The sequence below is a fragment of the Felis catus genome, chromosome B3, assembly GCF_018350175.1.
Source record: "Felis catus isolate Fca126 chromosome B3, F.catus_Fca126_mat1.0, whole genome shotgun sequence".
NCBI classification, from domain to species: Eukaryota; Metazoa; Chordata; class Mammalia; order Carnivora; family Felidae; genus Felis; species Felis catus.
In genome coordinates this window covers 67,954,987-68,086,478 of record NC_058373.1, presented here as the reverse complement: position 1 = coordinate 68,086,478, position 131,492 = coordinate 67,954,987, and the positions used below count along the sequence as shown (strand labels likewise).

General features: G+C 42.0%; 2 protein-coding genes across 4 annotated transcripts; both read right to left on the bottom strand.

The window, feature by feature from the left end:
- Positions 1-16,242: 16,242 nt before the first annotated feature.
- On the bottom strand, positions 16,243-76,172 carry SCG5 (secretogranin V). 2 transcript variants are annotated; one of them, XM_003987301.6, is made up of 6 exons: positions 76,031-76,172; positions 74,253-74,485; positions 32,245-32,394; positions 27,857-27,969; positions 20,720-20,773; positions 16,243-16,819 (listed from the first exon to the last, which is right to left on the bottom strand). In XM_003987301.6, the coding sequence occupies exons 2-6, from the start codon at positions 74,476-74,478 to the stop codon at positions 16,724-16,726; spliced, it is 639 nt and encodes a 212-aa protein (XP_003987350.5). In that variant the 5' UTR covers positions 74,479-74,485; positions 76,031-76,172; the 3' UTR covers positions 16,243-16,723. The 2 variants fall into 2 exon arrangements, with proteins under 2 accessions (XP_003987350.5, XP_006932722.4); XM_006932660.5 differs by having other exon boundaries at positions 27,857-27,966.
- Positions 76,173-78,846: 2,674 nt separating this feature from the next.
- Positions 78,847-97,561, bottom strand: ARHGAP11A (Rho GTPase activating protein 11A). Of its 2 annotated transcripts, none has more exons than XM_045059586.1 (12): positions 96,651-97,561; positions 93,325-93,395; positions 91,131-91,227; positions 90,175-90,428; positions 89,363-89,526; positions 89,053-89,199; positions 88,445-88,519; positions 87,213-87,377; positions 84,423-84,498; positions 83,606-83,714; positions 81,739-81,877; positions 78,847-81,352 (listed from the first exon to the last, which is right to left on the bottom strand). In XM_045059586.1, exons 1-12 carry the CDS (start codon positions 96,777-96,779, stop codon positions 79,785-79,787), a joined length of 2,994 nt encoding a protein of 997 aa, XP_044915521.1. In that variant the 5' UTR covers positions 96,780-97,561; the 3' UTR covers positions 78,847-79,784. The 2 variants fall into 2 exon arrangements, with proteins under 2 accessions (XP_044915521.1, XP_044915520.1); XM_045059585.1 differs by having other exon boundaries at positions 84,423-84,552; positions 96,651-97,559.
- Positions 97,562-131,492: the final 33,931 nt, after the last annotated feature.

The following is a 131,492-nucleotide window of genomic DNA, read 5'->3' as shown; positions in this document are numbered from 1 at the left end:
CAGATGATCTCCCAGGAGTCACTCACACGCAGTGCGGCTTTCCCGATGAGTGGTCACCCCACCAGTCTGAGTGGTGAGGGGATATGAGGATCTCTCAGGGGCATACATACATCTTTCTGCCCACAAGCCCACCATGTTGTAAGGAAGTGCAGGGCTGAGCACAGGACAGGCTCTGAAAAACTGTAAAGCATGATGGTTCTTAGTCACAGTGTCAAAGAGCCAAAGAAAAAAATCTTCCTGAAAATAAATCATAACCATTCTTACAGCAGCTACTTGGCTCACCAAAGCAATCCATGAACGTCTGTGGACGGATTAGGATGTACTTTCCCTAGACAAATCTCTGTGGCCACATCTCAGCACCAGCAACCTCAAAAAGCCCGTCTAGCCAAAATTTCAGGATGTTAGCCTGAGCTCCTTGATATGTCTCCAGTATTCCTTGAAGGGAAGAGAGGGAGGAGAGAAGGAAGGCAGGGGAGGGAAGGAAGGAGGGAAGGGAAGGGAAGGAAGCAAATCCTTTCAAATAAGAAAGACAAATCATGTCAGAAATCAGAAGCTTCTCTCAAAAGGTACCTAAGCTTTAGCTCTGTCGTCCTAAGCATCTATTTTGATAGCACTTATTACTATGTGAGCTCTGTGCTATCAGCCTAGGGGAAAGAATTTTGCCACCAGGGAGAATTTTATTTTTTTTTTTTATGAAGAAGAATTCCCGAGTGAGAGTTTGCTTTTGATATAAATATTTGATACAGGTACAAAGTTGCACAAATACAGCAAAAGATGTCGAAGGAACTGGAGGCTGAGCGATCAGTATCCCCTCAGCCTCACTCTCTGCCAATCCAACACTTGAGCCAAACAGACCCTAGATTCCCACCCCCCACGCCTTTGCTCTGCCTGCGCTCTCCACTTGGGATATCCTGTCCCCTCTCTTCCTGTTGAATCCCTCCTCTTACTTCAAGACCCTTCAGGATTTTCTCTGATTCTTGTCTTATTTTTGCTTTATTTTAGTTACATGTATAGTTGACATTTATTCTTCACTGAAGGTGGGCTGTGTGAGCTCTGGTACCATTTTTTTCCTCATCCTTGAGCTCACAGTAGGTCTAGCGCAGCGTCCTGCACAGACAAGATGCTCACTTGGTAGGTGTTTGTGAAACTGGAAGCGGGGATTTTAAAGTAAAGGAGGCTGAGTTGAATCATAATGAAAGCGCTCCAAATCTCCTATTTCCCCTTCAGGCTTCTGTTTATCCCATCACCTATGGGAGCTGCATCCGAAGGACCAAGTGCTAGAGTCCATCCACGACGTGGCTGCTGGTGGTGGCAGTTCAGTTACTTCCGTCTGTCTCCTCCCTTCACTGCTGCCCTCCCAGGCTGGGTCACTGTCATTTATCATCTGGATGGCTGCAGTGGCCTCTTTGCTGCTCTCTTCAGTCCCACTGATGCTGGCACACAGCTGCTGGACTAAACTTTTTTCTATATTTATTTTGAGAGAGAGAGAGAGAGAGCGAGCGCATGAGCAGGGGTGGGGCAGAGAGAGGGAGAGATAGAGAATCCCAAGCAGGTTCATAGTTTGATGTGGGGCTCAGACTCGGGAACTGAGAGATCACAACCTGAACCAACACCAAGAGTCGGACCTCTGAGCTGACTGAGCCCCTCAGGAACCCCTGGTCTAAACTTATTAAATCACTTATGAGATTATGCCCTTCCCTTGCCTAAAACCCTTTCTCCCTAGCTCTTACAAAACTTTGAAATGATTCGGTTTTTTAGTTGGCTTCGTGTTCGTCTGTATACCCCACATGCCTGCGAGTTCTGTGGGGCCAGAGCCATGTCTGTCTGGGGTATTGTCCCCCTGGCCTCTAGCACTGGACTTGGAATATAGCAGATGTTCACAGACATTTGTTGGGTGAATAGATAAAAATGCAGAATTGTTATTCTCCTTCATGTTATCAGCCTTGCTCTATCTCCCACTTTCCTTGTCCCTGCTTCTTATGTCCACACTTGGACTAGAACTCACTCGGAAAATGACGAGGACGGGCCCCCGGATCTGAGTCTTCCAGCAGAACTGCTGTCTTTAGTTTTGTTGTGGAATCAGAGAATCCATCCCTGTGCTCTGTGTGTGCCCCACCCAGGAAGGAACAGCCAGCAGTAAGGATATAGACTCGCTCTTGGAACTTCCACCATATCCCTAGTAACTTCTCTTGTAAAACCAATCATGAGACCACATTCCGAAGACCCCAGAGAGGTGAGGAAGCTTCACGGCCTGCCAAATAAGATAATATCTACTCTGCTAAAAAACGCCATGGTAACTTTTGGTGAAAATTTGATAATGCACTATTCCCCTTGTGCTTCTGAGAGATCTTAAAGACTCGTGGACAGATATTTTCGCTCAGCGTGGTGAAATAGAGCACAAAAGATAGAGGTGATATTGAATGAAAGAAAGAACATTTATGTATGTGGCCAGGATTGATACACATTTGTGCCACTGATTTGATTGCGTACTTTTTTTTTTTTTTTTTTTTTTTTGAAAAAGTGTCACATAACTAGCCAAGTCCACATTCAGGGCACTCATAGCTCCAAATGCCTCTTTGTTGTTGTTGTTGTTATTATTATTATTATCATTATTATTTATTGATGGAGACCTAAATATCTCATCATAATTCATCTTGGGGGATACACGGTGTGGCAGCAGCATTTTACCATGGTTGTTGTGACTTCTGAAAGCACAGCTTCAAACCACAGGAGTATCTCATGGCCATCTAAGAGGGGGTGGGCTGGTTAGGAAGGCCTGGGGTCTCAGAAATAAATGCAGGTGACGCCAAAGCATTTTTTCAGATCTGGGAGGATTTTCAGAGACTTGTGGCTGGTGTAGTTTTGCAGCAGTTTCTTCTGTTCCTCTGTTCCACCCCCTTCTCTCCTGGCCCCTTATCTTCACCTGTTCTCATGCTACCTGCTTGCAGCTGTGGCCATTGTTCCCGCCAGAGGACCATGTATCTGAACCTCTTAAAAAATATTTGATTCTCAGGGCTTGCTCTAGACTACTGAACCAGAATTTCCTGGGCTTGGGCCCAAGAATCTGTATTTTTGCAAAGCCCTTGAGATGATTCTGACAAGTAGCCAGGATTGGGAATCACTGGTGTTGTGGAAAGAACTCTTTTTGCACCTAAACTCAACCACCAATAACTACCTAATCAACCTTAGACAAGTCAATTGTTGCACCATCAAGAAAACAGAAGAAATGACACATTATTATTAATAGAGTTGTTTACTCTCTCCCATGTGTATTTAATAGGCTGAGTTAGTTAATACTCTGCTGTTGACCTAGAAGGTTCTCAGAGTCGTTTTCTGAAATAGTGTTTAGCTTCCTCTTCTGTGTTTAATTCCTTATGAAACTTGGTTTCTCCCTTTGTCAGTCACCAAGCACAAGGCCATATGTAGATGAATCACGAGACCATCATGCCATGTGTTCTAAGAGCCTTCCAAGTTCACTGCTACAAGAAACACTCAACATTTAATGCATATTGTTTCTTGATATCTCTTTCCAAATTGCCAGTACAGTTTCCATTTCTGGGAAATTACATAGACATGTCTGGATCCAACTCTTTTATCTTTGCATTTCCAACTGCTCTGTTTTCCTTCTTTCTTCCCATCAAATTCTCATATTTTGACAGTTTTAAGACCAGCTCTTCCTTGATCTTTTCCTTCCTATAATATATTGAATTGAAATGAGCCCATTCTCCTTGGTGTGCCTTCTCTCCAAACACAAAATACTCTGAAGTTCAGATTCTCTTTTTGTGAGCGGGTTAACATCACAAAAAGTTTGTGGTTTCATCCATCATAAACAAGAGTGTTTTAAATGAACTCTGCTTCTTTTCTCTAAGCATCACAGAAAGGTTGGGACGCAGTGAAATGAATTTTGAGTAAGAAAGAAAAGTTACTTATTAAAAAACAGTGGTGATAAAAGTATGTAAATTGATTCAGTAGAAAGAATTTGTAAAATGCTTTAACTTAAAAGGAAGTACTCTTGTAGGCATCCACAATGAATCAGAAGGAAAACACTCCAGTCTCTTGAAAAAGCTGTTTACTCTGTCAGTGTTGACAAAATGTATCCAAAAAAGCTCTTTCTGCTAAGAAGTGGAGGAAGAAGGCAAACTGCATGTGAAAGCATTTGATCACATTTCATTTGGGAATGTTACCGTTTCACTTGTGTAACCAGTTGATCTGAGCGTATTAACATAGTATTAGCTGCTGACAGTGTTTTGTATCGAGCGCATTCATTTGTAAAAATAGAAGAAATACTATATTTACATTTTCAATCCTTTTCTTTATTAGAAAAAAAAAAACCACTGCAATGTGGTTTGAGTTGTGAATCCATTGAAGACATCTTTGATGAATCAATATTCAAGGCATATGTAAAAAGTGACTTGGAAAAATTTCTTGTGTGTTGTTGGGAGGGGGTGAGGAGGAATAGGCTGTTGGGGCATCTGTCCATTGTCTTTCTGGCTCTTCCACTGGCCCCTTTCACTTTCTAAGTTCATCTGCTGTTACAATAAAAATAACCCCATCTTTCTTATGCCAACCTCATTCCGAGTTCTCTAGGATACGATTGACTAGTTGCAAAGTAACATGACCTTACTGAATAACTGGAACCATCTAAATATGATGCATTAGTCCCCATCAAACCCTGGAAAATAGCATCATTCAATCTGAAAGCTTCCAAAAGCTGTACAGGACAAATCAGCTAAAAGTCCAATTCAAAAACCAACAAAAATAGAAAACCAAAGTATAGTGAAAAACTGGAAAAAGAAAAAAAGCTAAACTAACAACTGACTCCACCTTCATCTTTTTGTTCATGCCACTGTATGCGAGATGGAAAATGGTCCCATGTCAACACTCTGGACAAAGCTTGAGTTTTATTTACATCCCTGCTATAATTACTCATTTTCTTCAGAACCTACTTTATCACATCAGATAAGAGGGTTTGTTTCTTTTTTTGAAAAGAGAGTAATCTATGAAATTTCATCATCTACCATCTTACCACACTTTCTCCTTTGGAGCTGTTATCAAATGGTGCATTAGAGGGACGCCTGGGCGGCTCAGTCAGTTAAGTGTCCGACTTCTGCTCAGGTCATGGTCTCACGGTACGCGAGTTCGAGTCCCGCGTTGGGCTCTCTGCTGTCAGTGCAGAGCCCGCTTCAGATCCTCTGTTTCCCTCTCGCTGCCCCTCTCCCACTCGTGCGCAGGGTCTCTCTCTCTCAAAAATAAATGAACATTAAAAAATAAAAAACAAAATGCTGCACTGGTGAACTGAGATCAGAACAACTAGGCTAGACCTTTGACAGAGCATTCAATTTACCTGTGCTTCAGATATGGAAAATCTAATTTCCCTGATTATATGCTTTAGACACAGTGGAGAAGGAAAATATGATATGGACTACCTTCACTTCTTAGAATAATAGTTTATGAATGCTGACTTAGATTTGTGTATCTATCATAATCATAGTTAACATTCAAGCCCTTCTCGTATGTTAACACTGTGGTAAGTACTTTAAATCTTGGACATGGTCAGCTGGCACGCAATACTTACTTCCATCAATTTCTATGTTCCTTTTTGTGTTACAGGGGCTAGAAAGCTAAAAATTACATTGGCTGATTCCCTGGCAACTAGGATTCTGGAAGCACTAAAACACCAAATAAATACACTCCCACACAATTTTGAAGATGAAAAGAGGAAAACTATTTTTCTGCTAATGTTTCTGCTATGAGAGACAGTAGCTGCAGGCAAATTCAGCATTCCTGTCGGGACAATGGCTTTGGGGGTACCATACATCAGTCCCAGCAGTGTGATCAGCCAACGCACCCTGATCTCTGATGCGTCCCAGCTACGTTGGAGACCAGTTAAGCCCAGATGTGGGTCCCTGCCTCTTGCTCCTCCCCGTCATCAAATAATTTTGTAAGTGCCCAATTCCTTGTATTAAATCACTTTTATCTGGAGTATTCAGAGCAAAGAATTTGTTTCTTGCACTGAAATCTGACTAATCCCAAATTTGGTATCTAAATCAAAGTTTAGTATCGGTGCTGTATTGCAGGGAATTTCTCCTCACATCAGTTTGATGAGGCAGGTATTACCTTTTTTCAGATGTCGAATGAAAGAACTAAACCCCAGTGAGATGAAATAACTTACTCAAGGTCACCCAACTTGTAAGCAGCAGAACTCAAGGTCAAATGCAAATCTATTTACAAAGTTTTTGTGCCTAACTACTCTGCTAAACTGTGATGGTACAGGATCAAGTACATAACAATTTGCACACAGATAGCTAAAGATTTATGTGTGTGTTTTGCTACAAACTACACAAGGGAAGAGTCAGTGTCGTGGACATCTTTGTATAAGACACCCAAATCCCAGAGCATGGCTCAGTATTTGGCATCTGGAATAGGTCTTAGGTAAGTTACTAGTGAAAGAATAAACGAATGAATAAATGAATGTCATTGTGATGAATCCTACCCAGGAAAGTGACACTAACAAATGAAAAATTCATATGATGCCCTGCTTGTGGATAAATCACTATGAATTGCCAAACTGGTTTATTAAGATGTTTCTCGCTCTTCGTGTGTTCAATTGCCTCTGCTAAGAACTATTACAAGCATTTTTATGTTTCCTGTGTATACATTTTTGGTTTCTGTGGGTTTCTGCTTATTGACAAGCTGTACTGCCGTATTAATTTCATTAAACAGTAGAATAGTCAGTCTGTTAGAAGGAGTTTTTAGGTCTATCTCATTCCAATCTGTAGCACCTCTTTTCCTAAAAGAATCTTTCTTTATAACGTCTAAGTCAATGTTTCTAAACCCAAATTCAAGAGCACATTTCCACTAGAATCTTTGTAAACACGCTGTCTTTGCTTACAAGCTTCAGAAGCCAAGATGCGCCATCCACAAATCTCTTGCCAGTTTTTGCCATGGTTTCTCTTGTGCCCATTAGCAATCAAGTTTTCTTTCAATAAATAGTTATGATAATTTTGGCCACCCCCTTCTTGCAGGGCTGGTGGCCACCAAATCTGCTATATCGTACACATTTTCTTTTAATTGCCAAACCGAAGTGTATTTTAGGAGGAAATTTGATCCATATGTTTCTGATTCATCCACAGTGAAGTCACCAGACTGGAGGGAACAGCCTGACAGCCACAAAGTCTTGGTAAAGTCTCTCTTTTCCTTTAGAAACAGGAAGTTAAGCATGCAAAACGCCAGCACCTCAAGTTTTGCTGTGTTTAGGCTGCTAGAAAACCCCGGGCTTCAGGGAATGTTCCTTTTTCAAGAGATATGCCTCTTCAAATAGGTCTGGCTTTCGGTGGATCTCGTGAATGTCCTGGGAATTTTGTGGGGGGGAGGGATGGAACTGAATCCCCTCACTGACTCTTCCTTGGGTCTGTCTTCCTGGGCTGTAGGCAAGGTCCCCACTGACTGGCCAACGTTTCCCAAAGTCACTTCGTTCTAATTCCCAAAGCTGTTGCCAGAGCACGTGATATAGTTAAAGGCGGCATATGCCCTGTGTGCTGCTTACATGCTTCCGGGACGTTCCCATGGTCAGAGGCTCACTGGCAGATGAAAGCCTGTGATGTAACCCAATGCTGAGCCTGCCCACAGATGTGCCCTCAAGGTAAGCAGGACCACTACAGTGGTCTGGTCTAGTTCTCTAATAAATAGGTCATGCACAGCTATCCCTGGAGTGCAGCAAATTGAAGCATTTGGCTAGAATTCTGTGCCCTGACATTTCTTAACTGCTGCCATTTGGGCAGTGACTCAGGAAAGAGGGGGGAAGTTCTACTGGCTGGTGTTAAAAGGACTTGAGAATCATATGTACAACTTAATGCCAATATGTCAACTGTACCCAAGTAAGAGGCAATAATACTCCCCTTCCTTCTTTATACATAGTCTGGGTGATCAACCTTTTATGACTTCTTTATTTTTTAATTTTTTAATAATTTATTTATGTTTTAATTTACATCCAAGTTAGCGTATAGTGCAACAATGATTTCAGGAGTAGATTCCTTAATGCCCCTTGCCCATTTCGCCCATCCCCCCCCCAAAACCCCTCCAGCAACCCTCTATTTATTCTCTATATTTAAGAGTCTCTTAGGTTTTGTCCCCCTTCCTGTTTGTATATTATTTTTGCTTCCCTTCCCTTATGTTTTTATGACTTCTTTAAAACCTCCCACAAAGTTTATTCATTCAGAAGGTAATGGCTTTGTCAGGCCCTAAGCAAAGTACCAGGATAGAAAGAAAAATGAGGCACAATCCACGGTCTCAAAGAGTTTATAATCCAGTAGAGTGAGGCAGACACATAATAAGCAAATGAGTATCAAGTAGCAGAGTGTATAGAGGGGAAGAGTGTCCAAGAGATCTAACCTCAAGTTCCAACTCTGCCACTTACTAACTGTGGAGTCTTGGTTAAGTCATGTAACCTTTTAGCTTCAATTGCTTCCTGGAAAAAATGTGAGGAAGGAGGATTCAATGAACCACATGTATAAAACTTGCTCTGTGAATATAGTAACTCTTATTGTTATGCCCTGCTCTGGAGACTGGAAGTATGTGTGAGGTCTCATATCACAGAGGAGAGTGAGAAGAGAGACAGCGCTACCTGTTCTGGGGGAAAGAATGACCTCTGACCTCAATGTATATCTAGGTGAAAATTGCTGGGAAGAATATCTACCCATTACATTGGAGTTCATATTCTCCCAGACTTAAGCCTAAATATTCTGACATAATGAGATAAAGATGGCACACATAGCCAACACTGAGTCTGCCTAGCTTTACAAATAGCTCCTAAGGCAGGGTGCCTGGGTGGCTCATTCAGCTGAGCCTCCGACTTTGTCTCAAGTCATGATCTCCCGGTCCGTGAGTTTGAGCCCCACGTCAGGCTCTGTGCTGACAGCTCAGAGCCTGGAGCCTGCTTTGGATTCTGTGTCTCCCTCTCTCTCTGCTCCTCCCCCGCTCATGCTCTCTCTCTCTCCTTCAAAAATAAATAAAAACATTAAAAAATTAAAAGCGACAACAATAACAACAACAACAACAAATTGCTTCTCAGGCTCATAAGGCCTGGAATTTCTCTGTGCCCTGAACTTTCATTATTTCTAGTTCCCTTGCTCTCCCCCCTTCTATTCTCTCTTGTCTAGATTATAGACTTGAACATCCTCTGGCCTTGTCTGCACACTGTCCCCAGGGATCTTTGTAAACTATGAGCTTGATAATGTCCCTACCTCTTATAAAATGCTGTTGGGACTCTCCACACCCTTTAGTGTGGTCCATAAGGCTCTCATGGGCTCTGCCTCTGTCACCAGGCTTATCTCTTAGCTTTCCTTGGCGTATTACCCTTTATGCTACTTCCAAACTGAACCCTGATGCGTGCTATTGTCTATAGTTTTGCACATTCCTTCGTGCTTTTGATTTATTTATTTTTCTTTGCCTGAAGCATTCTGCCTTCCATTCTCCCTTTTGGTTTTGAAAACCTCTTCGAGACTCAGCTTCCATTCTCCCTCTTGGTTTTGAAGGCAAAATGCTTCAGGCAAAGAAAACCTCTTCGAGACCTTCTGGCTTCCTTTCCTGATCCACTCATTCTGGGTTAGCTGTCCTTTTGTGGGTCTTCAGAGTATCTGCACAGATTCTGCCATGACTCCCGCAACCCTCTCAGGCTCTCTGCATTGTGGGTTCCTTGGGCTCATAAATCATTTTTGTCTCCCCACCTGGCACAGTCATGACACGTGAGGTATTTGTGAATGAATCACAGAACCTCAGAAAGAATCTCAGCTATCTTCCACTTGTATGTGCAGCAATGCTCTCTCTCAAGAGTCAACTGGTTGCCCAATGAAAGGGCTGTTTCAAATGCCAGCTTCTCTAGTATGGCAGAGGCCAGTGTTCTGGGAAAGGGCATAGCTAGACCTAGTCTGGTTTTGAGTGGTCCTTGAAGAGAGAGTGAGGGAAGAGGCTGGTAAGGTGGCACATATTGGAGCAGTTCTACATGCTGCTCCATGTAGAACGGGATCGTACTCTAGAAAGGAGCTGTGACGGTGAATTCAGCAAGTTTTAACTTCACAGCCTGGTTCTGGAGCCCCACGGCAGCCATCCTGGGATGTGAGTCTAGATAAATATCTAAACATTAAGCAAGGTCAAGTTTCACCAGTAATGCCAAAAGCAAGAAATACCTGGGGCACCTGGGTGGCTCATTCGGCTGAGCATCCGACTTCAGCTCAGGTCATGATCTCCCGGTGTGTGATTTCGAGCCCCACCTCAGGTTCTGTGCTGACAGCTCAGAGACTGGAGCCTGTTTCCCATTCTGTGTCTCCCTCTCTCTCTGCCCCTCCCCCGTTCATGCTCTGTCTCTCTCTGTCCCAAAAATAAATAAAACGTTGAAAAAAAAATTTAATAAAAAAAAAATAAACATTAAAAATTTTTTCTTTAAAAGAAATGCCCGTAGTTTCTGACGGTGCTCAAGCAATCCTTGCTCCCCCCACTCCAGACTGATGATGTTTCCTACGGTTCTTAGACAATTGTTTGGAAGAGCCCTATGGAAGGAGATTCTGGACCACCTGCCAGGCATGTACCTGAATGATTATTGAAACCATAAAAGACCACGTATTTATGTTGATTGCACAGAGACGAGGAACCCAGCAGCCCACCAGGTGCTCCTTGCCATTTGGATGCTCTCGTGGATACTCCTCAAACTATGTGTCTGCCGACTCCCAGCACCATCACTAGAAAAGGGCTCCAGGTGAGATTTCACTAAACTGGTGCAGTTCTTGGGTATCAGAAAAAAAAGCAGTGACTATTGTGTTTCATCTTCAATTTTGTGGTAATAATGAGATCACTGGGTCTAGAAATGGAGGCTTTCACAGATGTGAAATTTGCTAGGCTTTGAACAGGAGCTCCTACAACATCCTGCCCAACCCTGCCCCAGCTCAGCAACCTTGAACTCCATCGTCTTTGTTTACCATTCCATCTGACTCGCAATGCCCCCCACCCCCGAAATGTGGACCTTTTCACACAGCCTTGGCTTCATTGGTTTAGCTTTATTGCTGCCACCTTCCCATCTCTTGGTGGTGCTTCTCTCCCCGCACACTTATACCTACATCAGTATTTTCTATAAGTCTTTGAATGAAAAAACCCCCCAGGAACAGTGCTCTCAACGATTTTCAACCCACACCACTTACTATTTTTTCTCTTTCTTTTCTGTGCATGCCCACTAGCCAAGTAGTAAGTGTAATGGTTAACTACACCCTTCCCTCACCCACCACCCCCTGAGGATTCTGGCGTCTGCTCCACAGTCCTCCCTGGAGGACTAACTTCCTCTAGCAGATAATCTACCTGACATTTGCTATTTAAAAAAAAATATTTCTGTTTTCTTGGCTCCCTTGTCCCCCTGGGCCAAGGCAGTGGCACCTTAGTGATCACTATGTGATGCTGTGGCAGATACAGAACTGGAGACTTCTGGTCCCAGACCCCATGCCTCAGGCTATGACTGTTATCTGTGACATTTCTCAGTGAAGCTTGGTATCTCTGAAAGTTTCAAAGGCAGGGGGAGGAGGAAAGAGTGGTTCTGGTGCCTTTTGTATCTAGCTGGGTAAATAGGAAATTTGGTCTACTTTCTCTCTCCTAGCAGCAAGAATGGAGGAAATTCTCTTCTAGAATGTTCCCAATGTAAACGCCTCCAGTGCTAAGGCTGTGTGTCTTCCTCATGCTGTGTAACTGCTCCCCAGGGCCTCCAGCTGGCTGTGCGCACAGCGGGAGTTCAATCAGGTCTAATGGCTGATGATGCTGGCACATTTGCCTTACATTGTGGCCACCGTGCTCAGAATTCTTTTTTCTTCTTTCATCTTCTTTAGTTCTGTGTGTGTGTGTGTGTGTGTGTGTGTGTGTGTGTGTGGATAGGTGGCAGGGAGAAATATAAACAACCTTCCCATTGTCAAAGATCCTTGGCTGGAGCGTTGCAGAAAAACAGACCCCAGAGGTGAGTTAATAACCCTTCCAGCTCCCAGGAAAATTGGTGTGTTTCTGTGGATGCAGCCCAGACTCCCCCAGAAAGAAATGGCCTTTTTGCATCCGTCAGTCTTATGAAGGTCCCCCTTCTTTACTGCTTCCAGTCACCTTTCTCTTTCTATGACAATCCCTTCTCCTCCCACGGACTCTGACCCATCACCACCGCTACCACCAGATTGTCTCTTCCGTGGAACCCTCTGCTAGGTCCCTTCACAACACTCCAGGGAAATTCTCTTCATTAATCTTCCTTTTTGCTTCCTCACCTTTTCCATAGCCTTATCCAGTAAAGCGGTATACCTTGTCCGATGTTGTTATTTCTAGGTCAGTGCTTACCATACATAACCTACTCGTAAACCATTAATTGTGGCTGTATTGTAGAAAATTTCAAGTAATCACAAATGTAGAGATAGAAGTACAACGAATCCCCATGTACCCATGACCCAGCTTCAACAAATATCAATTTAGAGACAATCTTGATTGATCTATACCCCCAATAACCCTCCTACCATCACTACCACTGGATTATTTTAAAGGAACTCCAAGACATCTTACCATTTTATCTATAAATAATTCAGAATTTATCCCTAAGAAATAAGGGCTTTTAGAAAATATAGCCATAATACCATGTAACCCTTAAATAAACCAAATATCCAGCCAGTCATTAGTCAATTGTCTCATCAATGTTTTTTTTGTTTTGTTTTGTTTATTTATTTTTGAGAGAGACAGAGACAGAATACGAGTTGGTTAGGAGCAGAGAGAGAGGGAGACACAGAATCCGAAGCAGGCTCCAGGATCCGAGCTGTCAGCACAGAGCCCAATGAGGGCTCAAACTCATGAACCATGAGATCATGACCTGAGCCGAGTCGGACACTCAACTGAGCCACCCAGGTGCCCCACATCAATTTTTTAATTTGATTTGTTTGAGTCAGGGTACTATTAAGACTCACACATTGTATTTGGTTTGTTATGTCTCTTAAGCCTTTTAAAGTCTATTAACAGTGGGGCACCTGGGTGGCTCAGTTGGTTAAATGTCCAACTCTTGATTTCAGCTCAGATCATGGTCTCACTGTTCATGAGTTTGAGCCCCGAGCTGGGCTCTGCACTGACAGCACAGAGCCTGGTTGGGATTCTGTCTCCCTCCCCCCCCCCTCTCTCTCTCTCTGCCCCTCCCCTGCTTTCATTCTCTCTCTCAATATAAATAAATAAGCTTTAAACAAAATCTGAACAGTTTCCACCTCCTTGTTTTCAATTCCTGCTATTTATTCATTGAAAAATGCTAGGTCACTTGTCCTGTAGTCTCCCCCATTCTAGATTTTGGTGATTGCTTCTCAGCAGTGTGTTTAACATGTTTCTCTCCTCCCTGTGCTTACTGTTGACAGGGAGTTAAATCTAGAGTTTTAGGTTAGATTGTTTTGACAAGAATATTTCCTTGACATTGTTTCTTATTAATCACAGCAGGAGGCATATAATATCCATCTCTTTTTGATCTGATTGACCAGTGGGTTCAGGTGCTGCTGGCCTGATCTAACCATCAGGAATTAACTCTTGGTTTTTCACCCACTGGTGACGTCATTGATAGTGGTTGACCACGAAGATCTCTTTTGGAAATCTACACGGGAGAAGTTTTTCTGTCCTTTCTTTCTCAAGGACCCCTCATAACGAACATTTATATTCCTTAGTGACTGCCAACATGGCTCACACTGCTACTCTCAACAGCGATTTCTAACCTTTTGAGGGTCACAGATCCCTTTGAGAATCTAGAACTTCGTAAGAAGAAATAAAAATGTGTAGGCACACAGCATTCCAGTTAGTGTCAGAATATCCTGGCTCTCAGTTTTACCCTGTACTCTACAAGCTTGTGGTGGAGCTTTGACTTTGTACAGAACTTTGGTACCCTGACCCCCTCTAACGTGAAGACTTTACCTCCCACATTGATGCTTCTGCCTTTTGTTCCCTGACCTCATGGTTTTTCTACCTCTCCCGAGTCCATTGATCTTTAGCTCCACGCTATTCTGACTTTTTGTAGTTGTCCCAACTGAGACATCATTTACCATCACCTGAAAATTTTTCCTTTGTCAAGAATCCAAACTCATCGTCCCCCTAACTGCCAACTCCTTGATTTTATTTTTGGTCCACATCATTTCCTACATTCTTTTGACCTCTCGGATCGCTGGTCTTGGCTCAACCCATTACAAAGGCTCAGATCTCAAATGGGACAACTCCGTTTGCTTTCTCTGGTGTTTTAGGATCTTTGACTTCTTGATGTTCCTCCATGAGGCTCACTCCCGTGTCTGTCCTCTCTGCTTTTCTTCCCAAGGTGCTTAGAGTGGCTGGATAAGGTTACCACACAATGCTGACAGGGTCCTTATAGATTCAGACTAAATTAAGTTGGTGTCAGGGCAGTTCCCCCACTTCCATTCAGCTTTTCCTAATCCTCTATTACTGTGCTACTCAGATGCTGTTCATGGACCAGCAGCATCAGCATCACAAGAACTGCCAAAATCTGAGGTCTACCCTGGACCTACTGCATCACAGTGTGCATTTTTAACAATATTCCCCCAAATGCATCATATTTACATTAAAAATCAAGAAGCATCATGCTATCTGTTCCCCACCTTGATTGTTCTACATTTTTCTCACAGTGCTTAATTCTTGATTCCCCTGATGATTTTATCAGTCAAGGTCCAATCAGGAAAACAGAAAACATTCTAAAGATTTCAAACAGAAGGAATTTAATATAGAAAACTGGTTACACGGGTGATGAAAGAGCCTACTAGGGTGAGTGAAATAACCCAGAGATTAACAATATGGCAGAGGCCATGGCCTCCTGGAGCCGCTGGGACCAGGGGAAGAGGCAAGATGGCTGGAGCCATGCTCACCTAGCGGGACATGGGCCCTTAAGGGGAAGATGCAGCTACGGAGACAGAAAACAAATTACCTTGTTTTCTGCCATCTCTCACCTTTACTCTCCTCTCAGTGACCTCATATTAAATGCAGGTAGAGGTCAGCTGACCTGGGAGCCTTGGAAACACAGTCTGTCATTCAGACAACAGGGGAGGGCTAAGAACCCATCTGAGGGCAACTGGGACAAACAGGCACAGTGACCTTACCTCCTCCTGTTACGCTTCCTTCCTTGGGGCCTCAAAACATCTTGTAGCCATTTTTCCTTCCTTCTGTCCAATCTCAGAAAAAGACGTATCCTTTGGTTTTTCTAAGAGAGTTAAAACTGAAATGAAAAGTAACTACATGCCCACAAAACACAAGATCCATAGGGTAAGCCCTCCCAGCTCTGTACGCTCTAGAACGCGAGGGAACTATCTTTTGGAATCAGGTGGCGAGGGTGCTGCTGAAATCATGCTATGAGATGTGGCAAAACTGCCTGCTGATGCTCTCTAGAAAAAAATGCCTCTTGCTATGAAAAAACATGCCAATACCTTTCTTGGTTTTTATAAGTGATAGTAACAGACTCCTGTGTTGACGAAGGCAGTCAAGCTGTTTCTATTAGATAAGTCACTGGCATTTAGACTTAATGTGCATTCATTAAAATTAAAACCAAGAATTGTTTCTCCTCAGTGCTTTCTCACTGCTGTCTCCCTTTTATAGACCAGGAAATTGAGGCCAATGATATCAAAGCCTGGAACTGTTGTCTTCTTTACAGTGAAGAGTTGTAAAAGGCATGGAAACCTCACCAGTGAACTGCATCCTGCCAGCCTTCCACTGAATTGCCTTTCTGGCTTGGGAGGACTCAGATGGTTGAAAATTGCACATCTTTTCAGAAACAGGCAGGGGAGCGTGCCTGCATCTGTAGCTCTAAACTTTACAAGCGGAGTGTCGCTGACCGACCTATTCTGTGCTCACGGAGAGATGTCTTGCGACCTGGATTACATACTCTGCTGAGGAATGGGTGGGGTCAGTCTGAGCCCCCGAAGTACCCACAGAGCCCAGCTCTGTGCCTGGCATGTGTTAGAAACCCAGTATTTGCTGAATAAGACACAGTAACTCAAAGCCAAAGACCTCAGTCATCATGCACTGCTTGCTCCACTTCTAGATTTTTGTGGAAGCCCAGAGTCTCAGTCCTACCACGTGTAAAATGGGGATAATACTACCAGCCCCACGTACGTCACAGCATTAGTGTTAAGATCAAATGAGATCGTGTTGTGAGTTTGTTCTAGCAAGCACGTAAATTGTTTTTATAATGATCTAAAGAAAAAAGCTTCACCCACCAAGGCTTGCATACACATTTATTAAGATGTAGGCAAGTGAAATGTGTCCGCTCCTCCTCTTGAGTACAACCTTCTTTATTGATGTGTAACAATGCCCAAGGGCTGGGTGAACTACATAATCAAAATCAAATGCCAGCTTTCTACAGACTTGACCAAAACAGCACAGCCCAAAACACCATTTTAAATTTCAAGAAGTCTGAGGACATTTCATTCATAGTCTTGCTTTTTACTGTTGTTGATATATACACCTTAATTTCAATGCCCGTTGCAGATCCACATTTAAAAAGAAAAGAGCTCTTATTCTAATTTGGTAGAAAGCAGAGCTATCGGTGTGAAGGACAATGCAATATCAAAATGCAGCTGCTTTTCATCCATACTAGTCTAAATTAGAAACATGCTGCCATTCACAGGGGCTCTAATAACACGTGCACGTAAGCAGTACTGAGGCCTACGGGCCGTGTGGGTTTCTACCCAGCATCTTCACCCTACTCTGGGTCCTCATCCTCATCTGAAAAATGGGGGACCGACTTCTTTGCGACAACGTTGTCCAGTCTCTGTCCTTGTAGATATGGATTGATACTCTGGAAAAAAAAAAAAAAAAGTTTGGTATTATACCTGAACATCAGATACAGACATCTCACAAAAGAAAAGACGTGAGTGAGAATTGTGTCTGGCCTATTGGGTTAAAAACAAGGTAACAGTGGTACCTACCACCTACCACATGATTATTTCAGTGCATCTTCAAAATCTCAGTGGCCTGAGAAACACTGTTTGACCGACAGATGTCTTTAATTGTGTCTTGCACACAACCGAAGAGTTCTTTGGCACAAAGCTTTGGAGTGAATCAGCTAACAAGTTCTCACTACGACTTAGATACCAAGCCCCATATGAATAAGGCCTTATTTAGTGGAAGAGAGAATGTGAAATGCATTAAAGTATATTTTATAAGAACGTTCTAAAGAAGGCAACAGATCAAGTAGGAATTAGTGTCTGTAGACTGGTCATAGGACATCCTGTTGCTGTATTGATTTTTACATGCTACCTAATTCTTCCATTCTACCTAAAGAGGATTCATCAGTGACCCTAGCAATCATTTCCACCTTCAAGTTCAAAAGCTAAAGAAAAGAAGTAAGCTCTGCACAAGGTGCCTTTACTTTGGACTCAAGACTTTGAAATCTCTCATCTGTTGCTATTCTGAATGAGTCAAGGTTTTTCCATTCCTTCTTTAATACATATCCACTTTTTGAGGTTTGGATTTGAACTAGTAATTGGAGCTTTATAACATAGTATTTACCAAGCAGAAAAAATTTCGAAAGTTTTGGAAGGTATTTGTTTATTGAAGTCCCCTTCCAATAACTGGACAAAAATATAAGCAAGAGGCTGTAGTTACAAATGATCATCCATCCCAAGTCCCCATGGATGAATGGAGGCAGTTCACAGGTGGGTCTCTCTAGACAAGGGGACATTGTCTGCCTTGGCTTTTTGAAGGGTGATCAGGTCATTCTCCGAAAGAGATTTTGTAAAAGCCCTTCCACATTCTGACAGCTAAATGCATGAATCACGAAAGGCCCAACTCATCCAGCAAAAATGCATTACAAACTGAGAATTACAAAGTGTGCAACATCCTCATATCTGAAAAGTGACACGTCACAAAAACATAGTACTTTGCTGGGAAGGCATCTTTAACATGTTTAAAATAACTAAAATGCTTTCTACATAGAGACTGTCAACGAGAATGGCCTGGCCGACTCCAGAGAGTCATATTAAAATTTCCGGGTAGGTGACACAAGCGTGCACTGAAAAAGTGTACTCAGTATCATAAGTATCTTTATTGTTTTTTAGTAACAATATTTACCTGAAAATTCTAAGACATTAAAAAAGGATATGAGATTTCCATATTTATCAAATATGGGAATAAAAGGTGGATAAGCTCTTTAAGATAAATAGATCTCAGATATTAACAAGATCCATCTTAATGGTTAAAGTTTGCAAAGGGGAGTTGACTTTCTACTCATGAAGCAAGTGGAATTCAATTAGATTTAAGCAAATACATAAAGTTACATAAAACTACCTGGGGGTCTGTTGTAACTTTCGGGAGAAACCCTCTGGGTAAAGGGACTTTCAAAGGAGCAAGTCCTTCCGCCTAGACCCAGAAAATGCCAAATACTGGGGGGTGGGGGAGTAAATTAGTGAGGAAGCAAAAGGAGCAATCACTTGAACTTTTTTGATAAATTTTCATCAGTATTGAATCCTATACTTAAAAGGATTAATAATAATGATACTTGATTTTAAGAATCCTCTGAAGAACTCAAGGCACTTACATATCTATCTCCTCTCCTGGGTGAGAGGGACTGGCTAGGTTACAGAGAGAACATTTTTTTCCCCATTTCATAACTGGAAGAACCATTGGGAGCCTTGGAAACCCACAGCAGATACTGAGCTTCATTGGAGAAAGCCTTGGTGATGGGTGCACTTGAGCAGGTGATTAAACTCTTCAATCAATGGGAGCATCACATGAGGCCTGATGGCAGGGGAAGCAAGTTCTGTGTCCCCCTGAGTCCCCAGGGGGTCAGGATTTATGGCATGACCATGGGTTTTTGTAGATGTCTGAGAACAGGAAGAATTTGATACGACTGGGTCAAAATGACCCTTATTTTCATAAATTCTAGGCCTTTCCTATGTGGAGGAAGTTGAGACCAAAGTACAATCCTTCATAACATGTGTCCTAGCCAGAATTCTGAGTTTTGGTAATCACTGGTCTCATGGAAAAATGACCTAAATCCTGACCCACAGTCACTAGCCGAGTCAGGGCACAAGGAACGGTGAGCCAGGAAGTAGAGACAATTAAAGCTTCATGCTAAGTTTTTCATTTTGGGTCGGTCATTGGTCTTATTTGGAACTGTTCTTGTTGTGCCATGGGGAGATACTCGAGCCATCTTACCGGTAAATTATGTGTATTCTGAGGTCCTGAAATAGAATTTCTTGATGTTCTCTCAAGACCACATTACACCCTTCAGACCCTTCCTGTCACCATTTGCCACTGGAAACTGTAATCACCCAAGAAAAACCCCTAATAACCCTGCTAACCCTCCCAAAGAAGATCAGTTTCCAGACAACTTTGCTTCTCAAAACTGGCCACGTGTCAGGCAGCAGAGGGGCTTGGAACTTTCTGTTGTGGGGGCCCGTGAATTAATGCTGTGTCCAGAAGATCTATGCCTTCTCAAGCACTCGGACTGGATTTGGCAGAACTGTGCAGAATGGCCACAACTACCACTGCCCAGATTCCCAAACTTTGCCGAGATCCAGGCACTTGCTGTTTTTAAGAAATAGTGGCCTTGGGGCGCCTGGGTGGCGCAGTCGGTTAAGCGTCCGACTTCAGCCAGGTCACGATCTCGCGGTCCGTGAGTTCGAGCCCCGCGTCAGGCTCTGGGCCGATGGCTCGGAGCCTGGAGCCTGTTTCTGATTCTGTGTCTCCCTCTCTCTCTGCCCCTCCCCCGTTCATGCTCTGTCTCTCTCTGTCCCAAAAATAAATAAAAAACGTTGAAAAAAAAATTTTTTTTTAAAAATAAAAAAAAAAAGAAATAGTGGCCTTGAGTATATGGTTTGGTTTGTACATTTAACTAATGTGGTTACTACATGGCACTTTGCTATATAATAACAGGACTTTAACTTTTTCCTCCACCTGGTCAGAGGAGGAGAGGAGGGGGTTGCCAGGCACTTCTATCCACTAGAGCACCAGTGGATTGTCAGAATAGTCACTGATCACTTATTCAGTCTCGCTGCCATTCAATACATTGGAAACCCAAAGCAGACTTGACATTCAGCTTTACAAGAGGCAACACCATAGTGGCTCAACGCACAACACCCAGACCAACATCCCACCACGGGCAGCCCTGAGATGGCAAATGAGGAAGCCGGCAGCAAATTCACCGGTTGGCAAACAAATGTAACAGATGAAGAGCGTTTCACATCAATTTGTGCCAAGTCTGGGGAAGGGGGCTGGGCTAGGTGAAGAAAAGCTATGTAGGAGGAATGAGGTTTGTTCATCTCATCCTTTGCCCCTACATTCCTTCAAAATTATTGCCTGGAGCTTGCAGTTCAGCAAGCACGTCCTTGTTCCTGTCTTTTGTGTTTATAGAATCAGTGCAGATGTGTGCACAGCTGCCCAGAGCCCCTCTAAGGAAAGACACCCTCACGTGCTCCCCAAATTCCCACACCCATGGGAGGGACGCTACACCCATTTCGCGAATGCAGTGGAGGTGGTGGGATCACCACGCAACAGCCCTCCACTCAAAACCATGTGCCGAGTCGTGGGGAGGCCACCCCAGAAACCAAGAGCGTGGCCCTCGTTCCACGGGACCCGAGTTCCGCCCTCCCAGGATGGCTCATGAAAGGCCTCTGCTACTTTCCGACAACTGAGGGGTCACACTCAGAAAGCTCCAGGCATCCCACCAGCAGCAGCTCAGCCAGCCACACGTTACCCTCCGCTTTCGTGTCTGTCCTCCCTTCATCTTCTCGTAAAGGAGTTTCTTGTTCTAGAATGGGGAGAAAAGAAAACACGAACACAGAAGTTATGGATCAAATTTGGTGAACGTCTATTTTAGAAGCGATACTTGGTGTGTCCCCCTGGATATTTGCACACACATATTTTGGAAACAAAGTTAGATGAAAGGAATGTCGCGTCAGAAAGATAGACCACAAGAGAAAGACTGGTGGTTGTGTAGCTTTTAATAAAGTTCTCTGCAATGCCCCAAGGCACACCAGTGTCACCAACAATCATATAAACAGGAAAATACGACATTCTAAAACACAAGAGGCACTGGAAACTCAGCTCCTCACTTTGAACAGCCTTTGTTTAAAACAAACAGTTTTATCTCATTTTACTTTTGTATCCAACTCCCTTTTTATGAGCTGTACACATAAACTGTTCTCTAGAGGAGTGTCTGACTATTAATAACAATCCTCTATGTAAATAAATGAGACATCCTGACTTCTGCAACCTTTCCTCCTGTGGCTTAAGTCAGTGCCCCCAGTCAAGACAGTCGGAAAACCATTTGGTCTATAACATTTTTAATAGAGTGAACCTTTTAAAAACTGCCAAAAAACTTCTTGGCAGAAGGAAAGCTATGTTGGGGGAAGAAAAAAAAAACGGGCTCTGTTACCACAGTTTGTATAAGTGTTTCCACATATTGCTGTATTTCAAGCACATAGTGGATTTAAATGAGCTCTAGAATATCAGACACAAGTTCCACAGGTTTCCCTATTGAGATTATAAAAGAACACTTAATCTGAAGGCAAAATGGGAGAAGGGGTATTGGGGGGACTTATTTGTGTTTTTTTTCATCCAAAGGGAAATAATGCATAAAAGAGATGACTGCATCTTACTCTAAATAAAATATACTGCCATTGATTTTTTTTTTTAAAGAGATGACAGAGTTCTGTTAGGGACCAAGTTTATACAACACTTGTATCCTCTGAACTGTTTTGGATATAGAGATTTTTTTTTAATGGTACATTTGGAAATACAAAGGACAGATGCCAAGAATGAGCTTCATCATTTTCATGTTCATTAAAATCTACCCCACCCGCAATTTACAACGTGGATCTCTTGCCCAACCTCAACTATGCAGGGAGGCTGCACCAGGGAGTGAAGGATCTAGAGTACCCAATAGGCCAATACTGGCCACAGCCTCGGTCTCCTGCTCACTTGGGAAACTGGTCAATCTAATATTAGAAGGGAGAAAAGGCAGATGTGCAGATCACAGTCTCAAAGAACGAGCACATCGCCGGGAGGCTCATTCTTGTCCTCTGGAGTTGCATTTCTGTGGACATAACAACTCCTGTTGTGCAGAGAACATCTGGGAGTTTGCACCAAGACTGGGGAAGGGCTCTGGGGGCTGGGAGGTCAGGGGGCCCAGAGCTGGAATGAGGGGGTGGGGCAGCTGGTCAACCGTGGGTGGCAAACTTCCACTGCACCACCTGGGGGGTCAAGACAGCATCGATTCAGTTCAACTCCTTCAGAAGGTTGTGGGGCATGGGAATGCACGCTGGTGCAGCCACTCTGGAAAACAGTATGGAGGTTCCTCAAAAAACTAAAAATAGAACTACCCTACCACCCAGCAATTGCACTACTAGGCATTTATCCACGGGATACAGGTGTGCTGTTTTGAAGGGACACATGCACCCCAGTGTTTACAGCAGCGCTATCAACAAGAGCCAAAGTATGTTAAGAGCCCAAATGTCCATCGATGGATGAATGGATAAAGCAGATGTGGAGAAAGCAGATGGATGAATGGATAAAGCACAATGGAGTATTACTCAGCAATCAAAAAGAATGAAATCTTGCCATTTGCAACTACGTGGATGGAACTGGAGGGTATTATGCTAAGTGAAATTAGAGAAAGACAAACATCATATGACTTCACTCATATGAGGACTTTAAGACAAAGAACAGATGAACATAAGGGAAGGGAAACAAAAATAATATAAAAACAGGGAGGGGGACAAAACAGAAGAGACCCTTAAATATGGAGAACAGAGGGTTACTGGAGTGGTTGTGGAAGGGGGGATGGGCTAAATGGGTAAGGGGCACTAAGGAATCTCCTCCTGAAATCATTGTTGCACTTTATGCTAACTAATTTGGATGTAAATTTTAAAAAATAAAAAATAAAACAAGTTATATAAAAAAATAGAAGGTTGTGGGGCAGATTATACAAATAAGAACCTTCATTCGAAAAGAAATGCCAAAGGTCTACCAAGTTGTCCTCCCAGAGACAGTCCCTGGGTTTTCCTAAGAGCCAGGGTTAGGATTAGCTGGATGAGAGTTTCCCAGCCCTGCATGAAAGTGACTGGGGCATTCCCGACTAGCCCTGCTATTACTGTATGGATGTGAAGCAAGGGCTGCAGGTACAGTGTGGGGGGAAAAGAAGTATACAAAAAGAATGAGAAGAAAACAGCCCCCTCTCCTGATACCCATTCCTTGTAGACAGGGTAGGGATGGGGGAGCGGTGAGCCTGTTTTCCATGTGAGTAGCAGGTTTGAGTTCACAAAAAGGGCTTTCTATTGTGCCATCAAGATTTTGGACAACTGCCCAGATCTTGGTTTCAAATTCCATTCCTAAATGGAACCAGGGAATGGAGAATGTCTGAATCCAGGGCTAGGGCAGGGAAAGTTTAAGGATCAATGGAGTTGAAACATCTAATTGTCCCATAAAGTAAGAACGTGCTCAAGAAGTGATGAGATGTGTCAAAGGGAAAGAGAAGCCAACTTGGAGACTCCTGCTGGCTATATCTAGGACAGAGTGAATGCCAAAATAAATAATAGGAATTAACCAATCCATACTGATAATAAATAAACAGATTTTTAAATAAATAAATGAATAAAAGGGGGGACTGTTGTTTAGAGTCAAATGGCAACCAGTAAATGCAGAATGAGTAATAGAGTTTAAAAATCACTGTTTTACAAGTACCATGGTTATGACTGATTTTAGTGAGTATCATCGATGAAGACTAAGATTGTTGGTTGAAAGTTTAATGGGGACCAAACATTTATACAGTTGCAACGTACCTCCCCACAGATGATTAATTTCAAAGGGGGGAAAAAAACAGTAACTTTACACCTGAGAAACCAGGCAGGCATCACTTAGAACAAGTCACCAATTCTGGGACAGAGTGACATCATGTGCCTCCTGATGTGAAACACTAAGAGGAACATATCAGAAAGGCAGAATTCAAACCTAATCACATGGAAACATGAGACGAACCCAAAGTGAAGAGGATTCGACTCTTCAGCTGTGTTGAGGTCCTGAAACACAAGGAAAGGCAGAGAAAGTCTTTGCTTCTCGTTCCTCTCATGGAGTCGGCTCTGGCCATGATCAGCTGGTTCCATGGGAGAAAGAGACCCTAATCACCCAGCGGGCTGAGGAAAAGATATGAATAGCGCTTGGAAAGGAGAAATATTTGCTTTTCAAGAAAACTTTTTCCTAAGCAGCAGTCAGCAATTACTGTGTGAAGGAGGGGCTGACTGACACCCACAAGAGCCAGCCTTTGGGTATAGCCACTCCACACTGGGGGCACACACACCATCCAAAAGATAGCCAGTCCTAGGCAGGACTTGATGGGACCACAGTACAGGACACATGATGAGCCATGAGCCATGAAAAGATAAGAAATCTACCAGTTTTTAAAGAACTCCTGGAGTCAGAAGATCTAGTTCAAATCCTACCTCTGCTGATAATCAGCTCTGTGGTGTTGAGCAGGCTACTCACACCCCCTAAACCTGTTTTTTCTCATCTGTAAAATGGGCGTGTTTGGGATGGGCAGATTGAGATAATTCATGTATTTTTAGCACAGTGTCTGGCACACAGTACATGCTTAATAAATATTACTACTTACTATCATATAATAAAATACAATTACTATTATTCTTAATCTCCATTCCCATCACCCAACACAGGGCCTGGAAGGCATGTGATGTGCATTTAAAAAACGTGTCTTGATGCATTAACAAAGAGAAAGTCATGCAGGAAACGAGACAGACACTGATATTTCTAATATATGAATCATTGCTAAAGACCCAGCTGAGCTCCAGCCAATGTCAAAGACAGGCAAACATTATTAGCATATAAGGAATCGTGGTCTTGTGTGCACTGTTCTTGTTTAAGATAATTACGTTGTTAACTTAAAATCTGGTTGAGCTTAGGACAAGCTTGAGACCGTCATTCCATCCCCCTTGGATAAGGGAAGACTACTGTACTTGATTCCCACTACCATGTGAAGTTCAAGCAAATCATGTTCACTGCCAGGTGGTACTGAGAAAATAAATGAGAGAAACTTAGGTTTAAATAAACATAATTACTGATGATAAAAGGCATGTAAACATTGTTCCTGGTCATTGATCTGTAATAGTAATCTATCCAGGCTTTCAAGAAGAGGCAAGGAAAGTTGGCAGGAGAGAAGTTTCCATCTCTCCTGCTTCCTCAAAAGGGCTCTCTGCCCTCACTCACACTTTTCCCAGTCTCACTCTTGCTTCCTTTTGCTCATTTCCAACCTACCCGTTCTTCAGGGGCCCTTCTCACCTTAGACTTCAGTGTTGCCTTCAACTTCCTCGCTGGCAATTGTACAATTGGCTGTGCAAGCCCTCCATCTTAGAGATTCCTTATCTGCCCTTATCTTCCCTCTTCGCCAGTAATTGTACCTCCTAGTGATCACAGCATAGCTAGAACATGAAGCTGGACCGTGCTACGTTGGGTTCGTTGTGTTTTCACATTTCTTCTCAGCCACAAGGTGGTAAGTTCATTGAAGACCAGCACCATGTCTCAGAGACTGTTATAGATCAAGCACCTAGCGCAGCATCTGGAACGAAGCAGGCTTAGCATCTTCCACTTGTTCTTTGCTGAAACTGGCCCTTGCTTCTGTGGATTTGCCCGTCTCCTGCGGATTCCTTCCTGGGGCTCCTCTGTTATTTCCTGCTCTTCTCCACCTTCTCTGCTCCCCTCTTTTCCTCCTACCTCCCTCTCTTCTTTATTCCTTTCTTTAAAAATTTGCATCAGAAGAAAAGTTCATGCCATCCATTTCACATAAACCAGACATAGCTCTTCCATCCTCCTCCTACTATATTTATGCCATATACCAGTTCTAACTGGCTCCCCATCTGCCTTCGAAATGTCTTAGATTCTAATCACGTTGACGAGGTTCACTCAAATTTACTATGTTCATGGCCTTCATAACTGGAATTACTTCCTACAGTTTTTTATTTCCTTTAATCTACTCTTCTCTCTTTCATCCTTCCATATGCCACCAGAAATAATTTCTTTTATAGAAGACTTTCATGATTTCAGTCTCCTATTCAAGAACCTATAGATGTCTACCTCTGTAATTTGACATGTTTCAATTCTACTAGTAGGCTTCAGAATGGCTCCACGAACCAACTCTCCCTAACCAAACTGTTTGTGAAAAAGAAGAGAAATAGAATTATTGCATATTGGAGGGGCACCTGGGTGGCTCAGTCAGTTAAGCGTCTCACTTCGGCCCAGGTCATGATCTTGTGGTTTGTAGGTTCGAGCCCCACACTGGGCTCTGTGCTCAGAGCCTGGAGCCTGCTTCGGATTCTGTGTCTCCCATTCTCTTTGCCTCTCTCCCACTCATTCTCTCTCTCTCTCTCTCAAAAATAAACATTAAATTTTTTAAAAGACTTATTGCATATTGGAGAAAGCAAAAGTAAAATTGCTTTGTTGTTTTAAGATGGGAAAGTGTATACGGTGAGGGTAGGTGGAAGCAACTGAATGCAATGTTAAAGCAAGATAATGGAGAAATGAAAGTGGTAATTAATGAGGAGAGGCACCTTTCTCTAAAACAGTGTAAAAGGAAGGGAAGGAGGTTACTCCTAAGACTAAGATAGTCCCAGTAATGAAGGAATCAAGGTCAGCTGCCAGCAGTGAGCTGAGCAGGGACAAGTAGCTCTAGAAGTGCTTAGGCAGGAATATCTGCTCATTCACTCATTCCACAGATGTACTGACCACCTGCTTATCCACGAATTAACACTCCTTAGGATTTTTCCACTTTTCTCAGCATCTGATTACACAGGCCCAACCACAGGAACATAGCTCCATTCCCATTCAACTGTGATCCTGTTTGACCCATTGTTCCAGCCTGTTGGGATCTTATCGAATCCTGACTCTGTCATTCAGTGCTCTACCTTCCAACTTTGTGTCATCATTTGAGAATCCAGTAAGTACCTGTTCAGTATTTTTTATTCAAAATATTTTATTACAATTTCATATTTAATATGTGGAATGGGGTAGTACTAAGACATGCAGGACACCATGTGGAGTCTCTCTCCCTATGGACATGGATGGACTCTTCAACAAGCTCCCTCCCAGTGATGTTCTCTTGCCAAGGCTGTATCTCTCCACCTCTTCCAACAGGAGATCATGAAAGATCTCATCAAGTACTTTGCCGAAGTCCAAATACACCACGTTCACTTCATTTCCCTCATCAAGCTGGCAAAGTCAATGAATAACGCTGGCAAATAGATCGACAAAACTTGTTTTTAACAAACATATGCCAAATGGTGATGATTTCTCCTTCCAAATGCTTGCAATTTTCTTAACGGACAGTTATAGATTCTTGCCTGGTACTGACAGGAAGTTCACTGGTACACGTTTTGGAATTTTCCTTCTCTTTCCATAGAGCAGAATTACATCTGTCTGTGTCTAAGCTTCTGGCATCATTTTTCCTTGGTCCTGCAGAGATCATCTCCCTCAGTCTAGAGATAATTGGCAATTTTTTTTTTACCAAAAAAACCCACAAGCCATATACTTCCTATATGTGCTTTGTGAAACACTGACAAGACTTACACAGGCTGTGGAGGAGACCAGAGTAGAAGCCTTTGGAGACTACAGCTGACGAGCAGGTTAGAGATCACTGACTTGGGATGGGTTGGTATATCGCGTCCTAGACATGCATGTGGTTTGGTAATTAACTAACATGCCTCTCAACCAGAAATTTCTGAAAAAAATCACCTTCTAAACATTTTTTCTTCTCTCACCCCACCCTATTGCTCATCTCTGCCATCAGTACCAGAGTGTAACATCTACTAGTCATTAAGATCTGACTTACCCACTTGCCCAAGCCTGGATAGTCATGTTCTGGATCAAAGAGGTGCTGGTGCAGCTGGAATTCTCGACTGAACTCTGCTGTGTCCGGGGTGTTTTCCAGACATCCATCATCTACTGCAAACAGCAAAAGGCTTTTGAGGAATGGCCAAGGTATCTGTTGTGGTTCTAAGAGTTAACTTATTAAAAACAACTAGATATCCACAGGCCAGAATCTATCCACATCAGTCACTCTAAGTCACTTTCCCACTGGATTTGCTCATCCTGAACTCTCACTCCTCTGCCCACCTGTGGCAGAGACTGGTTGGCAGTTCACCAAACCCACTTTTCTTTCCCTCTCGGCACCCAGCTAATTTCCCAGTCTTGCCCTGCCTGCAGTCAGGTCGAGTCATATGCCCAAGTTTGTGCCAGTGGAATGTGGGCAGAAGTGATGTACTCCACTTCCAGGACTGGCCCATAAAAACCTCCTGGATGCTCCCCTCTCCCTCCCACCCCCCACTCCCATCTGTTGTTCTGCTTGCTACCTGCTGCCGACCAGGGTAACTGTGGGTGTCAAGTGTAAAGATGAAAGATGGCAGTCTGGGTTGCTGAACCATCTACCTCTGCCATACCCTCACCCGCCTCTGGCAGGATTTCACACGAGTGAGAAAGAAACTTCTATTGTGTTACCACCATGATTTTCTATCTGTTATGAGAGCAAATATTTCCTTAGCTAGTATACTTCCATTCCACACGCGTCACTGTGTTTTCTCTTGCGTGAGCTCTTTAGAAACAATTTCGGCTTCTTGGAGAAAGCACATTATATAAGAACAACAACAATCACCAGACAGTATTGGTGTGTGTTATAGTGGTGATGGGGTAAGTCTGGAGTCAGACAGACCAAGAGCTCAGGGTTCCCATCCTGGCTCATAACTGACAGATGGTCTTACTTCCTTGGGAAGGTTACCTTTGTCTCTCTAAGCCCATCTGCTCATCTATAAGAGGGACAGAATCAAGGACTTGACTGGGTAGCTGTGAGGAACAGAGCTGATCACATGTAGAGCACCTGCTATCGTTTCCTTGCCACCGTCTCTCTTTAAATGACAATTTATACTGTGACTGCTCTTTGAAATAAAGCATGTCTTTCAATCAAACCCAAGAAAGGTTATTCCACTTCACTGCTGCTTTTACCTAAGCCTTATCATTATGAGACATGATACTCTGAAAACGAGTCCTTTTTTTCCTGTCTCTAATGTGCTTTTAGACAGCAGCTTAAAAGGATGGGGAGGTGGGGAGCAGAGGACGGACTGTGAGTTCTGTGCAGGGCTAGGGGGAGGAAAGAGAGTCCCTTTGCATCAAAGTCAGTGCTACAAGGGATCCACTACAACCAGCCAGATAGTCCAGTCTCGCGAGACCCGTCTGAATGAAGCCTTCCAGCAGCTTGAAGCACCCACTGTCTCAGCAGCATGAAGCTCTCGTGTACAAGTCATTAGCATTCGAACAAATCCCTAACGTGGCTCCCTACTTTTCACTGAACTATTTATCTAACTTCTTCATCTGCAGCAATTAACCTGTAGGAAAGGGATAGCCAGTCAAAAGAGTTCAGATAGTCTGCATATGGCAGCTTTACAACCATTTCATAATTGTTTCTTGAGTACTTAGGAGTGGGCCCAGACTGAGATCTAGAGATAAAGCCCTGCTCTGGGAATGGTGGTACCTCGGGGCCTGAAAGTGTGCCCTGGGATTCACATCCTATCCCTGGGGATGGCCTCTTCATGTTCTGCTGCTCTATCCTGGGTGGCTGGGCCATGAATCAGAGGAGAGCATGGCCTGGGAGAGGGAAGCCAAGGTTTTTTTTTTTTTTTTTTTAATGTTTATTTATTTTTGAGAGAGAGACAGACAGACAGAGTGTGAGCAGGGGAGGGGTGGAGAGAGAGGGAGACACAGAATCTGAAGCAGGCTCCAGGCTCTGAGCCGTCAGCACAGAGCCCGACGCGGGGCTCAAACCCATGAACCATAAGATCATGACCTGAGTGAAGTCAGATGCTTAACTGACTGAATCACCCAGGCGTCCCAGAAGCCAAGGTTTTATTCTTGGATTGCTCAACTGTGTGGTGTCACGATTCTCAGTGAAGCATAACTCAAGCAATTTCTTACAAATAATATCTAAATTTAGCTAGTGATTTCCTTTTTAGAATGAAAATAATGGTAGAACAAAGAATGAGAAACGTTAGCTTAGTGGAAAATAGCAAAGAAAATGGCAGACAGTGTGTAACAAGAAGGGGTCTGGGAGTTGTAATTTGACCCAACTGTACCAGCCCACCTTGACTGCCTCGTCTCAGAGCTCTGGCATGCATAAAACTTGTGCTTGATTACACAGATCTGGACTTTTTCCTTTCTCAGGTTAACCTAGAACAACATTTATGTCCTTTAAGGCACTATGTCTTCATTTTACAGATGAAGAAACTGAGGCGCAGGGTAGTGGACTGACATACAACAGTTAGGACTAGACCTCAGATCTCTCGGCTCAAACTCTGTCCAATCTCCTACAACAGTGGTTCTCAAACTTTAGCAGCCACCAGAATCACATGGAAGGCAGGTTAGAATACAGACTTCTGGGTCCTATCCCAGGGGTTTCTGACCCAGTCGGTCTGAGGTAAGGCCTGAAAATTTGCACTTCCAACAAGTTTCCAGGTAATGCTGATGCTGCTGGTCTGGGACCACACTTTAAGAACCACTGTACCATATCATATCTAATCAGTTTAACCAAACCTCCGCGAAGACTATAGCTCTTCAAATTCTGAACTGGTTTTTCCTTCTACCCATCCCAAACGCTATGAGCATGTAAAACGTGGCTAAAGTGATTGGCTTGGTGCAATGATTCAGATTTTCCTGAGGTCATGGGCCAGTATTTCTACGTTGGCTAGGTTACATCCAGTGACTCTGGTTGTTGCAGAGGCTCTGTACCCCACAGAAATCAGACACCTACCCTAAATGAAAGGAGGAATATCTTTCAGGGAAAACCTCTTTCAGAGAAAGCCTGCATTGTGTTTAAGAAAATCTGAGGGGCCAGTGAGCAAGGCAATATGTCATGGTGGTTGAGCACACGGTCCTGAATCAGCTAGGCCTGGGTTTGAGTCTTGGCTCAGCTACTTGCTACATAGATAAGCTTGGACACGCTATGCTCTAAGATTCAGTTTCCATCCATGCAAAGCAGGGATGATAAATACCCACTATTATTGTAGGCTTGGAGGAAAAGACTACTCTGGTGCTAGAAGTTAACACAAGCTCAACGAGAGCGTTATTTATTAGTGGCAAAACCAATTATAATCAGGATGCCATTTAACGAATTTTTTACTTTGTGGGAAGTGCTGCGCCGAGTGCTTAACGTGGATAATTTCATTTAATTCCCACACCAACCCCCATTTTGCAAATGAGGAAACCGAGGTGCGAAGTGGTTAGTTAACTCATTCGAGGTCATGAATCTTGACCTTGGTTTTGAATTCAGTGTGTTTTTTTAATGTTTACGTATTTATTTTGAAAGAGAGCACAAAAACAGGGGAAGGGCATAGAGAGAGGGAGAGAGAATTCTAGGCTCCATGCTATCAGCGCAGAGCTCAACATGGGGCTTGATCTCACAAACCTCAAGATGACGACCTGAGCAGGAAGCAAGAGTTGGATGCTTAACTTACTGAGCCACCCAGGTGCCTCCAGGTAGTCTGAGTTTAGAGCCACCACTCTTAACCACCCAGGTAAGCTGCTTGAAGCCTACCATAAGTGTAGCCCGCTTACATTCATTCTCTTTGGCATTAGGGAGTAGGAAAGTGGGAGGGACACATGAGTAGCAAAGAAAGTTTCAACCTTCTTTGTTAACCAACTTCTTATCATCTTGGGCCCTGTCTCTCATGTCACCTCCTGACTCCAAAGAAATATTTCGGGATAGATGCTGTTTGTGACATGGTTGAAACGATGATTGTCAAAGGAAGTAAGGAAAACAGACGGACATGGATAATCCACAAACTAGTAAATTCCAAAGATAGTAAAAATGGGAAGCAACTATAGCATAGAAAAGGCAAAAAGAAGAAAATCTTTCGCCATTGTTATTATAATAGTAGCAAGTACAGAAAAAAACGGATCAATTCCTAAAGAGGGAGAGAATGCAAAGCTTTGGCAAGAGAGTCTTATGTGGGTGTATCCGACCACCAGAATGCACCAACGGTTTTAGAATAAATTTCTCTTTCCAATCTACTTATGAAGACATAGTGGGTCATTACAATCTACTTGCAAATACATAGGGGGTCATTAGAATAGAAATACTATTTCTCAGAATATTTGTAGCTGATGTTAGAATTTTTAATTTCCTCCCAAAGACTCTATCTACCAACCATGAGAACCCAAGGGCATGCCTGTTACCTGTTTTTCCAACGGGACAGGGATTTGGAGGGTCCGGGTAACCCTGGTCTTCACTAAAGTCCTTAGGAATGTTGTCGCCAGTCAACTCTGCCACAATGTTTGGGATGTTGCCAAAAGGACCCAAGTGCTGAAGACCTTCATGAGCTCCACCTGCCAGGGAATCAGAGTAGTTTACTTCAATGCAATTAAATTCATTTCAACTAATATTTACTCAGGCATACCATACAGGCAGAGCACTGTGATCCATGCTGTAGAGGGAGAGAACAGGAATCAAATAGCTCCTGCCCTTTAAGGCTTACAGCATTAGTTGTAGAAACAGACACCTGCTGCATGTGTATCATTTTCATACAAGGCACATGAGATACCATAAGAGAAGTGTTAATACAGGACTATGGGAGCATAGTTAAGGAAGAGTTTCATTTGGCTGATAGGATGGGGAGGGCTTCTTAAACCAGTTGGAACTTGGGTGACATTTGGTGGCAGGGTAGGGGAAGACAAAAGGAAAGAGAGGCAATTGCATCCAGGTATGAGAACAGGCTGAAAGACAACACATTTCCAAAAAAATAAAAATGATATGAAATAAATGAAATGAAATGAAATAAAGAAAAAAAGTCACTGTCCTCCTGCCATTGTAGAACCACTTAAAACTTGTTATATTTATTCCAATCCTTTCTCCTCTGCATATCTTTTTATATATAAGTGTGTATTCATTTTTCATTTAATATTAAAGCATTAGCATCATCCCATGTGGCTGCATGGTCTCTAGTCACATAATTATAAGTGGCTATGTTGTTTTTTAGCAGTGGCTCTACCACAACATATTAATCATTCCCCTGTTGTGGGAAATTCAGTATTTCCCAATTTACTCTTAGGAATTTAATTTTTTCCATATTTTGGATTAATTTTTCTCAGGATAGATTCCCAGAAGTCAAATTACTGGGTCAAAGGCTATAAATATTTTTATGGCCCCTTATATCATATTGCCAAGCTGTTTTCCAAAAAGGAGGTACCAATTTATAAAATAACATCAACAAAATATAAGAACACCATTTTTAACATCTCTACCAGCATTGAGTTTTATAAAAATAATTTTTGTTTTTCTTGCTAATTTAAAAGGTGTTTAGAAAAACCACTATCTTATTTTGAATGTCTTTGATTGCCAGCTCAAATATATTTCCATGTGTTTATTTATGAGCTCTAATTTCTTCATGCAAGTTGTCTGTTAGCTCTTGGAATATTAATGTTTCTCTTATCAATTTGCATGAAAACGTTACATAATAAAGGTGACAAGACATTGGCTGTTACATTCCCTGTAGCACTTCCCCATTTTGTCTTTGAATTCTGGTTATTATATATTGCAACATTTTGCAAACATAAGCTTTTAATATTTATGTCATCAGATTTACTGCTGTTATTCTCCTTTGTGATTTCTTCTTGACCTTTTAAATTTACAAAATCGTTGTCCTTTCAGAAGTACTACCAAAATTTGGATATTTTAGTTTTTCTAGTTTTTACATTAACTCTTTAGTCCTTATGTGTTTCAGTGCCTATGAAATAAGTAACCAATTATCCCACCTGCATTTGTTAAGTAATTCTGCCCTTCCTCACTTATTTCATTCTTTCAACAAATATTTAAGTGCCTCCTTCACAGCAAACCTTCTTTGAGCACCAAGGCACAGCAGTAAATAAAAACAACTTACACTAATTTGCTTTACTTATACATAACATAAGCCAATTTTGAGACTCTTTATCTTCTTGTAGACTTAATATCCTATAAGGTTCAGGAAGCTTACTTTACCAGCACTAAAGCAGACTTTTCTTGGAATGAATTCCTATTTAGTAATTTTATTGGGACATAGCTCTCTTAATGACTTGTACATCCTATACATGAAGAGCCAAAAGGTGCCTTGGTTGGTGTGCATGAATTTAGTACCAAAATCAAGCTACAAGAGCCACACTTGTACCTCCAGAGAGGACAGTCTTGTCAATAGGTTATATTGTTTCAGTCCAGTTGGATGAGGCACCCTTTTCCCCTGGAGGAGCTGTGCCAAGGTTATTGCTTTGACACTTTTTTTTTTTTTTTTTTTTGCTTTTTTGACTGAACCAGCTCCCCTATGGAATGACACATTTTTTTCTTTGGAAATACTAATATATTCAGTACAATCATGGTTAGATCTTAGTGTCTTAGGAATCACACTGTCTTTGAAGTGACTTTGTATTACTCTGTCTTAATTTATTACGTCTGATGAAAGTTTATCCTTAAAAGGATAATTGTACCTCCTTTAATTTCAAATTCCTCTAGCCCCCAAATATAGATATCATCACGTGGCTGGATTGTTTCATTTACATTTATATTATAATTCATTATTTTGTAATGAGAATGAGTAGCCTGCAAAATTTCCGCATTAAAAAAACATATTTTTTTTGAAAATATCCATGTAAATATTTAAAATGAGATGTATTTTTATATCTATCATAATCTGATGGCTTAACCCATCCTACTCTGATGGTTATGTGTTAAAATCTATTATTACCAATAAATCTCTCAATCTCTTATTGCTGTTTTTGTTTAGCATTTTGATGCTGTGTTAGTTGCCACGTTCGAGAACATAAATTCTTATTTTAATTGTGTTATTAATTGGCTGTTAAGTAAAAAATTAATTCACAAATCATCTTCTATTATCATTGCCACTCTCATTCTGTTGTTTTGCTTGGTAAATCTTTGATCATCCTTTTATTTGTAACTTTATGTATCTTTCTGGTGGTTTTTCCAAGTCTTGTTGTGATGCCTGCCTTCAGAGACATTCTAGGGATTTATATTTATTATCCCACATTAACCCAAGACTTGCAAAAGGTCCAACGGACAGCACAGTACACTTGGTACTGATATATTTGAAGCTTTGTACGGTCTTGGCAATGGAGCCACCCCTGTGCTCGCCATAGGGCATGCTTTCTGCTGTGTGAATACATGTCTCAACTTTTGAAAGCACCCTAGCCTTAAGTGCCAGGAATTATCCAACTTGGCTTAAGGGAGAATACATGTCTTCTTAATGCTCCATTAGTAATTAATGAAGGAAGCAAACACAGTTTCCTTTATGGAAGGCCTGCCAAGGCTCTGTTTACCTCTGTGCACCAGTGCCATTAAAATGAATGCAGCACTTGTTAGGAAGCAGATGTTCAGCACCAAGCAGATACATTATAACACAGGCTCTTTTAAAACTACATTTAATGACATCGAATCAAGAAACACTGAGGTAGGGACTGTGGGAGATACATGGAAGTAACAAATGCTATACTTTGCTCTCCAGGAGCTTAAATGTTATAGACAAGAAACCAGAGATAGGAAATAATTGGAAAAATGATATAGTTGAGTTTGCAACCAAAAGCTAGTTATCTGGTTCATTATGTTTAGATTATGTTATTTTACCTGAAACCAGGTCAATTAACACGTTATGATGCGATGGATGCTATTTCTTCCATCTGTAGTAGTTTCAACCAAACATATATATATTTTTTAAGTTTATTTATGGGGGGGGGGCAGAGAGAGAGGGAGAGAGAGAATTCCTCTCTCTGGAGAGGAGAGAGAGAGAGGTTCCATGCTATCAGCACAGAACCAGATTCAGGGCTCAAACTCAAGAACTGTGAGATCATGACCCGAGTTGAAATCAAGAGTTAGATGCTTAATCGACGGAGCCACCCAGGTGCCCCCCAAACACATATTTTAAAATCATTAATTAGTCAGTTTTAAGAATATGTATTGAGCACACACCACATATCAAGACTTGGACTAAAAGTGCTGGAAGGTCAGTGATGAACCAGGTAAATGTGGGTCCTGCTTTCACAGAGTTTACAGATGACAAAAGATACACAAAGAAGGACACCCTTGAAATGCAGGGTTGTAATGCACTCATAATGTAACTGGGATACAGCAAGATGTCACGCATATGACAAGAGAAACATCTAACCCACATGTAGGACACGGATGACTTTTTTGCAGGAAGGAACACACCATTGGTTACGTTAGGTGCTGTTGATCACGTAAATATAAAAGACATGGTTCAAGCTCTCTAACTGGTTCTTCATTCTAGGTTCTTCAAGGCTACCACAATAAAACAGTGATCTACGATAAGATACATCCCTTGACATAATTCATTATGGTATAAACTTCAAAAGAGGTGAAATTCAGGAAACAGGGAATCCGCCAGGAAAACATCCATGGAAGAGGTGACCCTTAAGTTGATTCATGAAAGACAGGATCCATCCTTGCAGGTGGCAAAGGAAAGACCACAAATGACAACACAGAAATAGGTGCAAGCAAGGAATGTTTGAGCATCAGTGATGAGCACTATTGGGGAAGGGAGGAGCTGGATGGGAGGGGAGGAGGCCGATGCCAAGCAGAAAAGTATGAATTAATATAGCAATAAATAGCAACGACACTTTCTAGGCAGGAGAGCGATGTAATAATTGGATGTCACATAGAATGTTAAGTTAGCATCAATTTAAAGCCCTCGCTCCCACCTAAAGGTCATATCAGAATCACACGAGTAATTTTTTAAAAATTCCAGGGGCGCCTGGGTGGCGCAGTCGGTTAAGTGTCCGACTTCAGCCAGGTCACGATCTCGCGGTCGGTGAGTTCGAGCCCCGCGTCAGGCTCTGGGCTGATGGCTCAGAGCCTGGAGCCTGTTTCCGATTCTGTGTCTCCCTCTCTGCCCCTCCCCTGTTCATGCTCTGTCTCTCTCTGTCCCAAAAATAAATAAACGTTGAAAAAAAAAAATTTAAAAATTCCAATGCCCCCTACTCCAGAGCCACTGTATCCAAGTGTCCTTCTGAAGACCACACTATACAAAGGTAGACTGGAAGGAAGTTTAGACGCCCTGCTATAAGGCCATTGCTGAAACTCAGGGTGAAGCGACGAGGACTACGGTTAGGGTGGCCACAACATGAGTAGAAAAAAAGAAAGATTTCAAACAGTGCACAAGGGGAAGAGGAGTCAAGAGCCCATGAGGTTTCCAAAGTGTAGAGGCCCCCGACTGGAGAAAATAATGCCATCAGTAAAGACACGATCTTTCACTACAGCTTTAAATTTATTTCAGGCAATTAATTAATTCTATCCTGTGATGATGCTTAATTTGTCTGTTTCCATCCTAGCACTCCACAAACGTCTCTAGAATAAAGAGAAAATATATAATTCTTGCCAAATAGGTTTTCGGCTCAGTTTTGTTTATATAAACTTTGCTTCCTTTAATAAAATTGGTACCATGCAGCTGTTTATGCTCAAGCTCTAGGCCATCAGATTTTCTTTGCATTGTGATGGCAGTGAAGTGTCAGTCAGCTGTACTGTTCAGGGGCAATGGAAGCAGGGAGTGGGGAAGAAGGAGAAGAAGACCCGGGTTGGTCTGATTCGGGCCAAAGCTGTTAAGTCTCCTTCTTGGACTGTGCTGGAACTCTCCATAAAAATCTGTGGAGGCACTTTTCCACATCTTGGGGGACTTCTCTAACAGCTCTCAGCTCTTTTCTGCATCCCCATCCCCTGCCTTGTGCCTGGTTTCTCCCTCCTCTGTATGTCGCTTTTAGACTGGCAATTCTCTTGTTTCATTCAGTTGGCTTATCTGGTCAACCTCATCTCTGCTTTCCCCCCATGGACTTGTGCAATGTCAACATGGCAGCTCTCAGCGAGACTCCCGAGGACCACCAGCTGGGCCCCGCACCTCCAATATTCGTTTATCCAGGAAAGGTACTAGCTTTCTTTCTGGTTAATTTAAAACTGCCCTCCAAACAGTCATGGGCTTTTTTTGTTGCATCAGTTGAGTTGTTGAGTTGTTTAGTTATAGCGTAAATCTCTGGTATCACACCTTACCTTGAGGTCATTTGACTTTCCTCAATGTCATGCATTAAAAAAACAAAACAAAACAAAACAAAAACCTGAGTGAAGTTTCCAAATATTGTGACATCTTACGTACCTCTTTCCTGGAGAATGTGGTTTTCCATATAGTATCCACATCACTGAAGCATCCCCTTTTTAACATCCAGATTCATTTATTTAACCATTTTAAAGGAAAATGTTCACTATGAATTTTAGGTAAAGACTTGAAACAGTGGCCTTGGAATGTGACTTTCCCTCCTCTTGATAATTTGGGACCATCATTGTCAATATCAATGACTACATTGTGATGCAACAGAGTGTGTTCTCAGAGTAAGGAAGTGCACACAGTGATATCACCCTACTACACGGTCCCAGCTGCTGTGGCTTTTACAGCTCTTCATCTCCTCCCTCCTTTGTAAACTGTTAATCCTAGTCGTCCCAGATCCTTTTCACAAGGAAGTATATACGTATATAAATAAAGAGCGGGCCTACGTCCTGCAAATTCCCTTTTCTAATTTGCTTTACCGCACACGTAAATCATGTGTGGATCTTCTCAAAAAGCAGGTTCTGATGAACAAGGTAGGGTGGGGCCTGACAGCGTATTTCTAACAAGCTCCCGGGTAATGATGATGTTGTCAGTTTACACATGACACTTTCAGTGATGAGCGGCTAGAAAGTGAGAGAGCCAGACTTATTCGAATTATACATAAAATAAGATTAAATTATCTCTGATAGACAGTCACAGAATTTGTGACATCCAGGGTGGCTGCTGTGAGGCATCTAAAGTCCACTTGAGATTTCAGATAAAAGAGCTGTGGCTACTGTTGACATCCTTTTATTGAAAGTTTTATTCTAATTATAGAGGCATTTGCTCACATTGCGTATGGAAAGGATCCCACTGCACCCTTTCTCATTCAACGAATCCTGTGAGAATTAGAAGTCAATACTTCGGTCTTGAAGGGAAGTTCTCACAGGTGATGTCCTTCACAGAGCCTGAAGCCCTCACACCAAAATCCAAGAGTCCCTCCTGGCTGGAACTGGTGGGCACAGTTTTGGTAAGTCAAGGTCAGACTTAAAGAAGATAAATGGGGTCCTGCACCACTATTGCTTTTGGGTGCCATTAGAGTTTCAATAGTTTCAAAGTACTTTTATATCCTCATTAAAAATGTTTCAGTGAGGTAAGACAAGAATTACTACTCATAACTGAGAAAGCGAGTCCTAGGAGACCGTTACGTGCCTGAAGCCACTCAGCAAGTTGGTGCTATTTGGAGACTGGGACTCCAGCACTGTTCCCACTCCACCGTAGCACCAGGGGAGCCCCTCAAAGGCCCTATGCAGCCATCCCATACCCTTTACAGGGGATTTTCATCTTCCCGAGATCAGCTCTAGTTCCAGAGAAGTAGTTGGGAGAATGACCTGTCAGAATAACAGGGGCCACTCTCATGTTTTCTGGCTCCCTCTAGGGCTCCAAAGGGTCAGAGACCAGGGGGGGTCATCTTCCCACCACAGCCGGGCCCCAGCAGAACGACTCCGGGATGGGGAGCCAACCGTGGTCCTCGCTCCTGTGGTTCGGAGGTGTCTGTGCCAGCCTTGTGCCAGGGGTTCAGGGCCTCGAGATGCAGCCCCTGCCCTGCAGACTCTGCCTCACAATTCGGTAACACCATGACAGACTCACAGCCGGCGGTGTCCCCTGCGGCCCCACCCGCCCGCAGTGCCACACCAGGGCTGCCCGTGGACTCACACCACCGGGCATCCGTGCTGGGCAATAAAGGAGACTTGTGGCCGGGCAGCCTGGTGCCAAGGAGCCTGTCAGCCACCTCATAAAAAGGCAGCTCCGTGAGCTGCGTCTGGCAGGGAGTGGGCACGCTCTCCTGAATACCAGCCATTCAGCTGAAGGGACAGGAGCCAGCAGTTTTCACTTAGGTCACCACAAACAGCAGACGCTAAAAATACCCTGCGGTCTGGGCCTTCGTTCCTCCTGCGTGTCCCCATACATCATTTACAAAGCCACCACCAGTTTTTCTCTTGTCAATGGTCTGGGACACAGAAGCATCACATAGGTGATTCCAGTGAAAGCTGCCTGGCTTTGGTTTTCCCCCACACTCCTGATTGAGAGCGGGGCTGGAGGAAGGCAGAGTAAAATGGGGCACATGTGGAGTGGAACCTGGCTTCCGAGACCGCAGGGCAGGCATGCAAAGGGAGGACGCGGGACACGGCCAGCATGCAGCACCAAGGTGGCCACGAGGGGACAAAGAGAAGCCCGCATCCTCGGAGATCCTGAGGCCACCCTGAGGAAGGGCCTGCAAGATTTGTTTCGTCCCCACATTTGAGGCAAATACATAATTTTTACAGAAAATACTGTCGCTTCTCGAAGATGGGAGGACTATCTTGTCACTTCCCGTATAATCCACACTTTGGCTTTCTCATTAGTACAACATTCAAGTAGCTCTGCTACACCTGATTGCCTGCACGGCAGCAAAGAACACAGAAGCATGGAGAAAAGGGCTGGAGAAAGACACACAACTTAGCTCTTATTAATGGGGGGGGGGGATACCTGAAAAAACTGGTCACCTTCAGGGTGGGATTTTAAAATGTTAGATGTCTAACATTCACCTTTCTGCTTCCTACAGGCTAAATCATTTAAATGAGCCAAAAAGAAGAACAGATAAAGAGTAATTTCTGTATGTGTGCTTCCTCAAAATGAACTCTATTAAGGCATTTTTACCTTGGTTCCTGGTAAGAAATGAGAGTGCCCCAAATCAAACATGTTTTTGAAAAGCAGCTAATTTTCATTTAGTGAGGACCCTCAGAAAGGACAGCACCTTTTATACCAAGAACGTTTTTTAGCTTCCTGTTGTTAGGAGTCTGGGTTCAAGTCCACATTCTGTCACACATCTGAGACTACCCCAATCTCTCTGGATCTTAAGTCCCTTCTTTTGAACTTGGGGATAGTATGCTTGTGGGGATCAAATAAGAGATTATATGCAAAATGCTTAGCTCGCTGCCTGGTATGTATGTAGTAAGCACTCAATAAATGTTGGCCGCTTTTATGATCCAATCAATACTTCCTAACAGAATTAACAGAGCCCAAATTAACAATCCTATGATTTCTTCGTTCTGATGATCACAGTTCTGTATCTGAGGCACTGAGCAACAGGGGCTCAAAACAGTTGAACTTTTTGTTAACAGCAATGCCTCCTCATCCACTTAAAACTAAGTGGGTAAGTTTTACTTAAAATTTAGCAACTAAGTTACTACCTGGACTCACCCTATTCATTTTCTTTTCAGAGCAGGCATTCTCCATTCTTTCCCAGGTGGCATAATCCCTTCTCTTAAGAACTGTCATGCAGTTATAGGGGATAAAACACGTCCACACAAACACATATCTGATGTCAGTGCCAGTTTGTGGAGGAGACCATGAGCACTGAGGGGACAGAGTAATACATGTGAGAGAATGAGGCGATGAACACAGACTCGTTTATACCGTTGGGAGATGGGTGTTATGGCCTCAACTCTCCTCCTTGTTGGTAACGGAATTTAGTTGAAGCTGTTTAGAATGGTGAGGACTTATGTTGCAAAATCCACATTCTCTAAACCCATGACAAGTGACCCCAAAGCACACAGCATTTGGTAATTCAGAAAAACAAAGGAATGATTCTAGTTCTGCTGAATTGGCTTATTCACTGATTTGCCTCAGGGCAGGGGGCTGGTCCGGGCAGTTTGCTAGAACCATCCTAATGCTCCGAGTGCCAGCCTGGTCCCTCACAGGGACTTCCCTGAGTAGCCCGCATTATCATTGTGGTCAACATCATCATCATCATGATCGCACTTGACTGGCACCCTCCTAAAGGTGCAGGAGAGATCCGACCCGAGTTGAAACTGCTGTCAGAGAAGCAAAGTAAAATTCCTTGTTCAGATATTCTGTCTCGTAAGGCATTTGTTTTCATTCCTTTCCTTTCTTCTTCTGCTTCCGCCCTCGTACTAGGATCTAAAAAAACTCAGGCTCCTCTGGGACCAAAGGCCACATTATCATCATCTTCTCAGAGACACGCAAACAGTGAAGGCAGCAACTCGGAGTCGAAGCGTACCGCATCTGTGGGTTCCACATCTACATATGCTCCCAATTTAGGATCACAAGCAGAGTTGTTTATTCTAGAAAAGCTTTTTAGTTCACTTTTAAGGTATTTTGCTTAGGCACTGCTGGCTTTTCAAAAGAAGAAAATGTGTATTTTTTTCCAAAGTGGTGTTTGTTTTGGCTGTTTGCTCATTTGTTAAAGTTCAAATTTTATTCTGTGAATTTAACTAATTCTGCAGCCACTACAAGCTCTACCCCTCCCACCCCCCACACCTTGGCACAAAACCCCAAATTAGAATAAAATACATTAATTTGAAAATGAGGCACTTTGAGGATAGCTGTGAATTTTGTAGGTTTTTGAAAAAGCCACTTTAATAGGTAATTTGCAGTAGCACTTTTAATCCCTTCATATAACTTTATTTGCTGCCCGGAGTGAAGTCTCTCTTTGGCAATTTGTATGGAGGCCAAGTATGTTTTTGTACTGAGGTTCAGACCCATTTGGGATCCTTTAAAACCTTTATTCTATGATTCTTGCTGAAATTATATGACTTAACTGGGCGTCAGAGTGGAGCTTAAATCGAGGTATCAATTACTGCTGAAAAAATAATGTGACATAGAAGAAAAATTGTGGTAGGGGTTGAGATTGGGTCAGGACATGGAGAAAAATGTAAAGAAGTCAAGACATAAACTCAGGCCCTTTAGCACCTGGTCCTATCTAGACTGCTGCTGGCTCCAGTTATTTAAAGCTCCCAACTTCATCTTCCTTTCTGAGCTCCCCTTGATGGATGATGCCCTTTGTCCAGAGCCGCGCCCCACATCTCTGTTCTCAAAGACGTGACAAGTCCGTGTGTCACTCCTCTAGGTAAGGTTCTCCACTAAAGATAATGAGTACTAACTACCACATGCTACTTTGCTCCTGTGTGACATGTTTGCACCTCAGAGAATTTCTGGGGTAATTGCTGTAACTTAAGTGGTGACTTCCCTCCCAGGAGTCCCCAGCCCCCTGATGTGCCACCTAAAGAGACAAGCGGGACAGTACAGGTTCTTGGGTGAGGAAAAGGACAGTGGCAGTGCCAGTCCTGGAAGGCAGGCAGAAATCAACTCAAGTAGGACATCAGGGGCCAGACCAGAGCCAAGTTAATGGCTAGGAGGTTTATAATTAGTGATGGGTGTGCAAGGAGATAGTGTCCAACACAAAGAGAAAAGATAAAGGAGGTCCACGGAAGCCTGGGACACAGGGAAGCAAGGAAAGGGAGAGCCAACAGACGATGTCAACACCAAGACATATGACAGCATAAGTGATCTTCTGTCCCAGACTCAAAGCTTTTTTTTTTTTAAGTTTACTTATTTATTCTGAGAGAGAGAGAGAGAGAGAGAGAGAGAGAGAGAGAGAGAGAGAGAGAGAGAGAGAATCCTAAGCAGACTCAGTGCTGTCAGCGCAGAGCCTATGTGGGGCTTGAACTTACGAACTGTGAGATCATGTCTGAGCCGAAACCAAGAGTGGGACACTTAACTGACTGAGCCATCCAGGTGGGCCCAGACTCAAAGCTCTTTGATGGTTTCATTTGAGGATGGACTTCCCCACAGCCTGGACTTTACAGGGAAGCACATCACTGGGAACACATGGCTGAGAAGGGGGTGTGGATAAAGGGTAGCAGAGACCGAGATGGGCCCGCTCTGGACGGGATGGAGATGGAGGTAGGGGAGCCGGGCAGAGCCCTCTTCTATCAGCTGACTTGGTCTCAAGAGTCCCCTTTCTGAGGTCTGTGTTGGCCGGGAAAGCAGCACTCTGGCCTGGACTGGGAATGTGGGCTCAGAAACAGAATTGTCTCATATGGCAGTTCCTGCTCTACGCACCTATAAATTAAGACAAGGGGACTTGATGTGAGTCAGGGAAGGCCTTCTGGGCCATGACAAAGAAATGTCTCATTTGGCCTAACAAACTGGTGCCTGCATTGACTATTGACTCCCTACTTCCCTTTCTCCATCCAAAGCTGCTGTAAATAAGTAGGTGGTTTTTTTTTTTTAATGTTTTTATTTATTTTTCAGAGGTGGTGGGGGAGAGATTAAGCAGGGGAGGGGCAAGGAGAGGGAGACACAGAATCCAAAGCAGGCTCCAGGTTCTGAGCTGTCAGCACAGAGACGGACGCGGGGCTCAAACCCACAAACTGTGAGATCATGACCTGAGCTAAAGTCAGATGCTCAACTGACTGAGCCACCCAGGCACCCCAGTAGGTGTCTTTTGTAAATAGCTAATGTAAACATTTGTTTTGGACAGTGATTTCTTTGTAGGACACACTTTACTGTTTCCAATTTTCAAGCAGTTATTACCTTTTTCTTCTTTTTTTAATTATTTTTTTCATTTATTTATTTTGAGAGAGAGAGACAGCGCAAGTGTGGGAAGGGCAGAGAGAGGGAGGCAGAATCCCAAACAGGATCCATGCTCTCACCTCAGAGCCTGATGCAGGGTTTGAACCCACGAAACCGCAAAATCATGACCTGAACCGAAACCAAGAATCTGTGGTTTAACCGAATGAGCCACCCAGATGCCCCTCTTCTTTTCTTTTTTTAATATTTATTTTTATTTTTGATAGAGACAGAGACAGAGCATGAGTGGGGGAGGGGCAGAGAGAGAGGGAGACACAGAATCCCAAGCAGGCTCCAGGCTCTGAGCTGTCAGCACAGAGCCCGACGCGGGGCTCGAACTCACGGACCGTGAGATCATGACCTGAGCCGAAGTCGGATGCTCAACCGACTGAGCCACCCAGGACCCCCCTCTTCTTTTTTTAATTCCAGCCCTGGGAAAGGAAAACAGGTGGTGTGTGTGTTGGGAAGGTGGGGGTGGGAAGTTCAATCAGATGGAATCTTCTACAACCCTCTGGTACAGTTTCCCTGGCCCGTAGTTTTCCTATCTCACACAAATACTCCCAACTTCTTCTTTTCGTATCCACATAATCTCTGCCTGGTATTAGTAAGAATAAAACAACATCTTCGGTTGAGCACTGGGTGTCATATGTAAGAGATGAATCACTGGGTTCTACTCGTGAAGCCAAGACTACGCTGTATGTCAACTAACTTAAGAAAACAAAACAAAACAAAAAGAAGAAAACAACATCAAAAACAACAAAAACCGCTTAGCTCCTTATTAGAGTGTCAGCTAAGTGCCAGGCAACATGCCTGGGGTGAGGGCCCAACGGCATGTTGAAGGAGACACAAAGGTGTTTGGGTCACAAAGCTGTGTGGAAAGTGGCAGACAACTCACACTAATGGGGTCTAGAAGAGAGGCATCTGGCAACACATACTCAGGCAGGTGAGGCACCCCATGTGTGGTAGACACTGAAATTATAACTCACATGCTTCTTCTGAACCTTAAAAATGGTAGGGCGCCTGGGTGGCTTAGTCGGTTGAGCACCTGACTCTTGATTTCAGCTCAGGTCATGATCTCATGGTTCATAGGATCGAGCCCTGTGTTGGGCTCCGGGCTGACAGTGCAGAGCCTGCTTGGGGTTCTCTCTCTCCCTCTTTCTGCCCGTCCCCTGCTTGTACACATGGTGCATGTGGTCTCTCTCTCTCAAAATAAATAAACGTTTTTTTTTCAGTGACAATCTTTCTTACCCACAAACGGTAATAGGGATAAAGAAAGCATAATTCAAATTCACAAATAAATCTAGACTCACATTTAACACATACATTTGTAAGACATTTTAAAAAATAGCTTTAAAAAATAATTAAAAAAAATTTTGAAATGGCTTCAGGCTCTCCAGCTATGCCCTCAACTAAAATTTTAACTAGAACATCTGCCGAGAAACAATGTTGGCCTAAGTAAATTTCACAGTCCTTCCTTACTTGGAATAGTAAACTGTAGGACTGTCCTGTAAAAATATAATGGGAACGACACAGGTGGACTTAAGTTGTCTAATAGCCTCATTTCAAAAAGTACAAAGAAACAAGTCAAGTTAAATTTAGTAATTTGCTTTATTTATCCCAATATATCCAAAATATTGTCATTTCAACATGTAATTAATGTAAAAAATGACGGATGAGATATTTTGCATTTTTTTTTTTTTTGAACGATCTTCAAGATCTGGTGTGTGGTTTATACTTAGGGCACATGACAATTCAAACCAGTCACGTTTTGAGTGATCAGTAGCCCCATGTGGCTGGTGTCCAATTGGGATAGCTCAGATTCATAGAGGAGGTTTGGGGGGCAAAAATACACTCTCTGCGATCCATGTGCTTGAGTTTGAATCTCGGCTCCCTCACACCAGCTGTAAGACCTCAACTGTAAAATGAGGATATAAGTAATGCCAATCTTAAGGGGCTGGTGAGAGGATAAAATAAAATAAAATACTTTTTATTTATTTAAAAAGCTAAAAGGCTTTTTGCATGGATTCTGGCAAATATGAAGTGGTCATTGTTTGACAATGCACGAGCTCTATACTTAGAAACTTATGTGATCCCAGGCAAAAGATCTTACCTATTTGAATATTCATTTTCCTTCTCTGTAAAACAGGGCTGATGATAATGCTTCCTTGAGAAGATTAACTGACACAAACACAGCACTTAATAAATGTTCACTTCGATCCCCTTGGTTCTGACGTCAATAAACACAGAGATAGCCAGAGGGCCAGCAGAACGGGAACAGAGGTAAATGGGCCTGGATAGGGGCGCCTGGGTGGCTCAGTCGGTTGAGCATCCGACTTTGGCTCAGGTCACGATCTCACGGTCTGTGAGTTCGAGCCCCGCGCCAGGCTCTGTGCCGACAGCTCGGAACCTGGAGCCTGGAGCCTGTTTCAGATTCTGTGTCTCCCTCTCTCTCTGACCCTCCCCCGTTCATGCTCTGTCTCTCTCTCAAAAAAATAAATAAATAAATAAACATTAAAATGGGCCTGGATAATTGGCAAAGTGGATAGTCATGAGGTAACTGTGTTTGAGCAAGCATCCAAATGGTTCTGACCTATCTCAGGCAGTTTGAGAGTAGCCACTAGATGTGTTTCTTTGGTAGTCCCTTTACTAGAAGTGCTATAATAGCAAGCAGGTTCACTGATTCACAGGCCAGTGGAGGCTATGTCTACCTCTTGGGTGATATATCCCTGGGTATGTCTAATTCCATAGACAGCCATTCACTGTTTTAAAATTATAGCCATGACTCGACTCCCTTGATTGTAATGAGAAAAGAATAAGCTATTTGTTTATTATATAGTTCATAATCTCTGATGGTAATGGTCTTGACTGCTTTTCTATCCAGAAGTTTGCTTTTTCATATTTAGTGGCTTATACAAGATTTTGAGAAGAAAAACTTAAAATTTTTAATTAAAACCATATCCTAATTATCTTTCTGCTCTTCTGCATATTTGTTTATTTTTTCCTAGCACTGATTTGTTAAGAATTTTGGAATTACCAGGGAAGAGCTTTTGAGGATGTTTGAAATCCATGATTCAAAGCAGGGAGGGACACAAGAATGATGGCATTGGTTGTGACATCAGGGATAACTGGCCATTCCTCAACTCGGCTGGGAACCGTCCATGCCTACCGCCATTCAAGACAATGTTGTTAACCGCCCCAGGCTTTAATGCCCCCTCGCCCTTTCAACTTCCACAAGGTTTGTCTCCAAATGACAGTAAAAGTGGGTGATACTGAGGGCCTCATCCTTTTCCCTCACCAATGGAAAGGGAAATATTGGTAAGACACAAGCAATACTTGGTTTTACCTGAAGGGACTTAGGACTTGGCAGCTCGGCTCTTCATTCCTCCAGAGGAATTCAATAAAAACTAAATGTAACAGTAAAAAATGAAATAAAGGAAACATAACAAAAACACCTTCCACTGAAGTCGTTCCCCTTCTGACCCTGGATTGATTGATTTGTTCGTTCATTCATTCATTCACTCATTCGAGAGAGAGTGGGGGTAGGAGATAGGGGCAGAAGGAGAAAGAGAATCTCAAGCAGGCTCCATGGGGCTCAATCCCACGAACCTGGGATCATGGGGCTCAATCCCATGACCCTGAGTTGTAATCAAGAGTCAGACATTCAACCGCCTGAGCCACTCAGGCAGCCCAACCTTAGATTCATTTCTATCTCCATATCATATCTTTCACAAAGTGGCAGAAACCAGGATTTTTTTTAAGTATAGGAGTTAATGCAAATGTGATCAGTTAAATAAACAGAATTGTGTGAAGATGACTTAACAAAACGGAAATAAAATAAATTTCTTAATAATATGCACAGAGATTGTGCAGGGTACTCACGTTATTCTAGTTATTTCAATGGCATTATGTACATTTTGGGGGAAAGTGGCCCTGATGAATAAGTGCACTTTTAATTCATTTCAAGGTGGTGACATGATATTTAAGGGACTTGGTGGGGGGTGGGCTGCCCAGCCATAGAAATGACATTTAAACCAGGACAGGTTTTCCATCCAGAAACCCCAAAGGGTTTTCAGTCATGTTGAGGTCCATTCCCCATTTGATAGAGAAGAACACCTGAGGAGGAAGGTGCTCTGAGACCAAAACTGGGGACAGAAACAGACGCTAGGCTCCCTTAGGCACTCCTGGCCCAGACCACAGTCCCAAAGCGGGGAAGGAAGACATATCAGCAGTTGCTATGTGCTCAAGACTCATCTCCTCCAGCTTCCTCACCTCCATCTGTCTCCTTCAGCATTCTTTATGTGGAACAGACCCTCAGTACATATTTGTTGACAGAACAGCCTCAATGCCGTGCAACTGGAGGTAAACTAACTGGTTCTCAGCAGGACGCACATTATTAATATAAATGAAAGAATCTGGTAGAACACATAAGACCAGGGAATTTGCTATTGCTGTTCTTAGAGGTGGGTTTACAGTGAAACATGAAGTGTAAGATTCAGAATGAAGCCCCTCATTTCCACAGGCGGTTTCCAAAGCCTTGGACCTAATTTTGCATTTGTGACCTTGTATTATTTTTCTTAAAGAGGATTTCTAAATTGCATAAGCTTCAGGCCTCATAAAACTTGGATCTGCTCTGGGCTGTTCTTAAAAGCCATCCATGAACGCCATCTTGGATTTTTCATCTGTCATCATTGTAACTCCTACTCATCCAAAGCAAATATAAATCAATTAGCTCTGGAACATTGGACAAATTAGGCCTGGGTTTCCTCACTTCTGAAAATGAAAGGCGGTTGGATACGATTCCTCTGATTCCAAAAGGGAGAGATGTGGTGGAGTAAGGCATAGAGGGAAAAGAGAAAGAGGCAGAGGATCTGACGCTAGCCCTAGTCCTGACTGTACTAACAGCTGGTGTATGACCTTCAGTGAGGACCTTTCCCTCTCACGGCTCACAGTCTTCTCTACTATGAACTGATCAGGTGGCCAAGATGCCCTCTAAAGTCCCATGCGGACCTGGGACTCACTACCCTGCTTCATGTCATGTGCCACATCTCACACCCTACTCTCACCGGATGTCACAAGGGCCCTCGGGCGGCATTCAGTACAACGTTGTGGCAAGCCTCAGACTTCTAATTTGGTGTACCCTTAGCTATACCACATTGCACATATTTGCCAGCTGAACAGTAAATAAGGCTGAGGTCATCGGCTTTGCTGGCCTTCAAATATGCACTGTTGTCATGCTGAGTCAAAGATGACACTGACATGAACCAGCATTGTAGCATGCAATGTGGCAGACGACGAGGGTACAGCTGCTTTCCCAGGAGATGCACTGCATTTAAAGCTGCAGCTGGTGGATCCAGTCTGCAGGGAAAGGCCATTCTATTCTCGTATCTCTGTTCAAAAGCAGGTTTCCTTTTCTCCACGACCTTACTCCCCATTGCTGACAGCTAGACTATCAGTAGAATCACCTGGAGCACCAAAACAAAACAAAACAAAACAAAACAAAGAAACAAAAAACAAAAAATCCTATGCAGCCCAACTTCCTAGAACTACCAAATTTTAATTCCTGGAGATATTGGGGGCCAGGAATTGTTACATCTAAAAGCTTCCCAAGTGATTCTTATTATCAGGTCATAAAATCACTGTTCTGGGTAGTTTTCTCTGTCCTAAAAGGCCTGGGAATGCTACAGCACTTGAAATAATCAACTAACTACCCTGACGTCTCTTCCCACAAAGTAAACCAGAGTAGTGTGGGCTGGGGGAAATAATAACCATCAGAAAACAGCCCTATCGCAGAAGATCGCTTATTGTATGTCCTATATTTCATAGACATTTGTACATTTATATGAAATGTCCAAAGTAGGTAGATTCACTGAGGCAGAAATTGGATTAGTGGCTACCAGTGGGGAGGAGGTGTGGAGGTTGGAGGAATGATGGCTACAGGGAATGTGATATCTTTTGGAAGTGATAAAAATCACCCACACATGCAGGTGCAGCGTGCCAACCCATGATTAGTTACAAACCCTGACTAGAGAATGTCCTATGTGTGTGACTGGTACTTGGCCTCCTTATCACCTCATTCACCTAGTGAATATACGTATCAATACCCCTCCCTCACCCTCCCACACCAGAGAAACGAAGTCGTTCTGAGCCAATGGCACCACCTGGTGGCCATCACAGGAAATCCCCAACCAGGTATTTGTACCATTTCTCAGTCTGGGGACCTCATGCACAAGCCAGTCTCTCCACTTTTCAAGTTCAGGATTCATGAATTCTTGTTAGGTAATCTACAATTTATACACAAACATTCCCTTCCATCTCTTCTCCCAGCTCTTGCTCTGCGTCCCCCTCTATGGCTACTTAAAAAAAGCATAAGGAGTTTCAGCTCTAAGTCTGAACTGTGGAGAAAGTACCAAATCTTGAAGTTGTGAGACATGTTTAGATTTACTAAACCAGCAATACATCTCATTAACAAATATTTCAGAGAATAAGGAAAGCACATAGTTATATACAACACAGAAAGATGGTCAGTTTTGTTGGTAATCAAACAAATGCAAATGACAACAATGAGGTGTTATTTTTGCCTGTCAAATGAAAAGATTAAGAAAGGTAATCTTAGTTAACTAACCAATGAGACAAGATTCCCAAGAACAGATAGGAAAAAGCAGCCGGGTTAGCCCAACGTTTTCAGAAAGCAATGTGACAGTGTGGAGGAAATGGAGCCTAAAAATAGGAGCTTGACCCAATTTTTATTTTCATAGAAATATATACCCTCAAGAATTTATCAGGAGTCTACAAAAAAGATTTATGTGCAAATATGTTCACCGAAGCAATGTTTATGATGGAGACAAACTGGAAAAACTCTAAATGTCCAACATTTGGGAAAAGCTTAACTGAACTGTGGTATAAACATATAAGAGGATATAATGCAGTTAGTGAACATAATTACAGCGATTTTAAAACGATATACAAAAGGTTCTTGATATAATATTAAGTCCAAAAATTCAGATAAAAAAGTGTGAGTTTTCAAAACTACATGCATATGCATAGAAAAAGTACTGGAAGGAAATATACCAAATGTTGAAAGTGGTGAGATTATAAATAATTTATGTTCCAATTCATCCACAATGGACTTTACTATAGTTATAATAAGAAAAATCACTGTAAACATAAGTGAACCATAACATCTATAGTCTTTAAGGGTCCCCCAAATTTCTTTCTGAAAGTGCAGTGGTGGGAAAAATAGACAGTAGAGCAATGGGTCTCCACTGTTGACTGGCAGTGGTCAGTATCTGGAGACATTTCTGGCTGTCACAAGTTGGGGAATTCTACTGGCATCCAGTGGGCAGAGGCCAGTGATGCAGCCCCCATAACAGAGAACTCTCTGGCCCAATGTCAAGAGTATTGAGGGTGAGGGGTGCCTGGGTGGCTCAGTCAGTTAAGCATCCGACTTTGGCTCAGGTCATGATCTCACAGCTCGTGACAGCTCGGAGCCTGGAGCCTGCTTCAGATTCTGTCTCCCTCCCTCTCCTACTCACACTTTGACTCTCTCTCTCTCTCTCTCAAAAATTAACATTAAAAAATTTAAAAAAAAGTGTTGAGAGTGAAAACCTTGTTCTAGAGACCAACTCTAGAGACCAAATCTAGGGATTTGAATCCAGATCCTGTTCCTCTTAGCTGGTCAATCCTGGACCAATTGCCCACATACTGTATACCTCATCTTATAACTTGCCCTTGTAAAAGAGTATCATCACATAGCATTTTGAGGATTTTTAAATAACAGTATATAAGGTGTCAGGCCAATAGTAGATAAAAACAGAAATACTAGTTCTCTTCCCCCTAGAACCACATTTAAAGAACTAACACTATCATTCAACGTTTTGTTTCCTTTTGTTAGGTATTCTAAAAAGAGTTCTTCCAACCTTTTAATATCTACCAATTACCCATTTCAAACATGGTGTGCTCTCCCTGGATTCTAGAGCGTCAATATTCAGGTTGATAGGATGGAAAAAAAAATGAATTTTTGGGTCTACAATAGTGATTACCAAAAACTCACGGAGGCAAACCTTTTAAGTAACTGGGGGCTAACATAGGTGAAAAGCAGATCTCTCGTTCCAACACTGCCCATTGGGTCTGTCCTATGATCGAAAGGCTGAGCTTATGAAGCACCTAAGGGCACACGCATAGGTGTCCTGTGTGCATCTCTCATTATCAACCAAAGCTACACGTGAATGATTGGGGCTCATCCATCCACTTGGGTTTCTTGTACTTTTCCCTTGCATTGAATGATGCAGTTCTATTTTTAATAGAACTGCTCACAGACATGAAAAATGGTCTAAGGAGAGCAGAACACTAGACCCAAGACCCTCGCTCCTACTACTTCTACATGAGAACAGTGTTGGCACTGTCTGCTGGAGCTGTGGGACATCCCGCCATTGCCTTTGCCCAAACTGGAGCAAGGCTCTAATTCACGCACACTCCTCAAGGCTGTCATGGAAGGGGGAGAGAGGTCCTCTCCGCTGGAGTACGGGTGAACAGACTGAAGCATCACAGCCATGGATCTGGTGAGTTGGGAGCAAGCTGACCACTCCCTGCCTGCAGGCACGTCTTGCTTGTCCACAGCCCAGACCCCTAGGCACCAAAACTCTGCCTGTAAAAAAAACCAGAGGCACTTACCAGGCTCCAGTGTGCTGTATACAGATCTAGTTAAGTGAGAGCCAACTGCCAAAAATTCTCTTCACTGACCACACAAGCGAAAAAAAATCCTTGTGAAATTAGTATAATGCATCACTTGCTGTCAGAACAACAGCTCTTCCCTTTCCCTTTGGAAACATTTTCAGACAATAGCACCTGCGTCTTTGCCATATTTTTGCACACTCCAATGAGCAAGGACTATTCAGAGTCTGCACAAACTCAACAAATGGTCCCTCCCATCATCCACCGAAGGACTGAAAAAAAAGAAGCCGAAGAAGGAGGAAATAAACTAAGAGACAGGAGAGGAGACCCGCTGGTTCAATTCAGAAGACAGGCGTCTTTGATAGTTTATAGCAAAGACATTCTTCCCAGCAGGCCCATCCATTCCTGCTGCTAGTGAGGAAAACGTTAGTCACTCGCATCTTGTCCAAGCCATGTAGGGCTTGCTGACACAGGCCTGCTGAGCTGTCATACCAGAAAGTGGCATCGGGAAGGTCCCTGGGGCCTCCGCGGGGCAGGCCAGTCGCCTGGACTAAACGTCCCCTAAGCCACAATCCCTGTTTTGTGCAAAGCAAAACTTTGACAGGCTACTGGAGGAAACGGCCTGTGGAACCATGAGCCTGCCATGAGCCATGAGCTGGACGGGCCTATCAGCACGGCCATTTCAGGCTCTGAGTAAGTATCACTCTGTCTCGGCCAGGCCAAATGCCAGTGGCCGCTTCTCTTCCCGCTGCCTGCTGTGCCACCACCCACTGGAGACCGCGTATTACTCTAAAGTGCTGGCCAGAGGTCCGTGTCTGACCCTCTGGGACCTTGTAATCAAATGGGTCCAAGTGAAAAACCACATGGAAAAGGTGGAGCTGCTATAGCAAAGGTCCATCTTACAGACTGTCCAGAACATGCTGAGCACTGCAGAAAGCACCTTCCCTTTATTATCTTTCTGACGCCCGTAAATGCTGGGTGACTGAAGAAACACCTGTCTCCATCGCGAAATCCCAAAGGTGTTGGTGCCAAATGTGCATGTATTTATCCAACAGAAAAAGAAATATCTAATCCACACTCGCACCTGATACCACTACTACCAATGCTGCTGGCATTGAGGGCATCTCCAGATTTGGGGCAGCATTTTTATCAGCAAAGAGAGAGGGCTTACAGGACACTCTGAGGGCAGGGAGCTTCCTTGGGGGAGCTTAGGGCTCTGAACAATACCGACCACATACCCCCTGTTCCCCAGGTTCTCTTAAGCAATGAAACTTGGTGACACTCGTAAAAGTGTCCAGCCTTCCCGGCTGCCCCTGCCTCTCCCCATCACCACCCTGTACTCAACACACACTAGCTGAAAAGTCTATTTCTTCCTACTTCTTCCTGCCTGAACATGAGTCCCCATGATCCACCTCCTACGGCCTCCTGTAGGAAGGCATGCTCAAGTTCAACTGATCTGCAACATCTTTTATGGGGGCCAACACCTTATCTTTCTCCAGAGCTCCCCGCTGTTCACTTACCTACACACGAGGCTCTCGACTTCTGTCCCAGTGTGCTGTAGATATGAGTTGCAATCTTTAATGTCCTTTTCCCTCATCTAGACTCCAAGTTTCTCAAACAAAGACTGTAAGTCACAGGAACAGACAGTGGGCCCAGCTCCCTGGATATGTTTTTCCTGACACTCATTTAGCTGGCCCCACCTCGCTGGGGTGAGATGGCATGAGAACACGTGGTTCATTATTCCTGATCTTGCGTTCTGTCACTCTGCACCTCTGGACACCTCTAGACTGAAACACCAGTGGGAAATGCAGCCAGGGACTGGAGGAGTAAGGCAAAAAGCAGCCTAATCCTGCGTCATCCCCGATTATCTGTAAAACTACTGGATTACTCCAGACAGAGTTTGACCTTTACTAACAGGTTAAAAGAAGATAATGCCTGGGGCGCCTAGGTGGCTCAGTCAGTTAAGCATACACTGCATCTGACTCTTGATTTCAGCTCAGGTCATGATCTCATGGCTCGTGAGATTGAGCCCCACATTGGGCTCCATGCTGACAGCATGGATTCTCTCTTTCCCTCTCTCTCTGTCCTTTCCCAGCTTGTGCGCATACTCTCTCTCTCTCAAAATAAATAAATATAAACTTAAAAACAAAGAGAATGCCTGACTCCTACCTATTTTACAAAGATCCTATGTGTTAAATTAGTGTGCTTACTGGTTTTTTTTTAAACCAATATGAAGGCAATAGTTCCTGGCATGTAGTAAGCACTCAATACTTACTTATTGAATAAAACTGGAAATGAGTTAGATGACATTTTGATAGAATTCATGGTTCAGGGGAAGTACTGATCACTGACTCCTAGACAGGCCAACACGTGGACAGCCTGCTCTCAAGCCACAGAGGGCACGATTTCCAGCTCACCTACATACCTTCCTTACACTGGCATTCTGACATCTACGTGGGCATGCTTCACTCTTGGCTTAGCAGCTGACTAAATGGTCCCCTTGACTTTAAAGATGCTTCTATAACCCATTTCACGGAAAAAGACAATATTTAACCAGTCACAAGGACAAGAAATGGAACAGAGCGTGGCTGGGTATGAAGAAGTTGTGCTTTACCAGGATTTCTGGAAAGCATCCATCCTCACTATAGTCACATGACCCTGACTCCTAAGGTCAATACTGAGGGGGGGCAGAGCACTCCCTAAGACCAGAGGGAAGCCCATTCCTCCAAAGATGAACAACTTTTGGTGGCAGTTTTCCCAGGCCAAGCTTAGGAGAAGGACATAAGGAACAGAGAACATAGGATATGACCATAAACATGACCCATCTTCCAAAACTGAAGCCATGTACACCTGGAGACACAGGTGGCGGGATGAAAGAAGCTGCTACCGTGAGAATGATGCCTTGCATTTGTGTAACCCATTATATCGTCCAAAACACTCTTCTATATATCATTTATCTTGACTGCCGCACCAACCCTGTAAGATGGACAGGATCGCCTATCTCCATGGTCAGACTGGGAAAATCAGCTTTACAGTTTAAAGGGACTTGCTCAGTGCCACACAGATCCGAGCCAGGACCCAGCCCGGGTTTCCTGCCTCAGTGCTCTTCCTGCTCTGCTGCACGTGACCACCTTCCCCGTGATCCACACCATGTGCCCTTCTGCTACTGCAACCACGTGGTCAAAAAGGCACGCTTACTTTTAACTGCGGTGCCAGACTGGGGTACGCTAAAACCTTCCAGCCTGCTTCAATAGCTTTCTTTATGAACCGTGGTGTCCAAGGTATTTGCACCAATTTGTTCCAAGAGGGCAGTTTGTCAGAAATCTGCTTCCTGAAGCTTCATGTCCCTGAAGCGCCATCTGCCTAAATCCGCATGTGGTTTACCACGACTCCCGGCATCATTACAGCTTCTCAGCTAAATATCACAGGATTATACAAGTCTACAGGGATAGAAGACAGCTGGTTGGACAGATACACTCAAACCTAACACAGCTGGCCTTGCCAACCAACTCGTAAAGCTCAGGCTGTGTGATGATTGTGGGCAACTTGAAACTTTTTTTCACTGCTATAAAGGTTATATCAAATGAGACAGAGTGTACAGGAAAATATTTTTGCAAACCATAAAATATTAGCTCCCGCCACTCCATTTCCCACATGTGCTTGATCCACTTTGTCAATTATCTCTGGAAAACTGTTCCCTGTGGCTTCCCTGGAGACTCTTGCTGTTTCACACTTTTTCCAGACGGCGTGTCTCAGGTGATGTGACACGAGGTCCTAGCTTGAACCTAGCCTGGGTTTTGGAGAGAACAGCATGTGTAGGGGCACACCTGCCAGAAGCTGATTTGTACGAGGCCCTGACAGACCTGCTGAGGAACAGCTCAGACTGAAGAAAAGAGGAGTCTGGCCCGCCGATGCCAGGACCGGAATAAATCATGCCTTTGTGGTTAATGGGAATGGAGGGATTCTTAGCCCCCGTGTTGTCTCATGCTCATATCTCTCTCTTGGCCCAAAGTCTCATGTGAATCCTACGAAAAGCATAGAGCAGGGGGATGTGGGAGGGTTGTTGGGAACACCGAGGAACAAAATGGAAAGCTGTTTTCTTGAAAACTCTCTAGGATTTAGGGGCATGAGGTACACTGAGGGATCTCCCCCTGCTGTTCCCACCCAACACATTCCAACAGGACTCCCTGAGGCTGCAACGGCTCAGTGGCTGGAGGCTGAAGGACATGGTGGTGCCCAGCTGAAGGAGACAAGAAGAGGGAAAAGGGGGAAATGGGTAACTGCCCCCATGGCAGCAGACTGATTGGTTATGCTCATAATCATGCATGGGGTATAGCTCTGGGCTCTCAAGAAATATTTAAGCCAGTCTGTGGGGAGCTGGGGTCCTGAGTGAGTAGGTATGAGAAAAGCCAGTGAGTTTAGGATTATTAGGGTGGCTCCAAATGTGCTTACAGGTTGTATTACAGGCTAGATGATCTTGACTGAAATAATACTAGTTTCATTTGCTGGAGTCTCGGAGGTCAATGTTGTTTCAAAGGAGCAAATACAGCAAGATGATTTTAACAAATACTCCGTAGGCATCTATTATGTGCCAGGCCCTGGCTGGACACTGCAGATACAAAAAGCAGACAGCCATGATGTCTTCTCCTGCAGATTTTACAGTCTGGGGAGGAAGGCAAGAAACGCCTCATCGTAAATGCCGATTCACAGTGAGTCTATAAGTAGCAAATTCAGAGAAAGATCCACAGGGAGCCCACAAGCAAGGATCATCCTCAAAGATAAACTAATTTCACAATTTGGTCTAAGATCAACCCTGTCCGCATCTACACCTTTAATCAACCAGCCTCACGAAATGTACACCGTGCTGGACAGAGCGGAACAGAACCCAAGAGTTGAGCTCACGCTGTGAACCCACATGCAATACTAGCAGCATCCCCAGGTAAGTCACTTCTCTTAGCTTCTCTTCCCATGTCTATAAAACGTGGCAAGGAATACGTGCCCTCCTTGCCCATCTCAAGGAAGTGATTGTGAGGGGTAAACACAAGACTACACATGAAGGTAACTTGAGATCCTGAATCTAATAGAGGTATCCAAAAGTTAATATTGTTTTTATGTGGATTATAATCATTTTCCTTAGAAAACACCAGCTTGATGGCAACTGTGTTACTGTGTTACTCTCTACTCTGGTGTGATGGTTAATTTAATGTGTCGGCCTAGCTAGGCGATAGTGCCTAGTTCTGCGTGGTCAAACACCAAGATAGATGTTAGATGGATGTTGCTATGAAGGTGTTTCCTAGATATGGTTCACACTGAAATAGGAGACTTTGAGTACAGCAGACCATCTGCCATAATGTGGAGGGACATCATCCAATCAGTCAAGGCCCTTAAGAGAAAAGACTGAGGTCCCCTGAAGAGGAGCGAATTCTGCCTTCAGATGCCTTCAGACTCGGGAGGAATCAAGATGGTGGAACAGCATGGAAGTTTTTTGTGTGTCTCGCTTCCATGAAATACAGCCAGACCAACACTAAACCATCCCACGCACCTAGAAAACCGATTGGAGGATTAACACAACAACATGCACAACTTGAACCACAGAATTCGCAGGTATGTGGCGCGGAGAGGTGAACTCAGGGAGAGAGAAGCCGGCGGCAGGCAGGGAGCTGCTTTTGCAGGCAGAGAGAAGGAGACTAGGTGGGGGATGGAGAATACGGGAAAAGCACCTCTCCCCAAAAGCAGCTGGAGAGAAAGTGGAAAATTGGAAACAGCTGCAGAGACTAAACTAAAAAGGGAGAAAGGAGAAAGGAGAGGGCTTAAATTCCATTAAGATTGTAAACAAGGGGAGCTCAAAGGCTGCAACTCCACAGCTCGATACCTGGTGGTGCTCTGGTGGGAAGGGCGAATCCCCAGGAACAGAGTGCGGTCCAGGAGGTTCTCGCGGGCCACACGGGGAAAAGCGGTTCCACTGCTGGAAGGACATTTGGTGGAGACTGTTGAAGCCACCTGGTGCCAGCAGACCCCGGAAAACGGCCACATTTGCTGGTGCTGGAACAAGGTCGTTAAGGGTGAAGCCTGGTGCCAGATGCGTGTTGTGATTTTCCATAATCCCTGAAAAGCTGCTGCTACACCATCTCATGAGCTTTTTCTGGGGCGGGCTGGCACCTGGCTGCAGTCTCAGGGCACCGGCGGCAGCAGCAGGGTCCAGCAAGCATTCCTGGGTGCAGCTGACATTTGGACATTGCTCGGTGAGACCCTCCTGCAGAGGGGCAGAACGGGTCAAAGCTGCAGTCCTTCAGAAGTAAGGGGCCGGAGAAAACAGCCACATCTGAGACAAAACTCGGGAGAGAGATACTGCCTAGGGCCTGGTCATGGACAGTGAAGAAGCGGGGAGTGGATGCAAGCTGAAGACAGAGGACGGGTGAACGATTGCTGATCGGGGAGAACAGAGTTCCGGTACTAGAGACTGGGTAGCTGGGTGACGCCATTTTCACCACTCCCGCGCATGCGCATATGCACATACGAGTGCGGAAACAATCCACCCTGGTAGGCTAGCAGCGCCATCTAGTGGAGAACAGAGCCGTTACACTGAGCCCCGCCCAACTGGGCCAACCTTGCTCTTCAAGAACACAGGTCTCACCACCTACTTAGTTTATGGACTATAAAGTGCTTCATAGTCTGACTTCTAGGGGAAAACTAAGTAATTTCAGTCCTATTGGAATCTGTTAGCAGATCCATCTATTCAATTTTCTTTCTTTTTTTTCCTCTTTTTCGCTTTTTTCTTGAATACAGAAAAAGAATTCATTTTTATTTTCAATATTTAAAAAAATTTTTTACTATATTTTTTACTTTTGTGTAAATTTTTTCAAATCCTATCTTACTTCCATCATTTTATTTTAGTCTATTTATTTCAGTGTATTCACCTTTTCAAATTTTCAAACAATTTCCTTTTTTCCTTTTTCTTTTTTCTCTTTTTAATTTTTCTTCTTCTTGAATGCAGAAAGAGAAAAACTTCATTTTTCCTTTAATTTCTATTAAAATATTTTTCTTTAATTTTTTTACTATATTTTTTGCAAATTTTTTCAATTCTATTTTACTTCCCTCATTTTATTTTAGACTATGACAGTGTATTCACTTTTTCAAATTTTCAAACGATTTCCCTTTTATTTCTTTTTCTCTTTTTCATTTCTTTTCTTGTTCTTGAATACAGAAAGAGAAAAAATTCATTGTTCTTTTTAATTTTTATTAAAAATATTTTTAATTTTTTTCTACTATATTCTTTACTTTTGTGTAAATTTTTTCAAATTCTATTTTATTCCCATCATCTCATTTTAGTCTACTTCAGTGTATTCATTTTTTCAAATTCTGAAATGATTTCCTTCCCCCGCCTTTTTTTTCCCTCTAATCTGTCAAACCACTTTCAACACCCAGACCAAACACACACCTAGGATCTAGCATCATTTATTAGATTTTGTGTGTGTGTTTACTTTTTTAATTTTAATATTTTTTAAATTTTAATATTTTTTAATTTTAATTTTTCTACCTCACTAATTCCTTTTCTCCCTTCAAAATGACAAAATGAAGGAATTCACCCCAAAAGAAAGAGCACGAAGAAACAACAGCCAGGGATTTAACCAACACAGATACAAGCAAGATGTCTGAACCAGAATTTAGAATCGTGATAATAAGAACGCTAGCTGGAGTAGAAAATAGATTAGAATCTCTTTCTGCAGAGATAAAAAGAAGTAAAAAATAGAATGAAATGAAAAATGCTATAACTGAGCTGCAATCATGGATGGATGCCATGGCGGCAAGGATGGATGGGGCAGAACAGAGAGAATCAGCGATATAGAGGACAAACATATGGAGAATAATGAAGCAGAAAAAAACAGGGAGATGAAGGCAAAAGAGCACGATTTAAGAATTAGAGAAATCAGTGACTCATTAAAAAGGAACAACATCAGAATCACAGGGGTCCCAGAAGAGGAAGAGAGAGAAATAGGGGTAGAAGGGTTATGTGAGCATATCATAGCAGAAAACATACCTAACCTGGGGAAAGACACAGACATCAAAATCTAGGAAGCACAGAGGACCCACATTAGATTCAACAAACACCGACCATCAACAAGGCATATCATAGTCAAATTCACAAAATACTCAGGCAAGGAGAGAATCATGAAAGCAGCAAGGGGAAAAAAGTCCCTAACCTACAAGGGAAGACAGATCAGGTTTGCAGCAGACCTATCCACAGAAACTTGGCAGGCCAGAAAGCAGCGGCAGAATATAGTCAATGTGCTGAATCAGAAAAATATGCAGCCGTGAATTCTTTATCCAGCAAGGCTGTCATTCAAAATAGAAGGAGAGGTAAAAAGTTTCCCAGACAAACAAAAATTAAAGGAGTTTGTGACCACTAAACCAGCCCTGCAAGAAATTTTAAGGGGGACTCTCTGAGGGGAGAAAAGATGAAAAAAAAAAAACATCTATCTATCTATCTATCTATCTATCTACATATATAAATACCAAAAGCAACAAAGATTAGAAAGGACCAGAGAACACCACCAGAAACTCCAACTCTACAACATCATAATGGCAATAAATTCCCATCTTTCAGTACTCCCTCTAAACATCAATGGACTCAATGCTCCAATAAAAAGACACATGGTAACAGATTGGATAAGAAAACAAGATCCATCTATATGCTATTTACAAGACACCCACTTTAGACCTAAAGTCACCTTCAGATTGAAAATAAGGGGATGGAGAATCATCTATCATGCTAATGGTCAACAAAAGAAAGCCGGAGTAGCCATACTTATATCAGATAATCTAAAATAAAGACTGTATCAAGAGATGAAGAAGGGCATTATATCATAATCAAGGGGTCTATCCACCAAGTAGACCTAACAATTATAAACATTTATGTGCCAAATGTGAAAGCACCCAAATATATAAATCAATTGATCACAAACATAAAGAAACTCATCGATAGTAATACCATAATAGTAGGAGACTTTAACACCCCACTCACAGCAATCATTATTAATGATTATAATTGTAATGATAATGTTATATGTTATATATAATTATATATCATATATTGTATATAATAGTATATTATATTACAACAAATTATTAATTTAATTATTTGATAATCACTTAATCATTATGATTATTAAATAATTATTAATGGTTATTAATAATTATTAAAATCTTATGATTATATATTATATAAATATAAACATATTTTATAATTTATTTATAAATACACACACATATGCATACACAGACCATTTGTTCTGATTCTCTGGAAAACCCTGACGAATACTCTGACTTCTCCTGAATTCCATGAAAATATGTGGAGGCTCAGACTCATGCAGGTTCCAACCTGTGTGGAAGTGAGCACTTCATAGCAATTGTCCTGAAGACACGTGGTGCAGAAATTAGTAGTCGTTACACAGTAAACTGAATCTCAGTAACTGTGCTGGTTTTCCATGACCCCCTCTGCCATTATAAATGGCCACATTTTACTTAAGGGGTGAGCCGAAGATGCCAACATGACTCAAAATTCACATAATTCAACAACAATCCTGACCAAGGATGATGACTATTTCTGCTTATCTGCTAAAATGCAACAAGCACTGTTTGCAATTACTAAACCTACTACTTTGAAACTGTGACACGCGACAAACCATTACTTTGGGGGGATTCACATCACTTCCCGTGTTATGTATGCAGTGAGATCATACTAATTTTTTGTATTGCACTGTTGCAAAGTCATATAAAATGCACACACAACATTCCCCAACATCCCATTAAGATTATTTCTAGTTGTCATCTTGGTTAATGCCTCACTGAAAACATTCATTATATTAATCAAAAAAGAAAGGAGACAAAGATGACAGTCTTTTTCATTTTGAATTATATTTTACAAGTTATATATGGGTTTCATAACATAAATACAAAAATGCCGTAACAGAATAAATAACTAGTATTTAGATGATATATCCATGCAAGATAACAGAAAATATATCTTGGACTTTGTCCTAGTTCCTGGCAGAGTGCTCCTGAAATCCTTGTAAATTCCTAGGTGATAAGAGTACTAGGAATTCTAGTATTTGGTCTTTGACTCTGGTTTCTGACACAGGGCTCTGGAACCCTTTATAATTTCCTGGATGACCGGAGTGTATTTTGTTCTAATAAAGTGACTCTGGGTGGGCACCTGGGTGGCTCCCCGATGAGGACTGGTCACCAGAAAGATGAAGCCATGATCAGAAGCTTAAGATTTTCTGCCCCGCCCCCTAGTCTCTTGAGAGGGGTGAGGGCTGAAAACAGACTTAATGATTGATCATGCCTACAGAGTGAAGCCTCCATAAAATCCCAAAAGTACACGGTTCAGGGAACTTTCAGGTTGGTGAACACACCCACACTGGGAGGGTGTGCACCCCAACTCCATGGAGACAGAAGCTCCTTCACTAGGGACCCTCCCGGACTTTGCCCTATGCATCTCTTCATCTGGCCGTTCATCTATCTCCTCTATAATATCATTTAACAAACCAGTAAATGTAAGTGTTTCCCTGAGTTCCATGAGCTGCTCTAGTAAATCAATCTAACCTGAGGAGTGGGTGGCGGGAACCTCAGAATTATAGCCAGTGAGTCAGAAGCACAGGTGACTGTCTGGACTTGAAGCTGGCATCTGGAGTGGGGGAGTCTTGTGGGACTGAGCCCTTAAGCTGGGGGAGCTTCCACTCTCTCCAGGGAGGTCATGTCAGAATTGAGTTAAATTATAGGACACTCAACTAGTGTCACAGAATTGCCTGGTGTGGGAAATCCCCCCCCACATCTGGGGTCAGAAGTGTTTTGTGTGTGGCAGTCTTGTGACAGTAAAGGGGAAACACAATAGGAAAAGTGAGGTTCTTTCTTTTTTTTTTAAGTTTATTTATTTTGAGAGAGAGAACGCTTGCGTGCGTGCATGAGAGCAGAAGGGCAGAGACAGGGAGAAAAAGACTCCCAAGCAGGCTCCACATAGAGCAGAGCCTGACCTGAGGCTCGAACTTATAAACCATGAGACCATGACCTGAGCTGAAATCAAGAGTCAGATACTAAATGGACTGAGCCACCCAGGGGCCCCAAAATGAGTTTTTCGAGTTCACAAAAAGTTGAAGATATCTGATACTTTAAAATACCAAAAAACATACAGGCAAGGTGTATGAGATACATAAGATGACAAATAGAGATTTGGGAGGCTGACTGCACTTCCTGTGTTCTTATTTTAATTCTGAGCAGGTGGCTCGAAATGGTAGAGTGTCTACAACAAATACTGAGGCCTAAACCTCCAAACTTCACTGCACCCCGATGCCCCTCTGCCTCTTCCCTTTCTGCCCACGGAGGAAGGACCAGACCCAGGCCACCTGTGCTCCAGTTCTCATCCCCTCCCACACCCTCAGGAACTTTCACCACTCAAGTTATCTGCTGTTCATCCCACATCTTCAAGGCTACCTCTCCACTGGTTCTAGCCAATTTGCACTTCAACAAGTTCAGATCTCTCCCATCCAAAACCAAGAACCTAAACAAAAACCTTCTTCAGCTCTCTGGCATCCATCCCCCATGCTTTCCATAAGGCTTAGTCAGTCTTCTCCCCCTTACCTAGCCTCTTGGGAAGAGGGTTTTACATGGTGCTTTCCCTGTGTCCTGCCCCGTGGTTTCTGCCCAAGTGCCCCAGTGACTCTGGTGTTGCTCTACCCAGTGAACGCTTTATACCTGATGGCCCTTATTTCATATGACTTCTCTGCAGATTTTTTTACCATGGCAATCACTGCCAGTTCCTGAAATACTTTCTTTCCTTGTTTTCTATACACGTCATCATTCTGATGCCTTGTGGCCAATCTTTCTCTGTTTTCCTTGTAGACTCTTCTACCTGGCCCTCATAGACTGAGTCTTACAGGGCTTTTTCTTAGGTGCTCTGCTCTTCCTCCTTGACACTCACCCAGGGTACCCTCACCTGTTCCTACAGCATCAGCCACCAATACCATGGGGAGGACTCTGAAATCTCTCCCCTCACCCCAGCATCTCTCCTGTGTCATATACATCTAAGTGCCTCCTGGACACCTGCACCTGGATGTCGCAGGGCAACTTAAACACAACAGAAAAATAAGTCATTATTTTCAACTCCCTATCCTGCCTCCACCTCCCCCCAAAAAACTCCAAACCTCCCACTACTCCTTTTGAATTTCTTATCATTATCCATGCAATTGACTAAGATGGAAAACTGGAATTCATCCAGGGACTTTTTTTTAAGGATTTGAGTTCAGGGTGAGCTGAATGGAACCCCAAAGGACATGGGCCAAACTGGAGGCCCTGGCCTTCTCAAAGATCCAACCCGTTGCTCTCACTGGCTTCCCCAGGATGGGGCCAGCCTAGAAAGATTTTAGTCAGGATTCATGGGTCAAGAGTCAGCCCCATCCTTTCCTCTAACTGCAGAGAGGCTAGCCAGAAATAAGTGAGGCCCCTCTGCCGTTCAGTGTTTAAGTCTCTCTCCCATCCAACCTTCAAATGGGAAGCAACTGCTGCCTCCCTATGGCAAAATGGAGGCACTGCAGTTATTTACAGAGTCCAAAGTCTGGCTAATAATGCTCCTTAGGATGTGTCCCTTCAAATAGGCTTTACCTTACAGAGGACTCTTTCTCCTCTTGATATTTATTAGGAAAACAATCTTGGTTCTCTTTGTTTTGAAATGGAAATATTGAGGTCCAAAAGTCAGTGTTGTAAAAAAGAATTTTGGTATTTTTATGTTTGGTAATATAGCTTTAAAATTATTTGAGGAGTGCCTGGGTGGCTCAGTCGGTTCAGTGTCCCACTCTTGATTTTGGCTCAGGTTATGATCTCATGGTTCGTGGGATCGAGCCCTGCATCAGGAGTGCCCTACTTGGGAAGCTCTCTCCCTCTCTCCCTCCCTCTCTCTCTCTCTCTCTCTCTCTCTCTGCCCCACCCCACCATGCATGCATATGCATGCTTGTTCTCTCTAAGCAAATAAATAAACTTTAAAATTATTTGAAACCATTAAATGCCAGTGTTTATATATTTCTCTCCAGTGGTTTGTTATCTGGTGTTATCACAAAGCTAGGTATTTGGTGGCCTAGAATTGTGGGGAAAATAAACAGGAGGCACTCAGGAGACCCACTTTTACCAGAGGCTATTAATATTCTAAAAACTAAAGCACACTTTCTGACTGAATTCATCCAAGGCCAACATTACTGTCAGCTGGTAAAGCAGCTCCTGACTTCCAAGAGTCTCTACCCCATGGCAAATGGCTCCTCTGAATCACCTTGCTGTCTGGTGGCTTCTCTTGTTTCTGGGGACAATATGACAACAGGAGCCATTCAGGTATGTCACAGGGACCAGTAAACAACTTTGGGCTTGGGGGAAGATGGCCGCTGCTGAAATACAAGGGGGCTTTTCTAACCAGATGAGTAATCAAGAATAATATCAGGGGAAAGCCATTAAAGAATGAAAGTGTGTTGCTAATAATCCACATGAGAGGAGGCAGGTTGCAAGGCAGTTACTAACAGCATCCACTCACTGCAGGTGAGCAAGTGGGCTCAAAGCCTTACTTTATAGATGAGAAAACTAAGACTCAGGAAGGTTGCCAAGGTCACATACAGCTTGTGAACAGTATGGCCAAGACTCAGCCTTGGTTCTACTGGCCATCAAAGTGAACATTCTGTCCTCTATAAAACAAGTTGGTCCTTATTTTTACTCTGTGTTTTCATTTTGCTCTGGGCTAAGAATGTATACTTTGAAAGATGCTCCTTACCAAGTCATGTTAAAGGTGCCTCTGGAGAAATAAAATCCCCCAATGCTCTCAGATGTTTTTGGCAAATGCTTCCTCCCTAGTGACCACTTAACAACTGGCAATTTAACCAGGAAGCTGGTAACCAAGTTTCAGGATTCCTCGGATATACTGTGAGTCTAGCTGGCCCCCTGCTGGTTCAGTTTTGGAACTGCAAAAGGTCCTTCCAGTTTGTCAACAGGCAGGAGTAGAAAGGACCTTGTACCTGTACTGTGCTTATCAGTCACAATCAAAGTAAACCAGACTTTTTGCTGAGCATGTATCACCAAGCTCTGGGCAAAAACTTCTAGGAAGATTTTCTAAAAACACAGAATATAAATGAAATATCCTCCTTGAACTGAAAGGAGAAAAGTCTTAATAGATCCAGATGTCAAACAGTATGAACTTACCTGTTGCCACTAGATATATTTATTTTCGCCTGATATTATATAGTCATTCTTCAAATATTTACTATATGCCTGCTATGTGTCCTGGTATAAAGTAGTAAATAAAACAGCCTCATGGAGCTTACGTTGCAGTGGGGAGACAGATAATACACAAGGAAACAAACATTTAATTATAAATTACAAAAGATGCTATGGAGGTTTAAAAAAATAAAAGAACACTGACGGAGAATGTTAGCTACACAGACAGAGCAGTCAGGGCAGCCCTCTCTGAGTAGGCGACTTTGAAAATGAGATGGAAGAGGAAGGTACACCAGGCAGAGTGAGAAGAACAAGGAGTGGGAAGCTGGAGGTGGGAAATGCACTGGGTGTGATCAAGGGATTGAAGGGACGGATGGCAGAGCAAGGTTGGGGAGGAGGGTGTGCAGGAGCTGTAGGTCCTTGCAGGGCATGGCTAGAAGTGTTATTCTATTTTTGTTTCTATTTTTGGATAGAGAGAGAGAGAGAGCACAAGCAAGGGAGGGGCTGATAGAGAGAGGGAGAGAATCCCCCAGCAGTTTCCACACTCAGTGGAGCCCAGTGTGGAGCTCAAACCCACAAGCAATGAGATCACGACCTGAACCAAGATCAAGAGTTAGATGCTTAAACGACTGAGCCACCCAGGTGCCTGTAGAAGTGTTAGTTTTAATCAAGGTGCAACAGGAAACCACTGATTGGATTCTAACCATGAAGAGTGATAGTGATGGGATTTAAATTTTATTTAAAAAAATTTTTAATGTTTATTTATTTTTGAGAGAGAGAGACACACACACACATAGCGCAAGCAGGGGAGGGGCAGAGAGAGAGGGAGACACAGAATCCAAAGCACAGAGCCTGACACAGGGCTCGAATCCACAAACCACGAGATCATAACCTGAGCCGAAGTCAGACACTCAACCGACTGAGCCACCCAGGCACCCCTAAACTTTTATTTTTAAAGTTTAACTCTGCCTTTCCTGTGGGGAACAATTTGAAGGAAACGAAAAGCAGAAGGAACGCAGTTACTAACAGACAATTTCATAAATCCATGCCAGACACAATGGTATCCTGAAGCAGCTTGTTTGGAGCAGAGCCAGAGAAAAGAGAGGACAGACAAATTACAGATGTATTTTAGAAACAGACATGAATAAATTGCTTATAATTTGGGTATGACATGTAAAGGAGAATACTGAAGATTACTCCAGGTTTTGGCCTGCCTGTATGGCCTAGTGGTAGCACTATTCATTTAGACAGAAAAGACTGATATAAACACGCTGAGGAAGCTGGTGGTAGAGAAATCAGGATTGACATGTGGTAATTTAGCAGTTCACATAAGCCTATACATAGACAAGAAACAAGTTCGGGAAATAGCTTTTGGAGTCAAGAGAACAAATGCAATCATGTAGGCAGAGAATTGAGAAGAATAAAAGAAGTGGACCCAGCACTGAGCCCCGGAGAACTTAATAATTAAAGGTGGCATTAGAGCAGCGGGAGAAACCTGCCAAGGAACACTGGAAGAAAATGGTTAATGGGAAAGGGGAAGGAGGAAAGCCAAAAGCGTGCCATCTTGGCACAAAAACCAAGAAAATAAAAAGGTTAAGGTCAAATGTGCCGAATGCTGCCAAAGGTGAGTAGGACGAAGGCAGAATGCAGGTAAATTTGGCAAGGGTGGTTGGCCTTGACGAGAACCATCCAAGGCATCTCAAAATGAACACATGCAAAACTGAACTTGAACTCTTCAGGAGAAGCTCGGTTTGCTCCTCCTGGAGAAAACCGTTCTTTCCAGTTCCTCAGGCCAAAATCTTGGTGTCACCCGTGAGTCCTCTTTCTTTCAGTTCCTGCCTCCAACCCAGCAGCAAATCCTGTTGGCTCTGACTTTAAAATATACCCCCGATCTGACCATGTCTCACCACCTCCCTACCTATCATGCTAACACTTCTCTGCTCCAGGTGATTACAGCAGGCTCTCAACTTATCTCCCCTATTCCAGTCCTCCCTTCCTGCAGAAATATTTTCATACAGCAGCTGGAGTGATCCTTTTCAAGGATACATACTTAGAGGAAAAGCCAGAGACCCCGTGAAGTGATCTGTCTCCACGCACTGCGCCTCCCACCTCCCCTTGCTGCCATCGCCAAGCCTCATTCCTACCGTCCTCCCGAGTCTTGGGCTCCAGCCACACTAGCCTCCTTGCTCCCATCTAGCTTTTGCATGTGCAGCTCTTTCCCTGGAACATCTTCCCCCACATATCACACAGTTCGCTCTCCAACTCTCAAGAGTTTTGCTTATCTTCCCAGGGAGTAATCCCCTCCCCCTATTTAAGTTATTTCTTCCTCCATCCCCCTCCTCTGCTTTATATTTTTATAGCACTTAGAGCCATTTGACTTATTATGTGTTTTACTTATTTCTTTATTCAGGGACTATATCTCTCCTGTCCTACCAATCTTTGAGGTTCATGTTTCTTTCCCCGGTACCTACAACAGTGCCTGGCATTCAAGAAATACTTGTTGACCTGGTAAATAAGTGGCAGGAACAGTGGACTACCATGGACTAGAAGAAATCGGGAAGTAGGGAAGTGTGATCGGTATGTGGTGAACAGTTGCAGGGAAAGGCAGCAAAAAAAAAAAAAAAAAAAAGTACAATAACTACAAGGGATATGAGATCAAAGGAGGGAAAGTTTTTTAACGGAATATTTGACCACAGTGACCCAATGGTAATTCATACTGATCCTATATCCTGTATCCCATAGAAAAAGGCAAGTTTATAACCTTACTGTTTGAGGACTAATATATATCTTCAATAATGAGATTAATCTGAGGATCATATGATCAATTAATCAGAGTAGACAAAATAAGAGAACGTCATCTTTGATGTGCCATTCATTAGACAATAAATATCTCTTCTTGCAAGGGACTGAGAGTCCAGTAATTGTCATCTAAAGTGATGATGATGATTCACTGAGAAGTGATTTCATAGTAGTGCAATTATGTGTGCTAACACTTTTTTCTGAACTGGAATATTACCTGCTTGCAGGCGAGTAAATTCAAATCCTACCCCCAAGCTAAATGGAAGCTTAGAGAAGTAATCTGCTCACTGTCATATCACTACTAAATGATGGAGCTGGCACTGAAATTCAGATGTCTTTGCAAATAGCCTACATTAAACATATGTTAAAATTCATACCAGCATACATATATCTATCCTTTCTATAAAAAACAAAACAAAACAAAATACTTTTCTAACTTAGTCCTTCATAATAGAATCCTACAATAAACGTTGGAAGGGATATACAAGATACCACACATATCTGTCAGAAGCCTGGGAATTAGCATGAGTAAATGAGCAGAGACGATTCAAATAAATGGATGAGTTGAAATGATGCTATACTCACATAAACAAGGATTAGGCCACCCAACAAATTAAGTGCTAAGGTTTAAGACTGGGAAAAGGCCAGGCTTCTTATTTTGTTTCTTTTTTCCCCCAAAGCCTTTGGACTATTTTCTATTAGCTCTCATCCAAGCTGTAATAGGCAGAATGCTAAAATGACCCCCAAGATTGCCACCCTGGAGTCCTCACCCTGCATAATCCTCTGCTTCTAGTGTGGGTGAGACCTGTGAATATAATGAGATATCATTCCCTTGTTAAATGACAAAGGGGATGGGATGGCCACTCCCATAATTACACTATAATTAGGAGACTAAAGGGATATTTATTCTCCCTCTGGCTTTGAAGAAGCAAGCTGCCATATTGTGCTAGGGCCATGTGGCTTACAACCTGGGGTGGCCTCTAAGAGCTGAGAGGGACCTTGGCTGACAGCCAGCAAGAAAGGACCTCAGTCCTACAGCAGCAAGAAACTGAACTCTGCTGACAACCTTAATGAGTTTGAAAGAGGACCCCAAGCTCCAGCCAACAAACACCTTGATGAGACTGAGCAGAGGGGCCCAGCAAACCCATGCTAGATTCCTGCCCAAAAGAAATTATGAGATAATGTATGAGCATTATGGCAAGGTGCTAAATTTGAGGTAATTTGTTATAGAGTAATAAAAAACTCAAATGCAAGCCAGTATTCATCCCTTACACAGACACTGTTAGAGGTGACCTAACATGGCCATGACCTCACATCACCACGGGTAATGACGGAAACAGAATTCTTCATTCTAAATTGTCCTAATCCATGCTCTCTCAAACCTCCATGCCTTTTCGCTCATTGTTCCCTGATGAACTCCTAAAAGACTTCAAAACGCAAATCAAATGTTGCTTCTTTAAAGAAGCATTTTCTTTTTTTCTTTTTTTTTTAGTGTTTTTTGTTTATTTTTGAGAGACACAGAAAGAGAGCAAGCAGAGGAGGGGCAAAGAGAGAGGGAGACACAATCCGAAGACGGGCTCCAGGCTCTGAGCTGTCAGCACAGAGTCCAACACAGGGCTCGAACCCACAAGCCACGAGATCGTGACCTGAGCCCAAGTCTGTCGCTTAACCGACTGAGCCACCCAGGCGCCCCCAGGAGCATTTTCTTATAGCCACCCCTATCTACTCCCAAGCAGAATAAATCACTCCTATTCTTTGCTTCCATGACAGCAGCTTGTCTGTACATCTACCAAAAAAGTTGCCATGGTGCACTGTAGTAACCTCTCTCCCTCTCCCAGCCCTAGCCTGAGCATCTTTTAGGGCACAGCTGCCCCCGCCCTGCACACTGGCTGCCTTGGGGTGGGTGCTAAATAACTGCATACTGAGCGAAGAAGATGAGGCTCTGGATAAACAGAAGCTTTTGATTGCCAGGGAGCTGCTGTTTCTCTTTCACACAGATGATCAGGCCTCAGGTATTAATGGAAACTTGGAGAGCTTTCTCCATGACAACAGTTGGGTGACTAATCAGGCACTTCCTGCACTAGAAGGGCAGATATTTACGGTCTCAAGAAAGCTGGTCTGAAATGGATAGGTGGGCTAGAAACGACAGGTGCAGGTGGTGGGAAGGGTTTAGACTGATCCCAAAAGGAGTGCCAAGAAGCCCTGACTTGCTCTGATCCAAGCCCTATGCTAAGTTTGCATGCTTGCTAATTCAAATTATTGGTTAATCCGTTTCTGAAATCCAATGCCAACCTAAACAGACAACAATCCCACAGAGTTAGTTTTACTTAGGGGCTGACAACTATGGGTAACAAGACAGATGTGAGAACCATTTCTTTTTTTTAATTTTTCTTTAATGTTTATTTATTTTTGAGAGAGAGACAGAGTGTGAGCAAGGGAAGGGCAGAGGAAGAGAGAGACACAAAATCTGAAGCAGGCTCCAGGCTCTGAGCTGTCAGCCCAGAGCCCAATGCGGGGCTCGAACTCACGAACCATGAGAGCATGACCCTCAACCGACTGAGCCACCCAGGCGTCCCAGGAATCATTTCTCTATCAACCATGAAGTCAACCATATCCATTGTACTTACAGTTTTCCAGGACAGATAACATTTTTAGGAAATCACAGACTTAGTCAAAATTATGCATAATCAAGCCATAGAGAATAGCATTTACTGGTTGTGTATTCTGACAAAACTCAGAGTTCACATTTTTCCTTAGGAACCCACACACATGGGCAAATATTTGGAGTGCTCCCTTGTAGTTAAATTAGCCATGCTACTGCTTTATGACTACACCTCACTGGAGAAAGAGAACATTCAGAATCAGAATACAAAGCAAGGCATGAACATAAAGACACCTGCTTGTCACCAACTCCTAAGAACTAGATTCAGATTCTCTCTATAAATAAAGCATTAAATAACAAAGTACTGTTTTTTAATAAAAGTATTACAGTATTGCCAAAAATTGAAAAAAAACATTCTAGGGGGAAGTGGTCTTGCCACACTAAAACAATCTGATTAACATTTGTTATAATTCACAATATCTCAGGGCACCTGGGTGGCTCAATCAGTTAAGCGTCCGACTCTTGATCTCCACTCTGGTCATGATCTCACAGTTAATGAGATTGAATCCCAAGACAGGCTCTGCACTGACAGTGTACTCTCTCTCTCTCCCTCAAAATAAATAAACTTAAAAAATTTTTTTTCCAAAAAAATGTTTGACATAAACTCAATGTCAGCACCTCTTTCAGCTCCCTTTGGGTTTATATGACATCATCCCTAAGAATCAAGTCAGATCCTACAGGTCCTGCATTTTAAGGATCTTTTACAAACACTGGTTGGCAATGACTCAAAGAGGCAGCCAGGTGGGGACACAATTTCCTAAAGGTCAGTATGGGAGAAGACAGATATGGGATCTGGGTTCTAATCTTTCTTTAGGAATAATGCCAGATGCTCCCTTATTCAGTCAAATGTTAATGTACCAGACTTTGTGCTAAGTGCTAAGGCTACAGCTGTGAACTTAGACAGATAAGGTCCCTGTTCTCTTGAAACTTATATTCTGATGTGGATGTATGTATGTATATATTGTGTAGAATAAGAAGAAACAGAAAATGGAGGCACCTGGGGGCACCTGGGTAGCTCAGTCGGTCGAGTGTCCGACTTTGGCTCAGGTCACGATCTCACAGTTTGTGAGTTCAAGCCCCGCGTCAGGCTCTGCACTGGTGGTGAGGAGCCTGCTTGGAATTCTGTCTCTCCTTCTCTCTGTCCTCCCCTGCCTGTGCGCGCGCGCGCTCTCTCTCTCTCTCTCTCAAAATAAATAAACTTAAAAAAAATTTTTTTAAAATAAAAAAGAAGAAATGGAAAACAGAGGGAGGAAGTAAAGGTTCTTCAGCATGTATTAATTATTTTAAATGCTACTGGAAACTTCAAATTGGCAGAATACAGTAAATACCTTCGATGCTCTGTGGGCCCACAAGATTCATGGCCTGGTGAGCTGGATACTCTACCCGTGGCCTGGCAATGCCCAACTGCTCCATAACACCATGGAGCAGCCTCTGGATATCCGTTTCTGAGACCCGGTCAGGGGTCCTTGGGCTATAAGCAGATGTGGGAGTCCATCCAAGTGTCAGCCAAAATAATAGGCCAGATAGCATGGTAGAAATCATCCCAGAAACCATTGTGAACCTGCAAAAAAAAAAGACCAACATGTATCAAATGGCCACAGTCGGCATCTGTGATGATCAATGATGCAAGTAAGTGATTCAAGAACCACCCAATTGGGGCTGCAATGAAAAATACTTAGGGGGTTGCTTTGGCCTTAAGTGCCCAGTCTAGGCAGAGCATCTGCTCTGAAACAGTACTGAAGAAACAAAACAATCCAAGATAGCCAGTTCCCTCTGCACGCACATCCTTGGGAAGACTAGACAGGAATGGCCATTCTCACTATTTTTTTTATTCTTCTTGCAGTTCCCTGAAAGCCTTCATTACCTCCAACCCCAACACTCTCTCCTCTCTTAGTAAAACCAACCATCCAACAAGAAGAACTTGCTTCGATTTTGAGACAGGGAGAGGGAGAGTGACATCTTGAGTCTTCCCAGTCTCGGGGGAAAAAGAGGCTCTGAGAAAGGAGTTAGGAAGATACAAATGGTAAAGAAGCACAGAAAGGTTAGGAGCGGTGGAAGGGAAGAGCTCAGCTCAGCAAAAATCCAATCCATTTGAGACCCGAGGGGGATGAAAATACACACAGCTCAGGCCTGCCCTGCAGTCTGCTAGGGGAGAAGAGGCAAGCTTACTCAGCCACATACTAGCTGAGTGATCCTGGGCGAATGCCTCAGCTTCCTCTGCAAAACGGGCATGAGGAAAGCGTCTGTCTTACAGGATTGTTGGGAGCATCAAAAAAGTGCCAGGCACAGAGCCCCCTATACTGTGACTATAACGTTGGCAATATGGCCTCAGGGCTCTAGAGGTTAGAACTTGAAGAAGTGGTGGTGATGAGAAGGAAGACACAACAGGTGAAGGGGAGGGAGAAAACTGATCTGGGGAGTCAACCTGTCCTAAATGTTGCCTTCGATGGAAGCAGAAGCCTGCAAACCAAGGGAACAAAGATTCACGCAGCTTCCCTCTGCAGCTGCTGCAGCTGAACCTGTTTAAGACGGACGCTGCAAGCAATGGCTCTGCGCTGCTGCAGCTGAACCTGTTTAAGACGGACGCTGCAAGCAATGGCTCTGCAAACCCTCCTTTTTGACCATTCTTCGGGGGTGGGGGGAGTTGGAGGATTCATTTGCTTCCTTGAAACTGCAATATTCATAACCCCCATTTTCTGTCTCTGTAAAGGAAAGGCTTTTTCCAGCCACCCCTAGATATAAAACCTTGTTTCCCAAAGAGCTGAGACAGCAAAGCCTGCAATTCTGACGTAAAAGGCTGGAGGCAGACACCAACCTCTCCTGCCATCTCCATCTTCCTCTGGCCGGTGCGAATGCAGGATGTCTTTGTTTCATTTAACCCCCGGGCCAACACCGTCCTGATTTCATCAGCTACCCAATTTCCTCCCTCGGTACTCTTCCCCTCCAGTTTATACCCGAACCTCCTAATCCCCACCCAGCCTTTGTCTGCCCTCAGACTCCACCTCAAGGATTTCAGCAGGACGCCCCCTCCCCTGCCAGTCCCGTAAAACCCGCGTGTCTCAGGTGGGCTTCAGGGGGGTCGAGCAGGCACCAAAGCAGGACTCACCGAGGGGCAGCCGGAGGATTCTGCCGCGGTCTGGGCCTGGGTGAGGGTCGAGCCGGGAGCCTGGTGATGTGGTTTGCGCGTGCGTCACCTCCCTCCGCATCTTAGCTCCGCCCCCACCGCTCCTCCAGCAGGTGGAGGCGGCCACGCGCGGTCGCCCTAGATCGCCACCCAGACGCTGGTGCCTCCTGCCGTGAGCCACACAGGGTTCAACCCTCGCACTCCACATGCACGTGTCTTGGAGGCTCTTTATCTATCCGACCCTCTGTGGACGTAATTCCCCTCTTCTCAAGCAGTGTTCTAAACAGTGTGCCAGATCGCCACTTTTGTCCTTCGCCCCCAATACCACATCTTTAATTTTGCCACTTCCCAGCTTTTTAATTTTTTTCTGTAAGTATTCCGGCTTGAAGACGAAGGGGGCAATACTGGCAAAGACAAAAGATGAAGAGATCCTAAGACCTTTTAATGTTAGAGTACATCATAAGCGTGCTTTCAGGAGCCCTTTCACGGAACAGAAAACTGTATTTATTAGAAACTTCTGCTAAAAATGGTACACCAAAACCACACGAAAACCTGGGAATGTTAGTTCTGTTATTTCTAAACTTCCACACCGACTATCAAGATTTCTTAAGAAATTGAACTCCCTGCACATTGCAGAAATTTGTCCAGGTAGCCCTGGAATATTTTGTTAAAGACTTGTGGAGCAACCTTGAACATGTGAATTCAGTCCAAATTCAAAATTGAGATGTGAGACCATACAATAGAGTATGGCACATTTCGTTCAAAACTGGGGATGAGTAAAGAACCCTGGAGGCCAGAGAATAAGTACCCGGATGAGGGTAGCACCCAGATCTCTTTAGCTCTATGCAGCAAATCCATTACCATCTACAGACACAAGACCTTTCAGGTTTTACAGCCAAGCCTCCTTCCTATGGTCTTTTCTTTCATGGATGCTTGTTTCCAGCTTTTTGTTTCAGTGCTAAATCAACAGGACAAATATGGTCTATTGGTTTTAGGCTCAAACACAAACGCTGGGGATTACTATTTTTTATTTACACATACTGGGGTTTTCAATCCAGAATTTTACTTTAACATGTTTACTGTTATCTTCATTTTATGCTTGGAAAAATGGAGAAGCCATCACAATTTACTGCTTTTGTGTTGAATGGACGTTTAAGATACACCAAAAGGTTTCATATGAAATTTGTATTTTATTTAAAAATTTTTTTAATGTTTATTTTTTGAGAGAGACAGAATGCCATCGGGGCAGGGGCAGAGAGAGTGAGACACAGAATCTGAAGCAGGCTCCAGGCTCTAAGCTGTCAGCACAGAGCCTGATGCAGTGCCTGAACTCACAAACCACGCGATCATGACCTGAGCCAAAGTCGGACGCTTAACCAACTGAGCCACTCAGTTGCCCTTGAAATTTGAGATTTTAAATTATACACATCCTGGACTTGATGATCAAATGACTATGTTAAATTCTTAGTGATTATAGAATGTTGCCAAGCAGCCTGCTAATTTAAGTCCTATGTAATTGTGTAATTGTATTGTTGCTCATGATAAATAAATTCATATTAGATCTTTATTTACACTTGTATATAACAAAGTGAAAATAATCCTTTAAGTTACTGCCTATGTCCGTACTTTTTAAAAAAATTTTGAGAGTGAGCATGTGAGCCGGGGGAGGGGCAGAGAGAGAGGATGATAGAGAATCCCAAGCAAGCTCTGTGATGACAGCTCCAGAGTCCGACTTAGGGCTCAGTTCCACAAACCGTGAAATCGTGACCTGAGCTGATATCAAGAGTTGGACAGTTAACCTATTGAGTCACCCAGGCGCCTATGTCCATAGGGCCTAACCTAACTTTACTAAGTACGTTCACATACCATTTGACCAAATATCCTCATGAGATGAGTAACATCTCCATTTTAGATAAAGTGTTGAGATTAATTCTAAAATTTAACTTTCCTGACTGTACAAGTTTCTTACTTTCATAGTCTTCCTATACTGCTGGCTTTCACCTAACAAAAATGGGAGTAATATGTGGGTAGTTTTTTAAAAAATAAATATCTTTCATTATTAATCTCTCAGAAAAGCCACTAATTCAGGTAATTGTACCATTAATCTCCCATGGCTTCTTACTGAATTAGTCTTCCGATTCAACACTTCACCCATACCCATGGATATAAAATGACATTAATACATCTTTAAAAGTTTATCCGGAGGGAAGGTGAAATTTAAAAAATTGCTCTGAATCAGACAATATCTATTTCAAAGTTTATGAATGTTTCCTATCTCGACTTACTATCAGAAATATCATAAACAGCCGAAATGAACATCCAGTTTATATCACAAACCTGTTTTGATGTCAGATAAACATGGTATTCATATCTACAGGCTTTCAGTCTTTATAGAAGTCAAATTCTTACTGGTAGTGAGAAAGGGTTGATTCCTAGGTAATAGACAGGAAGTCGCTTTGAAATAAAACAGGTGTACTGCTATCAAGTAGAACGTGGTCAAGCAGACATCTGATGACTCTGGCTGCTCTGAGTAGATTTGCAATGCTGTTCTATTCTGCTCCACCGTCTGAATGTGACGTTCTAAAAACTGACCTGTAAAACTATCTTTAGTGGTTTGTTTGCCCCGCAATATTCCTTCCTCTAAAACCTAGAGAATATCCACCATTGTTGCTATTATTCTTTCCTTAAAGATTATTAACTTCTAATAACTTAAAATACAAATTTAGATAAATTTGCTCAACAATTTGGATCAAATTCTAAGAGGTATTTTGAATTTCATTAGAGATTCAGACAAGTCATTTTCCAGAAGGTTACCTTTAATGTCTATGCTAAATAAATAACATTTACACACCAGACAAAACCATCATAGGCTTTTATAAGAATCAAAAGTTAAGAATCCAAGTTAAATGTACAGAGGCACATCACCTATTTTAAATTATAAAATCAAGTATGTGAATGTAAGAAATCACTTTGATTAAAAATTTCCAAGCTTAATTATTCCTCCTTAAATAATTTTAAATCCTATATTGGACAAAACAGCTACAAATATATTTGTGCAAATTAACTATAAAACATAGTATGGCTCAAAAGTCATCGAATATTTCTGCAGCATCATTCTCTAAGAGCACACTTGAGTCCTTATTCTGCTTTAGCCATTATTCTTCGTCCAAGGGAACCGGCTGTACACATCTACAGACCATATAAACCCAATTATTCTGCCCCAAATTGGAATAAAAGATTAAGTTGCTATTGAAGCAAGTTAATTTCTAGGGATTCTGGCATAAACCATAAATATCAACGTAACTCAAGAAATAAGATCTATAGGGCTTATCTCTTCCCTTTACGGGTTAGAAATTTCTTGTAGAAACCTTCTCTGACTCAGGAGGAATAACAGGAAATAGTCACAACTCATTCACTCTTCCTATCACACTTAAAAATAAAATTCATACAATTTTCAAGAATTAATTTCTCATAAACCCAGCCAACAACTTCTTTCAAAAGGTAAAATGTAACCTCTGCTTGAAGAGATCACAATACAATTACAAAATTTAAATACTGCCATAATTAAGAAAAACAAGTCATTTATACAAGCGTAAGAATTCAAGTTGCTTGTGCACTGAAATTAAAATCTATCACTTAACCTTCCTGAGCTAACAAACCAACATGCAGATTATCCTGCAAGTCCTATCACCAACAGCTAATTTTATTTACATTAACAAGTATTAACATCTACCAATTACAAGTCTACAGGTTTACTCGTTGGTAGTAACTGAGCTTTTCCGATGGGATTTTTTGGAGAACCTTTATACCAGACCCTTTCTTTTTCTGATGGTTTCCTAAGGACTCTGCTATTTATCCCAGGAGAAAAGCCTGCATTATTATTTACAACAGATTTTAATATGTCATGATTTGTCAGGTCATCCAAGGGAACCTTAATTTGGCCTCTGGACACCACTTCTTGTTTACAAACTCTGGTAGACCCAAGAGAAGCATTCGTGGAGTCTGGGGGCCTCTTGGTCTTTGAGAAAGATTGAGAAGTTAACTCCATGCTTGATTTCAAACCTGTATCAACAATGGACTGTCCACACCCCGTAAACTTCTGTTCTTTAGGACCTGATTTGGTATATGAAATCAAGGAATCTTTTGATGTACTTTCCATACCAGAGGAAAGAGCACTGTCACAGCTCACTGACTTCACCAGAGGAGAAGCGGCATCACCAAGACTCGCCAATTTGTGCCGTACAGGTTGTCTGCTATACTCCAACAAGGAGTTAATCCTTCTGACAGACTGACGAACAGGTGTACGCTGAAACTTAAGAGGTGACTTTGCCTTTGTTCTATTTGGTTCATTTAAAGAAAGCTTGTTAAACCACTGTATGTGGTCTGACACATTACCACGCTCTGTCATTTGTAAGCTTTCAGAAACCGTAGCGCTACAGGTTTCCACCAGCGACTGCTGCTTAACAATTCTCACAGGCCTGCATTTGGACAAGTTTGTTATGTTACACGTGATGGGCTCTGAGGAAGAAGTGCTAGCTGCATGCTTCGCCAAGTTCTCTTCGATCATATTCTCGCTCTCCCTTAATTCAGGATTTACTTTATCCCCCAGAGACTGCTGTTCCTTTACGTGTTCATCACTAGGCAACTCTTGCTTAACTGAATAGTCTTTAGGTATATTTGAACAAATGCTTTCTTCATGTTCAATCTTCACATGAGTTGAATAACATTTTACAGTTGCTTCTCTATCCAAATTTTGAGTTTGATGTAGTGAGATGTCTCGTTCTGGAAAACTAGGTTCTTCTTTACCACTTTGATGTTCATTTGATTCTATCACAGTCAAATCATTAGTCTCAAACAGATTTTTCTCTGGACTGTATTCTATAGAAGATGTTTCATTTAGTTTCACTTTCCCCACATTAGTTACTGATGACTGGCTGTGATTTATCAATACATGAAGATTACTTCCAGATTCGGAAAATGCTTTCTGAATTTTCACCAGAGTCTCTGTGGTCAAGTGATTTTCATCCCCACTAAGACAGCTTCCAGTTACACTGTTGTTATGCTTATCCTGTACATTAGAAAGGGTGTGTTCATATGAACTAACAGGTAACTTTTCAACTGAAGTATCAGGCTCCGAAGAAGAGCTTTCCACCTCAAGATTTGCCTTGATTGGAGAAACTTCATTTGTCACCATTTCTTGAAAACCGGAATTAGTAGGTCCTGTCCAAGACATCCGGTAACTTGTTCCATCTAGACGCTCTGGGGTTAATAAGTTCTCCTCAGACTTACTGATCTTTTTTGAACCTAAAATAAAGCAGTTCAGTCTTTTTAATCATTTATATTTGAAACATATTTCAAATATTATTCAAACACATGGCATATAAAGGTATTAAGCATTTAATTTCAATAAGTTAAGGATTAAAAGAATAATTTTTAGTATTAAAACGTCAAACTTTTTGTATTTATAAGCATCCTCCAATTGTTCATACAAACATACAATCCCAATTCAAACATTTTTACTTTTCAAACATGAATTTTCAATTTCTAGAAGAGTAAATTACTTAATATATTTTACCATAAAAATAATTGAAGGTTATATGTCAATTACGTCTCAAGCTGGAACAAATTTTTCAGAAAGACAATGAAAGTAGGTTTTTTTGCATAAAACTAACAATACCATGTAAATGTACCTTTCTTTGTTAATCTTTCATCAATATCTGGGCTAAAAAGGAGACCTGTTTTTACAGATTCAATCCTATTTTTTAAACTTTGTTGATTTGCAAGTCGTCGACCGACATTTTCGTATCTATCGACACCAGGACACCCATTCTGTGAAGAAAAGAAAATTGAAAACGTTTTAGTTAAGAAATAAACCTAGTTAATTCAGAATATTAAGACCAAGTATATTTTTTGTATTTATCAAAATCCTCTACAGCTGATTGAAAAATATATAAAAAATTGAAAAACAATTTGTAGCCAACACAAATTTACTTGCATGCATGTTGATGAAAACTGTAAGCTTTTGACTTGGCTCTTAGTTGATATTTTATGATCTAAAATAAAAACAGCCTCACATATTCATGAACTAAAAAATTTCTTTTGTGAGGACTCTGAGCCAGGGCATGTTCACAACAGTGAGTGAACAAAACAAACAGACCAAATCTTCACCTCACAGAATTCACATTTTAGATGGGGTGATTTTGATCAGGACAAGAAAAACCGTAAATTATTTTGTATATTACGCAATACACAAGGTGAGAAGTGCTATGGCAAAAGTAAAGCAGGGTAAGAAGGCTCTGGAGTGACGAAAGGTGGGGCTGTCATTTTAAACAGGAGTGATTGGAAGATGACTGGTGAGTAAAGAAAAATGTGAGAGGGTAAGAGCCATGAGGATAAAAGGGAGAAGAACATTCCATAGAGAAGAAAGGCCAGGACAGTCTCCAAGGCTGAAGTCAGGAGGGCTCAGAGAGGCAGGCTGGATCCAGTCCCGTGGAGAGGCACTTGTAAACATAAGAATTTTACCTTTTTTTCAGAGTGAAATGAGGAGTCACTGGAGGATTCTGAGCAGAGGAGTGACAGGACTTCACTTGGGTTTTAAAAGAATAATTTTGGCTCTAGTATTGCAGCAAGGTAGAAGCAGGCAGACCTACTAGTAGGGCCTTATTGCAGTGATCCAAGCTGGAGATGACAGAATTTAGAGAATGGTGGAAATGTAGTGCCAGTGAGAATTGGTCGGTCTTGATATACTCTGAAAGCAGAAGATACACAAGATGCCCTACTGGTTTGCACAGGATGTGAGGAGTCAAGAATGCCTACATGGTTTTTGGCCGAAGTGGCCAGATGAGTCGCCATATGTGAGATGGTGAAGACTACAGGTAAGAGTGTGGTTGGTGGAGAGGGGGAGGACTGGAGAAAGAGCAACAGTGAAGAAATGCATCTTGAGAGCTCTATCTGGGACAGGTTACAGGTGAGTTGTCTACTGGATGGACATCCAAGCAGAGAAGTCAAGTAGGCAGGTGCTAAACAGTCAAGTTGTTCAGGAAAGCATTTTGGTCTGGAGATATACATTTGGAAGTCTTAAGCAAATATAGGACATTTAAAGCTAATGAACACTTTGAGTAGAAAAAGAGAAGTCCAAGGACAAAGCTTTGGACACTCTAATGTAAAGGAATTAGAAAAGTAACCCATGAAGAAGGAAGAAAATCATTGAGTAAAGTGTCCCTGAAGCAAGGAAGGGAAGTATGCAAAAGAGGAGCAAGTAACTAGCCAGGTGAAGACTAACAAGGACTGATCACTGGTTTGAGCACCACTGAATTCATGGATGACCTTCAGAACAGTTGCATGGAGTATTGGGGATAAAAGCCTCACTGGAATGAATCAGTTTAAGCAGAACAGAAAAGGAGGAAACAATCAGTATTGATTCACATGTAAGAGTCTGGTATAAAAGGGGAGTAGAGAAGGCAACTGTGGTTGGAGAGGCAGGGTAGAGGGTCTTTCACCACCACATCTACACTTTATGCTAATATGAACATCAATGAAATGGTGAAAGACACTTACTGGGTCTTTGCTACTTTTCCCCAGACTAAATTTCAAACGAAGAGATCTTCGGACCTTTTCTTTACGACTGATCTTAGGAGAGAAGCAGCCTGCTTTTCCCGATTCCACCCTAAAATAGAATGGCATTAAAAAATGTCAGCATAAAAACTGGAGGCATTCTCACAAAATGAAATTTTCAAGTCCAGAGCAAATTATATTGCCAGCAATTAAACAGTTAATAATTTTCTAAAATCAGTTAAGCTTTGAGATACCATGTATGGGGGCATCTCAGTGGCTCACTCCGTTGAGTGTCTGACTTTGGGTCAGGTCACAATCTCACGGTCCCTGAGTTCAAGTCCCACACTGGGCTCGCTGCTGTCAGCCCAGAGCCTGCTTCGGACCCTCTGACCCGTCTCTCCCCCCACCCCCACTGGTGCTCGATCAAAAATAAACAAACGTTTAAAAAAAAAAAAAAAGAAATACAGTATAGGAACACATTATATTTGTGTATAAACAGGCCTCTCCTGTTTATCTCAAGAGTTATTTAGTCACTTATAAACCAGAATCATTAGAACAGACTACCTTTAAATTAGCAGGAAATTAAAAAATTACACACATCAACATACAATAGGATTTTAAGCAAGCAAGTGGACTCAAATTAAGACTCTTTCTCTGGAGTATATACAAAGGGCACTGATTAATAAGACAATAAAGGCAGAGAGAATTTTTAAAAATTATGATTCAAATATGTTTCTCAGCAGAAAGACAAACAAAGCATTTTATTTACTATATACACCAAATGTTTATCCATGAAAAGAAAATGTCCTGGATGTATTACCTGCAAATTTTTTTACTTGCAATCCTCTTACTTCGCCTTAGCACACTTGTACTGATCGAATCGTTTCCACTGATGGCTACAGGAGAGAATGAACTCTGAGCTGACCCTTCGGGGCTTGTATCAATGTGAACTATAAAAATAACCACATATAATACACCACACATACTTTTTTTTCCAAGTGTAAAATATTGGTAGCAATTAGGTTTAAAGTCTTAATATCCAACCCTAAGCAACAACAAAATCACATAATTTCTGGTAAGAAACTTCAGAAGCCAAATAAACTCAACTCAACTCAAAAAAAAAAAATAGTATCAATTTCTTACTTTTAATTTTTTGTTGGCAATTAAGGGTCAGATGAAACATGACTTTTATATCAGAGTTTTACTTAAAACTCGTTTAAGAATACAAGGGAGGTGTGAGCACTATTGCAGACTGGAGAAAGAGAAGCTTTGCAGACAGGCAGACTTGAGTTTGTCCCACCACTTACTAAACAGCTCTGAAAATGGACTTCTACAGTAAATATAAAAACTACTGTTATATATTTACATATGAAAGGTCTAGCACAGTACCTATGTTACACAATGTTAATTATTGCTATTACCAAAAATGAGCTACTGAAAACAATTTAGAGTCCGAGTATCTAGTATGTACCGAGTATCTAGTATCTAGCAGTGGCTAGCCAACTGCTGTCCACCTGCCTCTGTCCAATATTTCTGGCAAACAAAAACCAGTTATAAAACATGCCTACGAGTTCCATGCTAACAATAAGTGGTTACAACAGCTCATTCTGATTAAGTTATTTAACACTATACCATGAAACTATAATAAAAAATTAAGGGAAAAAAGTTATGAACCAAGGCTCTATATACATTTGAATTATATTTGAATCAAGTCCAGGATATACTCAATAAACATGAACCCTCTCAACTCCTCACCTGTATTGATAAAAAATTCACACAGGTCCCCAAACAGAGACAGCATGGTTTTTTTTAGTTCCAAAGAGAAGGAAAATAATACAACCATCACAGAGACTTTTGGGTGCATTTGGCTGACAAAAATTTTGGAGGCCAATGTAATGTAGCCAGTGTGACATAGGTAGTTTATACTAGAGCTGTAGTCTAATCTTGAAAATGTATCAGTGGTCACAAGGAAGCACAGCCAGAATATAGGGAATAATGCAAAGTCATCACACACATAAGAAAAAAATTATAAATAGGTAATTCATGGATTATAGATTAATATAGCTGCCTTTATACATTAAAAAAAGCATCATAGCTATTATTATCCAAAATTAGAAGCCAATCTATTTTCAATTTTACAGACAGAATTTATTGAATTGTGGCTGAGAAAGTGTGGTCAAAGAAAAATGGTGTTAAAATAACAGGTTATTGAACTTACTAATTTTTTTATTAAAAAAAAGTCATTGAAGGGAGGAGCCAAGATGGCAGAAGAGCATGGAAGTTCTTTTTGTGTCTCGCGTCCATGAAAAAAATCACTGATTAAGCAGGCTCGTACTGAATTTCCAGTAACACAAGCAGGTTTAAACTATGTTTGGGGAGCTTGGAGAGAAGGAATCAAAAGGTTCATTTCTTGGGGCAGATGTTATAATGCTTATAAGCAGAGGCAGGCAGAATTACAGCTCACATTGGCCATTTGGGAACAGTTACTCCAAAGTGGAAAAAACCTTCATTAAGAAAACAGTAAGTTAGTTTAAAAGAACTTAAGTCTCTAACTTCTGAATACTCAAAGAAATACAGACAGAGCCTTAGAGTTCTTATCATTATATTTAAACCCATAGAGAACCTGTGAAGGACCATAAAAAACAAGTTGCTATTCTGTTCAACTTTCTAATAAAACAAACAAGGAAAATCTGAACTTTTTGGATAATGTAAACAAAAAGTTTCTGGGAAGAAGATCTCATCACTTAGCTAACAAAGTCAAAGTAAAATTCTCAACATTAACTGAAATTGAAAACCTGAAAGAATCAGAGATCACTCACATTTTGACGAAATGTGAGACAAATCTGAGATGGAAGACTCTGGGCTTAGTTAGAATTTCATTTCTTTCTGGGCTGATCATAAGGTTAACTTGTAAGACTGACTATGAGCCAACTTGAAGGAGCCAACTCAATCTAAGATCACACTAACAAAGATCTGATACTCAAATTAGCAAAACTCAGTTGTTCTCTGGAGGCTCTGGTTGGCCACATTAGAAACTCAGAGGTCATTTGGAAGAAAATGGCAGGTCAGTAAACCATCTGGAAACCATGCCACAAGGAACAGCATAAACAAAGTTTTTTTAAAGCTTTTATAAAAGTACTTGAGTATAAAACTAAAAAATCCGCCCCCCCCACCGCCCTTCAACAGCAACCATAATGGTTCCTCCAATACCCCACCACTCTGCCTTTAGAGAAAATCAAACTGGCAATCTCAACAGAAGATAGCAACACAGCCCTAGCAATAGATCAAGAAGTAACTAAAGTGGAATTCAGGATGTCCCATCACCTAGTATCTGAGCGCCAGTGCTATACACAGAAGCCCAAACTCTCACTCCGAGTTATTTATCCTAACTTTCAAACAGCATGGTCATAAAACATATACACATACACATAATAATACTGAACCAGTGTCTATTTTAGAAGTTAGAGACTTTATAAAAATTCAGAGATTTGATAAACAGAATAAAGCCAAAGGTCCTAAACGGTGTGGCATTAATACGAAATAGCACTTTGCCCAGAATAGGCATTCATGTTAACATTTACAACCCAATTATACAAATTCTATTTGTTACCTGATGCTGGTGTAGAATTGTTGAAGAGATTAGTTGGCAACAACTCCAAGTTAAAATTGTGCTTGATGGACTTCCTTTTCTTACTTGAGAAACCATGAGAAGACTCTATTGGTAGTTTACGCTTAGCATTTGGTGTAAGATTCATGGGTGATATGGGTAGCTGAGCTGAAAAAACAAAAACAAAAAAACAATCATTTGTTGTTTCTCCCACAGAGTTGATAAAATACAAAAGCTTCTAATAATTTCTTGTTATAAAGCCATTACTTAGAGCTAACCAAGGAATGAGGGGATATGTTTACATTATCAAATATATGTTACAACTAAATTAACACCATCCAATTACTTAAAATGAAAAGAGGAAAGTCACAAAGAGGCAAGATTAACAAACAATAGTAACTTAAACCAAATGGACTGAAAGACGTATATAATCCACATTAAAGAATATTAACATATGGAATAAAATCATAATCAAGGTGGGGCGCCTGGGTGGCTCAGTCGGTTGAGCGGCCGACTTCGGCTCAGGTCACGATCTCACGGTCTGTGAGTTCGAGCCCCGCGTCGGGCTCTGTGCTGACAGCTCGGAGCCTGGAGCCTGTTTCCGATTCTGTGTCTCCCTCTCTCTGACCCTCCCCCGTTCATGCTCTGTCTCTCTCTGTCTCAAAAATAAATAAACGTTAAAAAAAAAAAAAGAAAGAAAAAAGAAAAAAGAAAAAAAAATCATAATCAAGGAGTTCAAACAAACTGATCTACTTATTAGTTCTGCTTTTCATCAGAAATGAGTATTAACCACTAAATTTCTTCAGTCTTTTCTTCAATCTGAAAAACAAAACAAGTGATCATATGGTCTATTATTGTGTTATTGGGCCGAATAATTTCAGCCACAAGCAAACCAAGATAAAAAAAATTGGAAGATAAAATAATAAACTTCTGGTTCTAAACAAAAATGAGATTGGAGCTATTTTCACATATTCAATAGCATCCAACTTACATTCAACAGAAAAGCATGATTTAGAAGACTAAAGATATAACTAGATACTAAAAGAAATTCTTAACTACAATTTTGGGTTCATTATATCCAATGTAATTAGTAATGTCACAACTTAGTATTAAAGTACAGTATTTCCACTGGAAATAATACTTGGATTTGACTAAACCAAAATAAGTTAGGTTATGATTACTTTTTAAATAATATACAGAAATTTTCACTTAAACAAAAAATATATAATACCTACCAGTTCTTTCCTGTTGAGGCGTAATAGAGGGTGTTCTGTTAGATTTAAGTTTATTTAATGCTCCACTAACAAAATCTGAAATGCAAACACATATATAATCAATTATAATTCAACATTTACCTGTCACCAATAATTCATATTAATATTTGTGGTTTTCCAGCATCTAAGTTTATGTCAGCTTACAATGAACCCCTCACTCAAGTCATATGAGTCTGTTTACCGACACAGATAGATTACTTCCCTACACAAATCTTTCTTCATAGCATCCTTCTTATCTACAATAGGATACAAATATTCTGACCCTCTACCTAATTCCCCTAGTCTCTACGCGTTTTTCAAGAAGGTTCAGTTTGACTTCTTCTTTGGAGTCCTTGACTCCAGGGAACTTTTTCCTTTGAACACCTCTCACGTTTGTGTAAAGGTTTAGCATTCAATACTAAATTGTATTGTCATTTTTGCTTTCCACATGCATGTGTCATGTCTTCCCAACTATACCGTAAGCCCCCAAAAGATATACACCACAGCTTAATCTTTATTATATTTAAACACATTTTAGATAAAAGCATATTGCTATACCTGCACAAAACAGGACTGCCACTACCCCTTACCTCCTACACTTTGTCTTGGCTTTCTCTTATAGTCACCAGGAGTTTCACATTCACCTTCTTCAAAACCTTCTAATGATGGAGTAGCACAGAGACCATCAATACCCAACATGGCCGGTATCTTTTCCTGAATAAAATCTGGAACATGCCCTAAACAAAAACGTTCAGAGTTAAAATTTTTTCCTCCACTTTCACTCAAAATGTTCAGATAGTATACATCAACTTTCTAACAGCTGTCTTCACAGTTCACTTGGAGGAATATGGGATCTCCCTCAAACAACTCCTGTTACTTAATAAAGCAACTACATCTTACCAATATCTGATGCATGGTCAATAAGGGTCTGTACCACTGCAGCCTGTATTCGGAGCTTTTTTTCTGTGTTAGCAGACATCTTCTCATGTCCTTCACTTGTCTGAAGAAGGTTTGGTGCAAATATTACTGCGAGATTGCTGCTATCCATCTTATTCTCACTAGACCTTAAATGAAACAAGGTTTTTCTTAGATTGACCGAGAGACAAACAGGGAGTTAAAATAATATATCAGGCACACTTTGAAGACTTCTTACTTTATCAGTCAAACACAAGTCAAAATAGTTACCCTTTGTCTACCCATCTATATGACTGGCTTGAAATAAGACATAACCCAAAATAGCTCCTGTGTGCTTAAATATATATCATAAAAACCATGCTAACCATGGAGTCCACACTTTAGGTTTCCATGCAAATTGAACATGTATATTTGGTTTTCAAACCCACACACAGAAAAACTGTATTAGAAGGCTACAAGCATGTCCAGAACAAGGAGGCTCACTGACAGCTGAGAGGGGGGACAAATTTGAGAAGAAAAGAAAAAAAAATTTTTTTAAACACAGTCATCTGAAGCTATTCAGTGGACAAAGAATCCTACTGACACCAATAAGCCATTCATAATGATGATGTTAAGTCAGCGAGAAAATACTAAATCGTTCGGTATATTGGTTCTTATATTATACAGGATATACTTCTTATAGTAAGGAATAATTTTTTTAAGAAAAATTTCCATTCCAAATGTAATTTTAACTTATTATCTATAAGGGTAAATCAAGCTGATTAACAAACTGTCATTTCCTAAGACTTATTACTTACCTAAGGGAAACACTCTTGAGAAAGTTAAAGAAGTATCTTAATACATCGGTTGTGTGGTCAGTCATGAGACAGGAGAGCAGTAATGTAGCTTTATTCTTCTCCTCTGTTCCTAACTGTTGAGCTTTGAAAAGTGCTTCATGCAAATCAACTGGCAGAATGGGCTCCGGCAATTCCCTGAAAAACTGCTTAAGAAGTCCTGCAACATCACAAGGTGGTGCAGAAGCCAGGCAACTTTCACCATGATCCAGTTTATTCTGAAATAAATAAAATAATCTTGAGTATTTGAGGGCTTAAGAGTTTACTGGCAATAAAAATATCCTTTCTTATACTCTAGAGAGTTTTCTTTAATAAATTTCTCTTGGGGCACCTGGGTGGCTCAGTCGGTTAAACGTCCGACTTCACCTAAAGTCATGACTTCATGGTTCATGGGTTCGAGCCCCACATTGGGCTCTCTGCTGTCACACAGAGCCTGCTTTGGATCCTGTCTCCCACCCCCCCCCCCGCAAAAAAATACATATTAAATATGTATATTAAAAAAAATAAATTTCTGTTAACACTTGTTTTACCATACAACATGCCATTTTAGAAAGCTAAAATTAAAAAAAAAAAACATTTCCTTTCATATAGTTTATAGCAATAAAGGACCATGAATTTGAACATACTCTGAACTTTTAAACCATTATATAAATAGATCGTGGCAATCATTTCACAGTATATACATATAGCATTAAGTTGTATACGTTAAATATTTGTCAATTATATCTCAATAACACTTAAAGCATTATATAAATGCTGCACAATTCCTTTTAGAAAAAAAGGTTCTTCTGCCATGAAAAAGGCTATTTGCAAATTCAATTTCTATTAGTAATTCATGCAATAGTTCTAAATATTTAAATTCTAAAACCCAAATCAAAAAGTGGCACAAATGAAAAATAATAGTTCAATAATATGCTTACCTTTAGGGCTCTCAGACGAACAACAGATCCTGATTTCCTAAAAAGCCCTTCTGTGTGAATATGCTCTTCTAAAGATGTGCAAGCATCAACAAGAAAACTGAAAGAAAGAACTGTTTTCAGGTGGCCAGATACACATCTAACTAAATCCTATTCTCCTACCAAAGTACATGAGCAGACTAAGCACTGTCTTTAGAAGCTTTGGTGTCAGAAATCCCTTCAATCTCTGCGATAAAAAGGTTACCTCTAGTTGTCTTTTTTGCTTCCTAAGTGGTTTATGGTCCATCTTTTTATCCAGGACAACTTCAATAAGCTGCTTAATTCTACATCCTTCTCAATCCTACTCCATTTCTCTGCTTCTGCTCACAGCACAGGGTGTGTCTTTTTCACTGCCCCCACTTCATACCCCAGTCTCTCTCAATCCTCTCCAATGAACTCTCACCCCCATTACTCCAACAAAACAGCTCTCAACAAGGTCACCAACCCATGGTCAATTGTCTTCATCTTGTTTGTCCTGCCAGCATCTCACACACTTGACCACTCCCTGCTTCTCTGGAAAATATTCTTTTTCATGATAACTTCGGGTTTTCCTGCTGTCCCCCTAAGTGCTCCTTCTCAAACTCCTTTCCTGGCTCCTCTTTTTCTGCCAGACCTCTTCATGCTAGTATAACCCAGGGCCCTAAGGCCTTCTTCTTTTCTTTATCCTCTCTTCATGTGTAACCTTGCAGAGAATACATAGCTTCAAATATTTAGCATCTACTACACTGGCCCAAAAAACGGCAACATGTTTTTCTCACTCTAACATTACCTCTCAGAAAAAAAGTCAAATATATCCTAGTCCTTACAATCCTTCTCATACTTAGAAGTGTGTGCTCAATTTCTTTATACTGAACAAATTTGAACCATCGATGTTGGCTTTAATAGTTAACAGGTGATACCAACAAGTAAGAATAGATGTTAGCAGCAAGCAACTGATAGCATTGTACTGGTGCACAATGGCTGAGTGTCCCAGGGGGCGCCTGACAGAATTTAAAGTTTGTTTGTTTAAAGCGGGCATAGAAATCACAAAAAAGATTTAGTCATCATTACGGGGGATATATTTTGCAATTCTAAAGGTAGAAAATCATAAGCACACCTTTCACAGGTCATTTAAAAAGCAAAATAGTAAGTGCTCACCTTACAAAGATTGTGAAGTGTAGATTGTTAATCTACACTTATATGTTGAATGAGGGAAAACTGTTCCAAAGCAGCAAAGTATTCAATAAATGCTTTTGTACAATGCATCAGTTAAAAACCTAGGTTACTGAACAAGAGTAGCCAGAATAAACCCTACTTTGGATAGAGGGGAAATGAATTAGTAAGACCTAAGATAGTTTCCTTACATGTGTCTTTAAACTATTTAAGATGTAAACTTCCCAAGTAATTTCTGATGCTGTTAGTCTAAAAGGTCACTTTTAAATAAATAGTAAGTGACATAGAAAAGCTCAAGTGTTACATAATTTGTATTCACAGATACTATTGAATGTTATCTTAAATATTCTTTTATCCACAAAAGAAAAAGAGAGAGAGAGAGACAGACAAACCAAGAAACAGGCTCTTAACTAGAGAACAAGCTGATGGTTATTAGAGGGGAGGTAGGTAGGGGGATGGGTGAAATAGGGATTAAAGAGTACACTATCATTATGAGCACTGAGTAATGTATAGAATTGCTGAATCACTATATTGTTCACCTGAAACTAATATAATCTTGTATGTTAACTATAATGGAATCACAATTTTGAAAACCTAACAAAATTTAAAAACTTGTATAGGAGAAAAAAATACTCTCATCCAACATTTCTAAGACAAAAAAATATATATATAAATTGTAACTGAATTTGAAATTCAGTGTATTACTGAATATAGTCAGAATTACAGCACAAGAATTGGTATAGAACTAAACACTCTTAGCAGAACAAAAATAACTTGCTTTTTAACATTTATTAATGAACCTTAAATTCTATCCTAGGAATGAACAGAAATTAAAAAGTTAAAATATGTATAAGTTTAAAAACATTTCAACATTACATTAGTTAATGTTGAGAAATTCAATCATTTGCTAGTTCAAAACAAATGTGTAAGAGTCAATCAACTATTTCTTTTTAAACGCTCAAACACCAGTTTGAAATATTTTTTCTTCATCTCAAACTTAGCTTACCTTGGAATATGTCCATATTCTGGTACGACAGAATGGGGCAATACATTAAAAGGTACTCCAAATATTTTACCCTAAAACGGCAAATTCAGTTATTCTAACACAAATATTAGGCATAATATGAGTTTTCTTAAATATTAAGCAAATTAAAAACCTCAGAAAATCTTTAAAAATTGAAATCATCAATCAAGACAATGAAAACAATTACCATAAGGACATTTGGTAAAAGGTAACTACTATACACTAAACATTGCTAGGTGCTAGGAGTACAAAAATAGTCAAGATAAAGTCATTGTGGGTGAGGGGATCGGTGAGACAGGTGAAGGGGATTAAGAGCACACTTATGATAAGCACTGAATAATGTATAGAATTGTTCAATCACTACACTGTATACCTGAAACTAATGTAATACTGCATGTTAACTGTATTGGAATTAAAACTTAAAAAAAAATACAGAAAGTCATCGCACTGAAGCAATGTAATGCATTCCATCAGTTTCCAATCCCATAATGGAAAATCAATCCAGTTAACGCTTAAAACAAAATTCGGCTGAAACACTAGCATTTTCTAAAAATACTACAGGTTCTTTCAGTAACCTTATAAACACTGACCTTATACTTTCCTTCTGTCACCTTATAAATAATAAGATGAACAAAAAGTTAAATTGATAATGGTAATTCTTGTCACTCATTGAGTACTTCCTAAAATTACATCAGAAATGGTTATTTTTAGACCTGATCTTCTTTTCCACACTTTGTGGAAAAGTGCTATTCAAACTATGTTCTGAAGTAACCAAGAAAAGGATTCTTCTGCAAACATTTAATTCACATCTAACTACTTTGAAAAATATTTGTGAAAAGTCACATTCAAATGTATTACTCATATTCAAACTTAATACACTGAAGATCCAAGACTAAATCTGTATGTTACATACTTGTGAATAAAGAATCTGCCACTATCTTTGTGGATACATTCAAACTTCTTAAAAACATGTTACTGATTAAGAAGGTTGTAGTTTTGCCCTGGATTTAAAAATAAAGACACGCGTGTATGTATCTGCCTATACAGAATTGGATAAGTGGGTATACCTAGTCTCATAAACATTCATTTAGCTTAGATGCATCTGCTCTCCAAGAATGCTCTCGACGCACTTATGTGATAAGAGCACCTTATTTAACCTTACGTTGACAAATATCATTCAGCTCTGTCAGCTTTTCAACAGAGTAACAAAATCTTGCCAGTCCTTTTCAAGCATCTGGCTCCATTCAACTGGTGAATACAGAAGGCAGTACAGGATAGTGCCTAAGGGAGCAGGCTCCTAGTGGCAGGACTGCCAGGTTTCAAAGGTTGGCTCTTCTGCTTATTAGCTGAATGATCTTGATCAAATTAATTTTGTATGCTTCAGCACCTTCACACAGGTCCTCAGTCACAGAGTTATAGAGAGAATTAAATGAATTAAAAGATGTAAAACATTTATGGTCGTGTCTGACATTAAGCATTCACAGAATATGTGTTGCTGTTAGAATTCCCATTTCAAGGTGAGCTATTAAAAAAAAAATGTTAGTGTGGGAAACCCCTTATTTGGGTAAATCAGAATTGTCTTGATACTGGACAACCAAACAAAATGCAAAAATCAGATGCTGAAGCTGATTATAAGTCTAGAGATATCTTAACATACACAGAATTCACGGTTTTTTCCTCAAGTCTATTATTCTCAATAATGGACTCACAGTAATTGCTATAAGCTCATAAAATAAAACAAGATGCTTTTTAAACTTTGTGTATTGGAGTATCATTTACAATGTACTTAGTACCCACCCCATCCCCCACCCCATCGTTTTAGAATTAAGATTCGGAAAGGGTCAAGGGGGATCAGTAAGTTTTCTAAGTAAGTCAATAGAATGTACTTAGAAAACTACAAGAAATCTAGTTTTCAAATATTACTTATCCTGTTTCCATTCCTATAACACAACGATCTTCTGTATTTCTTTCCCCAGAACTTACCGCTATATCTGTGGCTGCTGCTTCATGTTTCCTACGGTGGCACTGCCCATGGCCACTCTTGACCTTAATATTTATTAGAATATTTTCATTACAATTTCTAGCTTGACTGCCCATTAGGATCTAGACCAATGACTGCCGTAACAACCATCATTAACTGAATATGTGGCATGTGACAGGCACTGTGCTAGTCCAATCTACAGATCTTACCATTTTTAAATCCCCTAAATGACCCAAGGAGAGATATCATTATTCCCATTTTATAGAGTAGGAAACTGAAGCTTAGGAAAATTCAACAAACAGCCTAAGATCACATATCTAGTAGGGGTAGAGCAGGATTCAAACAAACTCAGGTCTACCTGACTCTAAAAGTAGGTACTGATTTTCTTAAGGGGTGAAAAAACTCTGACACAAAGTCTTTCGTACACTTTCAAAACCAATTACATTTGAGACCTTGGAAAACCAGTTTTACAACCAGAAAAACCACTCCAGTTTTTACATATAAACAAATATGTTGCCACCAGCTGCAAACAACAAAAATTACTGTCTCCAGAATCTATAAGCTATTAAGAGGTATACAAATTATTTTTATTACTAGCTTTCTTATCCAAGTACTTATTTTTTTTTCAGAAATTATAAACTAAGAGCTGTGCAAATCTTATTAGCTTTCATCTCTAAATACTTAAAATAGCTTTGTATCTCAAAAAAAAAAAAACAAGCAGCAAGCTTATTTTTTTTTTCAAATTAGTAAATATAGAGAGATTATCTGAAGTCTATTTCTAATGTTCTGTCACACCTCCTCTACTGACTTATTTAGAAGACTTACTGATCCCCCTTGACCCTTTCCAAATTTTAATTCTAAAACGGTGGCGCGGGGTGGGGTGGGTACTGTTTGTCTCCCTTCCTAAGATCTACTTGGGAAAATACAATAAATTGGCAACATCTGGAGACATTTTTAATTGTCAAAACTGGGAGATGCTACTGGTATCTAGTGGGTAAAGGCCAGAGACGCTGCTACACATCCCATAATGCACAGAACAGCCCCCACCTCCCACCCCAAAGAATGAATTATCTAGTTCCAAGTGTCAACGTTGCGAGGTTGAAAAACCTTGCAACTTTCTCAATGATTAAAAATCCCTGTAAAGAATCAACAATGTCATTCTTTAAATTTCAGCAGTAGACCATCTGGATTCAATCAGTCACGCTGAGCCACGTTCTCTTTTGGATCCACGCAGAATGAACATCTTAGCATGACCTGTAATAAGTGATGGATAGGGTGGGCTTTTTTTTTTTTTTTTTTAACCCAAACCTCTTTCCCCAGAACCTACCGCTGTATCCGTGGCCGCTGTTTCATGTCTCCTACGATCGCACTGCCCACGGCCACTCTTGACCTTAATGCCATAGACGGCCCGAAGCTGCTGCAACAAGGCCAACCTCACCAGCCTCCGATCCCACATCCCGGACACGTCGCTCACTCTCCGAGGCAGGATCTCAGTTCTGACCCTCGTTCGCCACCAAGTCTTCCAATTTCCAAACACTCTCAGGTTTGCGCTCCGCTCCGCTGCCTTCCGGCCAAGTCTGGCACTGTCCCGGCCCCGGACCCCAGCCACTTCCACGGCTTTTCCCTCGGTCCTCAACCCACTTGCACTGACCGTCTTCTCCTACTTCCCTCTGATATAGCCACACTTCACTTTTCCTTCACTTACACCGGCCCTCTTTCTTGTCACTCGATCTTTTCGGCTACTTACACAGACCTCCCTTATTTCTTCCTGATCCTTTCGGTTCCTTGTACCGACGCCTGTTACCAGCTTCTCAGCACTTCCGGCCACTTCCTAAGATCCAGCTTCCTCCAATCCTTCCTTCGCCCTCGTCTCTTTCCCAACGGCAAAACACGACCCTTCTCCTCGGCCTTCCTGCGCTGGCAGGCTCAGCTGGACGTTCGTCTCTCAAGTCCCCGTCCCCAACCCCAGCCCAGCCGCCGGACCAGCCGGCTGCTCAGGCGCCTCTTCCAGTCCCGGTCCCCGCCCGGGCTGGTCGCCGCCGTCACCCCGTTTCACAGGCTGCTCTTTCCCTCCCCCATCAGCCTGCCTACAGCCCCCGGCAGGCACATCCCGGTCTGCTCACTGAAGCCACGCAACTCTCCTCATGCCTCCGCCCTCACCGCCTCTGCAGCTCCGGAGCCGCAATCTTTCCACCTTCACTTCCAGCCCAGGCTCAAATGGCAGCGCCAAACAGCGCTCCGCGCTCTGATTGGCCCGTTTCTCATTTCAAAATCAGGACCTCAGAGAGTGGCCAGGAGCTGCCTGTCTAGTGAGACGCGGAAGGGCGTGGTGGGCACAACTAAGAAATATGAAAAGAGAGAGGGAAAAAGAGGTGAGTTCCACTTGCTCCTCCATAGCCGTATTTTTGGAGGAAAGTACTGTTTCAAGCTCATTTTAATATATCTGGCCTGCGACTGAGACAATACATTCGGGGAAATGTAATAGACACCCCATTCTCATTTTTTTTTCAGTACTTGGCGGAGGCTGAAGGCCCTGTAACGGAGAAACCGATTCTACGGGACCCGAAGTGAGGCAGCCTGAGTTAGGGTGTACAAACGCTGATCTGGGTACCCCTGAAGCAGGGCCTTTAGAGGTTACTTCGGCTCTGGAAACTGGCCCGTATTTGAGGAACTGATGGCTCAAATCTTAGCGCATAGGTAGTTAAATACACAAAGAAGATCTGTCATGGGAGAGTTGAGTGCGCGGGGCGAGCGAAGTCTTCGGGAGGCGACAGCTGCAGAAGCGGCATTCGTTGGAATATGCAATTAGGAGGCCCGCTCCAGTCCCACACGCTATCCTGTTGACGGACAGTACTGCACACCCCCAACTCTTGTCCCTGGGCTGCTGATCCATTCTCAAACGTCAGCGGTCCCATCAGGATGTTCTCTTTTTTCTGGGATGTAATTCATTTAGGGGAGGACACATGGACTCAAGTTAAATACGGGCAATGTTGCGTATTTAACTAGATCACCTCTCCTCACCCGCACGTAAACTTGGGAAGAACAGAGACAGAGCTGTATCTATTTTATCCGTTGTTGTATCCCTGTCGCCTAGCAGTGCGCATTTCCCGAATGAATGAATGAAGTAGAGAACATTTTGCTAGAATCATTTTGCCCCCTTCGGAGCTCAGTCCTTAGGCGTTCCACCTTTTCCAGCCTGAAGAAGATTCTCTGAAGAAATGGGAATAAAATGCAAGTGAAGCATTGTACCAACTGTTTATTGAGCGCCTACTATGCAATATGGTATAGGATAAAGAGCAAAAACAGACACTTTTGGGGGCGTTGGGGAGGAGAATATTAAGTAATGATATTAATGAGGACATAATTATCCACTGAGAGAAGTGTAGTAAGGAAGGGAATACTATTCTATGATAGGGTATAATAAAAGATCCTGGATGCGGGAAGGAGCAACATACCGATGGTTAACTGATGTGAAGAATCAGAAATTGGCAAAAAGGTGGGATGGTGGAGTGGAACAGCGATCAAGAGACAAAGGCACTGAAGAGGAACCATCGATTTTAGCAGGATCCGGTGCATCAGAGACTAAACCGAACCTATTCCTACTCTTTTCTTCTTGCTTCAGAAATGACTTATGTTGTCTTTAACCTCCTCCCTCCCTCAAACTTGACATTGTTTTGGATTTTGGATGTCTCAGCTTTCCTTTTCTTAAAAACCTGACACTGCTGTTGAACATTAAGCACCTTTTCTATGTCATAATCCTTTTTTCCCAAACTGAGCTCTTTGATTTTGTTTCTTTTGTCTCGTTTAAGATGAAAGTTACTGGTTCTTAATGATACTAACATAATTACTTATTTGCCTTGTCCATGTACACATATGTACACACATACATATATGTAAAACAATAATAACAATATTGCTAAATAAGACTGCTGAATGAAGCGTGTTTCTTTTTTCTTCAAAAATACTCTTTTAAATCAACTGGACATAATTCTCTTTGGTTATATATGGATGTACCATGGTTTATTCAACCGGCCCCTATGCATAGATATATGCACTATTTCCAGCCTTTGGCTATTACAAAAAGTTCCCTGTGCATACACAATATGCTTTTGCTAATCGACCGTTAGCACAGAGTCCTACAAATGGGATTGCTAGGTTAGAGGGTAAAAGAACATGTTATTTTGTTTAATATTGTCAAATTCACCATCATAGGCGTTATACAATTTTGTATTCACATTTGTGAAGTATGAGAGTTCCTGTTTCCCCACGGCCTCTCTAATGGAGTCGATTTTGGCTAATTTGATAGGTGGCAAATGGTGTCTCATTACAGTTTTGCATTTATCTTTTTATGAGTAAGGTGGAGCATCTTTTCAAATGATGTGTACATACAGTGAAGTATGATGAGTTTTAAGGAATGTTGGAGATCTACAGCTATGAAATGAAGGGAAACAAGCAAGGCCCAAAAGAATGTGTACAGTGTGCTCCTTTTTGTGTAAGGTGGAGGGAGGTCAGAAATACATGCACAAATAGACACTTGCTTATATTTTCAAAAATAAACAATGGAAAGGTAAACCAAACTCTAATAAAAATGGTAACCAATAGAGGGAGAGCAAGGCCTATTTCCTATCAGATAACCTTTAAAAAAAAATTTGGAAACTTTTTACATATTAGCCCAATATAAAACAGGTTGAACTCTTTTAACGACTTTTATTGGGCTTTTTGCTTTGTGTTTTTATTTGTTTAAATTCTAATCAGTCTCTTCCCTTAATGCTCTATATTCTGAGTCATCCCTTAATGCTTGGATTCTGAGTCATCAGAAATGTTATCCCCACTCCCAGGTTATAAAGGACTTCACTCATTTAATTTTTCTAGTACTGGGTGGTTTTTCTTTTTTTTTTAAAAAATATGTCTCTGATCCATTTGCAATTTATCCAGTGTAGAATAAAGAATGGAATTTTCTCTTTTTCCGTATGGCCATCCAACCTTAGACATTTTCATTTTCTCTCGCTTCAGCAGACTCCCACACCTACCTCTAAAAGTAGCAAAACTCTACTACTACTGAAAGCCCCATGGAGTACAGATGGTCCCCAATTTGATTGTTCAACTTCAGATTTTTTGATTTTATGATGGTATGGAATGCATATGCATTTGGTAGAAATCATTCTTCGAATTTTGAATTTTGATCTTTCCTGGGGCTAGCAATATGCCGTGCGATACTCTCATGATGCTGGGCAGTGGCAGCGAGCTGCAGCTCCCAGTCAGCCACATGATGACGAGAGTAAACAACCCATACACTTACTATCATCCTTACTCCTACAACTGTGCTGTTTTTTTTTTTTTTTTAATGTTTATTTTTGAGAGAGAGGGTGAGCAGGGGAGGAGAAGAGGGAAAGGGGGACCAAAGATCTGAAGTGAACTCTGCACTGACAGCAGCAAGCCTGATGTTGGGCTTGAACTCAGAAACTGTGAGAGCATGACCTGAACTAAGTCAGAGGCTCAACCGACTGAGCGACCCTGGCGGCTCACACCCATTCTGTTTTTCACTTTCAGTACAATATACAATAAGTTACATGGGATAATTTATTATAATTTTTTTTATAAAAAAGGCTTTGTGTTAAAAAAGGCTTAAGCTAATGTAAATGCTCTAAGCCTGCTTACAGTAGGGTAGGCTAAACTGTGATGTTCAATAAGGTGTATTAAATGTGTTTTTGACAATATTTTCAACTTAAGGGTTTACCATAATTTAACCTCATTGTAAGTTGAGGAAAATCTGTACATTGGGTAAAGGGGACATCATCTTTATTAAAACATTAGACTTTGCTTTTGGTTAGTGCCACCACACGGCACACATGATTTTCTTTATCCATTATGTCACTTAGCTCTCTCTTCTGTGAAATCAAGTGTCTGCTGAAGTACCTCCCTGAACCTGCTTACTATATCCTCGCTTGGAAAAAGGGTGACTTGTGTAGCTTCTCAAATCAGATCCAAAGCTTTTGTCTGAAAAGCCCAAATGATTATCCTTGAAATCACTGCCTCTGAGGCCTGGCACATTGCACAGACACAATTCTACCTATTAATAAAACAGAACCACTTGAGGAAGCATCTGTCTTAAATTTGAACTTGACCTAGGTAGAAAGTAATACAATGCTCTCATAGCCGAACTCTGAGATGATGGACAAGAAATGTCAAACAGGGACGCCTGGGTGGCTCATTTGGTTAAGCATCTGACTCTTGATTTCAGCTCAGGTCATGATCTCATGGTTCGTGAGTTTGAGTGCTGTGTCAGCTCTGCACTCTGTGCTAACAGTGTAGAGCCTGCTTGATTCTCTCTCTCTCTCTCTCTCTCTCTCTCTCTCTCTCTCTCTCAAAATATATAACCTTAAAAAAATGTCAAACATAGAGTAATAGCCTTCTGAGACTTGTGAGTGAAAGAAACCAATACAAATTTCTCTTTAGGAAATAATTTGTGTTCTGGAGCAAGAACTTTTTTTTTTTTTAAGGTAGGTAAAATGAAATGGAAAAGGTAATGATGGATATACCAAAATGACTAAATGACTACATAAAAAGTGTAAGTAGCTAAAGACTTAGGAATTTTTTGGTCTTTTACAAAGCTAAATAATGGGAAGCTTATAGTGCTTTCAATCATAGTACGTACTTGATTAGATAAATTATTGTGTACCAATTACCAATTGTCAATATACTTATTGATTTGGAAGATATTCAGGATATAATCTGAGAAAAAGCAAGACAAAATTGTCTGTATAATATGATTGCTGTTCTTCATATGCATACATGCAACAAAAAAAAGGAAAGATATTAACAGTGGTTATTTCTCAGTGGCAACATTGCAGTGACTTTTGCATTCTTCTCTGTGCTTTTCTGCTATCATCATCTGAATTGTTTTATGATGAGTATATTGTTATAGGTTGAATTCTTTCCCCTCAAAATATATGTTGAAGTCCTAACCCTCAGCTTCTCAAAGTGTGACCCTATTGGCAGATGTACTTAGTTAAGATGAAACCATACTAGAATAATGTGGGTCCTTAATCTAATATAACTAGTATCTTCCTAAGAAGAGGAGACACAGCCATGTGAGGCGAGAACACCATGTGATGGTGGAGAAAGAGATTGAAGTGTTGTGTCTAAGAACCACCAAGGATTGATGCCCACCCACCGGAAGCTAGGAAGAGGCCAGGTGAAATCAACACCTTGATTTCAGACCTCTAGTGTCTAGAAATGTGAGAGAATAAATTTCTGTTGTTTTAAGCCACTTGTTTTGTGATACTTCATTACAGTAGCCCCGGGAAACTAATATACATGTGTTACTTGATAATCATTAAGGTTATTTCCATTTTGAAAATTAAATGGAGTTATAATCAATATGAAGGGAGATGATCCATGAAGGCACAAAGTTGACTTCTCACAAAACGTTTCCTGATGGTTATGAGGAGCAACTCTAGAGCCCTCTAGAGCAACTCTAGAGCTGCTCCTGACAACTTATTTGCATGCCTTACCTTTCCTCCTCTAGTTCTAAATCTCTCAAGAAGTCAGGGACTAGGTTCATGTTTACTTCCCACAAAGTGTAGCCCGCAACTTTGAATCAACTTCTCAATGAATGCTTTTTAAATGGATGGATGGATGGATGGATGGATGGATGGATGGATGAGGAATTCCTCTTAGCAAGAAAAGCTTTCAGCCACCACTCTTACAGAGTAGGGTGAACAAACTAACAAATGAAAGCAAGAAAAGGCCTTGAGGTGAAAATTAAAAGACTTTAGACTTGGAATGAGAAGAAGGCAGGCGAACCCGAAGCTCTACATACCTATGTGCATAGACTCCAGATCCCTAGCTCTGTGGAATGTTAAAAAGCAGATCCCCATTCGATAATGAATGTGGGCATTTAAACCAGTGTCCTTGCCATGGGATCTCTAGGGGTCTTTAATACACCGTGGTACTGAATTGTTGTTGTTGTTGTTTTCTGTCATTTCAAAGCGCTTGGTTTGCAGAATTAGCCTTGGTGCACTCTGCCCCATGTTCACCTAAACCTGTTGAGAATACCCTTCAGGGCTGATCTTCTCATTTTCCTGTCCCTGCACCCACACTGTGTCTCCAAGCTTTAGTCAAATGTTTTTATGGTCCCTCATATCAAAGAAATTTGGACATGATTGTAGATCATGTATTTTTTAAAGTTATTGTTCAAAGAAAGAAGATAGAATGAGTATGAGGGAAGTATCTTTTGAAATCACCAAAGGTCTTTCAAAGACAGACATTCCATCAATCTAAAATGTCACTGGCAATGCTTGCTTGACCCTTGGAGTAAGCAGACAAGGAGAGGTTTATGTCAGAATAAGGCAGGCATAGTGTGTTGTTTGGGCCTTCCAAGAAGCAGGCACAAAGACATGATTAGATGTGCAAGAGATTTGCTGGGGGCAATGTTCGTGAAGGGTAAAAGAGGAAGCAGGAATAAGGGGACAGCTTTTCATCATGATGCATGTCTCACACCTGCAGGGAGAGGGAGGAAGGGCTGGGTAGGACGAATCAACAACTACAGCGCAGTTCTAAGAAATTTTGGCCTGGCTGAAAGGGTATTCCTCATATACAGTCATATGTGAAAGAAATCCTATACCCCATAGGAACAGAACAACAGTTGTAACCCCAAGCCATTAGCTGATAGTGGTCCACAATGCAAATATCATGGTGGATCTGGAGGGCCAGCAGCTGGGACTATCCACCTTTATGCAGGAAAGCAGAGGGGTGAATGTTTATGACCCTACAGGGGAATGAAGTCAGATGACCAGGGTTTGAATTCCAGGTCTAGCATTTAATTCTGGGAAGTTATCTAACTTGTCTGAGCCCCCAAATTCCTCATCTGCAAAATGGAAATTATTAAAGTATCCACCTCAGAAAGTTGTGATGAGAATAATATGACTCTAAAATTCTTAGCATTTTTTCCTGGTCCAATGAAGACCTCAGTAAATGTTAACTATTATTATTACAGGTACTTAGAGCTGGCACAAAGTCGTAAGTGTCAGCCCTCAGGGAATTCTGACATCTGGATGAAATGCTGAGAGGTGGGAGAAAGTCTTTACCCTGTGTGTCATACTGTGTATGGAACTCTTCTCCAGAATCTTTGGAATGTGATCCTTTTTCCCTGCTTCTCAGAACAAAGGCTCTCTGATGAACTTCACTTCCAAATGCTTAATATAAGAGAAAAGGAAGCGGTCCCATTTCCCTGCTATATTGAGAGGACTGGTGTGGGGATTCCCCCCTCCCACACACAAACACACACACACCCCACGTTGGCAAGTTTCCCTTGATGAGTTTAGCATATTTATCTATGTATCTTGTGTACCTCTTAGGGAGGTCAATAACGCTGTAAACAGAGGAGAGCTCTTGGTTCAGTCATGCAATTTACAGAATATTGAAAAAGGTCATGGCAGTAAAGTACATCAGTCTAATTCACAGAATATATGAGGCATTTAAACCCTAGTGCCTTGACTTTTGGTTAGAATTTATGGATGAGAAGAATGAACTACCTCAGTACATTTTTATAGCCAAAATTAAAACAGGGGTGGATTCACTTAACCCCTGCCAGCAGCCTTAAATTCATTGAACTACCTCTGTGTTCAGAGAATTCTGTCTCTATGGAACTCAATATTTTGGGAAGGAGTTATTTCCTTGGCACCTTCCCTGAAGAAAAAGGAGAGACAAGACATGGGTGATAATAGAACCAGCTGCTGAGACATCCTCACACATTTGAGACCGGGCTGATGGTGAAGGGAGTGCTGATGGTTTCTCAAGGATATTGGGTACCTGACCCCCTGGGTCGGTGTTGTTGACCGGCTCTAATGCATAACTTGTCCTTCCATTGACCATGTAGCAGGAACAGCCCTACACAGATTCTGTTCCTCTGCACCACACCAAGCAGAAGTGGTTGTTAACTAAAGATAGTGGCTTCACAGCTCAGGAGGAGAGTGGACGGAGAGAAACGTGAAGCTACGTGGATATTTCACATCCAGAAGAGAGTCCTGAATTCTGCATGAAGGAATTCTGCATGAAGCAGTTAATCAGGCCTGATTTGGAAATACTGCCAGGAAATGTTTCTATGAAGAATTACCTAGGAAAGAGCTTATTCACCTGCACAACCTTACTACTGAAGTTATCAGGTGTTGCTGTGTAACCTCTTGAAAACCTTGGATTATTCTGCCATCTGAGAGGCACCATCAAGGGAGGAGGCGGAAGGAACTAGCATTTATTATACACCACGTGCCAGACATTAATCCTCACAGCAGCCCTATGGAACTAGGTATTATCCCTATCTCCAGATGAGAAAACTGAGGTCAAGAAAGGTTAAGAAAATTGCACGAGATCCTAAGCTGTTAATTGGCAGAGCTGAGATCCAATCTGAATCTGCCTGCCTCCAAAATCCATGCCCAGTCTAACACCCACAAAACTGATTGCAATAACTTCCCCATGGGGAACACCTGCAAACCTGGGAGCAGCCCTGATTCTAAAGTGACCACCTTTTGATTGGAGTGGCAACTGAAAACCTGTCTCTCTAAGTATGTCTCTCTCGCTAATCTCCGTAATTTCCTGTAAACTGCCGGTTACTTTGGCTTTAGTTCTGGTTTTCTTTTAAGATGCAAATTATCCAGAGAGATGAGACACTTCCTGTGAATAAATCTTTCAGATACTTTTATTTTCTGAAGGGCGATCTTGATAGCGTTAGACCATGGGTCGCCTGGGGAAGAGACAGAGGGGTTTATAGAGGAAATGGCAACTAAGGAATAGTTGGAGGTGTCAAATACGTGAATCTATTTCAGAATTTTACCTGAGGCTGACCTCAGTGATCCTTTTTGCTTTTTAGGAAAAGTTCTGTATTTTAGAATGTCCCTACCTATTTCACGGTACTGTTGAAGGACAAGAGATGTGTGTGAGAATGCTTTGTAATGTAAATGGATCAACCTAAATAATGTGTGGTGCTAGTTCAATTTGTAAGTGAATTCATTTTTTGTGGCTGAATTCACTCTTTCTGTCCCACGTGGCTCCATTCTCTTGACCAGTCATCAAATACAAGTGAGGAAAAAAATATCTGGACACTGGGAGCACATTATATAGACCAAATTATATAGACCAGATTTGTTCTAGAAAATAAGGTCTAATATTTCAAACTGAAAGAACTGCCTTCTAGGAAAAGATGGAATACATTTTTTGGTGATTTTCAACATTATTTTCTCTTATATTAAAAACAGTGTCTCTGTCAAGCTTTTTTTTTTTCTCCAACGTTTTTATTTATTTTTGGGACAGAGAGAGACAGAGCATGAACGGGGGAGGGGCAGAGAGAGAGGGAGACACAGAATGGGAAACAGGCTCCAGGCTCTGAGCCATCAGCCCAGAGCCCGATGCGGGGCTCGAACTCACGGACCGCGAGATCGTGACCTGGCTGAAGTCGGACGCCTAACCGACTGCGCCACCCAGGCGCCCTGGTCTGTCAAGCTTTTTAAAAAGTAAGCGCTATATTAGAAATTACCAGCAGAGGGTAGTAAAGGAACACAAAACACCTTTCAGTTAAGGATAATTTTTGTGCATAAACAGGGTAGCAATGCCCGCAAATCCATGCTTTTTTATTAGCCAGTGGATCCACGAGAACAACATTAAATTTTATGAACGTCTCAGTCTGTAATGGAGGCAAACAGATCCCGGGGTCACAAAGGCATTGACTTTTGACCGGAAGGTGTAAGAGATGAGAAGAATGGACTACTTTCGTGCGTTTTTCTGGCCAAGTTTGCCAAGTATAAAGTTTTATTTTCCAAGTGTCTTGAAACTATAGTGAAGTCAGTTTTGCTACACTCAAATTTTCTCTTAATTTTGCATGCCTACTTTTGAGTATTCATTTAGAATGAAATTCCAGTGAGATGCATTTTTTAAGACACCTCTATATCATGGTGGGTGGAGATACGACTTGCATGTACTATATCTCAGATACATGCAGTCTTTGCTTAGATGAAGAGGGGATATGGGAACACAATCTGATGCCTGTTCAAAATATACTAGAAGTGTGCGTGCACACACACGCACACACACAACCTTTGAGAAGCCAGTTATTCACCTCTAGATGAATGCTACTTAGTGTTCCCAAACCGCTTTCTGTAGATCTTGAAAGAAGGTGATTTTGGGGATTAGAATTATAAACCCTTACCGAGAGGAAATAGATGGCACATTCACTGTCTACAACCTGAAATGCCTGCTGATTCCTACGCGGCCATCAGAGACAAAAAGATATGGAAGAGGCCATTGCCTTGAGAGGGAACAATCAAGTTGAGGAGAAAAATGAGGGTATATTTTGCAACGAGATATCTCTTGTAGGAAACAGAAAGCCAATTACCAATAAATGAGAATCCCAATATCTAACCCAGGTGTGACTCACCAAGTTTCTCGTTCCCTTTTATTCGATCGATAGGTTTCATAGAGAAATGTTAAAAGATAAACCGAGACAGGTTAACATTTGAACAAAAATCTGTTGGAATCTGCCAGTGCCAAACTGGAAGTGGTTGGGTATGTTCCACTGACAGGAACTAACTCAGGGAGAGACTTTTAATAATGAAAAGGCTGGGGCACCTGGGTGTCTCAGTCGGTTAAGCGTCCCACTTCGGCTCAGGTCATGATCTCATGGTTTGCGGGTTCAAGCCCCGTGTCAGGCTCTGTGCTGCCAGCTCAGAGCCTGGAGCCTGCTTTGGATGCTGTGTCTCCCTCTCTCTCTGCCCCTCCTCTGCTTGTGATCTGTCTCTCGAAAATAAATAAACATTAAAAAAATTAAAAATAATAATAATAACAAAAAGGTGAAAGCAAACCAAGGAAATGATTGATTGGCTACAGCTGAAAGCCTAGTTGGATGTTTGAGATTGGTTGTCCTCAGTTTTGATTTTGTAATGGAGGCATTGACAGACTTCGATTTGGGTTTGCTTACACAGGCTGCCAGGGCATTAGAGGTACGCCAGCCAATGGTCTCCTGTTCAACTAATGTAACAGTGCTAACCAGAGTTTTGTGCTCATACTCGAGAGTTCCAATCTGGTAGGCCAGAAAAGGAAAATGTCAGCTTTACATTTCACTTTACGAAATGTCCACTCATCAATTTCATCTTCATTGGCTTTTTATATAAGATCTAGGAGTAATGCCATCCTCTTTGGTTTAATGAATATACTGTATACATTGTTACTTACCCGGTTTGGCAGGTTTGAAGGTCTTCTGTTCATATTGATGTTTTCCAGTCCTAGCACATCACGTGTTGATAGAAAGACTCGATATATTATCCGTGAACCCACCATGATTCTGGAACGTCGCTAAGATAGTTGTCAGTTGCTAAGATAGACTTGATTGGTTCCTGGTCTTAGTGAGGGTTTTAGAGATCAACACACCAGGCAATCATGGAATTTGGGGACTACTGGGGAAGGATTAGAAAGTGGAATGTTAGCTGGGCTTCAAAGATAAGGAAAGAATATGAGCATTAAAAGGGGAGTAAAAAGGCAATCTAGGTAGGAGAAGGTGCTTAGCAAGAACATGGTTCTATACTAGAAAGTACCTGATTATAAGTATTAGAAAGTAACCTGAGTTATAAGGAGTGATGAGTAATGACAGAGTACAAGTGGTAGCGATCCTTTAGTCTTCCAGAGTTTAAGGGATCATGCCCTACTGGAACACGTGGAGAAAAGAAAGGACATTATTCTGGATCTGACACATAACACCTGGGAGCGACTCCAGTAGGTTTCTCTCTTTCCCAAAATTAATAAATGTAGATGTATTGAATGGCGAAGGATAGCAACTGTTTCACAATTTGGGAGGTAAATGAGATTATCACAATTCGGAGGTAAATGATTGCAAGTCTTCCAGACTCCAGTGGGTACCTTACCAATATTAACTTCCTTTCCACTCCCCAGTCATCAAAATCCATCCTAGAAATACTATTCTCCAAAAAAATGGCTGTTGGTAAGCATTAAATATAATAAATCTCAGAGTGTTACACAAAGCACATTATCATCAATAATTTTAATAATAAATATAAACATAAATAATAAATATTATATTTCTTTATCACCCTCTTGTGTTCTATGCTCATGAAAATAGTCCCTTGTAGCTCATAAAAAAAATGTTGATACTTAAGTTTTATCAATAATTCTTTAAGGCAAATCTTTTCTATTTTTCTCTAGCAACAAACACGATGCAAATGTACAATGGATGGGGGTGTTTCTAAATGAGATCACTCTAACAACTCAAGCATTTCCCTGGCTACTCCTCTGGAATGGATATAGGTACTATTTTTGCACTGTGGGCTAAATGCCTTAAAATGAATTTCATTGTTAAGTACACAATTTTCCCTTGTATTTATAGCAAATGTTCCCTTAAAGACCACCAAACTTAGGGGGGGAAAGGGGAAAGCAAAATGAAGTATGGAGCCATATTTGCACTTAAAGTAAGGTTATTTTGCATGTCAGGCCATTTTGATAGCTAATGTTAGATAGTGATGTGGTCACTTAGCAACCCTGCCACTGACAAACTCAGGGTTCCTGTTTGCTGGGAAATCATAAGGAGCAATAATACATAGGAGAGTCTGTCTGTTGTTTTAGTGATTTTTTTCACAAAATATCTCAGTGGCGTTCAAATGACTAAGACTGGGTTAGAAATGTAGATAGTGGGATTTGTGTTTCTGTTATTCTAATAATGGAGAAAGACGTTATTCGATTTTTGATCTTGGCTTGGAACTAAGACACTTGCTATAAAGTGAGAAGGAGAGAATCTCCTTACACAGGAGAGGTAAGTGCCCAGAATATCTGTTCCTACCTCCTCATCCCCAGTGCTAATGTCTCTACACTTAAACGTTTAAGCCCAACAAGTTTTCCACTTCAGGATCTTGTTTAATCAATTCCCTCCCCCCCTTCTATTTCCAGTTTTTCCTTACAGCCTAAAAACATATTTATCTCAGAAAAAAAAGTAAAAAATAAAAACTGTCTTTCAGTTCGCCAGCTACCCTCCCACTCTCTCCTCCTCTTTTGACAAAAACCTTGGAAGAGTATCCCATGTTTATGGTTTTCAACTCCTCACCTCCCTCAGGTCACTGCAATCTGAGTTCTAGGACCTTTAAATCCCTGAAAGCGCTCTTGCTCCAGTGACAATAATCTGGTTGCCAAATTCACTGGATGATCTCCAGTCATGATCTCATTTTTCTGGTCAACCTAAGAACTCTTTCCTTCTGGCTCTTCTCACCTTTTCCCATGTCTCTCATCCTGTAACTGCTGAGCTTCCCAGAGTTTCGTCTTCAGTGTTCTCTTTCTGGGCTGTGTGGTCTGCTGAGTGATGTCATCCCCTCCTGTGGGCTTCATAAACCTATCTGTGGTGACTTCCAAGTCCATGTTGTTCTGGCTGAAACCTCATTCTGGATCTCTAGGCTCATTTCCAGCTCTCTATAGCTATCTCTCTTTCTATATCTTCTAGATACTGAACCCCTCTGCTCTCTCCTTGTCTTCCTAGTGCCTTCACTTCAGTAGCACCAACAACCTGCTTATTCTCTATCCTCCTGTCTCATCTCTGTTAATGCCATCACATCCACGCAATTTCCCAAATCAGAAATCTGAGCATTCCCATATCCCTTTCCTTCCATTAAGCACCACATCGAGCAACTCATCAGAGCCCATATTCATCTCCTAAGTTCACATTCACCAGAGTTCATATTCAACTCCTAAGTATCTTTTGAATCTGGTCCTACATTAACATCCTATTTAATTCAACCTGTATTTAGGACAGTTGAAATTTCTGAATTGTCCTCCTTATCAGTCTTGTCCTCTCCACTTCTCCCCCACCCTCATCAGTCTCACTTCCCTGATCATGGAATTAACATCTTCTATAGAATGAGCCACCAACGCTTCAGATGTTATTCTTGCCTACATTTTAGCATCACCTCTACCATTTGCTTTGTCACATTCCTTTGTGCCTTTGTCACACTCCACTGCATATCCTATGCTCGGACCATCTCCCTGGGAAACAACCTGTGGTTTCCTAAACTTGAATGTTTTTCTATCCCTTTGTACCTTTACACATATAAGCCCCTGGGCCTCCCTTCTTCTCCCCTTAAGAACTTTATACTTTAAGGGGTGCCTGGGTGGCTCAGTCAGTTAAGTGTCCACTTTTGGCTCAGGTCATGATTTTATGGTTCATGAGGTCAAGCCCCACATTGGGCTGTCTGCTGTCAGAGTGGAGCCTTCAGATTCTCTGTCTCCTCCTCTCTCTCTTTCCCTCCTCTGCTTGTGCTCTCTCTCAAAAATAAATAAACATTAAACAAATAAAGAAAGAAAAGAACTTTATGCTGTAAGAATCAGCTCAACCATCACCTCCTTGGGGTTCTCTCCCCAAGCAGTACTTATTACTCCCTCTTTAGTACTGCTCTGTTACATTTCACCTGAATGTATTTTGGCACTTATCACTTTGCTTATGTGATGTAAATGTAATGTACTGATTATGTATTTATAGGCCTGTCCATGATGAAACTCCGATGGCATGCAAGATGTTTTTTTAAACAGTCTTTATATCCCCTTATCCCTGCACAAAGTAGGTGCTAAACAAAGTCTGAGTGAATGAATGAATAAATATAAAGCAAGTTATTTCAATAGTGAACATTATAGGACACAGAAGCAGATCCTATTAGACATTGTCTAACCCATTAGTTAAAAATCAGTAACATTCACACCCGTTAGGATAGCTATCAGAAAAAAATAATAAGTGTTGGTGAGGAGAAACTGGAACCCTTGTGCACTATTGGTGATAATGTAAAAAGGCTCAACCACTATGGAAAACAGTGTGGTAGTTTCTTTAAAAATTAAAAATATAACTGCCAGCGATCCCACTTCCGGATATATATCCAAAAAGGTTGAAAGTGAGGTCTTGAAGAGATATCTGCACGCCCATATTCGTAATAGCACTATTCACAATAGCCAAGAGGTGAAAGCAGGCTAAATGTTCAACAGATGAATGGATAAAGAACACGTGATGTATACATGCAGTGGGATATTATCCAACCTTAAAAAAGGAAGGAAATCCTGTCATGCTATATCAGATGAAATTTGAGGACATTATGGTAAGTGAAACAAGCCAATAACAAAAAGATAAATAAGGGCACCTGGGTGGCTCAGTCGATTAAGCATCTGACTTCAGCTCAGGTCATGATCTTGCGGTTTGTGAGTTCCAGCCCCACATCAGGATCTGTGCTGACAGCTCGGAGCCTGGAGCCTGTTTTGAATTCTGTGTCTCCCTCTCTCTCTGCCCCTTCCCCGCTTGTGCTCTGTCTCTCTCTGTCTCTCAAAACTGAATAAATGTAAAAAAGATAAAGATTCCACTAATATGATATATATAGTAACGCAGGCAAACTCTTAGAAACAGAAAAAAGGGGGTGCCTGGGTGGCTCAGTCGGTTAAGCGTCTGACTTTGGCTCAGGTCATGATCTCACCGTTCATGGGTTCGAGTCCTGTGTCGGGCTCTGTGCTGACAGCTCAGAGCCTGGAGACTGTTTCAGATTCTGTGTCTTCCTCTCTCTCTGCCCCTCCCCTGTTCACACTCTGTCTCTGTCTCAATAACAAATAAACATTAAAAAAAATAATAAAATAAAAGAAACAGAAAGAAGAATAGTGATTACCAGGAGCTAAGAAAAGGAGAAAAGGAGAAAAGGTGAATTGTTGTTTAACGGGTATAAAGTTTCCGGTCTGCAAGATGAAAAAGTTCTGGAGATCCATTGCACAATAATGTGAATGTTACTTAACACTACTAACCTGTCTACCTAAAAAGAGTTAACAGGGTAAATTTTAATTTATGTATTTTGCCACAATAAAGAAAAACAATAAAAACACAATACACAATACATTTGACATAAAATAGATAACTATCTGGAGGCCAAAGGCTTGAGAGGAAGACTAAATATTTATGGCATCTGCTTTTATAGATCATATCAGGTTGAATATCTTTATATCATTTACCTTGAATGCTTTTCTTTGCAAAAAAATTCTATAGTACAAAGAACATAATATTTGAATATAATAACAAAACATGACAATGTGATTTGGTTTATATGGGTTATAATATGGAATGAGTAACCAAAAAAAATTCCATTTCCTTTTTCAGGAAAGGTGCTCTACCTTTCGCCATGTCCGTTATGCTTATGTTTTGAGTACCACATAATAATAGAGTTCAGCATTAACACACCTAGGTGTAGTTCTCTTGGAGCTTATAGTCTGAAGACTATGACCCAATGCAGACAATTGGACAGTTGAGAACAGGGTGCACGTGAAAATATACATACGTGAACGTGAACCTGTGCACTCGCACAAACACACACGCCACTTGCTGAAGCTCATGAAACATTCACAAGTCAGGTTTTTGAATAATTAAGTAACGTTGAGTAAATAAATATTTCCAGGAGAGGTATGCGGAGGAAATGTTTCTAAAGAAGTAAAGCAGAAAGCTCAAAACGTCTGTACTGATCTTCATTGACTTAAAAAGGTTGACATGAAATTTATGAATAGCAATCACCAGTCATCCAAACAGTGGACCTCCAGTTTAAGCTGCGTTTTTGGTCTTTAATGATCCTTTAACAGCAGGAAACATCTCACACTTTCCCTTTAGGGTTTCAGAAATTTCCTTTTTCCGAGCCTATACATTTTTTATCTTTCCCATGGAAAACATAAACACCAGGGATAAAATGGAATTCAGGATTCTTAAATGATTCCCTACTCTAATGTGGCTCGTTTTCCATCATTGAACCTCTGGGGTTACTTCAATTAAAAACAAAAAAACCACAACTCTTAGCCCCTGAAATTGAAGCAGTTGATTCAAACTGGTGAAACTGACAAGGAGGGGGCCTGTGAATTTTGCCATGTGCCTAGGGTGCAAGAAACTTCCTGATATAATACTTCTTTCCTCTGCATCTGCAGCTTGGGGACACAGCACAACCGGCCTCCTGGCCTCTCATCCCTTCCAAATCTGCAGGAAGTGCTTCTCCGCTAGTCTGAGCCTTGCCATTGCTGAGTTGCCTGGGAGCTATAGAAAAACATCATTAACTCAATCTGTGTTAACCTGAAATGCTGAAAATCAAAATAGCATCCAGGAGCCCACTTCCCCTACATTCCTATTATTTCATATAAAGGTTTTATTGTTCCCTGAGCTACTGTCACGTGCTGGCCATCTTCCTCATTAGAGCTGCTCTTTTATTTCTCCAGCTTTATTGAGATATAAATGACATACAACACTGTGAAAGGTGTAAACACCCCGATGATTTGATACACGTATATACTGCGGAATGATTACCAACACTAAGGTTAGTTAACACATCTATGACCTCACATAACTGGTGTGTGGTAAGAACACTTAGGATCTACTCTCTTTACAGCTGCTCTTTTAAAATTCCATTTTGCATCTAGCTCTGCCTGTCAGAAAATTTACTTGGGAGAAGGGGAAATCTTCTTCGCTCTGTGCAGAGGCAGGAAATGCAGAGGAGCAGGTCTAATACACTGTGAGATCCCCTCCCTAGGCCCACATGTATTTCTGTAGATGGCACTACATAAAAGTGAATTCCTTTAAGGAGCAGGCTTAATGGGAGAAGTCACAAAAGCTAAAACTCTTTAGAAACTCTTTGAAAGAATATGGAGGAAGGGATGGGAGGTGCAGATGTAGCCCCATGTAACCTAGACTTGAGGGCAGTGGAGGGTTTCTAGGTTGTGCGGTACAAAGGCCTATAATAACAGGCTAAATCTGGGCGCCTGGGTGGCTGAGTCGTTAAGCATCTGACTTCGGCTCAGGTCATGATTTCATGGTTTGTAATTCTGAATCCCGCATCGGGTGAGCTCGAGCTCTGCTTCGGGTGAGCCCCACTTCTCTGTCTCTCTCTCTGCCCCTCATGGGATTCTTTCTCTCTCTGCGCCCCTCACTCTTTTTTTTTTTTTTAATTTTTTTTAATGTTTATTTATTTTTGAGACAGACAGAGCATGAACGGGGGAGGGTCAGAGAGAGAGGGAGACACAGAATCTGAAGCAGGCTCCAGGCTCTGAGCTGTCAGCACAGAGCCCGACGCGGGGCTCGAACTCACGGGCCATGAGATCATGACTAGAGCCGAAGTTGGATGCTCAACCGACTGAGCCACCCAGGAGCCCCATTTGCGCCCCTCACTCATTTGCACTCGTTCTCTCTAAATAAATAAATACATAAAGAAATAAATAACGTGCTAAATCTTGCTTTTTATTTGTTACCTTGCTTGTTTGTGTTTTTGGTAGGAACCTGCCACAGAGCCACTGACATTTGACTCCTTGGCTCCATCAGCAAATCATCCTGGGAAAGTGTTGCTTGGTTTTCTGATCCTAGCTGAAAGAGATTTCTTGTAGAGAGGCGCATTACCCCAATTTTACCTATAAATGATGACCAGGTAACTTCTCCCATAAACCAAGGTACATTTCAAAGTCAAAGTGGTCACTGAGAAGAATTAACAGACAGTAATTGAGCTACAGAGGGTGAAAGCTGGGATGGATGGCTAATCATTCAGCACTAGGCCCCTGAGTAGCGGCAGGAATCCAGATATGGAATCGGCCCCCTTCAGTTTCTCAAGGGACTCATGGGGGATGCTCTTTCCTTCCAAATATCCTGGCAACAAGGGTGAATCCACACGATCATCAGGCCATTCTATTTCTGGTTCACACTGTAGCCTCAGAAAGAAGCCTCTTGTTTGTTGAAATGCTTATTAACAATTGTCTGTTGCTGTCTGCATTAGTTTGCTAGGGCCACCATAACAAAGTACCACAGACTGGGTGGCTTAAACAACAGAAACGTATCTTCTCACAGTTCTCAAGGCAGGAAGTCCAAGATCAAGTAGTCAGCAGGGTTAGTTTCCTCTGAGTCCTCTCTCCTTGTTCTGAGATAACCACCTTCTCACTGCCTCCTGACAGGGTCATCCTCTGTGCACACCCATCCCTAGTGTCTCTCTGTGTCCTCATCTCCACCTCCCATAAAGACACCAGTCTGATTGGATTAGGGCCCACCCTAGAGTCTTCACATCTTAATTTAATTAATCTCCGTAAAGGACTTATCTCCAAAAACAGCCACAGTTTTTTTATTGTTTATTTATTTTTGAGAGACAGAGCACGTGCAGGAGAGGGGCGGGGAGAGGAAGGAGACACGGCATCCAAAACAGGCTCCAGGCCCTGAGCTGTCAGCACAGAGCCAGAGGTGGGGCTCGAATCCACAAACTGTGAGATCATGACCTGAGCTGAAGTCAGACGCTTAGGCGATTGAGTCACCCAGGCACCCCCCAAAACAGTCACATTCTGAGGTCCTAGGGGTTAGGGCTTCAACATATGAATTTTGAGGAAACAGTTCAGTTTATAATACTGCCACTTCTCCATCCAGCTCTCCATTATGTGAGGACACAGCAAGATGGCAGTCATTTATGAGCCAAGAACTATACTCCCCAGGTTCCTACTCTGCCAACATCTTGATCTTGGACTTTCCAGCATCCAGACTGTGAGAAATAAATTGTTATGAAGCCACCCAGTCTACGATATTTTTGTTAGAGTAGCCCGGACAGATGAAGACAGAATCTGATCAGTTTGCAAGTTACAAATTGGTGGATTTACATAGAAAATCTGGATGAGGTGCACACGGGGATGTGCCAGAACTGAGTCATGCACCGAGATACGATAAAATGTGAACTGGGAGACTGAAATCACCTGACAATACTATAGTCAAGTTGCTTGGATGTCAAATGCTCACTGAAGTCAGAAAGTCTGTCTGTTTTCATTACAGCCTCAAATGAGGGAGCCCTACGCGAGCCTTCCAGGCTGATGGTGTCATGATGCCAGCCGGTGTATCCGCACTCGTTATCCTCAGGGGGAGGCCACAGGGGAGCTCCTGGTGACATTTCATTCTTTCTATGAGAATGCCAACATGGTTTCTCTGATACAGAAACATGATCTACAGGGATCAGGAATTTGAAAAGTAGTAATGCAAAAAGTATTATTTAGTTTTCATTGTTAGTAGCATTTATGGGCTGCAGATAATTAAGTCTAGGGATGAACTGGAGGAACTTTTATAGCTTCCAAATTCATCTAGGAAGATCTTCAGGAAGGACTGTGCCAAACCATGACTGAGGGGAGAACCCTCATGATGAGACCTTTTGGTTTGGCCTAAATGGCGAAATGGGATTGATTGATGGGTCACATGTGTTTTCCAACATCACCAAGCAATTCTCCAATTCTCAGCAGACCCCGACTGGGTGTCATAATTTAACTCAATTCTGACCCTACTTACTTGGAGAGATAGCCTGGGCCTGGTCCCACAAGATTGCTTCCCCCCTCCCCCCCACTTCAAATGCCATCTACCAAGCCAGGTTATCACCTGTGCTTCTTATTTACTTTCACCAGTTTATTATAAAGGATATTAGAAAAGCTACAGATGAGCAGTCAGATGAAGAGGTACATAGGGTGAGGTCTGGAGGGCCCCCAAGTGCAGGAGTTTCTGTCCCCAGGGAACTGGGGTGTACCACCTTCCGGGCATGGGGGTGTATATCCACCAACATGGAAACTCATCAACTGTTGTTGTTCAAGAGATTTTATAGAGCTTCATCTGTACCACCCCCTTCCCCTTCCCAGAGGTGGGTGGGTGTGACCAAAAGTTCTAGCTATAATCACACCTCTTTGTAGTCTGGAGGTTATCTAGGGACCCCACCCTAAGTCACCTCATTAGCATAAACTCAGGTGAGCTCAAAAAGGGCTCGTTATGAATGACAAAAGGATAGCCTATCACTGAGGAGATCCCTAGAGTTTTAGGATATTTGTGCCAGGAACCGGGGAGAGAGACCAAATATATTTCTTAATGTATCACAGTGGGGAAGGGAGGGCACATCATGTTTCATTCAATGGTGTTTTAAGACAAAATGGAAATAAACAAAAAACCTTTTATAGAAATAGATAAATAAGCAGAGGCATTTGAAGTTTGTGTCATGGACTGAAAAAAATGTCCAAAATAAACACTTGGTTGGAGAGGTGGATATGAAAGATACAGAAAGGAGGTAAGAACAAAGGAAATGATCTGGAAATCTCCATTCTGAGGAGAGACCCAGCTGTGCCACTCAGCTGAAAAGAAGCAGAATCAGAGTCAGCAAGCTGGAGTCAGAGCCTAAAGTGTCTGCCAAACCAGGAGGAAACAGGCACAGCAAGGAAATGGACCAAAGTTTGTCTCTGGTTGAGTCTAAACATATTGGCTAAGGTAAGCACCTGAGGGTCAGGGAACCAAGGAATGGGCAGGGAGCAGACACATCCGGGGACGATTTCCCAAGTCTCAGCACAGAAGGACAAGTTCCACACTGCCAGTTTAATAGTTGTCTGATTGCTGATCAAACTAGCTGCCTTTTTCTCTGCTCTCATTTGTTTTGCCCGGGTATGCGCAGACAAGACCTTTGTGAGCTGGTTGTTATCCACTCATCTAGCCTCATCTCCCAGCTTGTACTCCGTGTCAGCAGGCTCTAGCTTCCGTATCCTCTGTGCCTCTCTATTGCTGAAGTGCTACTTATTCTGCCTAACGGTCCTCACTCTTCTTGTCCACCTGGAACGCTCATTCCTCAAGACTCGATTCAGGAGTTATTTTCCAAGTGAAGCCCTCACACATACACACACACACCACCACAACCACCCCCCCCCCAACAAAAACAACACAAAGATACACATCATACACATACATATGTTTGCACATACCACACACTCATGCACCAACCACACACCCAAATGCACATCTGTGAGCATACACAGATCCCCTGCCATATACAACCTAAAGTTAAGGATCTTTTCCTCAGCAATGCAAGTTGATATGCCTCTAGTGTTATATATAGCACACATTTTTAAAATATTTATGTATTTAGTTATTTTGAGAGAGATAGAGAGGTGAGGGGAAGGGACAGAGAGGGAGGGAGAGAGAGAATCTCAAGCTGGTTCTGCACTGTCAGCGCAGAACTTGATGCGGGGCTCAATCTCGTGAACCATGAGATCATGACCTGAGCTGAAATCAAGAGAAAGATGCTTAACTGACTGAGCTACACAGGCACCCCTATAGCGTACATTTTTAAACAGTAATTTTCTTACAATTATATTGAGAAATCGTACTCAGAACATTTCAAGTGGTGTGAATTTCAAAGCGGTTTTCAACCCCTCTGAATCCAACCCTACCCACCACCTCCACTGACGCCAGAACTGAAAGTTTTAGGACACCAAATCCAATGTCAGTTCAAAATCTGTTATACGTGGGTAGAAGGAAGTCACAAACTACTGACAGCTTCTGTTTTAATCAGAAAGACTTGCTTTCTACTCTCTTGGTTTAAGTAAAAATAGAAAGATCTCTGGCATATAAACCAGCACAACAACAGGAAAGGCCATGGTCTCTTTTTCCTATTAGAGAAGAGGTGCTTGACCTCTGACCTCTCTTCACCTTAGCTCTTTACCCCTCAAAGATGTGTTATTTCCAACATGACACCAAGTATCTCCTTAGCAACAGTCTCAAATAGGGTCAACGTTATCTCTTCTGATGAAGATCACTGCTTTCTTTAAAAAAAGAAAAAAGCGTTCTTTTTACAATTATAAACCCAAGTCTAATTGCACATGATTTTTAAAGTAAACAAAAGTAAAATATAGTTTTACAACAGAAGCCCCTCTAATTGGAAGTCTAATTATACCATATAGGGTACAACTAGTCCATGAACGAAGCCAGCTATGAAATAGCTATGAAATGACCAAAAAGCCAACTATGAGGAGGAGCAGACAATGAAAGAAAGGCAAGAGGCCTCAGTACTTGGCCCTTGAATTATCTAGAAAGCTGAGCCTTATCACAAACGTGGAATTTTAGTGTTTCTGCTGGAAGGAAAATGAAGATCTGACATCCTCTTATTCCAGTAGGGTCGCCCCAAATGCAAGCTCTTTCTAAGGGCTGATGTTATACACCCTAAAGGGCAGACGAGGTTTTACAGCTGTGGGATCAGAGAAGAGCTGGGTGTTCCGTCTTCCAATTCATTACCACACATCATCTATGGCTTTTGGGTAATTGAGCAAATAATGCCCTTGACAACCATTCTCCCTCTTTAGCACCAAGGCAAGGTAATTAATTAAGGCCAGAAGGGGATTGTTAACGGCTGTTAATGAACCACAATTGAGGGAATTACTTAGGAGAGCGCTCTTAGAGCCTATAAAAGTACATGAACTAGAGCAGCTTGGGTATCAAATGTTCCCAGCCCTTCCTGTCACTCTTCAGTCACGGAAGGGCACATTAGAGGTGAAATGACTGGGGAGTTTCCAGGACACGGCCCTGCCTGATTATGCTTGTATAACTTGGAGTGGCTATTTATTTTCCAACCCCATCATTTCCAGAAGAGACTTTTCTAGGGCGCACACCAAATGTGTCTAAAATATGATGACCTGGACAATGAACCGTTTAGCCAGTATTCTTTCAATGTAGTGTGATGCAGTCTGTTACACAAACACCCTAAATTAGGATGTCAGGTACTCTCTGACCTAAAGAAGTCATCATCTCAAGGGGGCCACACGAGGGACACAAGAAACAAGTGGAGACCAATGTGACCCGATAGTACCTAATTGTGAAAATGAGTAAAGGAAACTTAAAATGGAGCTGGGGGGTGGGGGGGAGCCGCCTGGGTGGCTCGGTTGGTTAAACATCCAACTTCGGCTCGGGTCATGATCTCACAGTCTTCGAGTTCGAGCCCTGCATCGGGCTCTGTGCTGACAGCTCAGAGTCTGGAGCCTGCCTCATATTCTGTCTCCCTCTCTCTCTGTCCGCCCCTCCTCCCCCAACTCTGTCTTTCTCTGTCTCTCAAAAGTAAATAAAAACATCACAAAAAACCCATTTTTTTTAATTTTTTTTTTCAACGTTTATTTATTTATTTTTTGGGACAGAGAGAGACAGAGCATGAACGGGCGACGGGCAGAGAGAGACGGAGACACAGAATCGGAAACAAGCTCCAGGCTCCGAGCCATCAGCCCAGAGCCTGACGCAGGGCTCGAACTCACAGACCGCGAGATCGTGACCTGGCTGACGTCGGACGCTTAACCGACTGCGCCACCCAGGCGCCCCCCCCCCCCATTTTTTTTTTTTTAATGGAGCTGGGAAGCCCTGAAGGGGGAGCTCTCAAGTTCTTACCGTTCCTTGCAGCCTGCATACCCAGCAGGAAGAAGGAAGAGTTCTTATCTTGACAAGGGAGGACACTTTTCATATAGAAATTTTATTTCTTCCTCTTAAGAGAAGGAAGGCAGGGCTCTTGGCTAGCTCAGTCAGTAAAGCCTGTGACTCTTGCTCTTGGGGTTGTGAGTTCGAGCCCCACATCGGGGGTAGAGATTACTTAAATAAATAAAAATACTTTTAAAAGAAAGAAACATGGGTGCCTGGGTGGCTCAGTCGTTGAGCGGTTGACTTTGATCAGGTCATGATCTCTTGGTTTGTGAGTTCGAGCCCCACATCAGGCTCCCTGTTGTCAGCGTGGAGCCTGCCTCAGATCCTCTGTCTCCCTCTTTCTCTATGCCTTCCCCACTTGTACTCTCTCTCAAAAATAAATTTAAAAGGAAGAAAGAGAGAAAAAGAAGGAAGGCCCCTCCCTGCCCCAGCAACATCGCACTAAGCCCCACTTGTAGCCAAGGATGAACTACCACAACCTCAAACTTGTTCTCTAATAAACTTTTATTCAAAACGGACCTCTCCAATTTCCTCCTAAAACTTAGTACGAGCTGACCTTCCCTTTGTCTCTTCAGACCTGCTAATAGTTTACCATAGCTTGCATGTCCCCAGTTGCAATTCCTCAACTATACCCCAGGGAAGATATTTTGCTGGTACAATAACTGGCTGTTTTTCAAGGTCAACATAATTGCTAAACTGCATGGCCTAGACCCTGAGCGCTAAAGAAGTTTAGGAAAGCAAGACAGCTGTGTGGGCTGGGTGAGTAGACCAGGTTTAGGATAGAGGTGGGATCAGAATTGGCAGAGAGGACTAGGGGGCAGCATGGGTGAGGGCAAGGGGAAGATAGCCTATATGAGAACAACTCATAGACTATATGAGATAGTCTATATGAGCACAGTGTGAGTCCTGTCTCCCCGGAAAAGAATTTCATGCCAAGGTCTACAGAATAATCCTTCCTTCTTCACTGTCCTTTTCTCCTTCTCCTCCTTCTTCTGAAGTTTAAGAGAGAATTTGAGATCGCCAGTCTCACAACACCTCTCTCCCCCAACACACACACACACACACACACACACACACACACACACACGTCCATCAGGCAATAGACCGAGGGGCTCACACCACACACAGTTATTTGGTGACAGAGAATGGAACTAGGCTCAGATGAGAAATTGGATCACATAATTTTGAGTGTGTCTCTTTTTTGGTAATGTTTATTTACTTTTGATAGAGAACACAAGTGTGAGTGGGGGAGAGACAGAGAGACAAAGAGAGAGAGAGAGAGACAGACAGACAGAGGATCCAAAGCAGGCTCTGCACTGAGAACGAGCCCGATGTGGGGCTTGAACTCACAAACCATGAGATCATGACCCGAACCGAAGTCGGATGCTCAACCAACTGAACCATCCAGGTTCCCCAAGTCTGGTGTCTTTCTTCCTAGAACATGAGGTTAGTAGATAGTATGAGTGATGGGGTTTTGGAGTGGTGGTGGGGGTTCAGAGCCAAAGACCAAGAAAGAATTCTTGAAGATGTCTTTGGTGCAAAAAAGGTGATTTTATTAAAGCACTGGGACAGGACCCATGGGCAGAAAGAGCTGCACTAGGGTTGTGAGGAGTGACTGGTTAAGTACTGTGGAGTTGGGGGAAATAAAGTCAAGTTAAAGGGATTTCCATATGCTAAAGAAGACTCACAGATTACTGGAAGCCTAGCTATTGTCAAACTAAAGTTGTTTTTCCCTTTACCAAAGCATTATCATTAAGACAGTAGGGAGTTCCTGGAGATTAGGCTAGTGGTAAGATTGCCCTTTTCTTATAATATTACTAAGATATTTGTAAAGTGATGGAGACTTTTTCCCCCAGTTTAACCATTTGTTTTCTGCCCTTTCCTTTGTTCTTGGGCAGCCAAGAGTGCCTGAGGAATACTACACATATCCGGGGGGTGGGGGGGGAGCGGGAAGGAACTAGCTTGTGATTGGCTGCCCTCAGCTTGCACTGCTGGTGCCTCATCATGAGGACAGGGTATAAAAGATCTGAATATCAGCCAGAGAGGTTTGGGCAGATGATGCGTTAAACAAGGAGACTCTTTAAGGAGGTACGCACAGAAGTGTTGGGAACAGATAGCCTTGGAGAAATTAGCTATCTTCCCCAAGCCAAGAAAGAGTTGAATCAGAGGGGCACCTGGGTGGCTCAGTTGGTTAAGTGTTGGTTAACTCTTGATTTCGGCTCAGGTCATTATCTCACAGTTTGTGGGATTGATCCCTGCGTTGGGCTCTGCACTGATGGTGTGGAGCCTACCTGGGATTTTGTCTCTCTCCGTCTCTCTCTGTCTCTCCTGTGCTCTCTCCCTCTCAAAATAGATAAATAAACTACACCCACACACCCACACACACACACATAGGATAGAACCGGAAGTACTAAAAGCCAAGTTCCTAAGAATTATGCTTTATTGCTTCTCATATAAATCTAGCTGTGGTCTTTATACCTTTTTTTTGCTCAAACACCCCTAAAACAATGGTTCTCAGCTTGGGGTGATTTTGCCTTCCAGGGACATTTGGCAATCTCTGGAGACACTTTTGGTTGTCACAACTGGGGAGAAAAGACTACTGGCATTATTGAGAACAGAACGGGGATGCTGAACATGCTGCCATGCATGGTGCAGCCTCTGACAGCAAAGACTTAACCCAGCCCCAAATGCCAGTGGTGTCAAAGTTGAGAAGCCTTGCCCTGAAAGGATCTTGAAAGCTGATGATCCCTTCACACATATTTAGGTTGACATTTAAATGTTTCATCACAAGTTTAAACAGTACCAAAGGATGTAATGTATATCATTAATACTGATATTTAAAAATAAAAGTCCTGAGGCTCCTGGATGGCTCTGTCGGTTGAGCGTCTGACTCTTGGTTTCAGCTCAGGTCATGATCTCATGGTTTGTGAGTCCAAGCCCTGCATCAGGCTCTGCACTGACAATGCAGAATCTGCTTGGGATTCTCTCTCTCCCCTCTCTCTCTCTCTCTCTCTGCCCCTCCTCATTCTCTCTCTCAAAATAAATACATTTAAAAAATTTTTTTCAATAAGATAAAATAAATAAAAACAAAAGTCCTATCATTATTTTAAATGTATCCAGTGATATTTAAGCACCATATCAAATTGATATCTGATATCATCCTTTTGAAGGGATACATGAACAAAGTATACTTCCATTCCACTTCCTCCCAGGAATATTATTCTGATGTAATATAGTTTATACTTGTAAATCTTATAATTACCCAACCATTTTCTCTACAGCGACAACTATATGTGTGTGTGTGCGTGTTTGTGTGTGTGTGCGCGTACATTGAAAAATTTAGAAACATTTCCTGTTACCCTAGGGCTCTAAGTCTGCAGCTCCCAAACTATTTGGGAAGTGTCCATGAAGTCGCATGGGTACTTCAGGATATTTTAAATTTTCAAGGGAAACTCAGTATGAACTACCAGTTTGGAAGTAGTTCACAGTGTTCACATTAGGTCGAACTACATTCCTTTGATGATGTTATATTTTTTGCAAAGGTGGTGTTTTTTCTTTTTTGTTTTCTGGCAGTTGCTGTGATTAAAAAGCAAGTCAGCACAAAAGCCAGCTTGGAAGAGGAAATGAGGGTGGTGGGGCCTGATCTGATACCCAGCTTAGCGAAGTTGTGCAGCATACAATGGGCACACACATGTCATTGGCAATTGTGGTTATTTAAGAATGACATAAAGATATGATTTCTCCTCTTTATGCTTTATCTTTGCAAATGGCTGTAACTGGGGTGCACGAGTGCAAGAGTACCTGACTCTGGGGGTCCTATTCAGACTAGGTTCAGCCACCTGCCGCTGATCCAAAGACACGGGAGTGGAGGTGAAACAAGAAAAGAATTTATTTCAGTGAGACCAACAGCGGGAAGATGTAGACAGAAGACTAGCATCTCAAAGAAAGTCCTCAAAGTGCCAAAAATACTTCCAGGTTTATATAAGGAAGAGGTGGAAAAAAGGCTGGTGGGTACAAGCAGGTGGGCAGTAAAAGTCATGTGGATCACTGTCTCGGAATCAATCACAAGGGGTGATGCTGGCTCAGGGCAGTCCCAATTGCTTGAGGGGGTAGTTTGGTTCCCATCTGGGGATGCTTTGCCTGCAGGGTCTTTTGCCTGAATTAGAGAAAAGTTGGAAATAAGAACTTAATTAGAAAGTACAGACAAGGGGCGCCTGGGTGGCGCAGTCGGTTAAGCGTCCGACTTCAGCCAGGTCACGATCTCGCGGTCCGGGAGTTCGAGCCCCGCGTCGGGCTCTGGGCTGACGGCTCAGAGCCTGGAGCCTGTTTCCGATTCTGTGTCTCCCTCTCTCTCGGCCCCTCCCCCGTTCATGCTCTGTCTCTCTCTGTCCCAAAAATAAATAAATGTTGAAAAAAAAAATTAAAAAAAAAAAGAAAGTACAGACAAGTCAAAATGGAGTAGCTGAAGTCCTCTTCCATGGCTACAATGCTGTTAGGATATAAATACTTATTAAGTTGTTTGAAACTAAGCACTTAACTAAATGGAATGGATAGGTATTTTGGTTTGGCGACCCAGTGGAAATATTACTGATTCATCAAGAGCTTGGGAACCTCTGTCTAAGTGTTAAGAAACAGTCTTCTGGGTTGACATATTAGTATGACTATTAATATATAATATATCAAAACAATATTATTAATTGTGATCATTATTAAAGACAAAAAGCAAATAATTTTGGAAATGCATCTCTAGTGAATGTCACTCCCCTGGCCTCAATTAGTCATATACCTGTGGGTGAACAATATTATATGCCCATGGATGAATATTACAAATGAACGTAAAATTATATTCCCATCGTTGACCTTAAAAGTGAAAGAGCCAGTTATTTTGTCAGTGAAATAGATTTATGCAGGAATAGCAGAGGAATTGCAATTCAGGACATGCAAACTATGGCAAACCACAGGTAAGTCCTGATGTCAAAGGAGAGGAACTTTATAGAGTTGCTTTATAGAGAAAAAAAAAAAAAAAGGTTGGGAGGGGCTGAGGCCAGTGTTCAGATGATGATGGTTTCCTATTGGCCAAGTTGTGATATTTTCTTATTGGTTGAGCTTGTTGCTGAGTCAGGTGGCAAGGTTCCTCTCTTCTGTTGGGTCTGCTATTGATGGGTCTTCTTCTGTTGGGTCTGCTATGGGTGGGGGGTGTGAGGGCAACCTCTTCTGGCCTCCCCACTCTATTTTAAATGAGGGTTCCTTTAATAAGTTCCACACTATTTCCATTTTAATAGATATAAGCACTGAATAATTTTGTTCACACACATATCTGAAGAGTTCTATTATAGCAATGTCAGTCAATTCTTGAACTCCTGAATTATATGTCAAAAGTCATGTAGTGGTCTAGCATCAACAATTATTTTTAGTGATCCATCAGTTCTACTAGTGTTTGTCTTGTTGAAAGCAAAAAATTGTTGAAAGCAAAGAATTGGAAACATCCAATTTCCAAAAAAACACATTATGCAATCGTTAGAGTTATTTACTTTCTCAGCTCCAGAATTTCCAGCTGGGCCTTTGTGTGTGCACTAGAGGTTTACAACCTGGAGCCAATGCACCTTATCAACATTTGGGAAGGATGAGAGGTGTACTTTTCTGTTGTAAATTAGAAGAAGGGCTAGTGAGGAAGTGAGGTGGGAGAGAGAGCCTGCAGTCATCACTAGTAAGGTCACAAGAAGATCCATTTTAGAAAATCTCACGTGCAGGGTGAAGACACGGAAATTGGTCCCCTCAAAACTGACTGTACCCACATAACTCTTGGAAAGCCTCTGCTTATGGCTAAGAATATTCAGATTCCAGTGTGAGGAGCACTTCCAACCCTAAGGAAGAGGAATTTTACTCCAGGACACCATGGCGTTCTTGGCCACACCTCTATGGCTATGTGGCTAATAGACAAACATTTTGGGATCAGTCCCTCCTTTTCTTTCTCTTCCCCGAGCCGCAGATGAGTGTGGCCTCCAAGGTCAGACTCTTAAGACTTAAGTTTCAGTTTTCACACTTACCAGTTTTCTAAATTTGCACACGCGACTTAATTTTGTGCTTCAGTTTACTAATGTGTAAAGTGCCGATTATTATAGTATTCAGCGCATAGGATGGGTATGAGAGTTTAATGAATCCAAGCATATAAAGTTGATGCAGGCTCGCTAGGTCTGAGGACCCAGAGGATCAGCCAAGAGGATCCTTGACTTTGCACAGGACAGAAATCAAACGTGAGCTGAAAGTAAATGAGCAGAGTCTATTAAAGACATAGAGAGAGTGTAGATATGGACAGAGCATCCAGGAGACTCAGACAGGAAAGGAGAATGAGTCTCCTCTTTGCTTGGGGTCTGGGGTTTTTACTGAGGATGGTGGTCTGGTGCAGGTGTCCTCCCAGTAATCCAGAAACAAAGAGTGCTTAGCTGTCCTCCATAAGTCACTTATGCCCTGAAGCCAGGGGTCTTGATGAGTCAGTGGTCTTGGAAAACTTTCACGAAGACCGCCCCTGGTCACTCCTCAGATGGTATCTATTGTGCTGGAAGACTTCAAAGACATGGTGAAATCCTGACGTTTACAAGGAGGATGTACATTTCTGTTCTATAAGGCGTGTGTAAAGTGGGGGTGTAGGTCCTAGCAAGAATAGAAGCAGGAAAAGAAGCAGTTCTTCATGGGGTCCCTTTAGTTTCCTCATCTCAAAGCTCTCAAGAAGAGTGCCTGGCATACGACAAGTACTCAATTAATGTAAACTACTGCAGAAGTTCAACTGTGTCCCTTTTTGGGGGGGGATCCTGCCCTCCATCCTGGGAGGCCTAGCAGGATCAGGGTGGGATACAAGAAAAAGGGAGCCTTTGTGGCCAATTCTTTTTTTTTTTTTTTAATTTCTAAAAAGTGTTTATTTATTTTTGGGAGATAGAGAAATAGAGTGTGAGTGGGGTTGGGTCAGAAAGACACAGAATCCGAAGCAGACCCTGACACGGGGTGCAAACCCATGAACTGTGAGATCATGACCTGAGCCGAGGTCAGACGTTTAACCAACTGAGCCTCCCAGGCGCCCCTTTTGTGGCCAATTCTTAAAAAGAAAGCTCTGGTTTCTGTACCTGAGGCCCACGGAATAGAGAGAGATTGAGAGAACAGACCCACAGTAGACTCAGAAGAAAGGAGTCAAGGAACCAGACGCTTGAGTTTTCTTCTGTTCTAGACAAAAAGAGCCTTCATGAGTTCCCAGGAATTTAGAGCCAAATTGCTGGTCTGTAACAAACAGTGGGCATTTGCTTGTGCTGGATACGCTTCAAATAGAGCTGGGAAGTCTACACTGGGTTCCTCAATTAGGCTGACAAGACTGGAACTGAAGCTGCAGGGTTAGGCTTCTTCCCTTTTGTTCTCCAGCATGAAGCACACTTACATGCCTGTATCATTCTGCATTTCCTTACTTACTCAACGAAGCAAACTGTTCTGGTTTGTTTCTTGTTTCTTAGAACACTGCTTTTGGCTTCTGCCTAGTTAATACTTAGCATTTATATAAAGTTTGCATTTGTCTGAGAGGTTGAAGCTGGGCATTAGGGAGGACAGAAGAGATAGCCTTGGTGCCAGAAGGTGAGTTAAGCTGAGGAATCCATGAAATAAGATGTCTTAAGAAGCTGAGGGTTCCCAAGGGGAAGGATTTGTGGACACAAACATCTATGAATTGGGCAAAGATTGTATTGATAGGCTGACCCTTTCATCCTCATTAGCTATTTCCCTTGTTGCTTTGCTTGGTAAATAGGCAGGTAGGGTGATAGAAAGAGTTGAAACTGGAAAGGAATCAGGATTTTTTGCAGTCAGAGAAGGGCTTTGGTGACTTACATAAACCTTAGTCAAAACACTCCCTTTGAGCAAGAAGGAAGATGTTCATGCTTTGCTCCTACAACAACAGGAAACAGTAAGACTTGTGCTTAATCTGTTTTCATCTTTCTTATGTTACTCCAGGACCCTAAGAAGCCATGCTAATCAGCCTTTTTTTTTTTGTCCTGTGGGAGACAGGAAAAAAAATCCCCAAAGCAGTCGTAGTTTGGAGGGTCAGTGGGGGTGAAGCAAAAACAGTGGTAGGTAATGAAACAATAGTCAAAGATTTAGAAATCTTGGTTCTGGTTCATTTTATCTCAATTAAAAGATAACTCTGAGGGGAGCCTGGGTGGCTCAGTCAGTTAAGGGTCCAACTCTTGATTTCAGCTCAGGTCATGATCTCAGAGTTCATGAGTTTGAGCCCCACGTTGGGCTCTGCACTGACAAAACAGAGCCTGCTTGGGATCCTCTCTCTCCCTCTCTCTCCCTCTCTCTCCGTCTCTCTCTCTCTGCTCCTCCCTGACTTTCACTATCTCTCTCTCACAATAAGTAAATAAACTTAAAAAAAAAAGATAACTCTGTGAGAGCGTCATCCACGGCTACAAATCCTGATGGGGGAGGGGCTTTAGGAGAACCATTCTGGCAGATGTAGGAGTGTAGGTTGGAGACATCAGGGCTAGAGAAGAGCCAGGGATGGAAATGGGCACCTGGATGAGACGAGAATGAGTGAATATAATCGATCTGAACTCCACTGGGTCATGACCAGGATGAGTGAATATAATCGATCTGAAGTCCACTGGGTCATGACATTTGTATGAAGCCACCTCTGAATGTAAAGCAAAATATAACCACTGGGAGACTTGGTGCTTCTTTTCTAGACAAATGTTGAGTTGTCAGTACCACAGCTAAAGAACACCAAGACCATACTTGCAGTTGAACAAATTGGGCTCATACCTTATTGCAGCAAGGAGCAACGTACACCATGGAAAACCTCGGGGCATCTCAGTAAGAGGGGGTTAGAGAGAACGTATTTGGGCTTTGGTGGGGTGACTCAGGGAAGGGTCCAAGCAGGTAGGAGATTCCCTTTAGATTAGATGCTATCAGTGGAGCATTTCTATGATTGGGTATCTGAATACATTTTACCTATAAGGAGAGAAATTATAATGAGTATAAAATTGTCCCTGGGAAAAGTAACAAAGTCACTCTTTTTGGCGTTAAGAGGGGTGTTTGGCGCTTGGTGGTTGGCACCGTGACCCTGCTGTTGTGAGTGCTTGGACAAAAGTATGAAGTGGCCTTGTTTTTCATGATCTTGGAATAACCTTGTCTGAAGCTGGTATTCTGTGAGGTCGTCAATATCTAATAGGAGAATAACATGGCTTATGAGTGTGTGCTAGGTCAGCTTTTGAATGTCAGTGGCTACTCCTCATGTGCCCACCCACATACACACTCATTTTAGGTCAGGACTAGCTAGCCATTCCTCAGGACTAATTTAAGAGCTCAGGATACTGAGACATGGCCTATTAGAGTCAGGCTAGACATTGTGGAGTACAGGGCTAGTCAGGCACCAGACAAGTTCCAGATATAGCTGACCCAGGAGGATCACACAGGTGCCAGACAGAAGAGTCAGGCACATGCCTGAACACGAACACTGCAAGTCAACAAGGCGGTTATAGATCAGGGGGCTTTTCACGTGGGGCTCCAGCAGAGGCTGTTCTTCCTAGGGCTTCGATCCATGGTTACTCTAGCTTCCTCAGGTTTGTCCTGGTCTCACAGCAGAACATTCTGGACATAAAAAGCATTCAACATCTGGGCACCTGGGTGGCTCAGTCAGTTAAGCATCTGGCTTTGGCTCAGGTCGTGATCTCATGGTTTGTGATTTCGAGCCCCACATCGGGCTCTCTGCTGTCAGCACAGAGCCCACTTCCGATGGTCTTTCGCCCTCCCTCTCTGCCCCTCACCCACTCACTCTCTCCCTCTCAAAAGTAAATAAACATTAAAAAAAAAGCATTAAACATCTCTTTGACTTCTGATCCTTTGGTATGTTGAATCCTTCTTAGCCCCCAAGACAAGCGAATGCAT

Bases quoted from the DNA above. Each gene is read 5' to 3' on its own strand.
- SCG5 (XM_003987301.6), bottom strand. From the start codon at position 74,478: ATGGTTTCTGGGATGATTTCTACCATGCTATCTGGCCTATTATTTTGG. The intron at 27,970-32,244 runs GTAACAGGCATG...TGCTGTTTGCAG, and splicing joins CTGTCCCGTTGGAAAAACAG to TAGATGATGGATGTCTGGAA. The intron at 20,774-27,856 runs GTAAGTCAGATC...TCCCCATTCTAG, and splicing joins ATCCAGGCTTGGGCAAGTGG to AACAAGAAACTCCTTTACGA.
- ARHGAP11A (XM_045059585.1), bottom strand. From the start codon at position 96,779: ATGTGGGATCGGAGGCTGGTGAGGTTGGCCTTGTTGCAGCAGCTTCGG. The intron at 89,527-90,174 runs GTAAGTAATAAG...GTTTCATTTAAG, and splicing joins CTCAAGAGTGTTTCCCTTAG to GTCTAGTGAGAATAAGATGG. The intron at 88,520-89,052 runs GTAAGGGGTAGT...TTTGCATTTCAG, and splicing joins GCCAAGACAAAGTGTAGGAG to ATTTTGTTAGTGGAGCATTA.